Source organism: Protopterus annectens, chromosome 2.part0 (assembly GCF_019279795.1).
Source record: "Protopterus annectens isolate FY-2018-M chromosome 2.part0, PAN1.0, whole genome shotgun sequence".
NCBI classification, from domain to species: domain Eukaryota; kingdom Metazoa; phylum Chordata; order Ceratodontiformes; family Protopteridae; genus Protopterus; species Protopterus annectens.
In genome coordinates, this window is record NC_056728.1 from 1001909089 (window position 1) to 1002053267 (window position 144179).

General features: G+C 40.5%; 1 protein-coding gene across 1 annotated transcript; it reads right to left on the reverse strand.

The window, feature by feature from the left end:
- Positions 1-14946: 14946 nt before the first annotated feature.
- LOC122792805 (cerberus-like) lies at positions 14947-66149 on the reverse strand. Its single transcript, XM_044060373.1, has 2 exons — positions 65598-66149; positions 14947-16313 (listed from the first exon to the last, which is right to left on the reverse strand). The coding sequence occupies exons 1-2, from the start codon at positions 66147-66149 to the stop codon at positions 16020-16022; spliced, it is 846 nt and encodes a 281-aa protein (XP_043916308.1). The 3' UTR covers positions 14947-16019.
- Positions 66150-144179: the final 78030 nt, after the last annotated feature.

Consider the following 144179-nt stretch of genomic DNA (forward strand, 5'->3'; position numbering starts at 1 on the left):
GATGCCATTTTTTTGCGTTGCCATAAAGTAGGTTAATTTCAGCTATTTCTTCTGACGTTACCCTCCTGTATTCCAGTTTCCACTGTCAAAATATATACATTTAAGCAGTTACAATAGTGCATTTACATTTCTGTTCTATTCCAGTTGAGCACAATGTGGTTACATTTCAAACAGCACTTTGCAAAAATCATTTCAGCACACACTTCTGTACCAGCAGTGTGGTATACACATGACATACAGTTCTAATACATTTGTAACACAAGCATCTCATAAATCATGTTGATATTCACAAATGACATGTAATTGTATACAAAATTACAGGTGGCTGTGCTAGCAGTGTCTCTCTTTGTCACAATCTGTTCAAAGCTTCTTCCATTTTTTTTTCACCTTGTCCTTGTTTGTGTTGATATACTCCATCAGTATTTCATTTATTTTAACCAGTTCTGTGTGCAGCTGAGTTATACTCATCTCTAGGTTACTGGTAGTCATGTCTGGAACTTGCACTGCTTCTTGTTGAGCAACTGCAGTACTTCTCCCAGTCTGTGTTTTTTCCTCAACTTTTGTAGCTGATTTTCCCCCTGGTCCTTTATTTCTTTTTTTCTTGATATCTAGACAGTGCAGTTATTTTTATTTATTTATTTTTTATTTATTTTATTTATTTTACATTTGTTGACTGGGCTAGTCTAACTGGATACATGTCCATTTTCAGTAGAGACCGGGGAGATAAGCTCCGAGGAAACAAACAAAATCACATATACAAAAATTTATGTATACAATCAACATTGCAGGTGCAGTACAGAGAATAATCAAAGAGGTCATTCGTTCATAATATAGTGCAAAATATACAGATACAAATAGTACAATAGAAAATGTAGTTGCAATACATCATAAAGAAAAAGATGGCAGATGAATTATTCAATATATTAGTATACAAGTAGTCATAAAGAAAAAGTAGGAGCTGAAATTATACAATATATTAGTAAAAGTAGTCTCCTTAATGAGATTCTGAAGATGTAAGTAATAGTATAGAAGGGCAAGGTAAGTTGTTATTAAGAAAAGGAACTTGATTACTGAGAAGAGGAGGGTAGGTTGAACCAAGTAAGAAGAGCTAGTTGATCAGTCAGGCTTAGCACAGGGGCACAACCAGTGTGTTCTGAGGAAAAGTTTCAATTTGGTTTTAAAGAGTGATATAGAGGGAAGAGAGGAAAGTTCATTAGGAAGAAGGTTCCAGGATTTTCCAACGGTATTAGAGAAAAGAGAGTCCCCAGCCCTGTTGTTTGATTTTCAAATATTTACAAGAAGTTTATGTGATGATCGTAAGGTCTTTAGATTGTTGAAGGGGGTAATGAGGGTAGATAGTATAGGGGTATTGGAGGGTAGATAGTATAGGGGTATTGGTAGGTTGGTAAAGGGTTTTATGAGCAATGGTCAGTTGGTGGAATTTAAACTGATTTTGTAATTCAAGCCATCCTAGCTGCTTTAGATTAAAACAGTGGTGGGTTCTGAAAGGGTTACCTGTAGCAAATCTGGCTATGTTATTGTAGGAGTTTTCCATTTTATTAAGGTTGTTTTTAGAGAGATTAGTATATATGGGTGAGGCATAGAGGAGAGTAGAAATTAGATGGGTGTGAGCAATAGTTATTCTAGCTGCAGGAGAGAGGAAGGGTTTGATCCTGTAGAGAGAGCCTAGTTTTCTGTTTACAGATTTTAGAGCATTGTTAATATGGGTGTTAAAGTTAAGGTTGTTATCTATGGTGATACCTAGTAGTTTGGTAGTTGGAGCTGGGGATATGAGAGTACCATTATTGGATGTTACTGTGAAGTCTATTGGGGGGGACTTACAAGTAGGAGTAAAAAGGAGGAGTTTAATTTTTTTGGGGCTCAGAAGGAGACAGCCCTGTGTGAACCATTGTTCAACTGTGTTAAACACATTTTGGGTAAGGGAGTGAAGTTCAGATATAGATGTGGCTGAGCATATAAGTGTGGAATCATCTGCATATTGTATGCATGTAGCTTGGGGGATTGCTAGGTGAAGGTCGTTGATAAATATAGAAAACAGGAGAGGTCCTAATATGGACCCTTGAGGAACAACAATGTTAACGGGCAGATGGGTAAGATAGAATGTTGTGCCAAAGTACAGCCTGTTGTCTGTTATCTAAGTAGGACTAGAACCATTTTATAGCTAGTGCATCTCGTGACAAGGATTTGAGGATATTTATTAGTATCTGGTGATTTACCATATCGAATGCCTTAGACAGATCTATAAACAGTGCAGAGGAAAGCATATTGAGGTTACTTTTTTGTTAATACAGTCAGTAAAGGAAAGGATGGCAGTAGTAGTGCTGTGGGAAGGTCTGAAACCATGTTGAGAGTTTGAAAGTAAGTTATTTTGGATTAGGTGGTCTAGCAATTGTCTGTGGATACATTTTTCCATGATCTCTGCTAAGGGAGAAATTAGGGCTATGGGATGGTAATTGGAGAGTTGAGTAGAGTTCCCACCCTTGTGAACGGGGATAATATGGGATACTTTCCAGATTTTAGGGATGTGTCCTTCACTGATGGTGGAAATGGGATATGCAATGGATTTGGCTGCCTTTTGTAAATATTCAGCGGGTTGTTGGTCTGCTGAAGGAGTGCACGGTTTCAGTTTTTGGATAAGGGTAAGAATATATGTTGTTGGGACTGGTTGGAAGAGAAATTGAGGGGATGGGTTAGAGTTAGAGTTGGATATAGTTAAGTTCTGAGTAGATAACTTGACTGGCAAGAGTTTGAATGGCCTCAGTGAAAAAGGTATTGAAAGTATTAGCAGTCTGCTTGGGATTCTCCTGGTCTGTGCCTTGTGGGTTTGGTGTGATGGGTTGACCTGGGTGTAATAATTGATTAATACTCGCCCAGAACTTTTGTGGTTTATTATGGTCAGTCTGTTTCTTTTGTCAGACAGTATAGCTTTTTTAGTTTCATTTCTCAGCTGTCTGAAGTTTTGTTGATCTACTGGGTTTTTAGTTAAATGAGATTTATTCCAGTATTTATTTCTGAGAGACAAGTGAAGGAGAAGCTAGAGAAGAAACTATCAGCAATGCTAGTAACTGAGGGAAAGTTAGGCAAGTCAAGAGTGGGAAAGATCAGAGATAAAACAGAAGTCTATGAGGAAAAAAAAACAGGTGGGTGTAGACAGTTGAAGTAAAGGGTAAGTGAGAAAATAAGAGCAGGTCTAGGACTTAGAGATGTAGTGTAATTACAGAAGAAATAGAGCGGGATAAGCAGGAGATAAAGGATGGGATAAGGGTGCCACCTAGTGGGCAGATCAAGTATTGCAGGAAGTATGCAAGGGAGGTAGCTGGCTTAGAACTAGGGAAGGAGTGATGGCTAGTAAAGGGGGTTATTGTAAAGTAGAAGAGGTTTGTTGGGTAGATAGGAGGGGGGTAAAGGCTGCTGGCTGTTCAGGCTCGTAGCGTACTTTAGAACCTCTGAAGCAATAGTAGATGGTAGTCATCTTTACAAGCAGGACTTAGACATCCACATACTTTCTTGCTTCCTTGAGAGAGGGTGCAGGGAAAATAAGGCTGTTGGATGAGACCGCAGGTATTATAATAGGGTCCTTTGTCACCAGGTAGGTAGGTTCTTAGAGACTATATCAGGAACAGCACAATGGGGAGCAGGGTACTTTAGGGAGAAAAAGAGACCAACATGGAGGAGAGACAAAAAGAGTTTGCACGTAGCAGGTAGTTATGACAATTAAACAAATAAAAAAGCTTTACATGAAGACACAATTAATAAAGTGACTTATATCCATGCCCTTATTTTTGAAAGAAGCTATTGGAATCACTTTTAAGCTAGTAGTACTGTGACATTATAAAGTAGTCTAAACTATTATTTTGAGGAACTCTGAATCAGGTTTACTGAAATTGGCAGCAAGCAAAAACAAAAACATAAGCTTCTAATATCCAGATATAAACTATACCAGCAAAAATAAAAAATAACTGGAAAGCTATCTTTTAGAGAAATTACTGTACTACTCTATGCAGGGACAGTGAGTTTACAGTGTGGAAGAAAACACTGAGAAAAAGAAAAATAATACTATCACTTACTAGAGATGCTACACCTGGAGGTCTTTCAGCTGCAATTAGAGTAAATATGGCATCCAGGGGGTTTAAAACCTTTGTTGTGTTGTACCTGAGCAATCACTTTGGGGGTGGGGGAAGGGAGGGAAACCTTCAGTTGGAATTTAAAGTAGCAGGGGAGAATCCAAGGGACTCTGCTAAACCTAGCTAATTATCAAGGACAGCCAAAGAAATACGGTAAACATTAATTTACCCAGAAATCTAGGTCCCCTGGCTTTCTCTGCTAAGTCTCTCCCAGTCTGAAAACAGAAAGAGAACTAAACTGTTACTCAATGAGCAGTCATCTTGGAAGTCATACTTCCTAGTCCTCTTGGACTTCTGTATGCTGAGTGCTGACACATATAATAGTTATGAGACTGTTTCATTCAGCCCATCTGCTGGCATTTGTCAGCTTTCCAGCCCTGTGTGTATGCCTGTCACTCCTTTCAATGCCTTACTAAGTCTAAACCCAAAGACTAAATTCACTTCAATCTGGTCTCCCCTACCTCCCTTGCCATGACTGTTAAAACTCTCAGTAATGGAGTTTCCAGTCACTAAAATCGTCTTCTCTCTCTTACCATTGGCAGTTGTCTGTTGATCCATGCACGCACTCCTATCTGCAGCCTTTCCTCCTTAAGTTCCACCTCACTGCTTAAGCCATTTGCCTCCTCCCTCTGCTGCTGCTGTATGTGATGCCTTTTTGATCCTTTCTACATCCTTTTTATTATTCTGTTCCTTTCACCCTCTGTCCTGCCCATATGGCTGAATGTTTCTCGCAAGCTCTTCCCTCTTGCTCACCTTGTGGCATTGTGTCCTTCATGGCCACCTGTGGCTGTCTCCCCCCTTAAGTACTTGTCACTGCCATCTGTACCTGTCCCTCCATGCTCTTTTTATAACTGCATCTCATAATTTCTTTCTTTTCTTTTGTCTGTCCACATCATTTGCCTGTACTCCACTGACAACATTCGTCATTGTCCACTCCAAACTATATCTCCCATATGATGTCTCATCATTGGAGGTATGTAATTGATTCCCACAGATTGTACTTTCTTTTGCCAAGATCATTCCCATTTAGTCATATATGCTGACTGTCGGACTTTTTGTTTACACAAAAACATACACAGACACACTTTGTGTATATACACACAGTCTCAAAAAAACACAAAACCACATATGAAACATCTCGTACTTGTGTATTTTATAACATAGGCTAGATTTAGATGTGCTAAATTTAGACTGTTTTGTCATTATCTGAGCACTAAAACCAGCCATCTGACATTAAGAAGGCCCCTACACCCTTGTGGTAGGAATAAGGTTCAGTATTGAGCATTTTCATTAGCTAGCTTGTTTGAAAATGGCTTAACTTAGCTTGTATTTAGGCAAAACGTTTCAAGGGCCTGTGCTCAGTTTACAGGAGCTGTTCTAGGATTGGTGCACTCTCTCTGATCTCTGGTGTGAATCCAAACAAAATCCAAGGCATCCTTTGAAATCTACAGGAACAGTAAGTATTTTTTATTCACTGTACTGCACTTTTAAACTGTGTATTACTGAATTGCCACACACTTGTAACTGCTTTTAGCCATTTTAACTGTTTTGCTGTTTCAGTGTTTCAGCTGTTTGAGACTGTTTTTCATGCACTTTGTATTTTCTAGTACTTGTGTATTTTATAGCATAGGCTAGATTCACATTTGCTGAATGTAGACTGTTTGACATTATCTGAGCACTAAAACCAGCCATCTTACATTAAGAGGGCCCCCTGCAAACGTTTGGCAGAAAAAATTTAGTAAAGGATCCATCTGAGTTAGTGATTGTTGGAATGAGGCTCAGTATCGAGCATTTCCATTGGCCAGCTTGTTTGAAAATTACTTGTTTTAAAAAAAGGGTTCTCATAGTTGCTATATAAGCCGCGCATTTGAGCAGGGTTGCTCCTGTTTTATCACAGTTCCACAGAGTTTGGCGACCAGCCACTACTCTACTATCTTCATCTGACCAACCTGAGGCACCTGTTTGCACGTAGCGCACCTTCAGGCAGCACTGAGCAATAGAGGTAACCATTGGCGTTTATAGATGCAAAAGCTAAAATAGATGTATTTTCCCTTAGATGCTGCCCATGCTCCAATGGAGAAGTCCCTTAAATTGTGCTTAGCTGCTTGAAGAGCACCTCAGCTGAGCTTTCTACAGCATTTTAACTGAAATCTCCTAACCCCTAATAGTCTTATACCCCTTGAGAGCCCCAGTAGTAAAGGCCCAGCATTAAGCCCCAATTAAACCACATTCTTCCTCATTAAAGTAAGCAAATTTGCACCTAGTATTATGGCTGGTCAGTTCTCTTCTGTTTCTCCTGCCAGCCTGATTGACATGGGAATTCTGAGGCAGTGGTAGCAATTGCCTCATATACACTGACAACCAACTACTCCTAAGCCATTCAATCTCAATTTGTGAGAGATGCATACACACTAAGAATTTGAAATAATCTTTGGTCTCTCATTCACAGAACAGTGACACTGAACAGGTTGTGAGCCCACATACTACACCTCCTGCACAAACCACGTTCTCAGCACACAATCCATCATATGTGGAGGTACTCACCAAAAAATTGACCTAAACACCAGAGACCTCAAAAACGCAAACATGCTACACCTAATACAATACCTACAGCACTCAATACACATAAAACCACAAGCAGAAGTGTCTCACTAAATAAGCCCCTAAGGCAAAGCACATCTAAACCAAATTTTTTTGTTATAGGTGACTCTATAGTGAGACACAGAGATGTCCCACTCACCAGGATGGACAAGATTATAGTCAGCTGTCTGTCTGGTGCTAGGGTCTTCCAGATCACACACGCAGTCAAGTCTTTCCACAGCATGTACCATTATGACTCCATCATATTTCATGTTGGTGTGAATGACTTGAGACATACCTCACTGGACTATATGAAGAAATACGTGACTGAGCTCTGTGAATATGCATCTCAGGGAGGTATGTCCCTAGCCTTGAGCAGCATACTACCCTCACCTAGAATGATGCCAGATTATCAACAAAAAATTATTGACTTCAACAATTGGCTTAGTTTCTAGTGTCATTCTAAGGGGATCCAGTACCTCTCAGCCTGGTATGACATGGTAGATAGACCATGCTGCTTTGCTAGTGATGGTCTTTGTCTGTCATCTCTGGGATTTTGGTTACTGGCTAAGGCTCTTGTCTCCCCATAGTGCCTTTTTAGGCAATGTCACAACAACAAGATTCCCGACGTAAAAATATTTTCAAAAAGCAACCTCAAGGTTATACTGCTAAACACTGAGAGTCTAATCCTAAAATTGCACTCACTGGAATCAGCCCTCACCTTAGACGATTCTGACATCTTTGCAGTCAGACACTTGGTTTAAGAATGCTGAAAGCACCCTGGCCATACTGGGTTATAATGCCTTCCACACATTCAGACTACAGTCTGAAAGTGTGAGAACTAAAGGAGATGCAGTATCTGTATTCATCAAAAATAAATTCACTCCTAGATTGGTTAAACAAAACTATTCCTTTGAACTAATCCAGGTCGAATTGACTGTAGGTAAGACTCCTCTCCATGTTATTGCCAGTTATAGGACCCCCTCCATGAACCAGAATACCCATACTGCATACTTGGCTCTATTTGAATCACTCAAGATACAACCAAACACCCTGATTTTAGGTGACTTTAACTACCCAGCCATAGATTGGGTAAATTATAAGTGTACTAACACGTTTGCCCAAAGGTTCTTGGACTTTATCAGCTCTAGTGCCCTGGACCAGTCAGTTGATACCCCCACAAGGGGCCCAAATGTTCTGGATTTGGTGCTGACTAATATGGGTTATCATTTTACCACCCCATGTGTGCAGCCCTTCCTAGTGAGGTCTGATCATAAATCAGTCTCATTATAAGTAACAGTAACATCTGACCCCCCCCCCCCATCTGCAGCAGTTAGACTAAAAAAACTTCTCCAAAGCCAGTTATAACCTAATACACGACAGCATTAATAGTTTCATAGCCCCTCACCTCGCTGATGGTATGGATGCCTATACTGGGATTTATGCCAATGCCTTGTATAAGTATCTGTACAAATGTATTGATTCAGCCTTACCTGATAGGATTAAAACAAGATCCTCAAGAAAGAACAAGCCTGCCTGGTGGACATCTACCATTAACAGGCTATACAATAGGAGAAAGAAAATGCTATCTAAGAGTAGGAAGGAACGGTTTCTGAATTGGAAGCATACCCTCCTCGGCTTAAACAAGCAAATAAGGCACGTTGTAAGGCATTCTAAAGGTAACTATGAATCCAGATTAGCCTCCTTCGCTAAGGATAACCATAAGGCCTTATTTAGCTACATCAGAAACCTTAAAGGGAAAACCCAGATCTGTGCAGAACTGGTTGTTAATGGCACCACGTCATTAACCCACAAAAATAGCCAACCTGCTAACTAACAGGTTCAGTGAAAACTTATTCCCATATGTCCCCACAACATAACCCCCAAATATCCTTATAACCTGCTCTCCACATAATATCTCCAAGGAGCAGGTCATAAACACTCACTCCAAAGTGAAAAACACAGCCTCTATGGAACCTAATAATATCCCAGGCTGCATTCTAAATGGATTAAAACAGGAACTAGCTGCATCACTGGGTACTCTTTTTAACCACAGTCTAAGCAGTGGTTTTGTACCTGCTGAAAGGAAAACAGCAACTGTCATCCCATTGCATAAAGGAGGAGCCTCCACAGACCCTGGGAACTATAGAGCCATAAGCCTGACCAGCCTAATCTGCAAGGATATGTTAAGAATAGTCATGGACCTTATCAACAAAGATATAGGAGACCTCCAAATGCTTGACCCAACCCAGTCTGTCTTTGTTAAAGAAAGATCCTACCTCTTGAACTTGGTGGACTTCTTTGAGACAGTCACCAAAGCCCTGGATGAAGGCAAATCCATGAATATGACCTACCTACACCTGGCCAAGGCCTTTGACACTATTCCCCACTCAGGAATCATTGATAAACTCACCCAGCTGGAGATCAACCCGTATATTGTCACATGGTTTGCAAACTGGCTCACCAATAGAACGCACACAGTCAAAATAGATGAATCAACCTCCACCGGGAGACCTGTAACCAGTGGTGTTCCATAGGGATCAGTGCTGGGGCCACTATTGTTTGGAATCTACTTCTCAGATGTACAGGCTAAAACAAATGGGTTATGACTGGGAAAGTCTGCTAATGATTGCAAACTGGGTGCTGTCATAGAGTCTCCAAACAATGTCAACATCATACAAGAGGGATTTGCACAGACAAACGACTGGTGCCAAAGTCATGGGCTAAAACTCAGTGCAAAAAAATGCATGATAATCCCCTTCAGCAAGTGTGACATCCCTGCAGATTACCATATTAATAACAACCTAAGCACGTAATCAGTAGTGAAATATTTGGGCACACAGGTTGACAGCAGCCTTTTTTTGACCACCACATCTCCAAAGTGGTAAGAAAGGGCATTGTCTCCAGAACAAAAGAGGTTATAATCCCCCCAGGGTGGGAGGTTGGCATAATGGTTAAGGTGTTTACCTTACAGACATATGGTGCAGGGTTTGATTCTCACATGGGGTAATTGGCTTGGCTTAAAATGACCCACAAAGGCAGTTAGCCTAGTACTAATACATGCTTCTGTATATGCTTCTATGCTTCTGTACTCCTCACTCATCAGGCCAATAACAGAGTTCTGGTATGTAACTTTCCAGGCACCTGCAGCAACTGGAAAGACCTCACAGGTTTCTTGCAGAGAAAATTCAGGGTCTTCAGCATATGTAATACATTGACAAACTAAAATCATTGTCACTGTACTCTGTGTCTTGCAGACTACTCAGAGGTGACCTCTGCCTTGCATATGTAAAGCAATCTCAGATTCTGCTCTAATGGAAATGCTGCACATTCATAAATCAAATGGTCTAAGATGCACTCACTCTAGGGAACTCAACCTAGTATGTGACATCAGCAAGACTTGCTGGAGAGACAGATATGTTTCACAGAGATTACATGTCCTCTGGAACAAACTTCCAATTCAGGTGAAGCAGAGCCCCTCACTGACCCTGTTTAAATGTAATTTGGATGACTGGATGGGGAACTTCAAATTCACCCTGGGAGTTTCACCTGTGTCCCTCTTGGACAGGGGCAGTAGGTACTGACATAGTTCCGCTTAATACCTTGATATTCTTGGGAATAGGGGTTGTACTTGGCTAGGCTTGTAAGGGCCATAGGGCAATGAACCTAGTAATCTCCTATGGTCCTATGCAAATCCAGCACCTGTAAATATATATTTTATTTCAATAGAATAGCCTCCATGAAAAATACATCCCAACATCTGACCTTTGCTGCATTTGTTTGGTGATAGTCTTGTGTGTGTGTGTGTGTGTGTGTGTGTGTGTGTGTGTGTGTGTGTGTGTGTGTGTGTGTGTGTGTGTGTGTGTGTGTATATATATATCTACACAAGTTCAGTCCTTAAGATCAAATGCGGGGTTGTTCAACAGCTCTTTAGGCAACTGTTTATGATCGATTAAGCAGGTGGTCAACAGGTATCTGAGATCGAACAATTCTCGTAGTTTGGGAATATGTCCTTTTTCTGAGTTTTTGTAATCTCAGAGTTAGTATATATAATTAGGAGTAGATGTGGGGAGCACAGCTCTCCACATGAGAGGTGCAGGTGTGCTTAACCACTGCAAAAAATTATGTTTTAATTTATTTTTATGTTTTTGATTTTGCATTCACCAATGCTGTTTTTCATCTCAAGCGTCATTGCTTGTTAATGTCTGCATTTTCGATGTAAAGACATTGATGTTTAGTGTGTCAGTGTTGGATCTAGTTGGAGTTTCCCATCATTTGAGCTTTTGTGTGTGCGTCTTATGTTAACCAGACAACACTTTTAGACCATCTGACTCCATTTAATGAAAAGCAAATTTTTCACCACATCTTGCTTAGTAAAACAGAAGTATATTGCAATAAAATGCAGTCATTTACTAAGTCATAAAACCACCCATTGTAATCTGATTTAGACCTTTCTTTAATAAATACAGTAAAGCTGCAAGCCTATGCCGGTAAGTGTAGGAACATAATGCTGTGAAAGTAGTGACAGGCAGGGAGACTGCAACATTTCATTAATACATGTAATAATGACTGTAGGTGGCAAATGCAAACAATGAGTTATGAAGATAACATCATCCCAGACTAAGTTTCCATGGATATGGATGACCCACTGCATTCTGTTCATTTTTCATTCCCTAATAACTACTCAGTCTTATTCATGGTTTGTTTGTTTAATTATTTTGCTTTCTGTTTGTTGACTGGGTAGGTATGATGGTAATACAATCCTTTTCGACTTCAAACAGTTTAATTTACACTTCAGGTATATGCAAGTTTGATTTACATTTCAGTCATATGTAAATATCACAGTGATAGCTGAAATAGTAGTTAGCAATATGGTAAAGTCAGTTTTCAAGCACTTAGTAAAACATTAATAAGACAGAGAAAAGTATTTCAGTTTACATTGTAGAATATGACTACATCCATTGAAAGTATTGCTGAGGTTTGCTGGAGGAAATGGAGTCTATCCTAGCAAACAGCAGGCATACGGCGGAGAAGCAATCCTGGATGGGATGACAGCCCATAGTAAAATGGGAGCACTTGCAATCACACACACACACACACACACACACACACACACACACACACACACACACACACACACACACACACACACACACACCCTGCGGACACCTTAGAAGTATATCCAGTTCACTTTTCAGGATTTCTTTGAATTAGTGAAGAAACTGAACACCCTAGTAAAAAGACATCTGGAGACAGGGTGGGTAGATATGTAGGTTTCGGGCAGGAGGTAACCATTGGCTAGCCACTTGCCACTGTACCGTTGTGCTGCCTTACTGTATAAAAAATTTAGATTTAAATTACTGGCATCTTTACAATTGCATCGTATTTATGTCTGTCATTTCTTTGACATTCACTTCCATGACTATAAGATAAGTGATTGTGCACTGATAATAGGTGTACATAATTTCAGTGATTCTTCACAAAAGTCCGCGGTCTGAAAGGTAACAACCAAATCTGCACTGAACTGGTGGTCAGTAACACCACATACACAAATGCCGTAGATACAGCCAACCTACTGGCAGACAAGTTCAGTGAAAACTTCACCCCCTGTCCCCCCCCCATCAGTAAACCAGGACATCCCCAGCACCTGCCCCTCTCCCCTCATTACCAAGGAGCAGGTGTTTAATACCCTCTCGAAGGCAAAAAATACAGTCTCCATGGGACCCGACAACATCCCTGGCTGTATCCTACATGAACTCAGGCATAAGCTGTCAGCTCCATTAGGCAACCTGTTCAACCAAAGCCTGAGCACTGGCTTCATCCCAGCCAAATGGACAGCTACTGTGATCCCTCTACACAAAGGTGGAGCGTCTACTGACCCAGGCAATTATAGGCCCATCAGCCTAACTAGCCTGATCTGCAAGGCCATGGAGCGCATTGTTATGGACCTTATAAACAAGGACGTTGGCAACCTCCAAACGCTTACCCCACACAGTTTGGTTTTGTCAGAGGGAGATCGTGCCTGTTAAACTTTGACTTCTTTGAAACAATCGCCAAAGCCATGGACAAGGGGAAGATAGTGCACACCTCCTACCTTGACCTAGCCAAAGCCTTCAACACTATACGCCACTCTGGTATAATAGATAAACTCCGCCACTCAGGCATAATAGATAAATGCTCCCAGCCAGGCATCAACCCATATGTTACTAGATGAGTAGCTAACTAGCTCACTGATAGAACCCAGTCATTCAAAATAGGTAAAGCCACCGCTAGTAGTAGACCCGTAATGAGTGGTGTACCCCAAGGATCTTTCTTGGGGCCTCTACTGTTTGGAATATACTTTTCTGTGGTGCAAGCCAAAACCAGTGGTCTGTGGCTGACCGAGTTTGCAGATGACTGCAAGCTAGGTGCTGTCTTAAACTCTCCTAGTGACGTGAACATCCTCCAAGAGGGTCTTGGCCAAACAAATAACTGGTGCTAGAAGCATGGCTTTAAACTGAATGCCAAGAAAGGCATCATTATCCCCTTTGGGGAAAATTGAGTCCCCACTAATTATCACATTAATAGCAACGTACTAAGCACCCAATCGGTCGTGAGGGACTTGGGCACCCAGATTGATACCAACCTGACTTTTGACCACCATGTTGCCTCCATTGTACGGAAGGCTTTCTACATGGCCCACTTCATAAGTAAGGGTATTTCATCCAGGAACAATGAGGTCATAACATCCCTGTACACCTCCCTCACCATACCCATTATTGAGTACAATGCCCCCTTCGGCATGTACCTTGCCAAGCACATGCAGCAGCTGGAAAGACCACAGAGTTTCCTGACTGGGGAAATCCAGGGTCTGAAACACCTGTCCTAGTACTGATAGGCTAAAAGCCCTGTCCCTCTACTCAGTCTCATACAGACTGCTCAGAGATAACCTGTGTCTGGCATACAAGACCATCTCAGACTTGCGCTTGATGGAGTTGCTGCATATCCGTAAGTCAAACTCCACTCACGCAACCCACACCCAAGGCCTCAACCTGGTCTGTGACATTAATAGAGCTTGTCGGCGGGATAGATTTCTGTCCCAAAGACTCCCCCATCTATGGAACAGACTCCCTCTCTATGTCAAGCATAGTACCTCTCTAGCCCTCTTTAAGAGGAGCCTGGATGACTGGATGGGAAACAGAAAATACACCACTGTGATCCCACCTGTGTCCCTGCTGGACAGGGGAAACAGGTGCTGACTTTGTGGGAACATGGGCAAAATTCTTGGCTAGGCTTATAAGGGCCTCTGAGCCAATAGCCTAGTATCATCCTATGAACCTATTAGTGTGAACTCTAAATCCATTTCATTCTTCTCTGTGTCATCAGCATTGCATAATATCAGAACAGTCATGGATGCAGAAATTAAATATTTCTAATCTGTAGTGTAGCTACCTAGAAAGTCTGCACATTTATTGATACTGTGAAGCTGAGTGCATAGATGCATTTGGAGGTGGTTATTATGATGCATTTTGTAGCCACTGATTTATATCACACGGCATGACAGAATACATCGCAAGATGCCATTTTCCATAATAAATCACTTAGGCTAAGAAAATGTGCTGGATGCGAGTACCACTGAAAGTAAACAGCATCTTCAAATGTAAGATCAAAGTAGCTTTATTCTGAGATTTAAAAAAATTCAAAATGAATTAGTGTATATTGAACTGGGACTTCAGGTTCTTCTAAATCTTAGCTGGAGAAACCAAAGTATATGCCATATTAGTAAAACACATTGTTGCACGGTAAAATACAAACCATCAAAATTGAAATGACAAATATACTTCAGCACATCATTGTTCACAAAATAAACGTACATCTTGCAAACAGTATTTATTTAAAGTATCCCATTACTGCTGTACAGAGCAGGCATTTGCATGATGATTGTGTCCAACACTTTGCATTAGTCCCAGTCATTGACTAATTTGTCTAGTAACAGCACATCTAAGCAAACTTCATAATCCCTCCTCGCTTTTAATGGAGTGTAGCATTAAGGTGCAAATTTGTAAAACATGTATCACATTGCAAGTCATTACAGTATACACAGACATGGCTGATAAAGATACGGCTGAGCCATTGCACACCAGCATGATGGAAAACCTGTGTTTTTGTAACTAGCTAATCCGCAAGTAGTGGTTTAGAAGATAGAGCCTGCTAGAACCATCTTACAACATAGCCTGACATTTTTAAATATATGGACATATTTTTGAAATTGTTTTAATGTTGTCTTGACAGTCTCTCTTAGGGTGACCATTCCCATGGCTAAATTTTTTTTTCGATTGTCATAAGTGATTCATTTTCATGATTATGTAATAGTCTTAATGATGCATACACAGGCTAAGTCTTAGAACAGTGACCAATACTAAATTGCTTCATTGCCAGTCTATAATAATGTAAAGGAATGCTTAATGGAAAACATACTTTGTTTTACAGTTTCCGTTACCATCAAATCAGGCTTCTTTTAAAAACTGCAGTTTATCCTTTGTATTTGATGTTGCCCTTTGTTTTGTTTTTAGTGTGTTTTGCAAGTAATCTGTTCATTAGAAAATATAACTTGGGGGAATGCACAATTTTAAAACATTTGTAGTTTAGAATGTATGTATGCATGTATAACAAAAAATCAAGGACAAGAAGTAAATTGCATTTTCTTATCAACTGCTGTATTCTTGTGTATAAAATGTGCATGGTGGTGTTCCTTATTTGGAATATCCCTAGTGAAATCAAACCTCTCAATTGAAATGAAGAGAAATTTCCATCTTGAAAGGCTGCACTGTTTTGAAACATTTCTACTTATAGAATGCATGCTTAACAAAAAATCAAGGACATGATGTAAATCATATTTTCCTGACAGCTGTTCCATTTCTGTTTATCTGCAGTTTAGTAAAAATGAAAGATAAAGAGGAGTTCCCTGTCGTATTAACTGTACAGACAGGAAGGCTTCATTAATCTAGATTCTGTCATACAAATGATATGATGCAGATGGCGTTGACAGTGTCCCTCTAGAGTCATTATGTGTCATCTGGAACCTGATTTCATTAAGAAATGATGACATTTATCTTCTGACGTTTGCTTAACTGAAGTAGGCAAGAGGGAAATGTATAAATTCATATTCTGTTTTTGGCTGTGATGTGGTTATCAGTCTGCTAAGACAACAATATTGAATTTGGTAGCAATTGTTTTCTTCAGTTGGGAATGCAAAAAAATCCTGTACTCTGCTATGCAGTTTCAACCACAAGCACTTCTGACAGTTTTTTTTCTTCAGCCGTCATTCTCAGGCGCATGCTTTAATTCTGAACTCTGTAGCCTTGTGGAAGGATGTACACCCTTCTGAATTTCACACTTGCATTCCTCCACCAACATAATAACCTTTACTATGTTTGCATTCCCGGTACAGTTCAATTGTAAGCGGCTCAGGGTAAACTTAGTGGGGAGACAGTGGGAGCAGAAGGTGTACAGACGGTCCTCAGGGCCTGGAACGTGGAAAGAACTACATCTTCCAAAGCAGAGGTTGTTTTGGATTACAACCTTCTCACAGTTTTTATGGACAATACTCTAGAGAACAGTAAAGGAAAAAATGGAAAATTAGTAATCAAAACCGAGAATAGGGACGTCACAGCAAAATGCAGTTTTTGTTTTCTGACTATGATGTATAAATGTACTTTGTTGTTGCCTTGACTTAGCTTGATCTTTATACATGGCATGCGTTTATTCTCAAATATGGGTCACAGAGATAGCAGCAAAATACAATGTTAACATGGATGTCAGAGTATCCTCAATAATAATAATAATAATAATAATAATAATAATGCTGCAAGTATGGGTCACAAATACAGCAACAGGATACAGTGTTAATCAGATGGTAGAAAACCTTAAAAAAAATACTTCGAAAAGTTTAGAAAGTAGAAAAGCAGCCAGCCATTTTGCACAGTTTGGTATCAGTACAATAAATTGAAAAAGGAAATTTGTAAATGTTTTTGTAGAAAGAACATTTTTTTTTTACTGATATTGCAAAAAAAAAATCATTACTCAGAGAAAAGTTTGGGCAGTGTAGATAGGAAGAAAGAGATTTTCAGCAGATAAGAGCCATTTAACCTACCTGTTCTAACCACTTCCACTTTTTCTGCTGTTTTATCTAGACAGTAACAGCTGTACTTTCTTCTCCCTAAAATATCTCTTTTGCATGAATTAATTGACTTTTTTTTTGTATTTTAAAGCCATTTGTTTTTTCTGGAATGTTTATCTTATTTATTATTCTGCCTGTGTAAAGAAATACTTTCTCACATCACCCCCTAAGTTACTACCTTCAAATTGTTTTACATCATTCCTGCATGCCTCTTTATTTGGAAAAATGCTGCCTACTTGGACTTTGTGTAGTTCTTTGAAATAAATAAATGTTACTGCCTTCTTATTCCTTCTATCAGCTTTTTGTAAGGCATATTACAGCCTTACAGTAACTTTGTTACAGTGCTCATAGTAAAGGGCCTTTTCCTGGACTACTCCATCTTACAAATATCTTGCCTAGCTCAGTTCTTCAGAACTGTATAAGCATGCCAAGATGAGTCGTAACTTCTTCCTCTTTTATATTCATAATGCCACTTTCTCTATATTCATAGATTACTCTCCGTCTCTCCCTCTCTCCCCATCTGTCTGCTGCCTTTTTAACCTGCGTTTCTGATCTCAGGCCGTCTGAAATAAATGAGCTTCCCAAGTCCTTTTCTACTTAACTCCAGAATATACCTGTATTATCCTTGCATATTCGTCCCTTGTGTTTTGCCCCATAAATGTTTACATTGCACCTCTTCTGATTAAATTGTAGCTGCTGTACTTCATACGTTTTCTTCTGAATTACCCTGTCTCTACTTCTCCCTTCCATTGCAACATGCATATTTATCCTGTTATGCACCTTTTCCTTCTACTTCCTTAGAAATGCTACCTGTAAAGAAGTTACAAAAAAGACTCATCAAAGTTCTGAAAAATGTCTTAAAGCACTTGTAATCTATTTCTTCAGAATGTATTCTACCTGGTCAGATCCTGAACATCCAGTTTGGCAACTGTTATCCAGGCTACCATCTTGGACCCGCTCCTAGACTGACCAATGTATTCATTCAACATTTGCATGGAACATTGCCAAATACTGCATTAAACCCATGTTGGGTGCACCCCTACAGCTTTCCTGGTATACAGATTTAGGACAGTCAGTCAAAACAATCTGTCATATATGGTAGAAATGAACTTCCAAGTGTAAATTCCTGCAGTGTCTGCACAGAAATAGGCCAGTAAATTATTGCCACAATGTAGCAATAAAATACTGTTTCAGAAAAAAAGAAAAAATACATCAGACAACAGTAATGTTATTTTTTTATTTTATTTATTTAGAATTTGCTGATCGAGAAACCCCAAGTGAACCAAAAATGTAGTGCCTTTTTAGCGGAGGCCAAAGGGGAAGCTCAACAAAAAGTACATAGAATACAATACATTACATTATAATCCGTGGCGGTGGTGCTGCAGTAGCGTTGTCGCCTCACAGTAAGACGCTGTCCGGTTCGATTCTCAGCTAGAGTGTCTTCTGCGTGGAGACATGCATGAATGGGCGTACCTTCATTGAAGGTTGTGCGTCAGAGCTGGTAACTTGGCACGTAAAAATCAACTACCAGTCATTAGCGGACCGGAGTTCCGCTGTGGCGACCCCTAACCGTGAAAAGCCGAAAGACATAACAACAACAACCTGTAATGCATATTCCATATAAAGAAAAGAAAACCATTTATTCCATAATGTGGGGATGAAGAATGGTGGCTTAATCTTGTAGAATAGTGTCACTCAGGTTCCCAACGTGCTGTTCCTGGGTGATACAAACTCACACCCTTCTCTTTCCTGTTTTCTGATCATTTTTGCAGAATGACTAAGTTGAGAATAGCCTTCTGCCTCCAGTTTTGGGATGTTACAGTGTAGGTTCCAAAGAACAAAAATATGTATGCAGCAGAAATGTGTGGGTGCTCATCAACAGTTTCATTACCGGGAGAGAGCCCTACAAGGCCTCCCCATAGTTTAGCATTGTAATTTCAAGGGCTGTACCAGTGATCCTTGGAATGGTGAGACAATAATAGTGAATGTAGAAAGGTGCATACTAAATCTCAGGTTGCAGTATATTGGTGGAATAGTCCCCCTATTTCAAGATATTGTGACCCATACTGAGGGTGCAGAAGAGTTTGCCAGTCTGCAAAAATGCTTTTATTATGTAGCAGCAAGTTTCATAACTTGCTGTTTTAGACTGAGATGTGTACTCTGTTTTTTGAGGTTGCAAGACTTGGAATATCAGGTCTCACACTTATAAGAGGAAGCTCACCCAGCAGTTCCTACTACCTTACATGTAACTTGTGTATACATTTACTACCACTGATATCTAGGACAATAGTTCTGTTGCCCATACCTGGGAGCCCTTGGCTAATTTAGTCATCAGTCATTTTAAATAAAACCCAAACTCTAAATATCATATAAATAGAAACAATGTATACAAGAAATAAGCTTGCTGTGTGTCTGGTGGCCCCATTTTGTATATGATGGGAATAAAGAGTTTGGCAACTCCAACAATGGATCTGTGATTTGCCTTTTCCTCCGTTTCTCTTCAGAACAAGTTTAGTAGCCATTCTCAGAAATGAAGAAGCACTTTCTCCATTTCTTCTACACCTAAGACACAGCTGGTCTGGGCTCATACTTGTTTGGAGGCATAGCTTCTTTGTGAGTTTGGTAAAGTGTAGGTCTAACAGAGTAAAACAGAAAAAGCAAATAAATGCTTTTATATTTAGGGAATGGGAAATTCTACTTTATAACTTTCAAAACTATTTTCAGTGTACTGCTTCCTTCATTCTTTCATTCACTCAATTATTCATTTTGTAAACTTCTTCCCTGGTGAGGGTCACAGTTGTAGCAAGCCAGGCAGGATAGACCATAGTTTCCTAGCCTCACCAACAGTTTCTAACTCGTTCTGTGGGAACCTCAAACATTACCAGGCAAGTCAAGAGATCCTACCAATGTGTCCTGGGTCTGATTCAGGGTCTCTGTCTTTCATGTTATACCCCTCTTGAGAAGCATATAGGGGCATCCTTGTAGGGTAGGCAAACCATATACACTGACTTCTGTTAACATACAGGATCAGTAGCTGAACTCTGAGGTCCTCCCAAGTTGTGAAATCCTCACTCTGTCACAGCAAATAAGACTGACTACTGTATGAAGGAACGTCATTTCTGCTTCTCGTATTCCTCATCACTTCCTTTCAGTCATCACCCCAGAGCTCATGGCTATCACTTTCGATGAAGACATAGACTCACCCATAAATTAAGAAGTTTATTTCATTCAGTTTTCTTTTTAGGGCCATGATCTGGTAGAAGGCATGCATGCAGAATTCTTCCACTATACCCATCTGCTGGTCAGTCTCCTTATCCCCTCTACCTTTATTCTTGAATTGAGTCAAACGATACTTCAAGTCATCCACCAGAGGTTCCCTTCTCAACAGGTGGCTACCCACTGATTTCTTGGAGAACAGCATGACCTCTGATTTGGTGGTTCTTATTTTTATCTCAGCCACTATGCACTCTGCAGCAAATTGCTCCAGTGAATGTTGGCAAACACAGTCATCTAAAGCTAAGAGGACCACATTACCTGCTAACAGCTAGGATTCAGTCATCACATCCTTAGAATGGATTCTCTTCCTACATTGCTTGTACATAGATAATATGATCACCTGATGGGTTTCAGAATTTGATCAATGCTCTTTATACATCACACTGTGATATTTATGACCACCTTTGACGTAGTATCTAATACAATAAAGCAAGAACTAGTCAGGCAGCAGATACCTCTAATAAACTTTACCGTAGGTATCTACATTCTTCCTTAATGTGGGCAGGAATTGAGAATGAATGCATCCATTTTAATGTAGAGAATGACTGCCTAGATAACAGGAAGACTCGGAGGCATGCTTCCTATCGTAGTGATACCATATGGAGTTTTTGGTTGAATAAAGTATTGCTAACCAAGACAAATGCCGTAGTACCATAAATGAAAGTGGTCCATGTGAGTTTAGCTAAACTTGTATATTTTATGAGATGTCAAATCTGAAGCCATAGAGTAGAAATAGTGCTAAGGGCATTGCTGAAAGCATGCTGATTTGTCATAAGTATACCATATTGACTGAACTCGGTTAGCTGAAAGAAATCAGTATGTTGATGCATTGCCAAACTAGGAAGAAAAGAGATTGGTTAAAGTGAGAAGAATAAGTGGATTTACTGATTTTAAGTATAGGAATGACAAGGAGTTGTTTCCAGAAAGACATAGATTTATGGAATGTACAGCTTTAGCAGTCAGTTAGTAGTAGTTCAGAGTACTATATAGCAGTTCTTGGACCTCCCGATAGGTTATGACCCGGAAGTAGAAAGGTGTCCAGAGAAGAGGATGGAGACACCTGTGATAAAGTTTATTAGGAGTACCTTGCTGCCTGACTAGTTTTTGCTCTAATGTGTTAGATACTAGGTCACAGTGGTCATAAGTATTACATAAAGAGTATTGATCAAATGCTGCAACCCATCAGGTGACCACATTATCTGCTCTTCATGAAACAAAGTATATTACATATGCACATTGAAAGACTGGGCATGTATGCATGTCACTTTCTCTTGATAATTTAATACCTGCTGAAACTATTTGGCAAGATGCACAATTGCTAGAAAAAAACTCCTCTTCTAGTCTTACAGTAGACAAAGTTCTAGATTAAATTATAGGAACGCTATAATGGCCTTGACTTATCAGTGACAGTTTTAGGAAATACATTAAGCATATCTCAGTATATATTTTTTTTGTGACATACACTGGGTATTGTATATTCTATGGGTTTATGAGCATTTTCAAATGTCTGCTTGGCAAAATATTTACACTAATAGCTGATTATAAAACATTAAAGTCACAGTCCAAATTCTAAACCACCATTTAGGCTAGAGAAATGGACTCTGAAGATGCAAGCCTATCAGTTTAGGGTACTTTGTGAAAAAAGTTAAAAAAAAAAAAACATTGAAGACTTCACATTACGACATCCTGTTACAATTGCTGAAAACAAACTGAGGGGGAGATAAGACAGAAAGACATGGAAGCAGGAGTATGACTGCTAGTGACTGGACTCAGAAATCTACAGACAAACAATGTCCTACTTTAGCACTTTATGTATATAACCAGGGAAGCTTCAGCACTCTTAGGAAGAGGCTTTAACTCCCTAAATTGAGGGAACAAACATTTATTCTGGTCCCCAGATATGCCAGTGCTTGCTGAATAAACAATCCCAAAAGCCACAATTTTTAAAGAGACAGAAGTTTGCACAGTAAAAATTTTAATTGTTAAACGTGCATGATTACATGTCACTGCCTGTTAAAAAAGTTGGATAATGTAAAGTTGCTGGGCTGACAATGTATAATCAGCCTTAAAACATAAGGTAATTCTTGTAAATATTCCTTAAGTGATCTGTTGGTGCAGACAAGACAGTAGTACTGAACTGATCTCTTGCTTCCCCAGTAGCAGGACACACTACTGCAGATTCTGTTCATAGGACAACTCTTTACTGCCTTTGATATGAATGTAGAATAGTATTGCAAACAGAAGGCTTGCAGTTAACATGAGAAGTTCTCTAGAACAGATGAAGAGATGGAGACTTGCAGTAGTGGTGAATGTCAACCTGAAAGGGTAGTTGTATCATTCTATTTCAGCTACTTTTAGTTATTAAAATCAGTCAATACTGCTGTCTTGCTATGTGGCACAATGACATGGTCGTTTAGCAGTACTGCTTCACAACGCTTTATTCTTCAGTTTATTTTTTGGCTGAGTTACCAGCTTTGTGGAGTTTGCATGCCTTCCTCACATCCATGTGGGATTTGCTGGGTGCTTCAGTTTCCATCTATGTTCAAAAAGCATGCTGTATGTGAATTAGTGATCCTTTAAATTGATCATTAGCATGTATGAGTAAGTGTGTCCTGCTATGGGCTGGGAGTCCATGTGGGATTCATTTATCTTCCTTGTGACCTCTGATAGCCAAGATAGGCTCTGGCTTTGCATGGTACTGAATTAAATAAAGTTGGCATTGCACAATGAATGGGTGGGTGAATGAATAAATGAATGGTATTTTTGGCCATATGCGATGCTGTATTAGTCTGTGTTTTATAACATCCCTCTATCCTCCTGGTCCAGACTGTTCAGCTTTCTACCAGACCAAGGCCACATGGTAAGGGGATCACCCAGATGAAGACTATAAATTAAAACACTAAAGTGGCAAGGAAAAAAAAAAGTGTGTCTTCTCTGCATTGTCATCACTGTTACTTTTTGGGATTTGTTTTAATGTTATTCATCTATTCCCTCCTACTGCTGATCAGAAGACAGTGTAGCACTAGTAATGTCAGGCCTATTATGAGTGTACACATCAGTACACCTGTAACTACAGCTATTTACTCACTGGTGGACTTGTACCTCCAAAGTCTCATATAAAAGTGTTCTACTTTCCTCGATGGACCTGTTGTGGTGGGAATCTGCCAACCCTCGTGTGCCATGATAGGCAAGCTGGCATCAGCTGATCAATGCCATCTTACTTCAACTGGTATGTCCAGCACCTGGACTACTAAACAAAACACAAGCCATCTAAGGCTAAGCCAGGAAGAAAAACACAAAATCGCAATGGATTCTTTAAATCTGGGTATCCAATATAGTTTTGCTTGTCTAAGAAAAAGGAGTCAATTGTATGTCCTCTCATTGTGAATTGGTTTTGTTGCCATAAACTCCATCAGAATAAGTCTTTCCAACTGCAGAAGAAGCTATACCACTTGGTTTTTGACTAAAACTGTTTAGTGTAGAAAGTAAGTGTGCTGGTTTAGTGCACATGCCCTCATTATGATAATATTGCTAAGTTAAGCTTTGCTGTTGTAATCAGATCTGTAAAGAAAAAGCCAGCAACTGGTGCAGAGGCAAGTTGTCCATTTACACTGCCATTGATTCCATTTGACAGTTTGTCAGGTAGCATAGTTATGGTTAGGTGGGGAAGGGAATGAGCCGAAGAAAATCTGGCCATCTTTTCTGGAAGGAAAGGGGAGAAGCATCTCAGTTACACAGTTGCCATCAGGTATTCTGAGAATGACTATGTCATGTAAACAATATAGCAAAGCATGTGTTGACTGTGTCTTGTTTCAACATGCTTCACTATCCCATGATGGGGGGGACTAGAAAGGGGTAGAGTGTTTTGGATGCTGTATGAATTATTGTCTTTACACTGCTTCTGCCTCCTTCTCATTCCATGAGGAGCAAAAGAGGGCTACAAGCATGGGGCGATAGCAAGATGACCAGTACAGTCAGTGACATAGAAGGACCCAAAAGGTCTATAGTGGCTTACACTGTAAAGGTTATCCTTCCTTTGACTGGTATTCCCCTAGGAATGATGACATTCCTTCACTGAAATGTGTCTCTGTCAGTAAATAACAGGATCACATGCTGCTGTTATGAAGGTAATACTGTTGAGGTGAATTTCCTGACATTCATATCTCAAACACATTGTAGCAGACCCAGTCATGATCCTATATATGTCATCCGTAAGTATCTGAAATTACTGATTGCTAAAACTGCATAATACGTAATACTGCCATAAGTGTTTTAATCTGAGGGAGGTGACAAGCCAGAAACTCATTTTTTTGGCTCTGTTGGCTTCCTTCTTCTCAGAGCATTCTACCTTTCAGGTTGTGAAGAGGGTGTTCTCTGCTCCATAAGGTCAGATGGGATGTTGTATTTCTAGGGCTCATTCGATTACAAATACTTTGTGTTAAATCTGTATTTCATATTAGCTATTATTTGTACTCATTTGCCCTTGATGTCAACATTAGTAGTAAATGTCCATTTTGGCGTAGGCATTTCAACTGGTTACCAAACACTAATTATATACATAGAATGCTCAAGTGATTCATTACACTATGTATCTTATTTTATTTATTTTATTTTATTTTATTTTGCATTTGTTGACCGGGCTAGTCTAGCTGGATATATGTCTATTTTCAGTAGAGGCCCGGGGAGAAAAGCTCCAAGGGTAAGATTATAAGTATAAAACAGACATAAACAATGGTAGTACAAGTTTTACAAACAAAGCAAATAAGTAGGCAACAATAATTTCATCATAGCAAACCAAATATAATGTATGTATAAGAAAAAAATGGTTAATCATTTTTTTTTCTTTTCTATGCATGTTATTTCCTCTCTCTGTCTTCTGGAGCTTTTCTTCCTGAGCCTTCACTGAAAAAGGGGTTTTCAAGCCAGTTCAACTTTCCCGGCTAACAAAAGCAATGAATGAATAAATAAATAATCCATATTGACAGAGGTGTGCTCTTAATTTGTAAGACCAGTACATGGATTTTATGTCCAATTTACTTCTTTATTAAATGATTTCTGTAGGTTATAGAATGTACAGAGAAAATTTATTTTAAAAAGTATATAGATCTTTACTTGCTATGAAAGGCTTTTCTTGGGTTTGTCATTAGAGATAAGTAATTCTTTTGGGGTTTTCTTATCAAAAATCTTTATTTCTAGTACTTCTTTACTCTTTAATAGTTTACTCTATTTTAAACTGTTCATTTCTTTTATTTCTATACACTTTAAAGTGACACCATCCCTGCAATTGTTGGTAGGCCTATCCAACCTTGCCTATCCTCTTTTTGTTTACAATTTTTTAGCAGCTCTTCATTAACATAGCTGGTAGTTAACGTTCCTCTCTTTCTCATTAAAAAAAGGCTTTCTTTACATGTCTGCCTCATTAAAAAAGGGCTTTCTTTATAGGTCTATTCTTTTCTACATAACCGTTCCTTAACAATGTCCAAAAAAAGGATTTAAGAAGTACTCAGTGTGGGCATAAGATGCCTTTTTCTGATGCCCTTATTCTTTGTGTTTATTGCTTGGGTACAGATCATCCCAATCAGGATTGTGCTATCTGTCATGGGTTCAACCCTTGAGCTCTTGCTGATAGGAGGAACAAGCTAATTTTAAAGGGTTTGCCACCAGCCTCCTTTTCTGAAGTTATTTCTGGAGTTCAGTCGTGTAAACATAAATCTAAAGACCCTTCAAAAAGGTCAGAACTATCAGATTCTCTAGCATCTACTTCTTCTGAACCAAGAAGAAAGAATGTAAAACTGGTTTCAAAGCTACTTGCTGTCTGACCATCATCTGATCTGACCAGACATATTTCAGATCCTACTTCCTCTGATCTGACCAAACATACTTCGGATCCTACATCCTCAGACCTGAATCCCTTGCCTAGGACTACCTATTCACCAAGTTTGGATCCAGTTCCTTCCAGGGTGCCCTTGCTTTTTTAGAGAGGCACTCAAAATTGCCATCCCTGGTATCATCTCATTCCTCCCAGAGTCTTTATGGAAGCAGATGTGGAGAGGATGATGAGATGGGAATTATCATGGTTCCTACCCCTTCGGGTCAGAAAGTCTGCCCTTCTACCGCTTCACCGATGTTGACTCCTTCTGTAATCTAACCTGTAGTTGTAGAGTCCACAGATCCAAGCATTCCAGGTCCATCTGGTTTAGATCCAAAGAGAACATTGACTTTAGATCCAACTATTACTCTGAGTGCATTAACTCCTTGGAGCTGGATGACTCTTGCAGCCGAAGCTTCCTGGTCAGATCCAAGATGATGGGGGTTGACTCAGAGGGTTCCAGAGCCATCTGTTCAGCTCGGAGCTTTGGCACTGGATAGCTCAGCTCCGACTACTGCTTTGGGTGGATTGCTGTTGGGGCAGAGGGAGGTGACAAGCCAGAAACTCATTTTTTTGGCTCTGTTGGCTTCCTTCTTCTCAGAGCATTCTACCTTTCAGGTTGTGAAGAGGGTGTTCTCTGCTCCATAAGGTCAGATGGGTCCTTCCCCCTTGGATCCACCTTCTACTTCTCATATTACTTTGTACTGTGATCCTCAACATTATACCTCACAGGGACAGCCAGCCTAAAGCTTTCAGTCTACCCAGTAAGGTGCTGTCTTATCTGTTCTGATAACTTCACCAGACCACCCCACCAAAGAAGTCCCTAGGAAGAGAAAGTCCAAAAGGAGGCACTTGGACTCTCCTCAAGAGTCAGTCACTGAAGATACTGATTTCGATGGAGAGGGGTCTACAAAATCACCACCCAATGATGTCTCATTTGGAAACATTCTTGAGATCCTTAAGCAGAAGGATAGCTGGTCTTCCAAAGACCCTCCTGAGGAATCAGTATTTCTGGAAGCATTTGGTACTGGCCCATCTACCTCCTGGATTAGTCCACCAATCAATGAACTCATTGATTTGATTTCCAGGCGGGCGTGGAAGGAACCTGTAAAAACTGAGCCAATCCCCAAGAGACCAGACCAGATTATGGCTCCACCAGTAGACCAGGAATATTGGAGTGAAGGGGTTCCAGTAGATGCCATGGTCATAGTGGTGGCTACAAAAAAGGAACTCATGGAACAGGGTTCCACTGTCCATCCTCCTAATAGTGAGTCTAGGATGATAGACAGATTTGGGAAGAGTCTTTAGGCTTCAGCGACATTTGCCGTCAGAACGCTGAACTATCTGGCACATTTTACAAGGCTACAAAGAGTTGATTAAGGAACTATCCAAATCTCTTTCTGGAGCAACAGCTGCTGAGGCTCAATCTTCAGTGTTCTCTCAGTTGGCTACACTGCAAGCTATATCCAATTTGTCCATGAGGCTTATTTGACACACTGAAGAAGGCAGCTCCAGGGCTGAGGTTCAGATATTTCCTTGAGGAGGCATGCTTGGATGCACCAGTGTGATTTTTGTGGAGCCCCTCAAGTCATCTTCTGTTAATACCCCCTTTGACGGCACTTCCTTGTTTGGCCCCACAGTAAAGGACACACACTTCAGGTGGAAGAAAGTTGGAAAGACTCTGTCTGCAGTGGCCATGTGTTTTTCAACCCTTAGGACTTTTTCCAGGAATCAACAATGAGGTTGAAAAATGTGGTTCAAGAAATCTCAAGGTCCTTTCCAAGACACACGTGAAGATAGTTCCCCCGAGGCAAAGGGGGGAGCAATAATGGCAGATAATGCCCCTGTGGCAGAGGAGGCCTGTGAAACTGGTGGTTTAGGAATTCTTTTTCCAACAGACCCTTTCAGCCCTCCTGAATGGAAGCCAGATTGTCTACCTCTGGAGGCAATCGGGGGTTGCTTATCTCTGCACCAAACAGCGTGGCTAGAGATAACAAGAGACAGTTGGATGCAGAAAATTATTTCCAGAGGTTATACAATTCCCTTTTCCCTACTTTCTTCATTGTCGAGAAAATTTCCTGATGTCCCACCCAATCAGAAGGAGACAGCAGCACTAGAAATTCAAAAGCTGCTAGAAAAAAGGTTCATCCAACAGGTTCCACCAGACCAAATAGAATCTGGAACTTACTCAAGGTTCTTTTTAGTGCCAAAGAAAACAGAGCTCTGGAGACCACTTTTGGATCTCGGTGTACTGAACAAATTGGTTCAGCACACAAAGTTCCGGATGGTCACAGTTCAGTCCATTTTGCCCTTTCTGGGCAAGGATGACTGGATGTGCTCAATAAACCTTCAGGATGCATACCATCACATAAAGATGAACAGATGATCCAGAAGGCGCTTACACTTCTGGCTGGGAGCCAGTCAGTATCAATTCAGAGCACTGCCCTTTGGTCTCACCATAGCCCCCAGGATGTTCACCAAGTGCATGGCAGTGGTAGCAACTCACTTGAGACTGCAAGGATTCCAGGTGTTTCCATATTTAGACAACTGTCTCATTACTGCCCTGACCAGACATTGACTGATAGAAGCACTTAATGAGGTGATGCACACCTGTTCACATCTTGGAATTGCAGTGAATTACAAGTCTCATTTACAACCAACCCAACCATTAGAATTCACAGGAGCAGTGTTCAACACACAATCCGTGGTAGCTTCTCTTCCACTGTCAAGAGTGCAAACAATAAGGATGCAGGTCAGGAAAATAATTTACAGTAACAGAATTTCAGCCCATCTGATTCTACAAGCCCTGGGGTCGATGTCAGCGGCAAGCATTTTAGTCACCTTAGTAAGATTCCCCATGAGAATTCTACAATGGATGCTAGCAACACAGTGGTTGATGCTTTTTCAACCCATTTTAATGAAGATAAGAATAACCCAGGTATGCAAATGGTACCTTTCCTGGTGGATGCAGTTACAGCAGCTGTTACAGGGTCGTCCTTTTATCCTGCCTCAGCCCAAGGCCATAGTGACCATGGATGCTTCCCAGACAGGGGGGGGCACTTCCTAGGGAAGAGAGTCCAAGGCACTTGGTCCCCTGTAGAGGCCAACTTGCATATCAGTGTTCTAGAGATGAGAGTGGTGCTATTCATGTTGTACGCATTCCAGGACTCTTTCCTCTCAGAATAATTACAGTCCCCACAGACAACATGTCGGTGGTTTAGTACACCAAGAAGCAAAGGAGAACCAGAACTTATTGAGAAGCCCTCAGAGTGTGGCAATGGGCAATACATCCAGCCACTTTCTAATAGCAACGCATATTCTGGGGAAATCCAACGTGATAGCAGACACCTCTACTACCACCTCATGAGTGGTCTCAACAACAAGATGATGGAAATGATTTTCAGTCAGTGGGGCTGGCCTTGCTGAGATCTTTTTGCATCTCTCCTGAACAACAAGTGCAGCAGGAGCTTTGCCCTGATCCTCCCACTGTGGGAATCACTGAGGGATGCTGTACTCCATTGAGTGGCCCCTGGTCTTTTGTATGTTTATCCTCTGACTCCCCTGATTCTAAAATTCCTTCAGAAGGCAGCCAGATTGAGGAGCAAAGTCATCCTCGTTGCACTTTACTTGCCTTGGCAGGTTTGGTTGTCCTTCCTTTGGCCTCATCTACTATACCTACCTTGGATTCTGGATCCAGTTCCAGACCTTCTGTCTCACCAGACAGGCATGGTTCACCTGGATATCTCAAATCTCAAACTAACAGCATAGTTTCTCTAATTCCTTTAATAGCCAGGCAAACAGTGCTTTCTTCCTCTGTCCGTTCTATACTTTTATCTTCCCATAAACCTTCTACTAGGAAGCTTTACAGGTGTAAATGGAGAGGGCTCATTTATTGGGCAGAGCAGAATCAGGTAGACCGTTCTCAGCTTCATTTCATTCTTTTCTTGAATTTTTAGTGAGTTTGTTTAATGAGGGTGCTAGTTCATCAATTATTAAAATTCAAATCCCAGCAATGTCTTAACTTTCATGAAGAGTTTCAGAATTCTTCCCTGGTATCCTCTAAACTGTGCAAAGCCTTTTTAAAAGATATTTTTCTGCTAAGACCCACTTATAAAGATCCCACACCACGATGGGATTTAAATGTGGTACTCTCTTTGAACCTGCACCTAAATAAGATCTTACATTTTTGTCCTGGAAAACTGTCTTTTTATTTGCAATTATGTCTGCTAGAAGAATTTCAGAACTTCAGGCATTATCTTCTAAGCCCCCATACTTGATTTTTCATAAGGATAGGATTACTTTATGTACCAATGCTTCCTTCCTACCCAAGATGGTGTCAGAATCCAACATTAACCAAACCGTTAACCTGCCAGTATTCTTCCCAAACTTTAGGAGAATATGTACTGCACTTACTGGATGCACATAGACAATTATGTTTTTATCTGCACAGAACAAAAGAGATTAGAAAGACTATCAGTTATTTCTTTCTTTTGCACATAATAAATTGGGCGAATCAGTAGATTGCATTTCATTTGTTTATAACAAATTGAATATACCCTTACCAAAACCAGTAAAGGCTCATTCAACCAGATCTATGACAACTTCTACTGTATTCCAGTCTGGAGCCGCTATGGACAATATATGTGTGGCGGCAACTTGGTCAAATCCTCATGCCTTTATCACTCATTATAAGCTAGATCTGGTCTCGAGGGAAGGGCATGCTTTGGCTCAACCATACTCAGAAATATTCTTCCTTGGAGTTCACTCAGGAAGTTAGGTAGCTGGGGACTCTGTCCCGTTAGTTGAGGAATGAATAAAAATTGACAGCAACAGATAAAGAAGTTACGTACTTACCATAATATTCCATCTGTGCTGTCCATTTTCATTCTTCCTCAACTTCCCTCCCACCATCCCCCTCCATTTTTCATAACTGACTTCTGGAAGAATGAGACTGTTCAGGGCACCTATGTCCTTCTGTTGAACTCCAGTTATGTCAATTCTTTTATAGTCTTTCTGTCAAGATGCAAAGAAGATCTGAGGGATGTTGAGGGTTGCTTTATGGGTCAGGAAGGATACTGAGAGTTTGTCAGAGGCTACGAGCTAGTGTAACAGCAGAGTCGGATCTGAGGATGGGATACGATCCCATTAGCTGAGGAAGAATGAAAATCGACAACGCAGATGGAATGCTATGCTAAGTACATAACTTCTTTTTTACTGTAAGTGCCCCACTTATCTTTGGTCAGATGTATTTGTTCAGCTCTGCAAAATACACCTTATATGTCAAATATAATATAACTCTTGGAGACTTTACTAATGCTGCTCTAACAAGTGTGGATTTGTATAAAAAATGATTGTGGGGAAACAGCATTGTGGGGAAATGGCACGAACTCGATTGATCTCTGATACCCTGTAGTAAGAAGGGATAGCCAAATATAGGCTAAAGGAATATTTCATTTTATTTTTATGGTTGGAAATATCATTTAGTACAGTGTTTATATGTGATGTAGGGGCTCACATATTCCTGATATGCAGTTTGTCTTTGAAATAGTATGTTTTACTGCACAAAATGATGATCATGGGGAAGCAGCATGTAGCACTAAGGTCTAGATGGTTTGACAATATTTTCTGAGATATCTGATACTGCGGCATAACAACCTAAAGGAAACGGGAGTAAGTCAATTTATTTTATATGCAAAGTAAAAAAAAAGAAAAACGCTAGTAAAACCACTAAGTGAAAATGAAAGTAGAAATTCAAAACAAAACAAATAAAAATAAAATCAAAGTAAAAAAAAAACAACGAAACAAAAACACCAAAATTTTGTAAAGAAGCAAATTACAATTTTAAAAAAAAAAAAACATACCAAATCAAACACTTAAAACTTCAAAATAACATTTAACATCAAACAAATCACATGTTTCCTTAAATCTCTATAAATACATGTTTCATTAATCTCATAAAGTTCAATGTTAAGCTATTCAAACCTTAAAAATATTAGGTATAATGTAAAAAAAGAACTTAGAATAAAAAAAAAGAAACATACAAAAAACATAAATAAAAAAAAACATATAAAAAAAACACACATAAAACAATACATAAAATTATATAAAGCACACATATGCTATATCATATATTTGTCAATCATCTATGCATTTCACTTGGTGCTATCATTTATTTTCTTATTTTGCTTTCAAAAATTCATGTATAACTCAAAGCCAGTATAACCTAAAATAGCCAAAAGCGACTTGCCTTAATGCACATATTTACAAAGTGTGACATTTTACAAAGTGTGACATTTACTGGAAGTTCATATTATCCAAGTAGACTATCCAACAGTCCAACAATTACAGGTCAACAAAAACAGGACATTAAAACAGTATCAAACATTTAAAAACAGTTTTTCAAAATAAATCAAAAAAAAAAGTTTTTTTCTGTTTTCTTTGAAGCCTTTTTTAAAAACAGCACAACACTACTTTACAAATTCACAGCCGTGTGTGCCTGAAATTCTTGAATGCAAAACAAAAAAGCAAGAAACGTAATGGTAACATTCATATAACATAAATAGCTCATAAAACAAACATTGTATAAGGCGTTAAATCACAATTAGGCACAGTACATGACGAACTTTTTCAAGGCTTAGCAATAGCTCATGCTTAGTTTATGCCTCAATTCTCTTCAAAACAGGACATTCAATTTTTTTCAGACACAGTGTGTTAAAACTACAAAAATGTGGGGAAGAATGCTGCTTCAATAAAACAAGCAACAAACAGCGTCTATATAAACAAACAGAATATCTTCTTAATTTACTACTTGACTTGACAGATCCACAATGTGGGGAAATAAGCAGCACACTGAAAGCACCAACCATTATGCACACTTTATATTATTTACATCCTTGATACCCAAGTTTAAGAATATAGACATTGTGTTATTGGTGTGATCTATTAATTAAACTTTTAGAACAAGAAACAAGATGGATCATAAGATTAAGGTCCGATATTTTATATAACTATACATATAATTTGGTGCAATGCTTGAATGTGAATATTACTGTACCTGTACTGGAACACCTTGACTGAACTATGATGCTGATCTTTGTACAACTAAATGCTGTATTTATTCAACTTTACACATTTTGCAAGATGTATAAGTAAGGTGGAGCAGCTGGGGGCTGTATTAATTGTACTATGTATATGTGCAAGTAAAAGGGGTGACCATGTGGAAGCAACATACAGTATTTTTGGTCTTGATGATTTAACCAACACTTTCTCTGCTAGTGATCGGCGATCTAACAGTATAATAATATAGGCAAGAAGAATACTTTACTTTGTTTTATATGATTACATATCTTGTTTGGTGCGGAGTTTGCATGTGGCTGTTAGATTGACTCTTCTCTGACACTGGTTATGTATGTTTGGATACTGTACTCATTCATTAATTCAAAGTCATCCCTGGAGACCATTAAAATGCAACATCTTGTGACAGTATTAATTCTACAAAACAATTACTTGTAAAGTGATTATCATGGGGAAGCAACATGCAGTATAGTGGTCTTGATGCTTTGACGGGCAGTCTTTGTAGTACTGGATAGCAAAAAGTAATAGATTCAGGCAATTGTAATCTTTAAGTTTTTTTTTTTACCTTATTGCAAATATCATTGAGTGCCATGTTTGTCCTGTACTCCTCCAAGCTGTCTCAAATGTGAATGCTATCACCCCTACCTCATGTACTGCTATACTGCTCATCTATTAAATAACCCATAGTTAATGGCTCCATTCAGTGCTTTAGATACAGTCTTAATGCCATTTTGTTTTTCATATGTTGCCTTTCAACACTTGATTAAAAAGCCAGCTCAAAAAAAATGTAATAACATAAGGAGTTAAAAATAAGTCCTATTAGTTGATTTAAACTCAGCCAGACTGCTTATGGATAATAAAGCAATGCCTAATACCACCACTGTAGTAAACCCAATAGTGAGAACTAATAACCAAGTACAAAATTGTTTGTTAGCACCTCTGAGAACAATTGTGAAAGTAGTAACTTATTTCTCTACACGCCTGTTACTACTTTTCAGTAATTGGTCTCAGAATATGAGTGAAAGATATACTCCAGTGTTCCTTCTTGGAAATGCATATTGTTGATTGTTTCATTTTAAAATCACTCTGCTTTGTGAAACTACCTATTACTTTGTAATATTGGTTATCAGAGAATAAATAAACAAATGCTCTAGGTAACTGTGCATGAAATGTTTTTCAAACCACTTACCTTTCTGCTTCCACATTTCCATTCTGTCATTCTGTTATATCCCACTGTAGTATGAACTGTTACCAGTAAGAAATACTCGCTGAATAGTATATTAGAACTCACTGATGTAATTCTGTTTGTGTGGAAAGTGATTATCTTGAGACTTTTTAGTTATGCAATAAGCATTCACACATTCCCCAGTTTGCTGATACATACACAGTACATTGTAGAAATTTACCCTAAGACACTTATGATGTGGTTTCCAAGAAATTGCTTATATTTGGGTGTATAACAATGAAGGGTCATAGGTTGGTACTAGACTATCGGCCCTAAGGCCTATACAAGCCAAACCATAACAAATCCCTGGCTATTTCTTCCCACACTATTTACTTCCGTGGACCCCTGTCTAGCAGGGAGACTGACGTGATCCCCGGAGTGAAGTTCCTTTCTCCCATCCAATCATCAAGGTTCCTTTTGAAGAGGGCCAAAGAGGCGCTCTGCTTGACATGTATGGGCAGTCTATTCCAGAGTCTGGGGAGTCTCTGGGTCAGGAACCTATCCCTCCAGCATGTTTTGTTTACTGTGATGACAAGATTAGGATCCCTGGAATGTGTGGCTCTGTGGGATTGGGATTTCTTTAAGTGTAGCATGTCCAACAGTTCTGGGTTTGACATGGCCTTGTATGTTAAGCAGAGATCACCTCGGACTAGACGAAATGCGACAAAATATAGCTGAAGTTTTTTAAGGTGGTCAGCATAGGGCATCTGCTTTAAGCCTGTGATTCTTTTAGTGAGGTATTTCTGCGGCCTTTCCAGTTGTTGCAGATGTCTTGAGAGGTACATACCAAATGGGGCGTCGTATTCTATAATGGGTCTAATGAGGGATGAGTACAGTGGGACAATGACCTCCTTTTTTCTGGATGAAAAGCCCTTAGTGATGAGGTCTGCCACACAGAAGGATTTCCTGACTGTTGTGGCGATGTGGTTATTGAAGGTGAGACCACTGTCCACCTGTGTCTCTAAGTCTCTTATCACACTTTCTGTGTTTAGTGTACTGCCACCTATGTGATAATTCATGGGTACATGTTTTTTCCCCAAAGGGGATAACTATACATTTCTTGGCATTGAGCTTGAGCCCATGGCTCTGGCACCAAGCATCTGTTTCTGTAAGGCCCTTTTGTAGAGTATCCACATCATTTGGGGATTAAATAATGGCTCCTAGTTTGCAGTCCTCTGCGAACTTTGTTAGCCAGAGTCCCTTAGTGTTGGCCTGTACTTCAGAGAAGTAGATGCCAAACAAGAGAGGTCCCAGGACTGAACCCTGAGGTACTCCACTTGTCACTTGTCTGGAGCTGGATTTGGAGTCAGCTACTTTTATAGTGTGGGTTCTGTCAGTAAGCCAGTTGGCAACCCATTGAGTGATGTATGGATTAATGCCCAGCTTAGTAAGTTTATCTATGATTCCAGAGTGGGGGATGGTGTCAAAGGCCTTGGCGAAGTTCAGATAGGCTGTGTGGACTGACTTACCCTCGTCCACGGCTCTGGAGACTGATTCGAAGAAGTCAATAAGGTTCAGGAGACAAGATCTGCCCTTCACGAACCCAAACTGGGTGGGGTCCAGTGTTTTAAAGTTGCCTATGTCTTTGTTTATAAGTTCCATGATAATACATTCCATGGCCTTGCAGATCAGGCTCGTCAGACTGATGGGGTGGTAGTTCCCAGGATCCAAGGTGGATCCCCCCTTGTGGAGTGGGATAACTGTAGCTGTGCGCCACTCAGTGGGCACAAAGCCTGAGGTGAGGGGGATCTGAATTCTGTAGGAGTCTGTACTGAGAATTTGTTTTTAATGTGGCATTTGACAAATGTTGCTGGAGTTATAATGGCAATAGGTTGAAATGGATCTTGTGTATTGTAAACCACTACTTCTTCACATTTGTATTGCAGGTTTGTCAGCAGTGGAAGCAAAGTTTTCTATGATGTGACTGCTGGGCAGACCTCTAAACCTCTTAGAGCAAGAAGTCTGAACAAAGCCGTAAATAATGGGGGGGGGGGGCAAAGGCTGAAAAAATAGGAACACTTTTTAAATATTGCTCTTACAAACTTGGACAGTTGATAGAGTAACAGGTTTTGCATTAGCATGGATTTTCTGAAGGGTATGAAGTCTGAAACTCAAATGTCTGCCATTATTTTTTTGACTCAAACCCTGAATGATTTGCTGGAAAACCACAATCATATGACAAATGAACCAAAAATATGAGGCTAAAATCTGGACATTCTGCAGAAATCTGTACAGTTGAGAGGTATGCTGGTGGGTCTGTGCAATTTTTGTATCTGTATTTTATAATAATTATTTAGATACAATTGCTCAGACACAGGCATACTCACAAGTACCGATCAAATAAATATATAAAACCAGCAAAGCAGTCAATGTACATTTCACTAAAAGGCTTTTTCAGGACTGCCATTCTAACAAACACAAATTAAATAATGCATTAAAAATGTCACAAGGTACAAATTGGCCAATAAAATCAATAAAAATGAATGACATCATTAAAAAATTAACAGGGCTAGTCATCAAGGCAAGGACTATAGATAATGAATTGTTCAAATGGAGAAATGTCAATGCTGAATGTCAGCAGTACTGTTTTCTTTGTTTATATAAAGCAGTGTTAAGTCCCCACCTTTAATATTTTTAAATCATTCTAAAAACATTAAAGCTATGCTTAGATGAAAACTATTGAATATGATTTTTTCCTAGGCTTAGTGGTGTGCAGATTAATTGCCTAGTACTTCCCTATGATGCAATGAATTTGTTAATAAATGCCTTACCAAACATCATTACAATTTTCTTAATGCAATTCATATGTTCTTTAAAATGATGCATGCCAGTGCCTCATAAAAACATGTGGTTTGGTACACCAAGTACTTAGATGTATGACAACTACAGAATTTAAAACTCTCTGCATGTAGGGTACATAAAAGAATATTTTTTTTTAATATAATGGCCACAAGGCAAAAGTAGCATTCTGATGTAAAGACATCACTACCTATCTGTGCAAACAGTTGTCTACAAAGATACCATGTATAATATACAACGAAAAGTATTGCATCAAGAAACTCCCTTTGTCTTATCCTGTAATGACATAGCCCAGTATTTATTAACCTGATTCACAAATGCAGTATCATGGCTACAGTCTGTTATAAAGGACATTGTTGGTATCACTTCTTATTTATAGTGCTAGCTATATTATTCATTTTATTATTGTGCCATGTTTAATGCCTTACTATAGTGCCACCAGCTTACTTCACTGCCTGAAACAACTCATCGGCTTATATGACTTAATTAACTGGATAACCTTTCTGCATAAACCTGGACATAGTCTTTCTGTGTTCATGAAAAACAATTATTTGAGAAGTTCCTGCTGAATCATGAACAGTGTCCCTTATGACCTTATGGATAAAAGCGTTGTTTTTGAGTGATACTGTGTTCACATACCTCTGCATACTATGTGTGTGTATGCGTACATGTACAGGTGTACATTCTGACTCCAACTTTCCTGTACCTCACAGTGGGGCGGCGGGGGGGGGACATAGTGAGATACCACAACCATGGACCTGGAATGTGCAACTCTTCATATTTACTGTTAATGTTTTGCCATTCTGAGGATCACTGGTCTAGCCCTCAGAATTAAAAAACACGTTACCCATTAATTTACTAGTCCTTTTTAATGAGACAGGGAAAGGCACATTAGTCAGTTTGGGGTAGGATGCCACAAATGCTTCTTGTTTAATTTTTAGAATGACATTTTCTGTGACCTCATAGTTGACCCAAAGCTGTAGGCATACTTTTATAAACTGTATCTACATGACAAATAAAGAAAGGAAAGAAAAAGGCAGAAAGTGAGAGCGAGAGAGAGAGAGAGAGGATCTACCGCTGCAATGTTGTAAGCCACCTGCCCATTTGTCAAGACTAGCATGTTCTTAATCCCAAACAATATGTATTTAGTGTACTAACTGCTTAATGACTTTACAGTTTTGCTGGACCAATATAATTAAGAAAGTTCTGAAAAGAATGCTGAGACCATCTGTTATTTTTTTTCATCAGTCCCACATTTTATCTTCAACCCAGTCACTCCATGGATGCATTGATTCTCCACCCCTTGGGGTGACAGCCCTATGGCTCATTTGCCCCCCTTTAAGAAAGTCCAGTACTGGAAGTGGCATTGTCATCAGTGGTGAGTGAAAGTTTTTGTATCCCCCCTTCTGTTTCTCACCACACTTACCACTTAATGTCTGATGTTTGACGTACAGTAGGCATTGCATATGCCTGTCACTTGCTTCTTGGACAGAAATAAGCTGAAAGATGCCTTCCAGTTTTTAAACCCATCTGTTGGCTGTGTGGTCTCTATCAAGGAACTCAAATGGAGTGCCTGTTCCTGGGCACAGTATTCTGTCTTTCCTTCATGGAGGAAGTTACCAGACTCAACCTTTTCATTCTTCTCCTACCTACACTTGGCTCCTGCAGTGAAGTGACCTTGTATTGACATCAGGTTATCTTGGTTGTAGTCAGGATTCTGTCTCTGCATCCCACAATGCTAAATGACTTATTTATGCAGACCGGTTCTAGTTAGTGTAATTAGTACAGAGGATAGCTCTTGCTACAAGACAGGACTGGCCAAGAACAGATTACTAAGGTACCTCAACAGTGATCAACACCAGGTTAGACAGAGTGGACTGCATTAAGACTCTGAATTGTATACCACAGTGGTAGCAGCTTAACACCCATACAATGAAAAACTATGATAATCTTGTTTCAAATGAAAACACACAGTTTGAGCAAGAGTGCTTGCATAGCATTTGCAAAGATCATGTTTTGAGCAGTAAAGCCCCTTAAACACATGCAAAGAGCTTTTCTGCAGTTACTCACTGACTGTCATCAGCTCCTAAGTTGCTGCACCTTACGGAAAGATAATTTCTCACAGATGGATACTATAGCTGAGCTATGCAAAATTCCACCATGTACATTATCTTACAACTAGTGTTTGAGCTTCTGTCCTACTCTCCAATTTATTCAATGTACAGCCTCATTAAAATAATAACAACTTGAGTCTTATTAGCTGGGATGGTAAGAAATCAGCTTTTTTAGTGATTGTGATGATAATAGACTCAAGTAAAGTCATGTTATCTATACCACTAAAAAGTGAGTACACAGTCCAGGCTAGGCCTGAATCTGTTGTGGTTTTTTGTACATTTCGTAAGTGTTCTTATCTGTGGTAAAGTGACCAGGTTACTCAGTGTGATTAAAAGGCTACTCATTGACTATTTACTCAAATGTGCTTCTAGTGAGTGGGAAGAACGAATAAGGATGTTAACGTTTGGTAGATTATCAAGTCTGAGATATAGTAGCACCTTGCTCTTTTCCAGACCTCTGGGAAAGTCATATTCTTAGAATCAATCTGAAGGTGCAAGTCTGTTGCCTAGTGGACCATGGGTAGCCATCTTTACCCAGTGAACAGCAGATGTCACTGCTCATTGTATTTTTGATCTATCTATGCTCAGAGGTTGCTGAAAGGTGCTGCATATGATCCATCCAACCCAGTCTGCCCTGTTAATGCCTGAGCTCCCTTTTTAAAGTCTTATCGGTAGTGTCACATTCAGATACTTTGCTGTTGAGCTAACAAGAGTAGTGGTCAGCACCTTTAGAGAGTGTGGCATGCTGTTTCAGAGTGCCTTTAACTTTCCTATCATTCCTTAAAATATATACATACATATATGTTTATTTATTTACTCTTTGTTAACCAGGTTAATCTCACTAGGCCAATATTTTGTTTTCAAGGGAAGACCAGCGATGGTATTCATAATGACTAGATGGAATTTGCTTGGGGCAATAGGGAACTTCCCTTACTCTTTTCCATAGGTACAGTGGGATATTTTACATCCATCTGCCCTACCACCAACTCAGGAACATGAGACCTTGTTTTATGTCTCATTTGAAGGATAAAAAATAAAATGGCTTAATTTTTGCTTGTGGCCCAGAATGCCTTGTCACTGTGAACCTTTTAACTTACTGCAGTGGTTTCATCATGGCAATCTTTGCATATACAAAGCTAACCCTGTTTCCAAATTCTCTAAAATAGTTAATCCAGTCATAATGCAATTTTTGTTTCTGTCAGCATGATACACTACTTGCATACAATGTCATGTAACAATTTAAAATTATTTAACTTGTGCAATAGGATGTGCAATAATTTAATCTTATTTATCTTAGCTTTATTTTATTAAATTATGCAGTTTATTTTACTAAGTCACGAATAAGAGTCTAAGTTCTGGAAGCTGCTTACAGTTTTACCTCTATCATTTCAGTTTGTGTAATATATTTTACCTGATTGTTGCAGTCCATTGTGAATGGCAGTGAATTGTGACCATGTATTATCAGCTATCTGGCAAGAAGCTGCTGAACAGTTTATTCTGCTGCATCATGTGACTTTAGTAGGCAGGTGCCTGTTTAGGTGGAGTCATGCCCACTTTCTTGAGTGAAATAAATTACAGAGCTGAACTCTCCTGATATGACATAATGGATGCAAACTTGTGGACAGAAGTAGGTTCTTATGTAATGTCATACCCATTTCCCTGCAGTTTCTGTGATAAGCAAATGCTTACAGTCTACCCAAGGTCAAAGAAGCTACATAAAGCTATTGTGAAATAGTTTTTCCGAGTATGGCATGATTACTATAACAAGCAGCTAGAACTCGCAAACATAATCCCCTCTTTCTAAAAATGTTAATGTGATACTTGTGTCGCTAACCATCATGAGGGCAAAGTAGTAGCTTCACAAAGGAAAAGCAAGAGTAACGTAAAACAAAACAGAAAAAATAAAAGTATTGAAAGTTTTCTTAGTAGAGTCTCTCTGCAAACAGGTGGAGAACCGTGTAAGCATGAGATGTAGCAATATAGTCTAGTGGGGGAGAGAAGTGCATAGTAATGACAGATGCCATAGGATGAAATGGTCTTGGGGCCTTTATCTACATCCAGGAACTCTCAAAACACTGACAAGTAGCCTTTCCAGATTGTATCTTTCTGTGAATCACTTAACATCAATAGGCAGCTATGCTACTGAGAATATGACAAGAAAAGTGAAGACTCCAAGGAAGAAAAGAGAGACAAACGCAAACTGATAAGGCACAGTGCTGAAACCTCCAGGCATAACTCTCACTGATAACTGCAAGAACAGTGTTATTGATGGTGATGGTTCACGTGGGACATGTTAAAAAGAGTAGCACTATTCCTGTCCCAGGAATAGTTTAGCTGAACATTATATCGCCATTTGTTTTATGCAGCAGTCACATAGTGCTTACAGAAAATGCCAGGATTTTTGGATTCCTTACTGGGACTGATTGGTGTATTACAGTTTAAAGGCAAAACTCTAAACTGCTCATCATATCGGTAGAAATGCAAATTAGCACTGTGGTAAAGGACACAGCAAATATCATACCAACATCAAAAACACCATGAAAAGAGAGTAGAAAGTCCACTTTTTGTTGAGTTCCACATTGCTAGCTGGATTCATTATAAACTGTTGGTGCATATGCAAACACACGCACACACCTTTGCATGATAAAATGTGAAATGAACTGACCTTCAGCTATCATTTGTATAAAAACACTTACACCTGATATTCCATTTAACATCTTTTTTGTAGAGGCCCTGTTAAACCATAAAAGAACAAAATTACTTGTTTGAAAATAATGTGTATTTTGCTGTTGCTTTCAGAAAGACTTGCAAACATCATTCACAACCTGTTAGGGCAAGAAATGTGGACAAAGCTTAAAATAATAGGGGTCAAAGGCCAAAAACAGGAACAGATTTTAAATATTGCTCTCATAAACTTAGAAAGTTGCTAGAATAATAGGATTTGTGTTATTGTATTTTCTGAATGATATGATGTCCAAAACTCAAATGTATGCATTTTTAAAATCCTCTTGGTGTAGCTGCTTGTCCCTTTGGATGGAGTGCTTATACCTAAGCTTCTCCTTTTAATTCTACTTTTCCTGGATCCCCACCAAGCCAAGTTCGCTCTATTGGCCTGCAGTGCTCTTTAACAGAACCAGGCAACCTTGGATTGAGTGTTATTTTCAAAATATACAAAAACTTCTCCTTTTAATTCTACTTTCCCTGGATCCCCACCAAGCCAAGTTCAATCTATTGGCCTGCAGTGTTCTTTAACAGAACCAGGCAACCTTGGATTGAGTGTTATTTTCAAAATATACAAAAAGTATGTTTTATCCTCCAGAAAAAATTAATTGCTAGCCCTTGTTTAATTTCTATTTTTAAGTAAAGCACTCCATCACACACATTAGTTTGCCCCTTCACATACTGTATTTTCTAACAGCAGTCTCCCTTTGCAAGCTATTTCAACTATTTGAAAGCCCTGCTCCCTGCTGTTTTTCTAGTATTACTAAACCCTTTCTCCTATAACTTGTGGTCTTTCTAAATCCCACATACTCCTGGTTACAAGTGTTTATTTTATTTCAAAAGAAAGGTATAGGTTCATAGGTTAGTACTAAGCTAACTGCCCTTGCGAGCCATTTTAAGCCTAGTCAATTATCCCTTGTGAGACTCAAACCCTGCACCTTGTGTTTGTAAGGCCAACACCTTAACGATTAGGCCACCCTCCCAATCCCATGGTATGCAAAACAAGTAAGTCCAAAGTACCTACTGTTTTTCTTATTGTTTCAGAACATTAGCTGCCCCTCCCATTCTGTACTTCTAACTGCAATCTGTCTTTAGATGCTGTACTATTTGTATGCTCTGCTGTTTCTCTACTTCTACTAAACCTTTTCTCTTTTATAAATTCTTGTCTTCCTAATTTCCACATAACTCCTTGGTAAAATTGGCTTATTTTATTTCAATAAGACAGGAATGCAAAACAAGCAAGTCAGAGTAACTACTGCCTTTTCTTATTGTTTCTGTATACTTGCATATCTGTGAAATCAGAGCCAGCCCTTTTCATCATACTATTGCTATCCACCACTTTTCTGGTCTATTCTGATCCTCCCCACACGAACAATTGCAGCCTAATCAGGGCCAGCCCTTTTCATTATAACCTATAAACCTACTGATAGTCTTCCTTCATCTGTTGCCTGCTACGCTCCCCTCCCTTCCCCCAATTCCCTCCCAACCCCAGTGGTCCTACCTTTATTATAAACAGTAACCCCTCCCACCCTTCAACCTATAACATCACCACACCTATACTTCCTCGTACAACTTCTAACTATTATCCCTCCTACTCAGCTAATATGTACAAGCACACCATACCTATAGTCACTGCATGCACACTCCTTGCATATATCACATCTTACCAAACCTCCACCATTCCTGCACTCAACCACTACCAACTGTACCACCACACACACCACCACTCATATCCCACCTCTACTCTACTACTCTCTTATCAGGTCAACAACCTTCCCAATACACCCTCTATATAGACTACAGACCACAGTACTTAAACTAAAAACAACCCCTCAACCTAACATAACCCTACCACCATACCTACTGCCCACAGAACGCAATCAAAAAACCTCCCTTACAAGCAAGCATATACAGAAATTGATAAAACTAATAATCTCATCCATATCCAAACCTAGCACTCAGTGGTGACATCCATCCTAATCCTGGTCCCTCTTATCTCCAACCCCTCCCCTCATAATCAGACTACAAACCACATCTCCCAAATCACAGCCAATAGAAAGCCAACCGTCCTCCTTCTGATAAGCCTAACTATTAGAAGTATATGCAGCAAGGTGCTTGAATTCCATGCCACCACAGACTTCTACTCCCCTGATGTAGTGATCGTTACAGAAACATGGTTAACCACACACTACTAATGAGCAAATCCTCCCTGATGGTTACAATATACTGAGAGTAGACCAACTAAACAAAAAAGGAGGTGGTATAGCTATAATATTTAAGCAGCATCTAGACATCCAGATCTTAAAGTTAGCAGCCCCCCAAATAGGTAAGGAAGAAATAATATATGCCAACCTTAAAATAAACCAAAATAAAACCCTAAACATAATAGGTTGCTACTTCCCACCTGGCCACAACATCCCTCCATTTGAAAACCTCCTCATCTGGACTACCCACCACCTACCCCAAGAAACTTTAATTCTAGGAGACTTCAACACTGACTGGCAATCCTGCTGTAGCAACCACCCAACCCATCGTGTAAATCTTCACCCAACTAGTCCAGTCACCTACTAGGATAAATAACTCCAACAAACACACTACCCTTGATTGGATAGTAGTCAGTAAGAGCCCCCAGTCATATATAGCAGGCTGCTTATCTGACAGCATCAGTGATCACTCCCCAACCTTCTTACTAAAAAAAACCTTTATAAAGCAAAACCCATCATCTACCATCAAATACGCAAAAAAATTAACTTCAACCCTCTCTCATTCAGCTCATCCCTAAAAGACTGTAACTGGCAACCTCTAAAATACCTCAAACTAGATGACGCAGTTGACTACTTTAATAAAGCATTCCTAAGCATCCTTAATTACCACGCCCCCATAAGACATTCCTGAACTACAGCCCAACAATCCCCATGGCTACAAAAAAAAACACAAAGTCTGAAATGAAAAACAGGGATAAAGCATGAGACAACTGGTGCAAAACCAAAACCCCCTCTACTAGGCAAAAATTCCTAGAACTACGCAATAGAACCAAAAAGCTTATAAAACAGGATAAAATCCAATACTACCAGTCTGCCCTTACCTCCTCCCAACATTACTCCAAAAAATACTGGTCCTCAATAAACTCCATCCTCCACCCAGTAAATAAGTACACCCACTCCTAACGTAACTTACTCCTCCGAAAATATTGCTACCTCTTTCAACAATCACTTCACACAAACCATACTATCACTAGCTAGACAACACAACCCCCCATAAACTCACACCATCGACTAGAACTAACAGTCTCCCAACTAGCTTATCTTTCTCTCCTGTTCCTACCTCCAAAATAAAACAACTACTAACTAAACTTAAAAGCACCAGATTAGCAGCAGACAACCTCCCAGGTGAATACATTCAACTTGCAGCTGACGCTCTAGCCTACCCCGTATCACTCTTGATTAACAGATCTCTGTCAGAAAGTTATGTTCCTACACTATGGAAAGTTTCACACATAATTCCCCTACACAGATCTAACCAATTACCACCCCATAGCTATTCTCTCGCCACTCTCCAAAATACTAGAGAGATGCATTCATTCTCAATTCTCAGATCACCTCCTTGCTAACGACCTCCTCTCCAACACACAACATGGTTTCCGACCTAACCATAGCACCACCACCGCCTTACTCTCTTTCTCTAACACTATCCTACAAAATAAAAATGCAGGTTATCTCTCCTCAGCTACCTTCCTAGACCTCTCTAAAGCTTCCGATATGGTCCCACACAAACAACTCATCTCTCTTCTCAAAAACCTATCCTTCTGTCAACCAGTCATCAACTGGTTTCAGAGTTACCTATCTGACCGCCAACAAGCAGTTATTTGGCAGGACAACTTATCCCCCCAACTACCAGTCTCCATAGGAGTTCCCCAAGGGTCCGTCCTGGAATCCCTACTCTTCTCTATTTTCACCAATAATCTAGCCTCAGCCACAACACATGGCACACTCATACAATACGCAGATGACTCAACCATCATCTAAACAGCCCACTCCCTACCAGAACTGCAAAAAGTCACACAGGAAGCATTTTCTTCTATTGAAACTTGGTTATCCAATGCCCAACTAATACTCAACCCAAACAAAACAAAATTACTAATCTTCCAACCCACCAAACTTACCCTAGACAGCTCTCACTTTAACATCACAGCAAAAGACAACACCACCATCCATCCTACAGGACACACCAAATTACTAGGAGTAGAAATAGACAATAAAATGAACTTTGACATTCAAATTTCCATAACCATTAAAAAAGTGCACAAAAAAACTAGGAGCATTATATAGAAATCAGCAACTACTTACCAAAGCAGCTAAAATTTCGGTAGCAAATTCTCATCTTATCTCTACCCTACTCTATGCCTCTCCAATATTTACTAACCTTAGACAATGTGATCTAAATAAGCTCGAAACCTGCTACAACAAAATCGCCACAGGAGCTTCCTACCATACTCACCACTGTCTCTCACTAGCAGAACTGGGCTGGCCAGAGCTTCCCCACCTCCTTCAATGGCACCAACTCACACTTGCCCACAAACTAATAAACCAACCACTAAAAGTCCCATCCCTCCAGAATCTACTCCAACCCTACATAACCACAAGACCACTAAGATCCAACCAAAAAACCTCCTACAGGTCACAAAAGCCATTAACTCTGCTGGAGAAGCATTATTCTCCTGCACTATAGCCAAACTCTGGAACTCCCTCCCATCCTCAATTACCTCTGTAACTTCTTGCACCCACTTTAAATCCTTACTAAAATCACACTTCAAAACTTGCCAGATATGCCCTAGCAACCTCCCTCTAATACCATTCACTCCTCCCACCCACTACCTCTCTCAGCCCCCTATCAACAACCTACTCTTAGCAAGCTTGGCTACTCATGTTCCAGCTACCTACCACATAATACTAACTTCTTGTAGAAACAACTGCTAATGGCTGTTATGTAACTCAAAAACAGTTTGTATCAATTGTTCACTGATGAATCTCAACTATATTTTAACCACGTTTAGTATATGTCACCATATTTTAAAATTGTACTATGCTCAACAGCTGTTTTACATCTGTTTTCTTCTTGTCTTGCATCCTTAACTGGACTAATGTCTATATTTAAATGCTATGTTTTTTTAACTATATAATGCAAATAATAATGTGGAGCTTTTCTCCCCGGGCCTCCGCTGAAAACAGACCTGTGTCCAATCGGACTCTCCCGGTCAACAAATGTAAATAAATAATTGTTTAGTGACTTCAGTCCTCAGTGATTTGCTGGAAAACCATAAATTTTATGAAGGACAACATCTGAGCAGCTGAGAGGTATATTTGCAAACATACAAAGCTTACAAAGTGACATTTTTTCATATCCCTACCTTTTATCAGTGACCTAATGATTCAGATATTTTTTAGTTCAAGGGAATACATTCTTTTCAATAGTTTCCACTCATTGGGGGTACAACATCTGAAAAAGATTACAATTGTATTTGGACTAAAATGCATTCCCAATGGCAGATAAACACTTTGTTTACTCATTCGTATTTCTTCTCTTCCAACCCCTTTATAAAAGTGACATTTTTACCTGTACTGTGCTTCCATGCACGCCCTCTCTTTTATACCCATAGCTCCTCTGGTGCACTCTGAGTCCTGGCACCCTACTCCATGTAGTCCTGAATCTTCTCAGCTAAGTCTACAGTCAGAGGTGTGAGAAGGATTTTTTGGGATTGTCAGGCAGCCTTTACAGGTTGCACAGTGGTCTCACAGCAAGGAGTTTTCTGGTTCAATTTGAGGCTGTGGTGCTTTCTGTGCAAAGTCTTCATATTCTGATTGTGTTCACATGGCTTTTCTCTGGGTGCTCTGCATTACAAAGACTTGAGGTAAGCACACTGATGACATCCAGCTTGCCAGTAGGTATGTGTGATATGGAAGAAAGGCTTGTCAATGTAATCCCAGCCCCCCCTTACCTAGTAGACTGTGAATGGCAGAAGCTGTTCACAGGGCTGCTATGCTAGTTGGCCACAACTCATATGCATGGATGAACGGATTAGTGTTTACAACAACTTCTACAATGTCATCCCCTCTGGTATAGCTCCACCATCACTGCAGACAGAGGACTTGCATACCTCTTCACGTAATAAAATAAAGCCATCTTAATGTGTAAAACCAATTAGTTGTAGAACATGCTGTAGCCGACATGCAGTAGGCCTGTTTTTTCATTAAATAAGCTTTCTCTAGATGAGTCTTCTGGCTCCACAAATGTTTGAGTCCAGAAGTGAGGAAAGCAGAGTGACGTTAATAATCCTGGGAACCAGGATTCTTCATCCTATCCAGCTATCCAGTTTGGAAGCACGGTGCGCAGTGGTGATAGCTGGTCTACACAGATAGTCCCTATGTGAATATCCAGATCACACTAACCTTGTAAGCTTCTCTGACCATATCAATGTGGCTTGAGAATCATATTTAATCCTACACTTTTACTTCTGTAAAAACTGAAAAAAACAGCAGTTGCTTGTAGCATTCTCCATACCTCTCAACTGTACAGATTTTCACCTCATATTTTTGGTCCTTCTTTTTAAAATTGTGGTTGTCTGGCAAATTCTTGGCAAGTTATTACGTATTGAAGTCCGAGAATAATGACAGACATTTGAGTTTCAGGCTTCATACCCTTCAGAAAGTTCATGCTAACACAAAACCTGTTATTTTATCAACTTTCTAAGTTTGTAGGAACAATATTTAAAAATTATCCCTATGTTTGTGGCTTTGTCACCTCATTATTTATGGCTTTGTCCAGATTTCTTACTCTGAGGTTGAGAAGTATGATTGTCTCATCACCTGGACAGCCTTACAAACCATTACAAAAAAGAAGAAATATTTACATTTTTGAAAAGTATCTATGAAGATCATGTGGAAAATAACAAAAGATGCTAAATGGATAGAAGAGGTAAAAGAAAGAATAAGAAGTTTAAAGGTACAGAATACGAAATGGGGTGAAGTAACAGCCAGAGAGATTGAAACAAAATTAAGAAAAGCCTCTTAGAAAACCCCAGGCCCAGATGCAGTACCTAACTTTTTGTTTAAAGAATTAACATTGTTGCACGAAGATTTAGCGATGCTTAAGAACTATTTATATGCACATCCCGAACAGACACCAACCTGGCTAACAACAGGAAAAACAATGTTCTTAAGAGTGAATCTGCAAGCTGCCCTAAAAGTTATAGACCAATAACTTGCTTTCTAATGACTTATAAACTATAGACGGGAACTGATGCTGACAAAGTTTATAGACATTTAGAAGAAAACTCATTTTTGGCAGTAGAACAAAAGGGCAATAAAAGAAAGTCATGTGGAACAAAGGATCATCTGTTGTTAAATAAAGTCATAATGGAGGACTGTAAGAAGGGGAAGAATCTAAGTATGACATGGATTTACTACAAAAAAGCATTTGATAGTATCCCGCATTCACGGATAAAAGAATGCTTAAAAATGTATAAGATGCATCCTACACTGATAGATTACATTACAGTGACCATGAAACAGTGGCAGACCACTTTGCAATTAAGCCATGGTAAAGGAGAAATTATTATCCCAATGTTAAAAATTCAAAGGGGGATATTCCGGGTGACTCGCTGTCACTATTGCTATTCTGCCTTGCATTAACCCACTAAGCTGTTTACTTAACAACTTAGGCCATGGCTACAATTTGGCTTGTAGAAAACAACAGTGTGTTAAGACTTCTCATTTTCTCCTTGTCAATGATTTAAAACTGTATAGCTCATCAGATGAGGAACTGGAAGCACAACTGCAAGTTGTCAAAACTTTTTCAGACGATATAAGAATGACATTTGATCTTGATAAATGTGCAGAAGCAACCTTTAAAGCAGGAAAGCTGCAGCACCAAGAAAACATCAGTTTGGGACAAGAATGTGATATAAAAGAACTTGAGCAAGAGGGAGTATGTAAATATTTGGGAATTGATAAAGGATCAACAATAAAACATGAACAAATCCAAATAAAACTTTGTAAGGAATACTTTAGAAGACTTGAATTAATCCTGAAAGAGTTGACATCTAGGAACAAAATCCAAGCTATAAACCAATTTGCTCTTCCTGTCCTAACCTACAGTTTTGGAGTGATTGAATGGCCCCAAAATGTGCTGGATAGATTAGATAGGAAAACAAGAAAGATGCTTCATGCTCACCAAATGATTTATAAAAATCATTGTATACCAAGATTATATATTCCCCATTCCGAAGGAGGGATGGGCCTCCTTGAAACTGATTACATGTCTAGCTAGATCTGCAATAGTGGCATTCTACACATATCTTCCTACCTCACAAGACCCAAATGTAGTGAATGTTTTGAAACATGAGAGTAAATATAAGATGACTTCTCTGCTTAATTTAGCAGAAGAGTATTGGTGTCGAGCAGAAATTTAAATCAAACCAGAAATAGATAAAAATCAGGCAGCAACTGAATGTGCCAAAAAAAAAATAAAGAATATAAGGTGAAGGACCAGATGAGAAGGAAGAAATGTGGAAAATGCATAAATATAGTTGCAAGTATAGAAAACTTCTGGAAGAACCTCATGTTGATCAGGAACGAATACAAGAATGGTTAAGGAGAGGTGAATTCAAACCAAGAGAAGAAAGGCTAATATAGGTGGCACAAGATAGTGGGCTACGTAAACGCTGGTTCACAAAGTCCATTGAACATGGAGAAACAGACAAATGTAGGTTTTGTAAAACTGATTTGGAAACAGTCACACACCTTATTGCTGGTTGTGACATACTAATGCCAGCAGGACTGTATACTGAAAGGCATAGTAATGTGACAAGACTGTTGCACTGGGGACTGTGCAAGCATTATGGTATTGAAGTGGCTGAAAAACACTGGAAACATGTTTTGAAAGGTGATTATGATAACCGTCACATCTCTAAGCTACTACACAAACATTTCTTCCAAGGATAATTGGTGTCAGTATAGTTAAAACTGGACCAAACCTCTCAACTGTTCAGATTTTTGCAGAATGTCAAGATTTATTATTTTTTTGCCTCATGTTTTTGATCTGTTCCTCATAAATTTGTGGTTTTCTGGCAAATCATTGAGGATTAAAGTCACTAAGTAATGACACACATTTGACCTTCATACTTTATGCATGCTAATGCAAAACCTGCTATCAACTTTCTGTCCCTGTTTTTGGGCCTTTGTCTCATTATTTTTTGGCTTTTCCAGATTTCTTGTTGTAAGAGTTTGAAATGTATGTGCTATTTTGCGTCTTCACTTTTTAATGCACACTTACAATAATGTAACTACCTTTTTATTTTAATTTGAACAATGTGGTCAAATTGTTTTCGTATTACCGTGTAAATTAAAATGAAGAAAAAAAATCCTATCAGAAAACAGTGGTGTACTGAAACCCCCATAATGATACATAGGGTAAGGAAAGTGGGGGGAGGTAGGCAGCGTTCATTTAGGTGCTTAGACAAAACAGTGCAAAACAGTATGGCACTTCTTTGTCCTAAGGAGGATAAAATAATAATATTACAAGCCTTATGATTTTAGTGTTGGTATTGGAGAAAGGGGGAGCTTTAATATTGAGGAACAGAAAAATCAATGGTGATTTGAGCATAGCACACTGCTCTTGTTTGGCCTTACCCTTTTTGTCGAACATGGGTCTGTAAAAATGAGAAAATTAAGTCTTTTTTTTTTCTTTAATTTAAAATAATCTTGTGAAACAGGAATGAAAATGGAAGCATTCTGCATATAGGGGTGCCTGGAGTATGTACTAATGCCATGGTGTGTAGTATCTGGTACCTATAGAAAGAAGAGGAGCAGTTTCATTCATAAAGTCACCTGTAGATGTATGAAAGACTCGTACTGTTGCTTTTTTTTTTTTTTTCCCCATATCCAGAAATGAAGTTAAAGGAACAGTTATCGATGATATCAGTGGGCATTGGTTGGTCAGGTGAAAGCCAGTGTACATTGATGTGTCTTAGGCAAGCCTCATACTTTCTTCATGTATTTCTAAATAATGGAAATTTGATCTATTTCACTGTTTATGCAAAGAGTTGTATTCTTCCATTTATTTTTTTCATCTATACATCCGCCCATCCATCCATTCATTTCCAACAGCAGCTTTATCCATTCCAGGGTTGTACAGAATTGGAGCCTATCCTGACAAGCAGAAGGTATGAAGCAGGAGCTAGTTCTGAGGGGGGATAGGGTAGGATGTCATCTCTCTCTCTTTCACACACACCTGGAGCCAATCTGAGCCTTGCCCACTTTTTTACTTGTATGTCTTTAGGATAGTGGGGGAACCACATGCACACAAAGGTAATAGACTCTGTATAGAAAACATATTTGAGGTGAATTTAATTTTGTAAATGCTCAATAAAATGAAATTTTACTCTGTTCTTGGCACAGGAGATCATTCTGGCTTACTCATTTGCTGACAGCTATAAAACATGCAAATAGAAACAGAACTCAGACTGAGCACTAAAAGATTACGTATTGTTCCCAGCGTTTTGCTATAATGTTTAGGTTACGCTGCCAGCCTTAAGATGATGTTACTTGATCTGATAATGGAGAGCAGTTTATATGCTGAAACATGAGCAGAGGGTTTCAGTTACTGAAGTCACTAGGGAAGGCAGCAGACCATGACTTCTGTAGAAAGCAGCACTTGGAATCATGCTATAATGTTATTTAGTGTCTAAGGCACACTATATGACTATATGCACATATTGTTTTTATAACTGAAAACAAAACTGACTGTATTTAACCATGACATTGCTTACAAGAAAGAAAAGAACTGGGTGCTTATTTTTTTCTGTTTTCCCTCATCAGATTGCATTCATTATTAATTGGATCTTTGTCAGATTATCGAAGCCCTGAAACTTTGAAATTCATATGGCTGAGACCAAATGATCAAAGTTTCGGAACTTCGAACATTAGACAAAAAAAAAAAAAATGAAAAAACAATATTCTATTTTTAACCCCCCCACACCCCCTGCTAATTAAATATACCAACTCCGAGATTGCACTACATTGCAGAAAAAGGTACATTTCCAGTTCCATGCTGTACCACAATCTCCATTTAAAACGTTCAAAGTTTCAAAACTTTGATCATATGGTCCTGACCATATGACTTTTGAAGTTTTGAAACTTTGATAATCTGATAGGGATCCAATTAATCACACATAATGATAGAATGGTTGTGATTTCACAAAGGCAGAACTAATGTTAGTAGGATGTGCTGTGAATAAGGGTGAGGGCATTCCTTATGTATGGGTATCGTGCTGTACAGGAGCCATTTGAGTTGGCTGCACACTGTGTGGGAGGCATTACATTCTTCTGGGTACCTTACTGGATGAGGCTTATGACATTTTCCTGGATGGAGAGACAAAGTTTCTCTTCAGTGATACAGCAGCCACAAGTTGCAATACTTTTTTTATGTTTTAGGTTGTTTACTGCCCTAAGGCCCTTTCTATTTCTTTATACTACTGCACTCTTTGACAAAGCAAGTCCTTATTAATTTACACATTTCCTCGTGTTCCTCATCTTGCTACCATTCCATAACTATCACCACTGTGCATTATGGAATTGTCCTCAGTGTGCTCCTAGGGGCTGCCAATATATACTCCTCCAAACAATGCAGGCATGTTGGTGGTCTTTAAGGCATTATATAGGCACTCCCTCTCCAGGGTGCATAATACACAGTAATGGTGGCTAAGGCAGACACATTTACAGTTTAACAAGTAGCAACACCTGTTTAAAGATACACATGAAACCTACAGGATAAATGCCTTAATTGCTTCTTGCATTTTCAGGTATACAACAGTACAATAGTGTGTGTGCGTGCGCGTGGAATATGACAGTGAGCGACACAGAGGGAGAGGGAAAGAAACAAGCAATTTCAACTTCTTTTTAGCGTTTGTGTTCTGTTCTGAAAATGTATTAAACGGTTTTGGTCTTCCAGTGTTTCCTGTTGACCACCAACACACCTTCAATATTGCCCAATGAGTCTAAAAGTCTACCTGTCACTTTATTACCAGACATGAGGCTCTATTACTGCTTTGCAGTCAAGCAGGTTGGCTGGTTTCTGACTTCCTAAAGACTTACTCATTAAATTAGCACAAATATGTATAAGTTCTTCACACTGATCAGTGTAAGGTATTGTATTAACTCATTTCTTTCATGCAATAGTTCAGGTTCTTGGATTATCTGATGTTTTGCTGTCTTTTTACTCCTGTGATTCACCACCAGTTCACCCCAGGTTGCATCCTCATTCACTGGATATTTGGGACCTACTTTAGACATCTCTGCACTAACCCCTCCATCCCCACACATCTGTGTCCAGTCAAAATATTCCATAGCGTCCCCTTCTCCATGGGACAGAAATAAAGTGGAACATGCTGACCCATTGCTCCTTCCATAGCAACGTAGCCAATGCACCTGCCACCTTTGGACTGCACTCCCCTGAGTGTGCCCAGCCTCCACCAGATATAATTGGAGGTGTGCACGGCTGAGCATCTTCCTGCACCAGTGCCTCAGATGCTCGAACCGTGCATCAAACCCAAGTCACCTGGACCATGGTCATGTTTTATCCTTCTACCGCCACCAGTACTGTTAGTCAACATGGTGCTGGTGGAAATTGGGCTACTGTTGGCCGAAGGAGGAGAAGAGGCAGAAGGCATGGCCGAAGGCAGGAAGAGAGGAGAAAGGCTAGGACTGTGGTAGTGAGAGTTGGAACTTTGAATGTTGGCAGTATGAGTGGTATAAGGAGAGAGCTAGCTGATATGATGGACAGAAGGAAGGTTGGTATATTGTGTGTGCAAGAGACCAGATGGAAGGAGAGTAAGGCTAGGTGTATCAGAGGTGGGTTCAAATTGTTTTATCATGGTGTGGATGGGAGGAAAAATGGTGTAGGAGTTATCCTGAAGGAATAGTATGCTAAGAGTGTTTTGGAGGTGAAAAGAGTGTCAGATAGAGTGATGTTTATGAAGCTAGAAATCGATGGTGTAATGATGAATGTTGTTAGTGCATATGCTCCACAAGTTGGGTGTGCGATGGATCATAAAGAAACATTTTGGAGTGAGTTGGATGAAGTGGTGATGACTGTACCCAAGGGTGAGAGAGTGGTGATTGGAGCAGATGTCAATGGGCATGTTGGTGAAGGGAACAGAGGGGGTGAGGAAGTGATGGGTAGGTATGGTGTTAAACAAAGGAATGCAGAAAGTCAGATGGTAGTGGATTTTGTGAAAAGGATGGACATGGCTGTGGTGAATGCATATTTTAACAAGAGGGAGGAGCATAGGGTGACATACAAGAGTGGAGGGAGCTGCACACAGGTGGATTATATCTTATGTAGGAGGGCCAGTTTGAAGGAGATTGGAGACTGTAAAGTGGTGACTGGGGAAAGTGTAGTTAGGCAGCATAGGATGCTGGTTTGTAGGATGACATTGGTGATCAAGAAGAGGAGGAGGAGTGTGAGGTCAGCACCAAGGATCAAACGGTGGAAATTGAAAAAGGGTAATTGTGAGGTGGAGTTCAGGAATGAGTTAAGACAGGCACTGGGTGGCAGTGAAGAGGTACCAAATAGCTGGGTAACTACAGCAGAGCTAGAAAGGTGCTTGGTATGACATCTGGACAGAGGAAGGACGACAAGAAGACATGGTGGTGGAATGAGAAAGTACAGGAGAGTATAGAGAGAAAGAGGTTGGCAAAGAAGTGGGATTGTCAGAGAGATGAAGAAAGTAGACAGGAGTATAAGGAGATGAGGTGCATGGCAAACATAAAGGTGGCGAAGGTTAAGGATAAGGCATATGAAGAGTTGGTTGAAAGGTTGGACACTAAGGAGGGAGAAAAGGACCTCTACCGATTGGCTAGACAGAGGGACCGAGCTAGGAAAGATGTGCAGCAGGTAAAGGTGATAAAGGATAATAAGGGAAACATACTCACAAGCGAGGAGAGTGTGTTGAGGAGATGGAAAGAGTACTTTGAGGGGTTGATGAATGAAGAGAAAGAGAGGGAGAGAAGGTTGGATGATGTAGGGATAGTGAATCATGAAGTACAATGGATTAGCAAGGAGGAAGTAAGGACAGCTATGAAGAGAATGAAGAATGGAAAGGCTGTTGGTCCAGATGACATACCTGTGGAAGCTTGGAGGTGTTTAGGTGAAATGGCAGTGGAGTTTCTAACCAGATTGTTTAATGAAATCTTGGAAAGTGAGAGGATGCCTGAGGAATGGAGAAAAAGTGTTTTGGTACCGATTTTTAAGAATAAGGGTGATGTGCAGAGCTGTCGTAACTACAGAGGGATTAAATTGATCAGTCACAGCATGAAGTTATGGGAAAGAGTAGTGGAAGCTAGGTTAAGAAGGGACGTGATGATTAGTGAACAGCAGTATGGTTTCATGCCGGGAAAGAGCACTACAGATGCGATGTTTGCTCTGAGAGTGTTGATGGAGAAGTACAGAGAATGTCAGAAGGAGTTGCATTGCGTTTTTGTAGACTTAGAGAAAGCATATGACAGGGTGCCTAGAGAGGAGTTGTGGTATTGTATGAGGAAGTCAGGAGTGTCAGAGAAGTATGTAAGAGTGGTACAGGATATGTACAAGGGTAGTGTGACAGCGGTGAGGTCTGTGGTGGGAGTGATGGATGCGTTTAAGGAGGAGGTGGGGTTACATCAAGGATCAGCTCTGAGCCCCTTCTTATTTGCAATGGTGATGGACAGGTTGACAGACAAGATCAGACAGGAGTCCCGTGGACTATGATGTTTGCAGATGACATTGTGAGAGTAGGGAACAGGTGGAGGAGACCCTGGAGAGATGGAGATGTGCTCTAGAGAGAAGAGGAATGAAGGACAGCAGGACTAAGGCAGAATATATGTGTGTGTGTGAATGAGAGGGAGGATAGAGGAATGGTGAGGATGCAAAGAGTAGAGGTGGTGAAGGTGGATGAGTTTAAATACTTGGGATCAATAGTTCAGAGTAACAGTGAGTGTGGAAGAGACATCAGTACTCTCAGAGCAAACATCGCATTACCTTCCTGCTAAATAAATAAATAAAATAACTTCTATATCTGTATGAGATTTACCTATGCAATAAAAATGTACTTCTGTATGGATGTATGAAACTTATCTATGCCCTTTGCATTGGCTCGAGTTCAAGAAAACTGTGGTTAATGAAGAAAGGCCTGCTCAGATTGATTATACCAAGTAATTATATTTAGTGCACTTAATATATGTAATGTAATGTAATGTAATGTATAAGAGGTGAATGAATAAATAAACAGGAAAATGCAGGAATGACTACAGCCATTTCCCTGCAGCTGATCGATGTATGCTGCCTTCAGATATATCTTCAAGGAATCACAAGCCTTGGCTGCAATGTATATACCATATAACTGGTGCAACTGTATTCCGGCAGTTTGCCCTTTTTAAGGGATTACAGAGACATTGTGCAGCCATTCACTAGAAGCTGTCTGCAAAAATGCATTACTGATAAGAAGATGTGTATGTATATATAATCATACGGTGCTCTGAAGATGATGATGAGGAAAGTGTAATACAGGAAAGCTGTGACTGCATTCAAAATGGCAGTGTATCTATGGATTCTGCCTTGAGTTCCATGGCTAACCTGTTAAAAAACCCTCACCTTTACTACAAAATATCACATCTTCAAGGGTTTTTGAAATATGCAAGGAAAAGTATTTCTAGGCCTATTCCAAATCTACACCTTAGTTTCATACCAATTGCACCTACAAGCTCAGAGCCGAGAAGAGTAGTCAAACACTGCTTTCAGATTTGCATTGATAACTGTATCATTCTCTAAATAATTTTCTTGCAGCTTGTCTTCTTTTAGGGAGTATCCATGTTTTCCCTTGATTCTTTCAATGCCTATCTAATGTTGTTTAGGATGGCATAGTGTGCATTGCCAAAATCCAGGTATGGCCGTCTACTGTCTGGATAACCTGACACTTATACAAGCACTACCAATTAGTTAATGGAATAAAAGATTACAAAAAATGTACTACAACCTATGCCAGAAAGAAAAAATAAATGTTTTGCCTACTCAGAAAACACCACGTGAAACTCCTTCCTCACAGAAAGAAAACTAGTACTGGACACTTAAGTCCTTCCACTGTCCAGCTGACTCTGGGTCATTATAGCTGTGTTTTGAATCCAAAGCTGCTCCATCAGGTCAAGCGTGTGTGTGTGTCTGCACGCGCGCTTATGCATGTGTGTGTGTGTGTGTATGCATGCATGCATGTCTGCGTATGTGTGTGTGCACGCGCGCACATGCATTCTTTCAGCGTTTGCTTAGTATTGTACAGTGTATGCCACAGTACAGTGACACTTTGAGGTTGTGCACAGTTGTAACCAATCCTGTACTGCTTTCCAAGACTTCATTTTGTAACTGCAGGCAGTGCTGCCTGCAGCATTATTTGCAGTTACTTCTAAGTAATACAAGGACTTGCACTATAAAAGGAGACTAATAGGATACACCCCTTGCAGTTATCAAAATTAAATAAGCAAAAAACTACTTTCCCTATTTTTCTGCCTTTGTCTGGTAATGTCTTAAATGAGTAAATCAATTAAGGACCATCAAACATGTGGGCTATTGTAACAGATAATGCTAAAGCTGTTTAACAGAGAATGCATTACCTTCTGATGTAATTTCATTGTGTGTATGGAATTAACCCTGGAGCTCAGATTACTCTATCAGCTGCGGAGGTGCACCTATTATTCAGCAGCCTGCAGTTCTTTCACAGCAGGCCACTCCCACCACTGGTCTTAAAAATAGATCATATGTCTAGTTCACCAGTACTTGTACTGTGAGAAATATAACTAATTCTTCTCTTTGTTCCTCAGGAAGAGATTTTGTTCACTAATAAAGTTGTGTTCACCATGCCAATATCTGATTGGTTCAGTTGTCACTCAGATATGCATTTGTAGTGATTTTGTTCCTCCTACTCACTGCAACTTTCTCACTGGGGGATAAAAAAGCAGCCTCAGAGGAATGTGCTGGAATAAGTCCTTTTTTCATTCTTTCTAGACACTATTGTAAAAAGATGCACTAACTAGGGAAAAAAAGAACTGGAGTACAGTCTTAAGTGCAGTAGTAAACAAGGAAATTCATGAAGTTAAATGCTTTACTGCAAAGATTTACATAAACATCTGACCTATGTATTATTCTTCTTACCCTGTCTGTACAGAAGCTGCAGATCCTATTAATCTACTAATTTAAAAATGTTCACTCTTTTTAAGAATTCTGTGAGACATCCCATACATTCTTGGTGATCTGTTTTGGGAATAATAGCTATGGTGTGCATCATAACAATGTATTGAAAACACCAACACAAAATCAGTGAACAGCATAGCACTAGTGCGGTGTCAGTGATATGTCACTGTGACCCGGGGTCAGCCCATGGTCCTCAGAATATATACAAATTAGCTCATTACCACTGCTTTTGCATTTCATACAAGCCAGTGCTAATTACCAATAAAAACATATGACACTGCACTTAAAAGCACTGTCAAACAGCTACTAAAGCTCCCAATAACGTCAAACAAGCACACTGCCACTTGTACACACACACACAGCTGACCAGCTTGTTCTGCACATTTTGTGAACAGTCATATGTATACACAACTGTACGTGTGTACATGGGGTGTTACTATCAGAGTAACATATAAAGCACAGCAATGCTGGACGATGTTGTCACTGTTGACCGAGCAAAACTGCTGATTTGCACTACTAAGTAAATATGGACTGAGTGTCAAGCAGAGCAATATAGAGCTTGCAAAGTATCAAAGCACTGGTGTGATTCACAGAGTACATCTCCATAATGAGGTGAGGATGGTGTCTGGCAGACTTGAGGATGGTGCCTGACAGACATGAATGTATGATGAATATCATATGCCATTATTTCATGACTGCTCATGTACAACAGAAATCACTGCAACACAGATGAGCACATGTGGATTCTCTGCAAGTGCTCAAAACCTGAATTATCATTTTGACTTTACTTGTGCACATGTGTTTGTGACATTGTTTGTTTCTTTGTGTTTGTTTGCTTGACACTTGAGGTAACAATGTAGCTGGATATGTAAGTAATAGTGGATGTACTCTGAGATCACACACTGTCAGTGTAAGGGGGATAGGAGTTGTGTTTTGATGGAATGCTCTTACTTCAAGATCATGTAGCATTAGTGTAAGAGTAATAAAGGGATGTATGGGCAAAAACCTCACATGTAAGGATTGTACGACTTGACCCATGCAAATTTATATATTTTTTTGATTTTGTACAGATCCTAATTGCATAAAATTAGTTTTCCTTCGAGTATGTGTATTTAGGTGTTATGTTTATTTGAGCAACTACTTCCATGTAATGTTAGGTAGTTGTCATGCAATTGTTCTTGTGAAGATTGGCCGGTAATAGTGGACCCAGTGCTACTTGTTCCAGGGAAATGTACACAGACCTCTGTGACTTACATACACTCAGTTACACGCAGCACATGGCTTTAAATAATGGTGTGTGTGTGTGTCTTCTTAAGTGGATACACTATCCTCACCCCCCCAATATATATAGAGTGCATGCATACAGATCCCCTGTTCTACCTTCTGTCAGAGGTTGATGCATATCAGGGAGCACAGACTCCTATGTCATGTTGCAACATGCTAGCAGTGTTAGGTTGCTACACACACAGAGACACACAAACACACACACACTCTGTCTCTCACATTCAGTTTAATGCACACACCTGTTTTCTTTTGAGAGTGCATGCAGTGTGTGTGTGTGTGTGTGTGTGTGTGTGTGTGTGTGTATATATATGTATATATATATTTATATGTGTTTGTGTGTATGTGCATACATGCATGCACAAACATGCATATGTGTGTGTGTCCATTTATTTGCATTTTATATATATATATATATATATATATATATATATAATGTGTGTGTGATCTGCAGTTCTCAGTTTTGCATCCCTGACATAGTGCCCTGTACTGCCTGGGTGCAGCGGTTGCCATGCTGTGAGAACTTTTTACCTTCCATTCCTTTTGGTTAGCACTCTCTGCACTTAGTCTACTATGCTGTTTGTCCTGCTTTCAATACTGAAATGCAGTGGCTGACTTTGTATGTCTGCTGCACATACCTTATACATTAAATGTGTAATGAGCCTTATCAGTACCCTGCACATTATTCATGACATTACATAGCTGGACATCATGAAGAGAAAGAGTCTGATCACAAATGAGCATCACACAATGCTGTAACCAAGACCTATCTTCCCTGTATCTCATCATGTCTGTGACTTCAAATGTCTGCATCGATTACCCTATGCAAAATGATGTCCTAATTATTCACTACCCTTTCTATGAAAAGCACTTCCTTGTATCTTCCCTGTCTATGTTACATCTGCAAATAATATTCACTTCATATATTTCTTGCTTTAGAAGGTGGCACATCTTTGATGCTTGAGATTCCTTTCAGTTACTTAGATATTTTTATTGTGCACTACTTTTGTTTCCTTTCTTCATGACTATACATATTAAGCTTTTGTTGTTTCTGGATATTTAGCTTTGTGTGCAAGTCCTAAAAGTCATGCAAAAACTAACTTTTCAGACCTGCACACCATATTGTTAATAGGGTTGTAGTAGCTGTTTGTATTGACAGCCAACTTCTTGAATTGTAGTTATACTCCATCCTGCAGACCTTAAAAATCCACCTGGCTTCATTGTTTTCAAATATTGTTTTCGTGTCTGCCTTGAGGTCTTCTGATATTTGTGCTCTAGGCATGTTTGCACTTAATGTGTTGCAATGACTTTCTGCCTGATTGTATACTACTTTCACAAAATTTTGATTCTCAGATGCATTACATTGCATTTTTGCACTGACTAAAAAATTGACATTTCTTGACATTCCTTCCATACTATCTTATGACACATTCTGAAGTAAACATATTAAATATTTCTGTGGCATCAGCAAAATTCTTTTTCTTTTCTTTATAGAAATTGTGCAAAAGTACCAAAACAGACTTTGCAGGTTTTGACTCCTGTCTTACCTTTGTGAAAAACATCCATGTATTATAGCTGATGTTTCATCCATGATGTTTCTGTAGGACCCTCTCTGAATTCATTACTTAGTACATTATTTTGTTTGATACTGTACCAAATATTTTAAGGGGACTGTGTATATTGCCCCCTTCTGGTCAACTACTTTGGGCATCTATTCAAAATACTCAACTGTATTTAAAAAAAACTGCTTTTTACTTTCAGCTTAAAAATATACACATTATTTAAGATATATTTGTGCAGGTTTAGAAAAATACTTTGCTACCTTGAAAAGTTGTTTTCAAGGGGCAATGGATGTAAGTTAAAACTGGTTTAGCATACATAAAATACCACAGTCTGATCAGGTAATCAATTATGAAAATCAACACAAATTGAAAATATGCTACTTGTAAGAAAAGAAAGTAATTATATTATTACAAAACATTTCTAATCTAATTATTTTCCGGTTTATGCTTGTAGGTCAGTGACCCAAACAAGTAAGCATTGTATGGCCTTAACACACTTGAATAAGTGAAGTGACTATTTTAACTACACATTTGTCTGTGATGTAGTGTAGGATTATAACTCTTACTATTATTTTTACTTTCTCTTCCCAGCTTTATACACCCTGCCTATACATACATGTATTAATATGATACATACATATACAATAATGATTTTCAGCCACTTGGTCAGATCACAGCTGCTCAAGTTAAAAGCTCAGGATGGTATCTGCTCATGTTTCGATAGTCAGTTCCAATGGAACAAGAGTGTGATACGTATTTGTATGATTTACTAGTGGTCTGCGTTTTTATGCACTCTGCAGAAGGAATGAGGCAGGTATTACATTGACATCCTTTAATTGCTCCTATCTATCTTCGAGATATATCAAACTTGGTATGGGCATATTAAAATAAGAAGGAAGTGGGTGGTTGCAGGGGGACTTACCTCCTAAAATAAAAAATAAATAAGTAAAAAATACAAAACACTGTTTATGTTTTGACATTAGCTCAAAAACTGGCAAGCTCAAGTTCATGCAAAATGTGTACTTGATGAACTGTCATTTCTAAGGTTGGTATGGCCAAGCTTGTGGGATGACGTACAATAAATTGAGAAAACAGTGTATGGTATATGGATTTGTAATTTATATCTGTGTAATATATACAGGTCTTTATCACCCTCTTTCCACACACACACACACACACACACACATATATATATATATATATATATATATATATATATATATATATATAATTAAAGACAGTTCTGTGAATGACACGCTCTGGGAACCACAAACCATCAAAAATTTTAGGTTGAAACATAAAATATTAAAAATACAAAGAAAAAAGAAAACTTTTGTTGCTGTTTTGCAAGAAAGCTAATCCCCATGAAACCACCATGCCCCTGTTAATTATATAAAAAATGCCATGATTGGAAAGGGAAAATTCCCACTCTCCTCTTTGCTGCAATCTCCCCTAACATATTGGCAATATTCTGTGTTCAAAGGTGTTTATGATTGCTTATGTTGGCATTCAGACAGTTTGATATCCTGAATGTTCCATGAACTGCTTGTTCCCATATATATGTGCGTGCGTGTGTGTGTGTGTATATATATGTGTATATATATAGATATATATATATATATATATATATATATATATATACTTTACACACACTCCCATGAGTGCACACACGCATATCTATACATGTGTGTGCACACACACACACACTGTCACATGGCACACACAACCTAACATTAATTTACTGGAATGGCTTTTCACTTACTGCACATCTTTGGGATATGAGAAGAACTGGAGTATGATTCTTCTCTCCTATTGGACAAGTGCACCTGTCTCCCAGACGTGAATCTGTACCTCTTCCAGTTACCCCACTGTCTTTCAGATCGTTCTTAAACTCAGATGTGCAGTTGCAGAGACAGTTTCACAATGCCAAACCTGCTGAGTAGGTAAATCACTGCTTTGGAAGATGGGACCATGTTTGCTTTTTCAGTGGTAAACACTTCAAAGAGCAGTCAGGTGAGACTAAGCTGTGAAAAAATGGGTCACTTTTCATGATCGAGAGTTTTGGCGACATTGGATTCAGTTAGATGGTACTTTCTTCTTGGGGTGTGAGGGAGTTTGACCACCCCCTATGGAAGAAAACCTGTTTTCCACCAGCCCTGCCTAGTTAATTAGTTTCAGATGAATGGGCTTTAGTTAATTTCTTTTCCCTGTATTTATCTAGTCCCTGTAGATGCAGATGAATGTTAACTTTACAGTAGGTGTCTGTTTCTCTATGGTAAATTTATACCCTGACTGATCATTGGCTGTTTCTACATGCAGCCTTAGTGAAAAGGACTGTGCTTTAATTACTTTGTATAACAACTAAAGAAACAAATACATTTAAAATAAGGGCCAGGTAAAGGCAATGGACTTTGAATGTGCTTTTCAGGTACATTATAGACATACGGATTATTGTGCCTTTTGTCAGGGCTAAAAACATTGTTCCTTACTGGGAAGATACTTCCAGTATGGAAGGGCCGTGAATGTTTTGGAGCACTTGCTGGGTGCAAACATGGGTAACAAAGACTATCAGGTCATCTACTTGTACATGAACTAGAAAACAAATAATGTACCCCTGATTTAAAGTTCCCCAGATTCATTTCTGATGTGGTGATACTTCTGCATGCATGTGCACACATACACAAGTTCACTAGTTAATTATGTGCCAAACCCAGTATTAAAGAAACTATATCGGGCACAATTAGTCAAGCATGGACTGACATTTTGGGGACAATTTCTAGAGGTAATACTTTATACTACATATTTGTTTGCCACAAAGCAAACCACAGGACTAGCCAGGGACTTTCTGATGTACCAACATTTTTTGAGCACAGTGATTTTTCTTAATATTACTTACTCCTTTACGTTTTGGTTGTAGTTAATGATCAGATAAGCAGAGCTGCACAGTAAATTTGCTAAATGCTATAACTTTTTTATACCTTGTTTTGAACTTCACTACAATAACTGATGCTATGCTTAATCAGACTGCATTTGTAAAGGCAAATGGTATCTAAGCATCTTTTACCTGCCTAAAAAATTCTTTGACCGCTTTTCTGTGTATACCTAACCACATTTCTGAGAATTTTTCATTGCTGCACCATGTTTTATTTAAATGTACAGTTTGAGTAAATATTCCACTCCATACTTTTCTTTACTCCTTTTATTAGTTTTACATTTTTCATAGCCAAACCAAGACACAGTCTCTCCTTTCATGTGAGATCTTGAATTTACTTCTTCCCATTTCACAGGTCGTTGAAAAAAATTGCAGACTATTTAATGATGTTATACTGTACAGAAAGGAGAGAAAGAGCAAGCCAGAGAGTGAGGTTGCTGGGATTAAACTGTTAATTTTTAACTTCCATAGTTGTCTTTTGACAGCATAATCCAGCTCCTACTACATCCTACTGTCAACTCTAATGCCATCTGAAAAAGTGATAGAATTATGAAGAATTGCCATGTTTGTATTAGTTTAATTATCTTACCTGAGAAAAAGGTAAAGTCTGGCATGTCTCTTGCTGCACCTCATTTGTTTTGATGGGCAGTACCAACTCTTGGGATGTTGAGCCCCTTCGGAACATGAAGTGATGCCAAAACATTTTAGCATTTTTCCTCTGTGAAGGAGCCATGTTGCTACTGCTAGAAGGGGGTGTTGACTTTGTCTCTCCAAAGGCGTTTACCAAGGCTATAGGGCTGAAGTTTCTCCTCTTATCTTCAGTATTCTCTTGGCCTTCTAGCTCCAGTTCTGTGAGAGAACTTTCTGATCTTGGTACTTTCTGTGACACTTTACGCCTTCTCTCTGTTTTTGGAGTCTGGCTCTCGGACAGATCAGCTTCTTCTAAAACTGCTCTATGATCTTCTGATGCCTTGTAGTGGCTGACAAACTCCAAACCTGTCAGCTCACTGATGTCTATACCTGGCACAGCTTCTTGAAGAGTAAAATGTGGTTCTGTCCTAGTTTTCCTATGCTTCTCTTTACCTTGTACTGTCTCTGCTAGAGTACTTGTCACCAACAACAGAAACAGCAAATGCCACATTTTAAACTGTATTTGATCAGAATCTAACTATACAAAAGTTAGCACAGAGGTACTGGGAGTTCCTTAATCCTGATCTATCTATATAGAGTGCCTCCTTTATAGAGAGGGTTAAAGAACAAAGGTATCCAGATTGTCAGTGGGAGGTCTGACACTGTGTTAGGTTAAACAGAATCACTACTGATTTTAATTATGATAAAGCTGTGGAGTTAATTCAGCTTTGCTGTTGGTATCACTTCTCTGTGTATTGGAAGTTCTTTCTTTGAAGCCGTGTCTCTGAGAATGGCTGTGTGAACAGCAGTGTTTAGATAAGCTGTTTATCATGTAGTCTGGGTGAATAGAAGGATTTAGGATGTGTATTGCCCAATAAACAATTTGCTGGGAAAAGAACACACAATAACACCACAGAGTACTTAGGGCTTTTAAAAATATCTTCATCATACTGAAAGTAACCATGCTTTTGTAAACATCTGTCTATCCATCTGTTTGCCTGACAGACTGTCTGCCTTTTATTTCACAACTAATTTCATTTATAAGTTCTGAAGCTGCATTTTATTGACTGGGCTGCCTTAATAGGCATAGATGCTGTCCTGCCCATATTTTATGAAAACATTGGGTAAAAAAAAAATAGGTTGAGAAGCAAAGCAGACACACCAAATGTGTGGGAACAATTTCAGCCTGTGTAACTACCTCACTATTTGAAGCACTGGTGTGACTGCCTGACATTAGCAGCCAAGTACTGAAGCAAGTGGGTGCTCGAACAGCAGGGGAGGCAGATGTCTGACATTTGGTCTTGAAGCCGTTGGAGCAACAAAGTAACATGGGGATATAGTTAAAAGATATTTAATGAGTGCTTATTAATGGATTATGATGAAGCAGCAGTCTAGCTGAAACTCAGGCTAGTAATGTCATAATGAGAGTCCTCATCAGCCTCCTACAGACTAATGGAAAACAAACAGAACAGCATAAACACTTACATGTGACTGATTATCAGTGACAGAGGGAGCAAAGATAAAATTTAAATGCAATAAAGTTTGACTCAAGAAAAAACAGAGGCAGGAGCTTAAATAAGGCAGAAAGGGTAGGACAGAAGAAATTACAGTGCATGAGCACACACAGGTGAAGAAAATGTGGCACAAACAAGTTAATAGATTAAAACTGAAGTGTCCAGGACTATGGAGGAGGACTTTGTCAGTAGTGAGGAGCAAAGCTCTGCAGTATTGATAACCTGGTGGAGGGTGCTGGGAAAATTGTGTATAGAGATAGGTAGATACCAATTAGGGCTAACAGCAATGTGTCTTGCATGTTGCACACATTGGGAGCAAACACAATGCTATGGAAGTGAACTTTTTAACTAAGCATCTCATTAGTACTGGGGTAATTGGTTATGGGGGAGTCTAGTGAAGTGTACCAGAGCTAAAGAGATTGTGCAGCATTTGGGTTGGGGTTCCGGGTAATGATTGGTCACCAAAACACAGAGTAAGTAACTCTGAGGGTGTGAGGATTCAGTTGCTGGCCTGCTGGTTGGTTCCGAAGAGAAACTAATCAGTTCACCCCATCAGGTTGCTATAGAGTCTAACTGGGATTGCCAATACTCCACAGCATGGAAACTGATCACTGAATACCATAGGAGGCTGAGTGGAAGATGGTGACCACCAGCACAATGGGAGAGGGTTACAGGTGGTTACCATTACTGTTGGAAAGTGAGAAAGGGTATGGGGTACTTTCTGTCCCTGAGATATTGTGCAAGATAGGTTGTCTACATTGACTGCTAGCAGGCAAGAAGGAGCAGGTTGTCTTACTGCTGACAAAAGTAGTGAGGCAAGAGGCCGTCTAATGTCTGATGGGATGCATTGGGTAACAAGAATGGGAGAGTGCAGTAGTAGATGTTAGGTGGTGGTGCAGGATGGTTTGAGTTTACTGACTGCTGTTTGGGCCTGTGGCCAGCTGATGGGCACCATTCTGTGTGAGATGGGGAAGGGTCGATACCTCCTATTGCTCTTGTTTGTGGATGCCTGCCATAGTGGGGTGGGGGCTCGAATGTTATCAGAGAAAAAGAGTCAGATTGCTCATTTGTACAACATACAAGAGATATTGTTGTTGGCCCTAAGTAGTACCTACCTACCAACCCCTGCTTACATGGGATTTGCATTTTCCTTTTTTGAGAGAGTACTCTGCTGTAGTATATGACAGCAGGAGTTTGGTCTATGAGGAATGCACACCTGCTCCTGCCACATTATACTTAATACTTTGCAACTCTTTCTGTGGTGGTATTTTATTGTCACCAATAAAAAATCCAAATAATTGTTACCACAAACAGAAAATAAGGAACTCCAAGGCCAGGCAGGACAGCAGAACCAAAATGTTTAATGCAGACCAGCACAGCAATGAAAAAATAGGCACAAGGTAACACAATGTCACCAGAATGACAAGGTTAAGCGCTTTCACCTGGAACACCCCCAGAATGTTCTGATGAAGCCCGGGGGTGTTCCAGGTGAAAGGACTTAACCTTGTCATTCTGGTGACATTGTGTTACCTTGTGCCTATTTTTTCATTGTTGTGCTGGTCTGCATTAAACGTTTTGGTTCTGCTGTCCTGCCTGGCCTTGGAGTTCATTATTTTGTTTTGATTTATTTGTTTTCTGGGGTAGTGCACTGGTTTCCATGGACCTTTTTCACACACAGCCCAGGAGTGGTTAAGTGACTTGCTCTAAGTCACACAGTTAGGCAATGGAGGTTGAGGGAATCAAACCTTGCATCTCTGGACCACAGGAAACAGCAAATTAACAACATCTTAATCTCTAAGCCAGCTGCCAGACAACTGGCATTTCTCATACATGTAGCATGTCAATTACTTATATACCTACAACTCCTTTTTAATCTGGAGTTCAAGTGATAATGCAATATTTTATTACTATCATCTGCTTTACAAGGAGAGGATTTTCTCGTACTTCCTGTGTGTTTTGTGCCTTGACAATATGACATTTTGTAAGCAAATCATCTATACAGCTCTAATGTAATAAATATTGACTAAATGTATTAAAACTAATTCAGCTGAATGAAAAGGCTTATTTATTTGTGTTTGCATTACATCATTAATGTTGGATGAAACTATTCTAGCGGGTTATTTACAACCATTCTTTTCATTTTTCATTTGCTGGTGTCCATATATGTCCCTGGTAGAGCCCAAGACTGCTTTTGACAGATCTCCTCTGGCAATCTGTTTTGCATTCCAAACCCCCTGTTATGTAAGAAAAAGAATTAAAGACAAAGCACATGCTGTTCAGAAGAGCAGTGTAATTGAAGGAAAGCAAGAGCTGGTACAAAAGACCTCAAGGCCTCTTCTCATATATGCTCTGTTCACCAAAGGCATGAAAGAGACAAGTTAAACACAGAAACTAGAGGTACAGGCATGACGAGAAGAGAGTGTCAACAAATAACATAAAAATGTAAGTAAATTAATTAAGCTAAAAGATAAAAAAATGAAAGAGACACCTAGGAGGGATGTCAGGAATTATTTTAATGAGAAAATAGCATGGAAAGTGTGATGCCCGTGCCCTGGCCCAACAATAAAGGAGCCTCAATCCTCACCACTAACACCAGAGAGGGCGTCTCATATATGAGGAAAGGATAACCGATAGACAGTAAAGTGCAATTTCCCTTAAGAGCACACAGAGATCACAGTCCGTCTAGGGCTGGTCACTCCCTTGCACTCCGAGTCCCCAATAAGACTCACCAATGGCACAGCTACAGGGTCCAGATCTCAGCCTAGCTGTGCAAACTAAAATCTCCAGCACTCTCTGTCCAACCAGTGTTTTGTGTCCCTGACCAAGTAGCTGACACACACACACTCTTAGATAAGTTTATACAACCACACAGACACTCCTGGGGAAGGCTGGCACAGGTTCTCCAGCTGTGCCCCTTTTACAACAAATGCTTTGCTGTAATCTGGATTGGCTAACACAGGGGATCCTCCTAAAGCTTCTTTAAGCTTCTGGAATGCCTGCTCACATGCTGGGTTCCACACTACCTTCTCTGGCCTGTTCTTCCTTGTCAGGTCTGTGAGGGGAGCAGCTATGGTACTATAACTGGGTATGAACTTTCTGTAGTACCCTGCTGTCCTTAAAAATGCCCTCACCTGCTTTTTAATAACAGGTGCAGGCCATGCCTGAATGGCTTCCACTTTGGCAGGTTCTGGCCTTATCTTACCACTCCCTACTCTATGTCCTAGGTAGGAGACCTCCACCATACCCACCTGACATTTGCTCAGCTTAATGGTCAACCCTGCGCTTTGTAGTCTGCCCAGCACCTCCCTGACATGCTGAAGGTGCTCTGGCTAGGAATGGCTGTAGATGGCAGTATCATCCAGGTAAGCAAGATCAAACCCTCCTGCTCCTGCTAGGATATGATCTACCAGCCTCTGGAAAGTCACTGGGGCATTCTTCATCCCAAAGGCCATCTTTGTAAACTCATACAAGCCAAAATGAGTCACAAAGGCTGACTTCTCTCTAGCACTGGGAGTCAAGGGCACCTGCCAGTAACCCTTGGTAAGATCAATGGTTGTAAGATACTTAGCCCCACCCAGCTGCTCTAGGGCCTCATCTGTCCTAGGCATGGGGTAAGCATCTGACTCTGTGTGACTATTAAATTTCCTGTAGTCCACACACAACCTGGTGCTGCCATCCTTCTTTGGCATCAGCACCACTGGGGAGGTCCAGGGACTGTTGGACTCTTGAATCACCCCTAGTTCCAACATCTCCTGTATCTGCTCCCTCAAGGTCTGTCGGACTCTCTCAGGCACCTTGTAAGGGGCCTGCCTAATAGGCCTTTGGAGTCCTGTATCCACTTGGTGCTGCACTAGGTGGGTGTATCCTGGTTTCCCAGTGAACATGTCCCCAAATTCCTGCAACACTGCTTGGATTTTTCTGTCCTGGGTAAGAGATAGCTGCTGGGACATTGCTACCCCTTCCATTGAGGTGTCAGCCTGAGCCCCACTGTGGAGATCAGTCCCCAGATCCCCCTCAGACTCCTGCAATCCACTGCCAATGCTCAGCACAAGAGCCTCCATACCATGGTAAGGTTTCATCATGTTAACATGGTACAATTTGTGCCCCTGCTGTCTGCCTAGCAATTACACCGTGTAGTTAGCATCACTTACCTTTCTTACCACCTTGTAGGGACCATCCCAAGCTGCTTGCAGTTTGTTGTGTCTGACAGGAATGAGAACCATTACCTGCTGCCCCACAGCATACTCTCTAGCTCAAGCATTCCTGTCAAACCACACTATTTTCTGTTGGACTTCTGCCAGGTTCTCCTGGGCCACGCCCATGAGTTCCCTGAGCCTTGTCCTAAAGTTTAGGATGTATGCCACAACAGACTCCTTGTGAGACTTGCACTCACCTTCATCTCAAATTAAATCTAGAAGTCCCCTCACCCTATGCCCATACAGCAACTCAAAGGGTGAAAAACCTGTGGATTCCTGGGGAACCTCTCTGTAAGCAAACAGATGGGGCAAATATTTGTCCTACTCCCTCTTAAACTGATCTGCAAATGCCCGTAGCATGGACTTGATTGTAGAGTTTAACCTCTCAACAAGACCATTAGTTGGGAATGGTAGGGGGTGGTCTTCATGTGCTTCACCCCACAGGACTTCCACAGACAAGCCAGCAGGTCTGACATGAAATTGGCACCTCTGTCAGTCAGTATTTCTTTTGGGAAACCTACCCTGCTGAAAATCTCTAACAAAGCATTTGCAACCTTCCCTGCCTTAATGGAGGACAAAGCCACTGCTTCAGGGTATCGTGTAGCGTAATCCACTACCACTAGGATATACTTTTTCCTTGTGAAACTTGGGGTACTCAGAGGACCACAATATCCATAGCTACCCTTTGAAATAGCTCCTCAATCACAGGCAAAGGCATCAAAGGAGCTCTCACCTTGTCTCCTGCCTTGCCTACCTTTTGGCACTGCTCGCAGGTCCTGCAGTACCCTGTTACATCTCTGGAAATTCCAGGCCAATAGAAGTTTTGCATAATACACCTCTTTGTACGTTTTATGTCCATATGACTTGCAAAGGGAATATCATGGGCTATGGCTAGAAGCACCAGATGGTAGGCTGTAGGCACTACCAATTGCTGTACTCTGTCACCTTCTAGCCCTCCCGCAGGGGTCCACTCTCTGTATAATAACCCTTTGTCCCAGTATACAGATTCCCCCTTTCCTTGAGAATCAGGTGCCTCCCTAGCTACCTGCCTCAGGCCTTGAAATGTAGGGTCTGAGAGCTGAGCCTGTCTCAACTCTCTCCTTGTAACCCTTCCCAGATCCCCTTCCACAAGAAGTCTGGCATCCTCTGACAGTGGTGCCTGTCAGCCTGGGTACTACTACTCACCTCTACCTTTGCAGTCACTCTGTCCAAGGGACCATCAGTACCCCCAAGCAGCTGTGACTCACCTTCAGTTTCACTACTACAGAGTAGCTCCCTCCCTGAAGTAACCACCTCACCAGTCCTGGCTGCAAGTATGCAGTCTGTCTGGGTCTCCTCCAGGTTACCAGACCCACATGCTTGTCTCCTAGACTGACTGCATGTAACTGCATAAGTATATGGTACTGCCTTATCCAAATCCTTCCCTCTCAGGATATCTGCAGGATGGTAGTTTAATACCCCTGTAATCTCAAGGCAATCTACTATTGACATTTTGTCTTTCCCACTTACTGGCTTCCTCACCTTTGGTTCCCCACCTTGTCTCTCTGGATATGTGTATGCCACATGGCCCCACTGGTTGCATTCAAAATATTTAACCCTAGCTCATGGACGTGTACCTGGACTAGTGGCTTCCCCAGCTAGTGGCAGATTCTGTTGGGGCAGTCTGTGCTGCCCACCATGGGTTCCTTTAGTCCCATGAGCAGTACTGGGGGTCCCCTTCCTGCGCAGGGCTGCCCTGCTTGCCAGATATAGGTCTCCCTTCTTCCTCAACTCATCTAAAGTAGCACATTGTGTATCAGCTAACCAGATCCTCAGGCGAAGTGCTAAGGGCTTGTTCCCTCACCGAAAGGTCTGCCAGCCCTTCAAAAGTGGTGACCTGACATCCACTCACCCACCTATGGAAATAAGTGCTCAATTCAGCAACATATTCATGCACACTTTCATATTCCTTGCATGTATGCTCATGAAACTTTTTCCTATATGTTTCAGGTGTAGGCTTAAACAGTTCTAAAAGACATTTCTTAACAGCAGTATAATCAAAACATGCAACGTCAGATATTTTAGCTAATGCAGTTACAGTTTTCTCTCCACACTGTCAAGCCAAATAAAATTTATTAAAAATGACAAAGCTTTCAGATATAAAAAACATCCTTCCTCAGTGTCTTACACAAAAGAAAAGTTAAAACCAACATTTATACTAGTAGCACATGACACAGCCATTAATTGATTAAGGTGAACACCCAGCTCTTAAAGATACAGAAACAATGATAAAAGGGATAAGAAGTATATACACATCTTCCTCTCATTTTTTTCTAATTTTCCTTTGCTTATTTTTAGAATAGGTTTTAGTGTAACTAGTTTATTTAGGTCCGGGTCTTTATCTGCTTCAAGCCTCCACTATCCATTCATATTCTTTGATGTCCACATTATTAACATGGTCTTCACGTCTAATACCTGGGTATAAAATAGATATGACCCTGAAGTCAAATTCATGAGCAGCACCCATTGCAGAAATGTGGCAAGCTAGTGAGTTAGTAGGTATATTCCTATGAATCTCCAATCTATGCTCAATAATTCTATCCCTCCGGCACCTGACTGATTTGCCCACATAAAATCCTGAACATTTCTTACATGTGGCAAGATAGATAATACCAGTGGTATTACACGTCGCTGTACAGTGAAAAATGAATCTTCTGCCACTCATAGGATGTATAAATTCTGGGCACTGATTCATACTCGTACAACATGAACAATTATAATATGGAAAAGTGCCTTTTTTCTTAAATTCAGTTCCTTGTGTATTATTCAAAGAAAAATCTTTGTAACATAAAAGTTGTTTCAAATGATTATAATTATGATAGGTAAACATAGGTTTGTCTGAGAGATATTTCTCATGACCGGGTATAGATTTCAGGACAAACCAATTTTTTCTTATAACATTCTCAATTGTTCTGCTCATTCTATTGTATGTCATGAGATATGTAAGGGGTTGTCCATTACCAGGACTCATGGTGTCAGTATTGGAATCCTCTTTAACAAAAAAGTAAGGTCTGGCTACACAGTCCCTTAGTGTCAGTGCATCCCTCCTAGCTGTCTCTATTTCTGTCATATTGTATCCCTTCTCCAAAAAACTTAGTCATTTCCTGCATCTGAGCATTACATACATCCAGCTCTGTACTAAGTCGACTGGCTCTTAAGTACTGACTTTTTAAGATACTCTTGAAGGTTCTCCTCACGTGCATACTTTTTTATGGAGATATTTGTTTACTTGGACATCCTTCTTATAGACACTAGTTTGTAAACCATGATCTGTAAGCATCAACTGTATATCCAAGAAACATAGGGATTTGTCAGAGAACTTCATCTCGATTTTAAGAAATTCAGCAGTCTCATTCAGGTATGTATAAAAGTTTTGTAAATCCAACATAGTACCTGCCAAACTAGGAAAATGTCATCCACAAAACTTTTATAGAATGAAACATTCCTAGCATAGGGTTTACTTACACCATATATAAAGTTTTCTTCCCATCTGCTCAGAGTCAAGTTAGCATAGGTATTTGCTATGGCAGTGCCCATAGCAGTACTCAAAACTTGATGGTAAATTTGCTTATTGAAAACATTTTCTAGAACCAGATCTAATAGTTCACAAATTGTCTCATAACTTCTACCATTAACCAAACCATGCTCAACTAGTATTTGTCTGACACAATCAACTCCATAGGTGTTGGGGATGACAGTAAATAAAGATTTTATATCTAATGTCACTAGGAGAAAGTCCTGATTATTATCATTATCATACCAATTGTAAAGCTGAGATAAAAAATCACCACTATCTTTAATATAACTAGGGACAGATTTTAGATAGTCCTTTAGTATATTTTGGAGGTATACAGATATAGGCTCTGTAATCTAACCACCACTTGAGGCAATGGGCCTCATGGGTGGTTGCTGAACAGACCTATGGATCTTAGGAAGCCCATAAAGTATGGGAATGGTAGGACAGGGCACACTCAAATAATGAAAAGTTTCAAGGTCTATGTCATTCATTACTCGGAGGTCATATATAGACATATTTATTTTACTAATCATACTGTCTATTTCTTTATTACCAATAACTTTAAATGTAGACTCATCCCTAAGAAGTTCCATCATGGATTGTATATACTGTTCCATGTCCATTATCACTATTACTCCTCCCTTATTAGCCTCTTTTATAATAATTTGTGTGTTTGTAGTGATTTTAATGCTTTGCATTCTGATCGAGTTAAGTTATGATGTTTGGGACTATTATTCCTTGTATATAAATCAGGTATTTGTTTCTCACATAATTCATTGAATACAGAGATGATAGGGTCACTTATTGGAACAAAAGTGCTAGTTCTCCTTAGATGATTATTCATAGTATCATTACTATTTCCATATATATTCTTTAAATTCAAAGTTCTAGAGAACAGACCCAAGTCAGTAACAGCATTAACTACATCATCAGTGGCTGTGGGAATAAACTTAATTCCATGTGAAAACAAAGATAGTTCAGCTTCAGTTAATTGGTACTTAGAAAGATTGACTACAGAGGGACGGGGTGCTGTATTATCCATATTAGTCGATCCATTAACAGAATTCGTATTTTGACAATTATGGTGTAGTGAATCCAAAGACTCAATACTTTCTGGAATAATAGAAGTTTCTATCTGAAATTCAGAGGGTAGTGTCACATGGCTAATGTTAGTTTCAGCACATTCATCAGTAATATTGTGTATAATAACATAATTTCCTCTCATTTGACTACAAGTTAATGTATCAGTATCAACATAATTTTGTCCTATAGCAATACTATCAGCACCAGTTACATTGTCTCCAAGTGGTTTCACCATATTAATCGCCCCATTACCATAACCTTGATACAGTATGTCTGAACAATCAGCACATAGACTAATAATAGGAGTTTTTGTTTGGACTTCAGTGGATGGTACCACATAGCTATTATTAGTTCCAACATGTTCATCACTGGAATTGGATGTCATAATAGCATTGTTTCCTAACATGCTGCAACAATCAACAACATTTCATTTAGTAGTGTCACTCACAATATTAGATACTGCACTGGTTATGATTGATAGTGAACAATTGGCATCATTATTAAAACCAAGAGGTGTAGCTACATTATTTTGAACATAAGTATCATTAGAGTCATAAACGTCATTCGGCATTTCATTGCAACAGTTATTTAAATGTCCAGCAAACCTTATATCAACAGATTCCAAGGAGCTCAAGACATTAAATTCATTGTATATCTGAATGCAGTCATTAGTACTAGACGTCAAAGGAGTACGTTCATTCAACGTTTTAGCGTTCAAATTATGACATTTCAACAATAAAAACTTCTTTCTGAGAGTGAACAGTACTGTTAAATACTACCTTATCAGAGCATTCTGTCACTCGCGAGCTCTGCTCCTTGTAATTGGACCAGTTCTTGATCTCCCCCTCGACCTCGAGTGTTGTTGCAGCATATTGCATTCCCGCACGACTACTTTCTCTGGTAGCTGGATGTTGAATCCCTATACAGCTTCTAAAAAACTTTTTTTCGGCAAGTTCTCACCTCCTTTCAAGAGCCATTGTTCTGCTGTTACAAGTGAAGTGTGAGCGACCTTAGGGCGTGTTGACATCATTGATACACTCGAGGAGGCAGAGTCAACATCTGACTGGTTGTTAGAGGCAAGACATTCATTCTCAGAGCATTGCATATTGCTTTTAGGCAAACAATTGGTAGAAATCACATTACTATTATGTGAGACAGTTTGGTTATTGACAATGATTGTACCATTATTATAAGATGCCCTTGGCCAATTAAAGATATGACTACTATTGAAATCATTTATGTCGCACTGTAATTTTTTTCTTTTTAGTAGCTTCCAGCTGTTTATCAAATGTATCCAACCTCCCCAACATGGCATCATATAGGGAGATATTACTATTAAAGACAGACATTTCAGTAAGTTGTTTCTCCAATTCATTAATTTCAACACACAGTTCAGTCTCTTTAGGCATGAAAAATTCATTCATTAGATGCATGAAGTCAAGGCCAAGTCCAATATTCAATTCCTGCCATTTTTTTTTAAAAGTTCAGGGTATGTGTTGCCATATGAGGGCATGTTGAGCACATGCAGCCCTCTTGGTACAATTCCTAATTCGAGGCTGTGTCATATTGAATGCAAGGCAATATGACGCCCACAGGAAAAATAGAGCAAACTCAAACAATAAAAATGTGGAACAAGCGATAAGGTGGAGAGAGCAACACCAAAAAAAGAAAATAGTCTCTCCACACAGTCAACCCAAATAAAATTTATTAAAAAATTATAAAGCGTTCGGATATAAAAAAAATCCTTCCTCAGTGTCTTACACAAAAGAAAAGTTAAAACTAACATTTATACTAGTAGCACATAACACAGCCATTAATTGGTTAAGGTGAACACCCAGTTCTTAAAGATATAGAAACAATGATAAAAAGGATAAGAAGTATATACATATCTTCCTCTCATTTTTTCTAATTTTCCTTTGCTTATTTTTTAGAATAGGTTTTAGTGCAAGTGGGTGCTGCTCATGAATTTGACTTCAGGGTTATATCTATTGTATACCCAGGTATTAGACGTGGAGACCATGTTAATAATGTGGACATGAAAGAATATGAATGGATAGTGAGGCTTGAAGCAGATAAAGACCTGGGCTTAAACAAGTTACACTAAAATTACATACCCTCTCAAACATATGAATGAAACTATCAAAATTATCCCCCTCTTTAAACCATGGAAGAAATGTACTGACCTTTTGTGCTTCTGGGGTCAGGTTACTCCCTTCCTCATTACCTCCATGACTCTGGCGAAGAGTCAACATCTCCTTCTCATGCTGCCTCTGTCTTTCCTTTTCCTCAGCTTCCAGGCTGCACAGTTTCTTTTTCTCCTCAGCCTGTAGACTCCTCAGTATCTCAGCTGCTTCTACTTCCAAATGTCTGGCCTCCAAGTCAAGTCTCTTTAGCTCCAGCTGGATTTTTAAGTCCACTGCAGAAAAGTTGAGCTGTCCATTCTCTGAGGGAATTGTATCTCCGCTGCCAGTCTGATTGTCTTCCTGGTTGCTGTTTTCTGATGGAGCTGTAACCAAGGCTGCAATCAGGTCTGCCTTAGTCAGGTTTCCATGCACCAGTCCCCTAGCTTGGCACATCTCTGCCCGCTGGCTCCTTGTCAGCTTTCCATACTCCTCTGCTGACATTCTGCCTGCTCACCCTAACAAACTAAGCTAACAAAAGAAATAAAACAATTGTGATCTGAACTCTGAGTATTCACTGCATGGCTGATTTAGAGTACAAAACACCTTCAAAGCTCACTGTACACAAGCTACAGGATTCACTCTACCCACACCACCACAAGCCAATTAGTATTTGCCAACTAATTAATATGTGATGTGGATATTCCACCGCTGCCAAACAATATGTGAGGATATCCCAACCACTGCCACCAATTAATATGTGAGATGGATATCCCAACCACTGCCACCAATTAATATGTGACACCCATGCCCTGGCCCAGCAATCAAGGAGCCTCAATCCTCACCACTAACACCAGAGTCTCATATATGAGGAAAGGATAGCAAATACACACAGTAAAGTGCAATTTCCCTTAAGAGCACACAGAGATCACAGTCAGTCTGGGGCTGGTCATTCCCTTGCTCTCCAAGTCCCCAGTAAGACACCCCACTGGCACAACTATAGGGTCCAGATCTCAGCCTAGCTGGGCAGTCTAAAATCTCCAGCACCCTCTCTGTCCAACCAGTGCTTTGTGTCCCTACCCAAGTAGCTGACACACACACACTTTGAGATAAGTTTATACAACCACACAGACTCCTGGGGAAGGCTGGCACAGGTTATCCAGCTGTGCCCCTTTTACCCAGACTATATGGTAGTAATTACTGCCACCACCCAGCTAATACCTATCAGCTACTCCAAGGCCCTTAAAAGGGTGTCCAATTATTACTGTGCAATACTATTATCCAATTGGTAAGTGTGACTAATCAGTCAATGCTTATTAGAGTGGCTTTGTACAATAAACTCTATAAATATGCAATGTACTCTAGAGCTTAACTTATCTCTACACAAACCAGCCACAGTTAAAAGGTTTTAAAATATGTAATAATAAATAATTAAAACCACAAGACAATACTTTCTACTACACAGTGCTAGTCAAAAGAGTTCATAGATCACACCGACATACTTCTGACATCACAGAAAAAACACTTAATCTAAACTTTCTAATTCCTATCTATTGCTATAAGAAAACACACTTCTAAAATAACTGACTTACATAGAGCAATAGGCAGTGCTGTGAGTTGGATAGTCAGACAAAGATGCTTAATTATCTCTGGTTCTCACTTTTTAAATTGAAACTCCAATTCTGCTAAACATTACATCATCTTTTACACCTTCCTTGTGTTCCCAGGCTGACAGAAACTGCATTTCATTCTTTTACACTTAGATAAATAAATTAATAAAGGACATTCCACATGTAGATTCTGGTCATTAACTTTAGCCTTAAAACAATAGGCAGGAAGCCTTCATCTAGCTGGACTGGAGCCGACTTGTAAAACATCAAAGGCAGTGATGAAATAATTTTAATTTCAAAGTACCAACAAGAAATGCTTGACTTAGCTTTCTTTACAGCAGATGGCAATGTTGCCACATTGTTTTAAGTTCAACATTCATATTTACAAATGATAGAATTATCTGTACAATTCTATCTGGCTAGACTGGCAGCCTTCACCCATCTCTAACAGTTTTCACAGAAAGTAAAGTCAAAGATGTGTTTCATACAAGCATAGGTCAGAAATACAGTATAAATGGAAATATTGTGTGTATACTGAGGTATTAGTATGTTGAGACTAAGTTATTTCTCTGTGACCAAATATGTAGGCAATCATGTATCCCAAGCACTCCATTTTTGGTAGCAGAAATTGTACACCTGTAGCTAGAGCCATGGTACAGACGCATTGGGTTCTATTGCCCAAATGACCCAAATTAGACTAGTAACCTGGGCACTCTCATTATCAGCTGCAATGATGGGAATTACTGTCAGAGGCTGGTGTACCAGTCCTTGTGGGAGGGAGTTTGCAGAGTCTTAACACCAGAGCACTATATCCAGAAGAACATGAAAGTGCAGTTTTAATAGTTGGGACTTAGGGTGTATAACACTTACGAAGAGTGCACAACGTAGCTTACAACTGCAGTTTACAGAAGCACTGGGTCAGCAGTGCAGCCAGTGCACTGCACAGTGGTTTATGGCCCAGGAGGTGGGTTAGAAGCTGCATACAAAAAAAGATCTCCTAACGCCAGCTGAATGATGCCCACAATCCTTGGCTTGTACTTTAATCTCTTTGTGTTCTTACATTCCAAGGAAGTGGGAGGAATAAAGTGATCTGTGGGAGGGGCTTTGTGGTCATGGAAGCGTGGGTGGGGTCAAATTTTTTTTTATATTCCTGTTATGGCCTGTCCTCACTTTCACGTATATTATCAGAATAATGGACTCTCACCAAAGTATTTGTGTTCTTACTTGCACCACAGTTTCCTCATTGAAAGGTTTCATTACTGCTTGGAGGTGTCTGCGTATTCTGCACTTTTCCATTCTGCTCGTTTAGCTTCAAGTATCTACATGATTAACTCTGCCAATTGCTGCTCACCCTGCCATGTCCTTGAAGGCAGAAAATGAGGTGGAAGAGATAGTATGAATAATTATTAAAGCCAGATTTTTTGCGAGAATTAAAAAAAAAGTATATATATATATATATATATATATATATATATATATATATATAGTTTGAAAAAGCCCTTACAGTTTGAAAGCGCTTACCAATAAAATGGCTTGGATTTTACTTGTTTTTGGCACGGATTCAGTCATTGTTTAAACTAGCTTTATTTCTGCTGCTTGAATAAGCCTTAGTGACTGCTGGATTTATGCTGATTTTTGTTGCGGTGCCAGCCGTGGTTTGCTCCTGTACTTCTTTTTTTCGGATTATTTATTTATTTTATTAGTAACAAGAGCATTTGGACCGTGATAACACTCACTCTTATACTATATTTTATTTGTTATCACAGTGACATGGCTGAACAGGTTGACATAGAACTTCCTTTTAACTTGGAAACTACATCACAAACATCTAAGAGCCTGAATAGGTTTCTGCGATGTGTATGTGAGAAGAATAATCCGTTGATGACGTTCTAGGTGTCTGAGGTCGGGACCGAGGCTGGAACATCACCAGAAGTGTTAAACGACCTTACAGAGCGTTTTGAACAACTTGAAGCTGATTTTTTAAAACTAAAACGTTTACAGACCCAAAGACAACACTTTGAAGTCTGTATTCAATGTAGGATTATTCCAAGAGGTCTACGTGTACTTAAGATGCCGACAACAGGTTCTAATTATCCAGAGTTGTACAAGTGGCAACAACTCAATCTGGAGGTCAGTATTAAGTACATGACTTTACTTAATGAGTTCTTCTTTCCTGAAGAACTGTTATTGAGGGAAAAGATCAAGAACTCACAAAACTTTATTTCTACTAATTTTCCTGCAGTTAGATTAACAGAGCGACTGTTAGACAATGTTTTCTTGTATGAGAAGAAGCTACTTGAGCAGAAACGCTCTAAAATACGGAGGGACACAGTGGATTTTAAAAACAGCCAAGTCTTCTCTTGGCCGAGGACAGAATTTAATAGAAATGACAGTGCTAATTTTAATAGAAACAACAATGTTAATACTGCCAGTTACACCAATGTTAATGGCTCTTCTATTTTGTCTACAGAGAATAATGGAGTTGTAAGTGTTGTGAATTCTAGTTTAAATCGAAGGCTTAGTCCCAATGTTCATTTACCTGAAACCGTTGATGTTACTCATGATGTGGATGTTAACCAGGGCACACAGATAGTGGGTAGTGTGAATATAGGTAATGATTTACAAGAACACACTGACTGTACTAATGATATACTTGGAAATACACAACCAACTACTTCAGTACAGACTATACCCACCCTTCAACCCAATGCCACCTCACAACCACTCCCAGTTTCTTTGGTTAGAAGGAAAGAGCCCTGTTTGGTAGGTGTACATGGGTTTACCCTTTTCCCCATAGACGAGCAACACAGAGGAGGGAGGAACAGATCCATGAGTTGGGGCAGGCAGAAAAGGAAAGTCTCAGGAGGAGAATTTACGGGACAAACACTGAAGATGATGTGGGACAAAGTCCCGAGACATTAGTTTGGAATCTTTCAGATAGGGTGTTATCCGAGGATGAAATAGAGATTCTTAACAGGGGTCTATCCTTTATCCCTTCAGTTAGGAGTAAATCACAGACACTATTGTAGATGTGAGGTTGTTTAGTCGGAATGTCCAGCTTAAACTGGACAATGGTATTTCCTCTAAGGACACTCTGCATAATAAGATTTTTAAAAATTCTAGTACTTATGTACCAGTATTACATCCCCTTCTAGATGCCTTTACTAAAATGGTGGAGGATGATTTGCACACCCTAGATCAGAATAACAGGAAGAAGAAGTGGTATGGGAATTTAACCCCTAGATTGAGAACAGTTTTGAATAATGTAAGGGATGATAAGAACCTCATTATCAGACCAGCTGATAAGGGTGGACCCATAGTGGTGTTTAATAGTGTTGATTATTTGCAAAAAATGACTCTCATGTTAAGTGACAGTAATTTTTATGAAATAATTAGTTTGAATGAAGTCTGGAGTAAGGTGCGTAACATATCATATATGTTGCAAGATTTATTACTTAATGAGGTTATAGATGAAGACCTGTTTAATTTCTTACATGTGATAGATCCCTTGATTCCAGTCATCCAAGGCATCCCCAAGGTACATAAAAATCCCGAGACCCATCTATGAGACCAATAGTGGCAGGGAGAGGTTGGGCATTGGAGCCCCTATCCATCTACCTTGAGAAACACCTAAGACCCTTGGTGAATGAATCTGCACATATTCTTAAAGACACAAAACATTTTTTACTGGACTTATACTCCAAGATTGTAGATCTACCATTAGATATGTATTGTAAAATGGTTACCCTGGATGTACAGTCCCTTTTTACTATGATACCTAACTCTGAAGGTGTTGAGAGTGTTATGAGATGTTTACAGAGTTGCGAAGCCTATAGTCCAGCTATGAAAGATTTATTTGGTGCCTTGTTGGAAATTGTCCTGAAAAATAACATCTTTCTTTTTATGAGGTAGCCTGTATTCAGAAGGATGGCATGGCTATGGGCACTTCATGTGCCAATAGCTACACCAACCTTGTCATGCTGGACTGGGAACGTAATAAGCTGTTTGTCCTCGATAGTTTCAAGAAACATGTTATTTTCTATGCACATTTTGTTGATGATCTTTTCCTCCTGTGGACTGGTAAAGATAAAGCCCTGGATGACTTCCATAAAGAGATTAACAGTCTAACTGGTTTTTTGAACTTTTCTGTTGAAAGTTCAATTAGTTGTATTACTTTTTTGGATGTTTTTGTTGACAGACTGCCAAATGGGATGCTCAATACTGGAGTCTTTAGAAAAACGTGCTGTAGGAACTCCCTATCACATCAGGAAAGTATGCACCCCAATTACTTTTATAAGAACTTGATAAGGGGACAGGCGATAAGAGCATCCAGGATGAATCTAAACTATGATAGCTTCTTACAAGAGTTGTCAAACTTAAACAATAGGCTTTTACAAAGAGCATATCGGCCAGATGAGATCACCTCACACTTTGAAGGTGCTTTGCAGCTGAGTAATGGTATTGCTAAACCATATTTCTCACAACCATATTCAGTGGAGAATGTCCCTGATATGTGTCCTGAAGTTAGGAATCCACCAGTTAGATTTTCTGTTAGTTATACGCAAGATATAAACAGTATAAGAGAGGTTCTGAACAAGAATTGGAATCTACTTTTACTTGATTCACAACTCAAAGACATTGTTGGTGAGGAGCCTTATTTTAAGTATAGGAACAAGTCTAACCTACATAGATTACTTTGTTACCCCCGCCTATCTACACAGCCTAATGAGTGTTTGAACAATATTGTGGGTACTGTTCCGTGTAATTGTTGTAATTTTTGCAAATTTGTAGACACCAGTTCCCAGTTTATTCACCCAGTTACCTCCTATTGTTTCAGGTTTCAACTCAGTGCTAATTGCAATACATCACATGTCATTTATTTAGCTAAGTGCACTGCCTGTCAAGCATTCTATGTAGGTAAGACAGACAGACGCCTACGAGATAGGGTAAGGAAACATCTTTATCACATCCGCACACTGTCTCCATGCAGTGCACTTTCTAAACACATTATAGACAGTGATAATACACATTCATTTGTATTCTTAGTTATACAGATCAATGAACCCAGTCTATGGGGAGGGGATATATGCAATTACACTGAAACACTGGAATTAAAATGGATTATCAGACTTAGAGCAGACTGGAGACCAGGTTTGAATGACAAAATTCCGTTGAAACCTGTTCTTAAGAATAGGAGACTTACTGTGAGATAAACATACATATTTTAGAATGTTAACGAAATGTTTTACATTTGCCTTTATACACAGATATGTATTTTTTATATATATATATATATATATATATATATATATATAGTTTATATATATATAGTTTATATATATATTTTTTATATGTATGTATTGTTTTTGCATACTGAAAAGTTTTAATCAGGAATAGGAAGTGATGTCAGCCCTACTTCCTTATAAAATGTGACTTGATTTTATTCAGTGTTTGTTTCTTATGGTTTGAAAAAGCCCTTACAGGGTGAAAGTGCTTACTAATAAAACGGCTTGGATTTTACTTGTTTTTGGCACGGATTCAGTCATTGTTTGAACTAGCTTTATTTCTGCTGCTTGAATAAGCCTTAGTGACTGCTGGAATTATGCTGATTTTTGTTGCCAGCCTTGGTTTGCTCCTGTACTTCTTTTTTTGGATTATTTATTTATTTTATTAATAACAGGAGCATTTGGACTGTGATAACACTTACTCTTATATATACTATATCTATTAGTGGATATAAAAAAGTGTACACACCCCTGTTATAATGCCAGGTTTTTGTGATATAAAAAATGAGACCACAATAAATCATTTCAAAACTTTTCCCACCTTTAATGTGACCTATAACCTGTACAATTTAATTGAAAAACAAATCTGTTGGGGGAAAATAGAAAAAATAAAAAATGTACAATAAGCTGGTTGCATAAGTGTACACACCTTTAAACTAATACTTTGTTGAAGCACCTTTTGATTTAACAGTTCTTGTTTTATCAGACTTCTAATATTTTGTGTCTTACTGACTTTCTGTAATCTATTTCATTCATCGATCTTAGTACGTGTATCTATCTTTATTAAATCCGGCCAGTCTTTTCTTAGATCTTTTTTCTTCTAAACTGAGGGCACATTCTTTATTCACTAATGGCTGAGGGCATTCTACAGAAAGTTCCAGAACATTATCCAGTGACATATTCTCTTCAGCTTCATCCTGTGTCAATTGTTGTTCTTTCATATGGGAACTTACTGGCCTATCGCTCCACAGCTCTGATTGCATCAGAGTTGGTACTGTTTCCTGCTCCTTCTGTTGTGCAACCCCAACTGAACTTTTGTTCTGGTTTCTTACTGAAGGCTCTAAAGTATCTTCATGTGGCAACTGATCAGATGCTTCCTGTTCTACCTGTTTTTTCTTAATTTGGGTACTCACTGTTCTGTCATACTGTGATGTTACCAGAGTTAGAATTTCTACACTAAATCCTTCACTTCCCAGGCAATCCTTAACTTCAGTTTCTATTTCTTTAACTTCTCCATTACTAATCCTCTTTTCTATCCCCCCCTTTGTTTTCTTATTTTTGTATTGTAAAATTTTCCAAATCCGGATACCTTTGGCTGTATTTCTCTTTAAATATCTTTGGTGCTGCTTTTTTGTATTGATTAGTTTTGCTTTCTCCTTTGTATACACATTGCACCATATTAAATTTATTTTTCTTTCCCATGTCCGTATTTCTTCTTTAGATGTCTCCTGCTCCTCCTGTTTCTTGTTACTCTGGGGACTCATTGTTCTATCATGCTGTAACATAGACTGTGTTAGACTTTCTACACTAAATCCTTCACTTCACAGGTATTCCACAACTTCAGCTTCTATTTTGTTATAACTTCTACTTTACTAATCTTTTGTTTTATCTTTGGAACTGCTTTTTTTGGATTGAGTAGTTTGGCTTTCACCTTTGCATAAGTATTGCATCATATCAGATCTCTCTCCCGTGTTCATGCTTCTTTTCTTATACCTTTCAAAATCTCTAGGTTTTGTTCCTTTTATTTTTGTACTTCCTCAGTCATTTCTTTTTCCAAATGGCCCAAGGTTTCTTGGTCTGTATGATGCTTTTCACGAATCTGTAGTATTAATGAACACAAATTTGCATTTGAAGGTTTTGACAGTTTTTTTTTGTGCAAGTATTTTTCCTCTAATTTTTCATTAATCTTTTTGTATATCTTCTATCCTGAAATTCTGGGCTTCTTGCATAACAGTAACAATGCACAATTTCTTTCTTATCTTCAATAGTCTACTCTATATCATCTTTATGACTCTTTTTTTTGGCCTGTCAGTTTTTGTGGACTACTACTTCCTTTCACAACAGGGAAGGGACATACTCCCCCTGAGCCTGGTCTATCCCCATTGTAGGAATGTTTCCATGGCTTGAGTCTACACTGTAACTTTTTTCTAGTCCAAGCACCAGTGCACCTACAAGTATTAGGTACTTTTTATCCTGGGATTTGTGCACACACCTGTCTTTTTTTATTTTTAACCTATTTCTGTCCATGATGTATGCTGCATAAAATAAGGTCTATATATATATCAGTGTTGTTTTGATGAGGTTTTGTGAAAACAGGGCCCACTTCGTGAAGATACTCGACAAGACTTGAGGATGAATTCAGTTTCAGCAATACTACTCTACTTTGCTTGCTGATTTTATCATGTCTCCATTCGGACCCCTTGTGGACTGTTAGATATTGCCAGAGAAACTTGGGAAGAAGAGAAAGCTCCAGTTAAAATGATTATAGAGTACTAAACCAACTTGCAAGACAGGCTACAAGTAGTGATGCTCATAGTAAGATAACACATGGAAAGGTCCCTGGCCAAACATATGGGATATACTATAGAAATGTGAGGACCAGGGATTTCAAAGCTGGACAACAGGTACTACATTTGGCCTCCGCCACAGAAAACAAATTAAAAAAATTAAACAATGTTAATTACTGGGATAGACTGGCTGATAACAGAAGGCCAGAAAAGGTATTCTGTATCAACATTCTTAAACTGTGAAAAGAATTGAGTATGTCTACAGTAAGCTTGATGGCAGATACTGAAGAAACAGGTTGAGAAAGACAACTGGCTTCTGCTTCTGAAGTGCAGACAGATGGTGCATTATCTAAGCTCCAGATAATGTTTCTGTTAGAAAACAAGGCATTTTTTTTCAGAACTGCTTGACAGAACAAACCTGTTTCCACATCATTGTGATACAATTCTACGAGAAGAGTGACTTAAAACCCTGCAGGAAACCAGAGTCACAGGAAATGGCTGTATAAGTGGAAGCACAAAAAGCTTATGGTGGTATGATACTGGAGTCCAGAGCAAGTGGAACAGCCCCATAAAGTTAGCCTTAAAGCCTGATGGAACAATCGGATCCTGTAACCATTTCAGGAAGCTGAACAGCATTTCAAAATTTGACAGCTACCCAATGGCTTGGGTAGGGTGAACTCATTAAAAAAATGGGGAAGTCAAGACTCTTGACCACATTGCATCTGACAAAAGGGTACCGGCAAAACCCTATAACAGCTGTAGCCACAGAACAGGCAGCATCTTAAATCCCAGAGGACTTATTCCATTCTACTATCCTTCTTTTTAGACTACACATACACCTGCAACCTTTCAAAGATTAATGGTCAGAGTTCTAAAGCACCATATCAGAATTGTTACCACTTATCTTGATGATATCATAATACACTCTGAGTATTGGGACCCCAATATCGCTAATGTAGAGTCTGTATTAGATTCAGAGTTAAGCTAGGTTGACAATCAATGCTTCCAAGTGGAAGCAAGCATGAGCAGAGGTAAAATATGTCCCCAAAGGAAAAGCTAGAACCTGTGAGAAAGTGGTCTGTTCCAGGGACTAAGAAACGAGTACATTCCTGCAGTTAGCTGGTTACTGTTAAAGTTTTATTTCCCGTTTTGTATCTTTAATGTGCCCTCTTACAGATCTGCCAAAGGGAAAAAAAATGCCCCTTAAATTAGAATGGCAGTAGAGGCAAATAATGCTTTTAGACATTAGAGGGAGACAGAACTTGTTTTAGCATCCCAGATTTCAGTAAATACTTCATAGTTTATAATAATGCATCAGAGGCTGGCTTAGTGGAAGTGCTTTTACAGGACTTTGAGTAACCCCCCCCCCCCCATACGCATTTGAACTTGCAAGCTAAGCAAAGCAAAGATCAGGTACTGCACTGTCACAAGAGAATACTTAATCGTGAGGTTATGTACTGTCATTACTAAAGTATTAGCTCTTTGCTACGCACTTCTCATTGGTTACAGACCATACATTCCTAGTGTGGGAATACTAAACAGTGTGGAGGGAGACTGTCTTTGCAGCCATAGTTAACTGTAGTAGAGCAGGCTCGACCTCCTGAAACATAGATGGCATTTTGGTGGCTTGAAACTGATGCTTTTAAGCTTAGGGTGGTGATGTGTGATACAGTGTGCTTGTTATTATTCTATGATGTGTCAAAATGTTTTAACATTGAAGTGACATATTATAAATAATGCTGATATAAATAAAGTATTGTAAACAGTGTAAATATCATTGTATCTTAAAGACAGACAGGTACATTTCTGTATTAGCTAGAAAGACTTTCTATAGGAATTGTAATTAATGAGCAATTATTTTATTAACATGGTGTATTAAATTAGGCTGTGGGTCTGTTAGTCAGAGAAGTTGGTCTCTCAATACAGAAAGTGATTGCTCCTGCAACAGAAATTATGGGGAGTATGCTGTGTAGGAGACATTCCAGAATAACCTAAAGAAACCTGGATATGTTCCACTAGGAGTCCAGAAATAAGGAATCTGATTGAAAGCACCTATATCTTACAATTGCTCTGAGAGACTTTTTTTTTTCTTTGTGGGTTTAACAGAAAAGCTCTTTTATATTGTTTCTGCTGCTTCTCCTGTATTTTCAAGAAGACTGTGAATTAGTATTTCCTTTTTTCAGTAAAACATTATATTATGGAATGCTGTTCTTTGCTAAGTTATGTCTGTGCCATCTGCTTTGTAATCTTTTTCTAACTAGCAGTTCACATTGTATTAATTTGAAGGTATAATATGACTTTCTGAAATCTCATTGGCCAACTGTTCTGGGATATTAAAACATCTGGCAGTGTGGATTTCTTTCTCATGGTACCAAACCAGTTTTTAGCTGTTTTACCTTTCCTGAAAAATGTCTGCTGACTTGTATAGTGGTACAGTCCAAACATCCTTTAATAATTGTGTTCCTCTAGTATCCTGCATTTGTTGTCTGCATCTTTCCAGACAAATATGTTTTTTTCCTACAAGTACTCAATCCTTACTGTTAAGTTTCTTAACTATAGATTGACCTGCATATGAGATCCAGTATTACAGTCCTGACAGAATATGCAATGCACCATCAATGCTGTACACCATTTTTTTCAAATACATAGGGGGTGTTCTGCAGTTATTGCTGAACCAAGATGCCCAAACAGTTGACATGTTTAGACTCTCCTATGTCAGTGCCCTTTTAGGTTTTAGTCATGTACTGTATGAATTCACTATAACTAATTTTTCAAAATACACTTTAAAACAGAAGAGATGGTTAACACTTGTACTCACTTTTTTAGAGTACTGTTCCCCTCTGCTTGTTTTAGGTCTACATGTACTGGAATCAAAGCAGAAATGTATTTACCTGTTATCTGGCGGATGCTATTTTGTCACAGTCAATGAAATAGTTTACATTTGTCTTATTGATCAAGCTCTTTTGTTTCCTCTCACTTTACAAAGCAATGACGAGAAATGAATTGGTGGCCTGTGTGTATCTGTGTACATGCTTGTATATGTGAGGGGATATGTGTTTGCACTTGCATATGCCATACAGGTGGACTGGCATCCCATCCAAACCAGACCTAGTCCTCTGCCTTATATACACTGAATGCCAGGATAGAATCTGGTTTCTCTGTGACCTTCATTAACAAGCAATAGAAGATGAATGAATTAATAAATGATGTTATTTAGCCAGAAATATGCTATCATTCTCTCTACATTCCATTCATCTCAGAGAAAATTCAACAAATCAGATGACTGGCGGATCATTTCCTGTTAGAGGAACTATATTTGTAATCTACTGTTTGCAGGCAGTAATAGTTTCATAGGGTCATAGGTAAGTATTAGGCTACCTGCCCTTTTGGGCCTTTTTAAGCCTAGCCAATTTCCCTTTTTCTACTCAAAATAACCTATCCCATTTTGTTATAGACTGGCCTTACCCGTTCCATGGTCGATAATTATACATTACCTCAAAAGAGAATAACTTGGAACACACCATGGATAATTTGAGGGGTCCTATGCATTTGTCTTTGTAGTGCATGGAGCACTGTGCTTATGTTCTAAAATCAGGAAAAATACAGGCTTGTTAAGCACCTTTCTGACATCAGAAAGATATTTAATAAGCTTTTAAGGACCCCTCACCACTGTTAATAAGAAAGCAAAAAGAGCTCTATAACATGTTAAATATTTGGCTACAGTAATTGTTTACCTTGCTTTATTAAATTTCTTTGGCTTCCCAGTCTTTCTCACCACTGTTCAGTGTGGTGATTAGTCTCTGAAGCAGCACAACGTGTCTTATAGCTTTTAAAGCTGTTTAACAGTTATCACTCCTCTACTTTTTCGTACTGTTTTTAGGTGATACACTACAAAGAATTATGATTGGGTCTTTCCAGTCATAACCCTCTTTGTTATGTGTTCTTAACATGGATAGAGATTGCCTTACCTATCAAGGATTGATATCAGAATATAGGTAAAGAGAAAGAAATAGGTGCTCCTAAACAAAAGACCAGCATTGGTAAAATTTTTAGTAGAATCTAGAACAGAAACTGCTGTTAAAAGGGATAATTAATAGGGAATGTAGAATATTGCATTATAACTATAAGAATCAATCTGAGGAGGTTAGAAAAGATTAGGAAGAGACTGGATAAGCAATTCACAAAGAGACAAATGGGATATATATATATGTCTCTGAAATATGTAACAAAGTCTAGAAGATTAGGATCTTTGCTTGGAAGTGTTTCCATACGTATTTTTATACCCCAAGTAGACTTCAAAGATTTTTTTTCTCAGGTAGATTGCAAGTGTTGGAGGTGTGATGGGGAAGAAACATATTTTTTGGAAGTGTAATAATTTGGCAGACTTGAAAAATTCCCTACAGACTACTCTTATCAGAAATACTGGGTGAGCAAATTGGAGTAACTAAGTAAATGATTATTTGAGCTATAATACAGAATTGGAATTGCCTAGACATAGGAAGGCTTTGCTGATTCTAATTATGGTGGCTGCCAAAAAAAAATTACTAGAAAATGGAAATCAAACTGTAAACCAATGTACTAGAAGTAGTGAATACAGTGACAAATATAAAACAACTGGAAATGGGATCTTTAGAAAAGGGGAGACGCAAATTACGTAGAAAAATATGGGAATTGTGGGAACAATTTATGCAGAATAATGTTTTGGAGGAGGAATATAGTTTAAAAGAAGGCATGATTTGAATGAGCTAAGCAATGTTTGACTGACAATGGATACATTATAAGTGATGTATAATGTTTGAAACTAAAAATATTTGTTTGCATTTATATAAATGTGTGTGATTGCCTACGTCATAAGTGATAATTTAGTAATGATATTTCTTGTTAAAAAAAAGGATTCATCTCTCAAGCATCACTCTTGAAGTAAATTTCTTGACATTGCTGTATCAAATACATAAAAATGGTCATGATCAGAGACCCAGTCAGAATTTCTGTGTATTATCTATATGATATATAGGGAATAAGAAGTAGGATGTTTCCAAGGAATTATAGTTTGAGATATGTAAAGGAATAATTACGACCTTGAAAATGAACTTTAAGAGTTACTAATTATTTCTATACCTCTTGGGAAATGCAGTGTTTTGGTAATTATTATATCAGATATTATTTGCAGTGCATATGATGGCCTAATTTTATACATTTTTATTTATGGGGGAAAATTAAGAAAGGTGACAGAGTTTTATGTGTTACAGCAACAGGTTCCTTTTTTTCATTTTAATTACACTATTTGTAAAAGCATTTATGTATCTGATTTTAAATTAAAAATCAGAAGCAGAAGTGCACACTTTTAAAATATGGTGTAAGTTTATATTGGCATCTCTACTTTTTCTCTCATTCATATGAGGTATGACATATATTTAGTTGATCTGCAGTGTTAAGCGGCTCTGACTATTTTGGTAATGAAACATAAGAAGCCGTAAGACCCAGGCAGAACAGATACTGCTGTTATTGTGCAGATTTTGCCATGTAACATGTGACATCCCTGTATTATTCGGGCAATGTACATTTTTGTCTTTAATTGTATTCTAATATATAAAAGTGGGATGTGATCGAGCATGTTTTGTGACATTATATATTATAATGGAGTGATTCTTCTGGAAAAGCTACATTACTGTATTCTAAATATTATCAATTTCTGAGCCAATAAATTTTCTAAAACTACTAATGCAACTGTGATATTGGTATGGAAGCATGGTCTACTGACTAAGAGGTGCTGTTGATGAATTATTTATTTACTTTATTTTTATTTTACATTTGTTGACCAGGCTAGTCCAACTGGATATATGTCAATTTTTAGTAGAGGCCCGGGGAGAAAAGCTCCAAAAAAAAAAACACTATTATTTATCCTATGTGACATTTACAAATACAGCTAAATTTACAGATAATTATCACATTCAATACATTTTGTTACATTTCAGTAAGCAGTAACATGGTATGTAACAGAATCATGGTACATATCAGCTGTGGTTAGTCATTCAGATATTTAGGTAATAACATTTTAAGTATAAGTGAATACTCTCTTTGTAGTCAACAGAAAAAGTAGCCAGCTTATACGCTCTCTTAGTAGTTAGCAGAAGAGTAACTAGTTTATATAGGTATGGTGATTAGTACCCAGAGAAAATTGAGGAAGTTAGTCAGGGTTAGAACAATGGCATAGCCACTGTGATTTAAGGTATGGTTTCAATTTGCTTTTAAATAATGTTGTACAGGTAATGGTGGTTAGGTCTTTTGGGAGGAAGTTCCAGGTTTTGCCCAAAGTATTGGCAAACAAGGAGTCACCAGCCAAGTTGTTAGCTTTACCTATTTGTACAAGTAGTTTATTTGATGAGCATAGGGTCTTGAGGTTGTTGTAGGAGTGATTAGATTAGTAAGTATTGGTGTGTTAGTAGGTTGGTACAGGATCTTGTGGGCAACTGTTAATTGGTTAATAGTATTAGATTTGGTAGTTCTAGCCAGCCTAGCTGCTTAAGATTATTGCAATGTTGGGTTTTGAAGGGAGACCCAGTTGTAAATCTGACAATATTGTTGTAGGAGATTGCTAGCTTTTTCAGGTTGTTTTTACATAGTTTTGTATATATAGGCGAGGCATAGAGAAGGGTGGAGATTAAGTGGGTAAGAGCAATGGTGGTCCTAGCTAGTGGGGTCAAAAAGGGTTTAATCCTGTATAGGGATCCTATTTTTTTGTTGACTGTTGTTATAGTACTGTTAATATGGGAATCAGAGGTGAGGTTATTGTCAATTAGTACCCCAAGAAGCTTAGTAGTAGAATCAGGAGATATAATAGTGACATTACTTGATGTCACCATAAAATTAAATGGGGGGGGGGCCCTACTAATAACAGTTTTGTTTTTTTGGGGATTCAGGATGAGGCATCGCTGTAGAAGCCATTTCTTGACTGTGTTAAACACATTTTATGTTAGGGACTGTAGGTCAGATGGTGAGGTGGCAGAGCATATTAACGTGGAATCATCCACATATTGGATACAAGTAGCTTGAGGTATAACAGTAGCTAGGTCATTTATAAATATAAAAAATAGGAGAGGGCCTAATATGGAGCCCTGAGGGGCACCAAGGGCAGTTGGAAGGTGGGAGGATAAGTTGTTCTCCCATAGGACAGCCTGCTGTCTGTTGACTAGGTATGATTGGAACCATTGAATAGCCAGTGTGTCTAGAGATAGGTTTTTGAGTATATTTATGAGAAAGTGGTGGTTAACCATATCAAAGGCTTTCGATAGATCAATGAAGAGGCTGAGGATAGAGTGTCATTGTTGCGATTCTTATTAATACAGTTAGAGAAAGATAAGAGAGCAGAGGTGGTACTATGAAATGGCCTAAAACCATGTTGGCAATTGGCTAGAAGGTTGTTTTCTATTAGGTGGTTAAAACAGCTGTTTGTGAAAGCATTTCTCCATGATCTTGCTGCAGACCTGTGTTTGAACCCCATAGGCAACTTTGCATACTAAGTTACGTAATGAGTAGGTGTATGTACTTTTTACAGACCAGAAACCCTTAGAAGCAGACATTTCTTCTAGTCGACCTTTCCTGTAAAGTATATAATCAAAGCCACCTTCCTTCTTTAAGGAATTACTCCTTTTCAGTTCATTTTTTAAAGATTATTAATGACCCAACAAGTGTATTTTGAATCACCCCTAACAAGTTATTGTTATGCTGAATATATCTTTAGTATCTGCTCATACTGGATGGATGGATGGATGGATGGATGGATGGTTCTTTTCTCTCTTGTAATACAACAGCTATTACAAACCAGTAAATGGAAGGTTTTTCTAAACAAGTGTATGCCTTTGGTTTTAGATAAACATCAAAATATTTAGGGCAGAAAAAGTTACACTCACAGTTGGAGAAAAATTTATTAAGCATTCTTTGCTAGCACAGAGTCAGAAAACACACCATGGGATCCATTTAATTAATTAGCCAAATTAGTATCTTAAATCAAGGGACAACAGAGATTTTCAGCACAGAGCAGACTGGATTATGTCATCAAGTCGGTGTTTTGTAAACTGTGGTTCTTCTGACATTGCAGTGATAGGCTGTTGTGGAAAATTGAATGACTGATAGCTAATGCAAATGATCTTTAATTAATACATGCATAGTGCCAGCTTGTTCATAAACTGAGTCAAAGGAATTAACAGTTTGTGCCTTTAAAAAATATTTTTGTAATGTGAAGATCTGGGCACACACCAGTTTTTTGTTGCTTCTGTAATCTAGAAGGGCCTTTCACATTTTTTATTATATTTTACTTTTATTTCAATTGTTTGACAGCATAACCACAAAAGGGTTAATTATATTTGCAGGTAATAAGCTTCCATCTTGTAGTCTTGGGTTTAATTTCCTTTACCTGACTGGTGCTCATAGGTTGCCAGTTGAAATAAACACTTGTCCTTAGTATGTATAACTGGTTTAAAAAAATAAATACTAACGTAGACTTTCTGAAGAAATTTATACAAAACCAGACTGTTTTTGCTCATTTGGACTTTATCCATTCTTAGTGTTAAATGAACAAATGGAGACCTGATTATATGTTGTGTTGCTACATGAAATGATGTGATGTGGTCTTCATATGGATCTCTGTTGCAGTAACTTAAGCTATATGGTTATATTCTGCTAAGGAAATAATAAACGGACAACTTATAAAGCTTCAGGGCACCTTCCATGCACCTGTACTATTAGTCAGCTTGAGCTGAATGAACTAAAAGTCAAGTTTGGATGCCAAGCCTTTCAGAGCTTCCTGCCACCAAAGAGAATACTCCCCTGCGGACTTTTAAGGATCGATAGTTGCCTAACGCTGTTCCATTGTTGGGCAGCTAAGTTCACTTTGAGGAAAAAAAATAAACTTGTTCCATTGTTGGGCAGCTAAATTCACTTTGAGGGGAAAAAAAGAAATTGCTACTTTGCTTTTTATGGCAAACAACTTACATTGTAAAATGTTTTTTTTTTTTTTGTAAGGTAGGAGAAAGCTTTTTAATGACTCTGTCATGTCTATTACTTATGTGGTAATGAGTTGTTAGAAGTAAATTTAAACTAGTATCTATGGTAAAAATAATGATATTTTACTTTTAGGAGCAGTGGTAAATGTTTAAAGTGTTTTATACTGTATTTTAATAGGAACAAAAATTGCTTTTTTGCAACTTGCCTGTTTTACTGGCTATTGCTGTCAGGCTTCCCCAGCAATTAGGCACCTTTTTTGGCTTAACCATGGAACAACCTAATGATTCCTCAGGTCTTCTTTCTTCTTCCAGGCACAGAAAATTGTTAAACAGCCTTTGCCACCGCAGCAGGCTGCTAAAGTGCCTCTGCTACATGTGAGTGACTCTGCTGTGGCCAAACCTACTTTTTCAGACCACTCATCTTTTTCCTTGGGTCCTGCTGGTGTAGTCCCTACAACCACTGTGGATCTGGAGTTAGACACATCCTTTGCAGTTGTTGGAGTGCACTTGGTGGGCAAGGGTGAGCCACTCTTGTCAATCCTGGGAGAAGGTGCAGGGAATGTCCCTCTGTTGAGCCAGAAACCTCTGTCCACTGCTAGTGAGGTTTATGCTGGCAAAAGTGGTTCTTTTTCCAAAAAACTTCCTGTAAAAAAAGAAACAAGATCAAAAACATAAACGTATGTCTTCTCCTGTCTCAGTTACTCTTGACAAGTGTAATTTATTGGGCTTAGCTCAGGGTTTAGTACAAGCTCTTGACTGCTTCTTGTAAAAGAAAATGGATTCTTCATTTTCTGAAGAGACTCAAGAGTTTTTAACTTCAAAATGATTCTGAAGGCACAGATGTTGCGTTGTCTCAACAGATTCGCATAAGCTACCACAGCAGTGATCTGTGTTTTGGTAAGTTTACTTACACAACTGTACTAGTGCATTCTCTTAAAATGATGCAGTACATTGGAGAGGTGTACATTATTCAGTATAAGAACATGCTACTAGAGCAGGAGACTGAGTGACACTGCACATATATCATCCCAGTAATTCCCAAACCAGCTGTGTGAAACTGAATTTTATCCATATCGTCTGGCAAGGTAGTCAGATGCCACCTGGAAAGGTGCCATTCAAAGGTAGAATTGGATATGCCAGGGGTTGAGAGTCCTTTTCTACATTCACTACAGGACCTTCTGCATAGCATGACTTGACAAGTTTATCTACAACAGAAACACTGAATGTTTCTCATACAGCTACCAAAGAGGCAACAAAAGATTACTTTGCCGGTCACCTGTTTACACATATAACCAATCGGATTCTAACATTGTATTGACACTGAAGTATAGTAAAATCATCATATATCACTTAACACAATTTGACCTGGCTTATTCTGCTACCATTGCTATTCTATTTTTTTCAGTCTGTTAACTAGGAAATACCATTCTGGCAAATCCTGCCCTATTTCAAGGGTGAAGCAAACTAAAACTAGCAGTGATACAAGTAATGAGAACAGAATAACAAAAGTAAATATATGTAAATGTAACAAAGCAGAAACGTTTGTTATTCTGTTCTCTATTTCTTGTATCACTGCTTTGGTGTGTCCTGAGGAACCCACAAACCTTGCACTTTAACTCCCATGGACACTGCTCCCCACCCAAAACCTGAATAGCCCATATGGACAGATTGGAGTGGGATCTGAAGAGAAAGAAAGGGAGTCCTGGATACAGAGAAAGTTGATCCCTCCAGCACTGCAGTTCATGTTTCACAAATCTCAGTACTAGTACCAAGAAATCCAAGGGATTAAGGTGCTGGGTCCAACAATTCTTTAAATACCATTGAATTTTTCTTGTGTGTTGTCTGGCTAGTGGTATCATGAGGATCACTGTGACATGAGGCCTAGAATGCTTAGGAACTTTCTTGCTGAGGCCTTGTCTAGTAGAGAGAAGTCCAAGAAAATGCCCTGATAAGCTTAAACCAGCACACAAACTCTAGCCACAGTACAATGAGTCCTTTATTCAATGTTTAGCACTTTCTTCCTCTAGAAGGAACTTCCTCAGAACAATTAACACAAACACCCAGCCCTTATATACCCACTGTTTATTGCATAAATTAAGTAATTAATTAAAAATATACCATATTAATTAGTTTAAAAGACTAAATAATAAAATGCACAAGTTGAACAGTCTAATAAACTCAAAATTATAAATGTTAATGCATATTATACATGTCAAAACATTACACTATAACATTAAAAACTTAAATATTTAACCCATTAACCATTTTAATTTTAAAATGCATGCTATATTGGTAGCTTCATTGACACCTGGATACCTAGTTGCATCTAGTCTGAATTGTCATTTCAGTTAACTAAAATCTAGATGCAAATCAACAATTTTCCCCTGGGGTCCTTAACTAACGGTTCCACAACTAAAAACTTAAAATTGTGGTCCCTCTGTTCCTTAATATGCCTATATAGGGCATTGGTGATTCTCCCTTTTCTAATATCATTTGCATGCACACTAATTCGATTTTTAGAAGCCTACTGGTCTTACCTATATAAAAAAAACAGACATTTTTGACACTTAGCCATGTACACAATATTTGAGCTGCAATAATTATAATGCCCTTTTGGATGATTTTCAAGTGGTTACATATTGCGTGATTGTTATCGTGAATAAACTTGCAACACTCTTTGTGCAGGAGAGTGCATGTACCTCCCTTTGACGCAAGTACAAAATCAATGCCATTCAGTTTTGCAGTACTACTGCATGCATGGCACTCAGTTCTATAGTTATTACATTCATTGATTTAAATGTAGCATTGCTCAACACTTCTAACAATTTGGAGAGTTTTCTCAGCTATCAAATTGATTTTGGAACCCCATAAGCAGGTAATATACCAACCCCAGAAATAACATTATCCCCAACTTCTGTATGAGAAAGTCCTTTAAAAGCTGTTTGTTTAAAATCACGATGGTAAATCCATGAAGCATCAGTCTTTTTGACTGGATTTTTTTTACAGTCTGAGTTTCTCAGGCATTGCAAATTTTCCAGCTGGGTAAACTAGTGGTATGTCAAATAGCAAGGACTACATAGCCAATAAAACTACCATTTGTATGGCTTTTTTTTTTTTTTTTTACAAATAAAGTAATATCCTTTTATTAAAATGGTGGCATTTCACCTATTTACACAAAAAGAAAAAGAGTTCTCTATAAATTTTTGTAAACTACTAATCTGATGTTGTAAATCTTTATTCATTCCTTACTGATAGGACTTTGGTTCCGTCCTCGGAACTGACACAGCCATTTCCAAGCTTGCACCAGCCAAAAACTCTCAGCTAAGACCTACCCATAATGCCCCTCTCATAGTCTGTTCAGATCTCATTTGCCGTGTTCCTCGCAGGACGTGCAAAGCCTTCTCTCTCAAAGCTAAGTGTAGAGTTTTGTGTAAATTCCTATCAATACCTTACCTTTTAGTCAGTTTTTTGCTAATTTTCTTATCTCATCTATAGACTCCTCTACTTGTTCTATTCCTTACCCCTGTACCTTTGGTAGTTACTTTTATACCATTGTTGGTACTGTCCCTCTCGCCTACCTTTGGTAGGCCCTCTTTCTTACCACTTGTGGTATTTCTAAGTACCATTGTTGGTACTCTTCTCTTTCTATCTAGATATACAAAAAAAAAAAAAACCTTTTCTGTTTAACTCTGCTGTTGTTGTTTTTTGACTGTTTATCTTGTTGCTTAGATTAGTGTGGTGTGTGTCATTATGTCTGAAAAAGCAAAATTAGGGTTTAAGCAGTGCGATAAGTGCAGGAGTAAGATGCCCAACTCAGATGGTCATGCTCGGTGCATTTATTGTTTGAGCGTTGACCACATAAATGCCTCGTGTGATATCTGCTCCAGCTTCAGTAATCGCACTTTAGCTGAGCGCAAAAACAAATTGATATTGAAAGGTTTGACGAAAACTCCTTTTTTGGAGGCTCTGTTTCTGGGACGGAGGTCTCACTACCTCCTAAGACTAAAAAAACACAAAATGAAATGGAGTGACTCGGTTCCTACATCTCCGTCCATTTCGGAACTGAGTCGACACCGAGCTTCTCCGGTGCCTTTGGCACAGACAACCTCAGCATCAGGCTCTATGTCTTCTCCCTCAGTGCCGCCTCTAATTTTGAATTCTGTTACGGTACCAGCTTCGGCACCATCGTCCTCGGTGCCGTCCTTGGTCTTGACACCGGCTTTGACAACCATACCCACTTCGGCAGCATCCCCAGCCACAGTGCTGATAGCTTATACGGCTCCACAGACAATGACCCCCTTGGTTCCAAAGGTTGAACACCTTCCCAGAACCAGATATTCTCCAACTTACGACCCTTTTTCGGGGCACCAATTTAGCGCCTTTCTTGAAAGACCTGACTCTCCTTCAGCAGCCTCCTGCAGATCCACCAGGAGCCTTTCAGAACAAGATGTAGTGCTGGTTGTGGACCAGCTTCTGGCAGCTAGAGGATTGCCCACCCCTGCTAGGTCTTCCATCCCCTTTAAAATGGAACCTTCCATGGCATACTCACCAGTATATCCTCCTCCAGCCTCTTCCCAGGCACCAGAGACTTCGGTACCAATGACCACACCGGTGCATAGTCTCGGCTCTGACTGCAGAGGTTCTCCTGTTGGTACTGATTACTCTTGGCGCAACGGCTCCATTGGAACTGGTGCACTCTCGGAGCAGTGAGTGGGCTGTCGGCACCGTGGTTCCTAGTTCAGTGCCTATTTTTTTTGCTGGTACCATCTATGGACATGGCTTCACCAACAGCTACCAGTCCTCTTGGAGCTCCTCACCTGGAGGTAGGCTTCTCAGGGTGGGGTGTGACCCCAGTTCCGAGGTTGTCCTTTTCAGTTCCGGGCTCCCATCCCTCCTCAGGTGGGCCTGCTTTCCAGGTGATGGAGAGGACCCTTGCCTCAACAGACTTGCAGTCAGCACCAATGGCATTGACACCAGAATCCCGCTCTAGCATGCAGCTGTCCCAACCACCTACTCTAGGATCCTGAGCACAGGAACCACAAGACCTTCCCTTGAAATGAACCCTGTCTCCAGAGTCCTCCTCCCCACTGGGGAGCCACCCCGGAAGAAATGGTGCAAGAGGAAGCACCTTGATTCCCCTGAGGAATCTATCACTGAGGACACCGATCGTGATGAGGGAGAAGGGTCCTCACAGTCTCCCCCCGGAAGACATCTCATTTGGAGACATTCTTGAGATCCTCAAGCAGAGTGGAGACTGGATGTCCTCTGACCCTTCTTCGGAGAAATCAGTGTTCTTGCAGGCCTTCTGTGCTCAGCCATCTACTTTCTGGGTGACCTCACCTACAGATGAGCTTGTAAAACTGATCGTGCAGTGTGCCTTGAAGGCCCCGGACAACATAGAACCTGTCTCCCGGAGGCCAGACAAAATTTTATCCACCCCCAAAGACCAGCCCAATTGGTCCAAGCAGTTGGTAGTTTATTCCATGGTCGTGGCGGTGGCCACCAAGAGGGAACTGGCAGAAAATTATTCCACTGTTCATCCCCCAAACAGGGAGATTCAGGCTATGGACAGACTGGGGAAGTGGACCTACGCTTCAGCGACCTTTGCCATTCAATCACTGAGCTATCTGGCACACTTCATTCACCTCCAAAGAGACCTAATTTCTGAAATGTCTACCTCTTTGGTGGGGGTACTGCCTGATGAGGTGCATGACACTGTCACCTCGAAGCTGGCTACCATGTGATCTATCTTGAACTCCTCGATGAGCTTGGTATCTCACACCACCAAGGGGGCAGCTCGAGCAGCCGCATCAGACATTGTCATGAGATGGCATGCTTGTATGCTTTTATGTGATTTTGCAGACCCCTTTAAATCTTCCTTCGTCAACACACCTGTTGAAGAATCTTCCCTCTTTGGTCCCAAAGTAAGAGACACACTATCATGAAGTGAGAAAGACGGAAAGACCTAGTCTGCTGTGGGCATATGTTTTTCCACCCCCCCAGAGATCCTATTCCAGGAACCAGAGGGGAGGAAAATTGTGGTTCAAAAAGTCCCAAGGATTTTTTCATGACACTCGTGGTGAGCAATCCTCCTAGGGCAGAGGGGGCAACTCATCTTGAAGATTGCCCTTTCAGGGCAAAAGGGGTCCGCGTAACCAGGGAGCTAGAAATTCCTTCTCTGGCCGATCCTACCAGCGCTCCTGAGCAGCATTCCAATTGCTTTCCTCTGGAAGCAGTCGGGGGTCAATTTTCTCTGCACCTACAAGCCTGGCAACTTATCACTACCGATGCATGGGTGCAGAGAATAATATCCAGAGGCTACCATATCCCATTTGATCTTACTCCCAGACCCATCAAATGAATCCCCGATGTTTCACCCAGTCAGGAGGGAGGTAGCAGCCTTAGAAATCAAAAAGCTGCTAAGAAAAAGAGTCATCCAGCCAGTCCCACCAGACCAGAGAGGATCCGGTTTTTACTCAAGGTTCTTTTTAGTGCCAAAAAATACAGAGGACTGGAGACCAAGCCTGGATCTCAGCTTACTGAACAAATTCATAAAACCTCAAAAATTCCGGATGGTCATGTTACTGTCCATCCTCCCCTTTCTAGGGAAGGACAACTGGATGCCCTCTATAGATCTCCAGGGTGTGCATTACCACATAAAGATGGACCAGCACTCCCGGAGATTTCTCTGCTTCCAGCTGGTAGGCAATCACTACCAGTTCAGGTTACTGCCATTCGGTCTCTCGACAGCCCCCCCCCCAAGTGTTCACAAAATGTATGGCAGTCGTAGTAGCTCATCTTCAACTACAAGGATTCCAGGTGTTTCCATATCTAGACAATTGGCTCCTTACCGCCATGATCAGGAATCTTCTCATCCACAGCCTCTGTTACACTCAAGGCCTTGCTCTTCGCTTAGGGATTACAATCAACAAGGAAAAAATCTCAAATGCCCCCAACAAAATCACTGGAGTTTATTGGAGTGATCTTCGACACAACATCCTGTCAAGCTTCCCTTCCTTCTCACAAGCTCTCAAAAATAAGAAGCCAAGTTCAAGTCCTCAACAGACTTTTGTACCAGTATGCCTTGTGCTACAGCTTCTGGGTTCTATGGCAGCAACCATTACCTTAGTTCAACTGGCGAGGTTGCACATGAGACTAGTACAGTGGCTCCTTTCATCGCAATGGTTGATCTTAACCCATCCTCTCGACCACTTGATACACCTTACAAATCTTTGCAAGAAAGAAATGCTTTGGTGGATGAAGCCAGATCTTTGGTGTCGACCATTCTGCCTTCCCCAGCCCAGGGCCACAGTGACCACGGATGCTTCTCTGCTATGGTGGGGGAGGCATTTCCAGGGAAAGACCGTCCAAGGCACCTGGTCCCCCATGAAGGCCAATTTGCACATAAATGTCCTGGAATTGAGGGCAGTTCTCTTAGCGTTGCAAGCGTTCCATACATCGCTCCCTTCTGGGAACATTGTAATTCAATCGGACAACATGTCAGTCGTCTGGTATATAAACAAAGAAGGGGAACCAGGGTTTAGCCCCTGTGTCGGGAAGCCATGAGAATTTGGCACTGGGTGATAGCTTCCAACCGCTTTCTTAGAGCAATGCACATTCCCGGGAGTTTCAACCTTATTGCAGACAATCTTAGGAGGAAAATCCTGATGCCTCATGAGTGGTCCCTCAGTCCTATAATAGTGGATCAGATCTTCTGCCGTTGGGACAGGCCCTGCTGCAACCTGTTTGCTTCTCCTCTAAACAACAAAATGCAGAAGCTACTTTGCCCTGATCCCTCCTCAGGGGGAGTCACTGAGGGATGCTGTGACACATGATTGGCCCCTGGGAATGCTGTATGCCTTTCCCCCATTTCCCCTCATCCCAAAATTCCTCCAGAAAGCTCAAAGGTTGAGAAGCAAAGTGATCCTCATTGCCCCTTATTGGCCCCGTCAAGTCTGGTTCCCTTTCCCATGTCGTCATCTGATTCACAGCCCGTTGATCCTGGATCAGTCCCAAGGTCTGCTATCTCACCCTCAGGGACTGATTCACCCCAATCTCCACAGCTTCAAGCTCACAGCTTGGTTTCTCCACTTCTGATGATTGCCAGGCTGCCTGATATTTCATCTCCTGTCCGTGAGATTCTTCTGGCTTCACACAAACCTTCCACTAGGAAAGATCATGACATAGACCCTTTCTCTATGCCTATTCAAAAGATCCTACTCTTCTACATGCAGGAGCTTCAGCATCGACAATTGCTGTACATTTAGCAGCTATCACAAATTTTCACAATGGATTTGATAATTCTTCTGTTATATCACACCGTCTGTGCAAAACTTTCTTGAAAGGAGTATTACATGTTAAACCTCCTGTCAAGCCCCCCCATAGTACCTTGGGACTTGACTTTGGTGCTTCAGTCATTAACAAGCCCTCCTTTCAAACCTAATTCATGTGATATAAACTTTTTGTCTTGGAAGACTCTACTTTTAGTAGCCCTTACCTCAGCGAGAAGAGTATCTGAGTTGCAGGCCTTGAGTGTCAAGAGACCCTACATGATTTTCCACAGGGAAAGAGTGTCCCTGCGTACTGGCTCATCCTTCTTGCCCAAGGTCATTTCTGGGTTTTCAATTAACCAATCTACTGACCTGCTGGTTTTCTTCCATCAACATTCAAATAGAGGGGAATATCTTTTGCATGCCCTTGATGTTCATAGGCAATTTCATTTTTACTTGGACAGAACTAAATCTTTCAGAAAAACAGATCAATTGTTTGTGGCCTTTGTGGGACCCAGACTGGGTAAACCTGTCTCCAAAGTGACTCTATCTTCCTGGCTTAGAAACGTCATTACCTTTATCTACTATCAGAATAAACTGTCTTTACCTTCCAGAGTAAAGGCTCATTCCACTAGATCGATGCTACTTCTGTGGCTTTTCACTCCAGAGCGTCTATGGATGATATCTGCACAGCAGACACTTTGGCAAGACCTCATACCTTTACCACTCATTACAAATTGGATTTGGCCTCCAGGGGACGAGCATCTTTTGGTTCTATTGTGCTCAGGAATATCCTTCCTTAGGGTCACCCAGGACTCCAGTAGCTGGGGACTCGGTCCTATCAGTAAGGAATGAATAAAGATTTACAACATCAGATAAAGAAATTATGTCGTACCATAACATTCCATCTGTGTTGTAGATCTTTATTCATTTATTACTTCCTGCTCTCCTTCCCCCTGCCTGGATTCCTGGTGGATTTTAGGATCTCTTAGTTAAGGTATTTGCTCAGACAGAGCCTCCTACTGTCACTTTTATTATCTCTATAATATAAGGGCGGGCAAACTCGGTCTGAAGAGACTATGAGAGGGCCATTATGGGTAGGTCTTAGCTGAGAGTTTTTGGCTGCCACGAGCTTGGAAATGGCCATGTTGGTTCCAAGGATGGAACCAAATTCCTATCAGTAATTAATGAATAAAGATCTACAACACAGATGGAACGTTATGGTAAGACATAACTTCTTTTTTTCTGTTGTTTTCCAAACAGTGCTATTATAATTGGGAGTTATAGTGAAGTTACACCAGTTTTTTTTAATTCTACTTTGCCATTTTGTTGGAAACATAGGACTCTCTCCTGTAGGAAAGGCAAGGACAGTGAAACATTCTTATTTAACACATTGGTTGCTGCAGAAATTGGAATCAGTTATTGGATTTAATGGAACTACTTTTGGTAACAATCCACTATGTGCAGTCAGGATTACTGCACACATCCAACAATTACTTACATTAAAAGGCAGTGAATAGGTTTGTATGGCAGCATCAGACGTATTAAAGGGGTGATGCCAGTTTATCAGTTTTTGTTTAGATGTGGGTGTTATCAATTGCCGCATTTCCTTATTAAAAAGTTGAATAATACAGCTTTAGCAGGAATTAAGAAGTGCAGCAGTAGAACAAAAATAACAGTTGGATTCACTGAGGCAACAATCAAGCACGAATGGCAAACTGGGCAGGGTCGGAGTGGATTTTCACAAATGTCCAAGGACAGATTTGGTTTGCAATGAATAACATGCTGCTAAACCCTAAACAGATTTCACAAAGGTTGCTGTTGTTGTTGTTTGGCTCCCATGAATGGCACTTGGTCGCCTGACTCAGGGAAAATGTCCTTTTTTGATATATCCACTGTGTCAGTCATCCACTCTGTTGCCCAATTTTTTTTTTTTTTTTTTTTTTTTTTTTGTATGAGAGGAAAATGGTTCAGCATCAGACAAGGCTGCAAATGGAGGGTTGAAAGAAATGGGCTGTTTTTCCTCAGTTGGAACTGCTTTTTGAATGTGCGAGATGTGGATCCAGGTTGATGACAAGTCTGATGGCTGTTGCTGTCACGAGGAGCACCAGGAATGGGCCTTTTCATCGAGGCTGGAGGGCATGTCATTTGGAGAAGGATCGAATGTAGACCCAGTTGCCTGGGTGGACATGGTGTGTTGTGTCAGGATCAGACTAGAGCTGGGTGGAAATGGAGATGCTGCAGAACAGAAATAAGTTGTTTACAATAATTAAGCATTGTCTCATCAATTACCTGCTAACCAAGAGTTGTGGGTAGGGGTGTGGCTGGCATCCTCATAGGACATCCCATGAGAATTTTATAGGTGCACTAATTACACTGTGGATAGTAAACAACACTAAGGGCACAACTTTTGGCCATTTTAGACCCGTTTTTGCAGTAAGTTTTGATAATTTAGTCTTTGGTGTCTGATTTACTCATTTTACCATTCTGGAAGCCTGACGTCTGTGTGGGCAATGTTACTAAATTTGCACTTGAAGAACTTTACAAATTTGCTGTATAATCTGACTCATAAAATGAGTACCTCTATCTGACTGAATACATTATGGTACCCAAAAACGGGGTATAAGTTTGTACAAAAGTTTCTTTTTCACCTAAGTGGCATAATTTTTGGCACATTGGTATTCTTTTACCCATCCAGAAAAAACATCTGCAACTGGTAATACATACATAAAAAGTCCCATTGGACTCAACACAAGGGTCCCCACAGCTTTTTAATATGCTATGTAGAGACAGTAGCAGACGTAAAAACATTAAAAGAAATACATATATTAGATGTATTGACAAGATACTGAACAACTTGTGAAGTGTAAGGGGCATACCAGTCAAACATTATTTTAATAATCCACTTTTTTTTCCAGGTGGGAAGGCAAATGGTAAGCCTGTGCCAACTGAGGTAAAAAAGCTTGTGATGCTGCTAACCTTTTATCCAGATGGCAACAGAGTGAGTCTGGGGAACGATAGCTGCCGTCACGGATCCACCTTACCCTTTCAGAGTCATCAGCTTGATTTTGAAAAGACATCACCTTTTGCAAAGATACATGTACACTTTTAACTTGAAAAGGCTGCAAAAAAGAAGCCTGAACAGGATTTAGCAATGCAGACTGTCTTGCCTCTCTATCAGCAAAAATGTTTCCTACAGACTCAAGGGAATTATCGTTTCTGTGAGCATCACATTTAACCACAGCTATTTTTCTAGTTAATAATAATGCATATAATAGTTTATTTACAAATAAAGAATTTTTTATTATTGGTCCCTGAAGAGGTTAAATAACCTCGTTCTGTCCACAGGGTGCTGAAGTAATGGACTACACCTCATGGGTATCGAGAGTCGCTGTAGATTGTGACAGTTTTGTCTTTTGCTAGTTTACAAGCTTCAGTAATGGCTACTAATTCAGCTACTTGAGCTGAAACGTTTTCCTGTAATTGTCCAGTGAATGACATTTGATCAATGGTGCATGCAGCAAAAGCTGCTAATTGTCCATCTTCTCTTCTGATACAGGATCCATCGACAAACAAAATCAAGTCAGGGCGCTCTAGAGGCATATCTCAGAGATCAGGTCTAGGAGGAAGCACATTGTTAACAACAAAAACACAATCATGTACTTTCAACAACAGTTGGGATGAGAGAAGTTGGATTTAAAGGAGGGCATCTAATAATTTGCAAAGAATGATTATTTACTAGAGCTAGCTTATATTTAAAAAGTCTGGAAGCAGAAAGATATTATGTTTTAGTGTTTAGTAACAAGGCATGAACAGAATGTGGAACTGCAACAAAAGTATCATGGCCCAGAGTAAGTGACGTGGCCATGTCAGCTAACCGGGCAGTTGTGGCTACAGCTCTGAGGCAAGGGGGAAGGGCAGCTGCTACTGGGTCAAGATTTGTACTGACCGCCTTGAAGCCATTTATTTGTTTCCTGTGCTAATAATCCTAATGCTACCTTTTTGCATTCGTAACAGAAAAGAAGGAACACTTCAGAATAGTCTTGCTGTCTTAAAGCTGGAGGATTTGAAAGAAATGATTTTAAATGAATAAAAGCTTGTTCATGGCATGGTTGCCATGGAAAGAGTTCAGGGTATTCTTTTTCAATAATTCTAGTAAAGGTTTAATTACTTCAGCATAATTAGATATCCACTGTCTACAGTACCCTGCTAGACCAATAAATGCTCTAAGTTGTTTTAGAGTACTAGGTCTCGGTGCTGTCTGTATGGCTGCAATGCGAGAGGGTAGAATGTGTCATGCATTTTCAGAGATTAGATGTCCCAAATACTGAACCTGTGGTTGTCAAACCCAGAGCTTGGATCAGTTTACTTTAAACCCTAATTCAGCTAGTTTGTTAGCAGGAAAGCAGTATCAGTCTGACAAGTCAGCTAAAAAGTAAGATGCTATGGGAAGGTCATCCATGTATTGTACTAAGGCAGACACAAAAGGTAACTGTTTTATCTAGCTGTTTTTTTTCACTTCTCTGGAAAATAAGGTGGGTGATTCTACATATCCTTGAGATAGATGCATCCATATGTACTGTTGTCCTCTGTATGTTACTGCAAACAAATACTGGCTATCAGGGTGTGCTGGGATAGAGAAGAAGGCTGTGGAAATATCAGTAACCAAAAAGGTGGTAGCAGAAGGGGGAATACAGCTAAAAATAGTTGCTGGGTTAGGTACTACAGGAAAAGCAGGCACAACTACTACATTCACTGCTCTCAGATCTTGCACAAATCTATAGGTATCCTTGCCAGGTTTCTTTACTGGTAGAATGAGTATATTACAGGGGCTTCTAATAGGAACAATTATGCCTTGTTGCAACAACACTGAAATAATTGGTTCAATTCCTGCTTCTGCAGAAAGAGGATACTGTGCTACCATGGGCAGAGGTTCATGTGGTTTTAAGGTAATTTGTACTGGTGGAGCATCTTTAATAACTCCTACCTCATTTTCATAGGTTGTCCATAGCTGTGAGGGTAATGCATTTAATAATTCTATATCTGATGGCTGTACAAGTTCTGTCTCAGTGAGGACAAAAAAGAGTGTCCTCATCCATAACACCCACAACAGTACACATCTGCATCACCAGAGACTGATCAGGAACACTTAAATGTATTCCATCTGCTATACAGACAATTGTACATTGCAACTTACAAAGAAGATCCCTAACTAAAAGATTAAGGAGTGCAGAGGTTCCAACAAGAAAAACATATTGATCTGTCAGTGGTCCCAGCTGAATGGGGACTGAAAGTGTCTCGGTGTAGTCCAAAGAGACTGCTGACACCCCGACTCCACTCACTAAGGTGTGAAACAAGGGAAGATTTTTGGTAGCTGATGCATTTAATCTAATTTAATCATTTAATTTGATCTAGTAGCTCCAGTATCTATTAAAAAAGGGATGTTAGTGCCTTGAACTTTGGTGTTAACAAATGGACCTTTCTGATGTACAGGTACTAAAGGAAATAGCTGTAATTCTTGTTCATGGCTAACTTATTTCTCTGGATGCCATACTGGTGGTTGCCATGGAGTATTCCATGTTGGGGGTTGTTTGACATTTTGTGGACCTCGTGGAGGCATTTGGCTATCAAATGGATTAGTAGACTACAATGGTGCATCTACTGGCTGCAGGAAGGGACAATTGTCCCTCCAGTGACCGGTTTGTCCACAGTTAAAGCACAAATATGAATTAGGTCCCTGCCCCCTGGAATTCTGGGTAGTGTTAAAATTTTGAGGAAATGGTCCTTGATTTTGAAGAAATCTAGATGTATTACTTCCCCTATTCCCCCTCTGTTTTTCGGGTCTATATCACTTAATTGAATGGCTATTCAGCGAATAGCCAGTCGTTGAACACCTATTTAGCAAAGCCGCTCTTTACCAAATGTCAGATTTTAAGTAGGGTAAACAAGAGGTTGGCCAACTGAGCGACCACAAAAAAATAAAAAATTAAAACCTACCAAGGTGGGTGGCTGTGCTCCTCACACCTCCTTAACTAAATATATCAACTCGAAGATCACACTACAGTGGAGAAAAGGGCAAATTCAAGATGGTGGCCAACTGCTGGTTTGCCCTAGTTAAAATTTGCCATTCGATGAAGAGCGGCTTTGCTAAATAGGTGTTCGATGAATGGCTATTTGCTGAATAGCCATTTGACAAAATAATATAGACCTGTTTTCCCCCTACGTCTGGTCATAGCATTAAACTGTTGAAGCTGTATGTTTAATAACTTTTCCTATCACTCTTGTTTTGCACAGGCAAGGGTATCTGCTAAATATTGAACTTCGTTAACACATTTGTGAAGCCCCAAGCTTGGCCAGTTTGAGGAAAACTTTTGTAATTGATCTTGAAAAGGGGTTAACAAGTTATCCACAAAAGCAGCCAGGAGACCACTTGCTGCTGCTCCTTCAGTGAGTTCAGTATAGCCTGAAAAGGCTTCAGAGGCATCTGTCATATGCAGTAAATAAGCTTAAATAGATTAATCCTTTCTCTGTGTGACTCCTTTTATCCATGACCAGTTAGGTACTGGTTGACACCCAGCAGTAATAGCCTGTAAAAAATGAGTCCTGGCTGCCTGAAAAGCATCTGTATTTGTATGCTGAGGAAGAGGGTCTGGTATATTGTCATGCTCCCAAATGCATTTAAATAAGTAGATAGAATGGATGTCCCTGATACTGCCCTAAGATCTTCTAAGGTAGGATTTTGCAGCTGAACATGTTCTTTTAAAATGTTGGCATATTTTGCCAGATTAGTTCGTATTGATGGAAGAGAGTCCAGAATAGTCTGGAAGTCAAATGCAGACCAAGGGCAGACCACATTTATAGTAGAAAGTGCATCTTCAATCCTGCCAAGAGCTGGGTTTGGGACTTGCTGTAGGGGATGCAGTTGGGCATTCGGAGTAGCAACATTATCGCTCTCTTTCTCTGAAGAGGAATCAGTGTCATCTTTGTCTGGATTAAATTTATTAGGGCCAAAATAACCATCCCCATCTATAATTATAGAAAATTGTATAACTATGTTATATGAGCATAACTTATGCTGTTGTGGAGGATGAAACAATACCTCTTTTTCACAATGCCCTAGAAGGCTCATAACCATTAAAGGTTTTGCTTTCCAAGTGTCTTTGATCATGTTCTGTCTGAGACGGAAGAAAAAGAAGAAATTTCAGGCTGACCAGTTGAAGGGGACAAATAAGAAGGTTGCCTTCTTTGAGAAAGTGGTGTAGTAGAAGTCTCTGGGGTGGAAAAAGGGACAACAGAATCCTGATGAGCAGGGTGGGGTGCATTATGTGGTGGTGGTGGTGCAGTGGGCAAAACCAAGCTTCTTATTTACATTTTAGCCTAGTAGGGTATAAGTTTCGTTTTTACCATGTGATTTACAAAAAATAATGTCTCAGGCTCAGGAAACAAAACTTAACATTCTGTACTTAAGTTCCAAAGCGCTTTTGCAATCATATACACTATCCTTCTGCCACACATGCAGTTTCATTTTAACCCTTTACACGTTTCCTCCCTTGAAATTTGCATTTAGTGAAAATGCACCTGGCAACCCATTAAACCACAAGAGATGTGCTGAGATTCATACTCAAACAGCATATATTGAAGTACTAATTAGCATATATATATGAAGGGTGCAAGTGTTCAAAAGACAGCTGTATAATGCATTTGCTAACAACATTGAACAACTCACTACATACAAGTGTCCCTTTCCAGGAGCAGCCCAGTAATACTGTATGGTCACGTAACTTAGCAGAGTCACATAAAGGACAAATGAAAACTGAGCAAATCAAACCATGTACTACAGAAAGCAGCTCATTAACAACTCGTAGATTTACTCATCTGCACTAAGCCCAAACACACTGAATTTCACATGTGTCTAGAAAAAACAAGCTAAAATGTATTCTTTGTTAAAATATTAATATTAAACTCATAGGCTTCATGCTGTCAGATTTATTCACTAAAAATAATAAACACACTGTCATTATTCCACAAAATAAGGAAACCATCACATCCAAAGTATATGGCCTATATGATGATACTCCTGTTTACTGCAATCAGTTTCCATCCTTTATACATTAACTACTCTGGTTCAGTGGTAGTTACTATGCTAGTAGTCTAGAGGACCATTGAAAAGTCTAGCCCAAATTTTTTTTGTCCCAAAACACTGTCTCTTTAAGTGACTCACTCAAGAAGAGTGCAGGGCATAAATATGAGAAAAAATCAGAGATGTTTTGCAAAATTAAGGACAGATAGCTCTAATCATTTTAAAAGTTAATAGAAAAATAGGTTTTGCATCAACATATATTTTATGAACACATAACTATGAAACTCTTTGACTGACACTAACAGATAATTCTCAGTGAATTACCACCAACCAAAAATAAAGAAAAGGAGGCCAGGCAGTCGGTGTGGGGGAAATTAAGCCTCCCATAGCTGAAGTGCAAGGTTTGAGTCTGTATGACTCTGAGCAAGTAACTTAACTAGACAATGCCTTCTAACACACACACACACACACAGTTAGTGCACTGACCTCAGCTATGTGGTTTTCTAAAAAAAACTTGGTGTAGCTGTTGCAAAAAGAATCCCTGACTTCAAAATCTGACATGCTAATTCCAGAAGTTCTACTGCATGCCTGCACTCCAGTCATATCTCTGTTGCATGTGTGCTTGTTGACCATATTTCCATTTTGAAAGGGCATTTAATTAAAAAAATAATGAACTTAGAAAAATAAGCAGATGTTGGATGGCATGATCACATTTCATTAATGTCTCTGTTGCACATATGCTTGCTGACCAGACGTCCATTTTAAACAGACTTTTAATAAATGATAAAAAAAAAAATTACAAAAGCAGACTTAAAAAAAGCTAATGTCACTTGGCCAGGCCTCTCCTCATAGAACTGGGCCCTAGGCAGCTGCCTAGGTTGTCTAGTGCTGGATATATCTCTCATGCATTGATTTGCCTCCATCATTCCACTATTTAAGAATCTGAGTAACAGATGGCCCAAACATCCATTCAAAACGTACTGGTGCATTCCAAATTTTAGCCTTTAAATCATCAGAAAAGTTCCGATTATGCAACCAAGCATTCTATCTTAATACAACAGAAGAAGCAGCATTTCTTGAGACTATATTTCCAAAAAGTAGTTGAAAAAAATGCAACATATATTCGAGACACTTTTACTTTTAGAGAAATTATCAAAAGGATTGCTGTAGAAGATTTTGATTATCTAGTGACAATGGACGTAAAGTCATTGTTCACTATGATACCAAATGACACTGGTTTGGAATTTGTGAGGATGGAATTATTGAGTTCTAAGCTTTTTTATGATGATAGAGTTTTACTAATTTTAGAATTATTGGATGTTATTTTGTCTTACAATTTTATTTTAATTTAATGGATCCTTTTATCAGCAAACCAATGGGGTAGTAACTATAGGAGCTGCTATGGCCTCCCAGTTATGCAAATCTTTTTATGGTAACATGGGAGAAGGAATTATTTATGAAAAGTGAGTTTTATAAAAATGTCATTTATTATGGGTGTTTTATAGACAATCCCTTTTTTATTTAGAGAGGAAGTTATGATTTGTTAAGTTTCATTGAATATGTTAACAATGCCTGCAATTATTTGGGTTTCACCTGCTGTTTTGATCTTGGTAAAGTGTATGTTTTGGATGTAGAAGTATACAAGAAAGGGAATGAGTTAAAAACTTAAATATGTAAGAAGGAAGTACAGAACAATACTTAATTAGAATTTGGAAGTATGCACCCTATGGCTACAAAAAATAATATTGTTAATCGGCAACTGATGAGAGTCAGTGCTTTAACAGATTGTAATGATTTATTTTTAGAAGAAGGGACTTCCCTGCTTTCCAAGCTCTTCTTCCTCTGGCCTGGCCCCTGGGACTCAACCTTCTGCCAAGAAGGCTGGACACTGAGAGAAACACCACCATAAGGAGTGGGATAGGATTAGAAAGCAGTCCCCTGCCTGCACTTCGGCCGAGCCTCCGGTTAAGTCCCGGCCGGGTCACAGCCTGGGTTCCTCTCTGCTCTGGTCACCTTGCTTCTCAACTGAGGTCTCTTGGGCCTGTTCCCCCTTCTTGGCCTCCCTCTGGCACCACTCCAGCCCTGTTTCAGTGGCATCCTCCATCTGGACAACCTGTAATCTTTCTGAAGCCGAGGTGGACAGGATGATGCGGAGGTTAATCCTGACCCAGACCCAGATGGGAGCCTTGCCTGCTCCCTCCCCCTCCAGGGCTGGGAGAATACAGTCCATCTGTCTTTCCATTGCTCCTTCTCCAATCTATCCCCTGGGTTTGGAGTGTTTGGTTACGAGGTTTTCCGGCATTGAGGGGTTGGCGTCAGTAGTTCCAGGTACCTTGATACCAACCATTGCCTTGAGTGGCTCGGCTCCGACCTGCTCGGAGCCATAGTCTTGGTGCTGGATCTGAGGGGATGGTGTTGACTTTGAGATTTTTTGAGTCTGCCCTTCACTTGGAATCTCGGCACCTGGAGGCTCAGACCCAGCTACTCCATCAATGCAGAGGATGATGGATCCAGTGCTTCTCTCAGCTTCTGGGATTTCTTCACCCTCAGATTTTGATGTGGTGGAGAGGGCATTCTCAGCTCCCTTGAGAACCTTGACATTGTCTTCCTTGGAGTTCATCCTGGCTCCCTCTCTTTCAGGTATGGAGTCCACCATCCTGCCCCCTCAGGGACAGCCTGTTGCTACTCCACCCCAGGGAGTTCCCCGGCAGCTGCCTAAAGTTTCTGAGTCCTCCCCAGAGAATCCCCCTGATGAGCTTCCTCGGAAACATACGTACAGAAGGAGGCACTTGGATTTCCCTCCAGAGTCCCTCACAGAAGACACCAACTTGGAGGAAGGGGAACATTCCCCCTGGTCACCCCCCAAGGATGTCTCCTTTGGAAACATCATGGAACTCCTACAACAGCATGGGGGGTGTTCTGTCCCAAAACCCAACCTGGATGAATCTGTGTTCCTGGAGGTGTTTGGAACAGGACACTCTACCTCCTGGGTGTCCCTTCCCACTGATCCTCTCATGGACTTGATTTCATCTAGGGCATGGAAGGAACCAGACATGGTGGATCCTATTGCCAAGCACCCTGACAAGATTCATAGTGCTCCATTGGACAGACAACATGGGTCTAAGGGATCCCAGTAGATGCCATGGTGGTTGTTGTAGCCTCCAAGAAAGAGCTCATTCAGGAGAGATGTACAGTCCATCTGCTGGACCAAGAGTCACGGGCCATGGACCACTTCGGGAAGCAGGCTTATGCTTCAGCCATTTTTGCCTTGCATGCACTGAATTACATGGCACATGTCATCAGACTGCAGCGGGACTTGGTTAAAGAGGTTGCTGAGTCTGCCCCGGGGTCCATGTCAGCAGAGGAGAAGAAGGTATTATCCTCCTGTATAGCCACCCTAACTTCTATATCCAACACCTCCATGAAGCTTCTGTCCCACGTTACTGAAGGTGCCTCTAGGGCATTCGGCACAGGCGTTGCCATCAGGCATCATGCTTGGCTCCTGCTTTGTGCATTCTCAGAGCCCTTCAAGGTATTGTTTGCGAACGCCTCCTTTGACGGTTCTATTGTCTTTGGTAAGACCGTTAGTGACACCCTAGTCCAGAGTGAGAAAGAGGGGAAGACCTTGTCTCCCATCGGGATTTGCTTCTCAACCTGACAATGATCTTTTTCCCGGAATCAGCATGGGACAAAGATGTGATTCCAAACGTCTCAGGGCTTTTCTCATGGTGCTCAGGACTTACCTTCCCCCAGAGGCAGAGGGGAATATGATAGATGCTGTCCTCGTGGCAGAGAGAGTCCAAGGAACCATGGGTCTCGGGATTCCTTACTGGAAAGACCCTTGCAGCAGCCCTGAAGGGTTGCCTGACTGCTCATCTTTGTAGGCAGTCGGGGGCCATCTCTTTCTGCACCTAACAGCCTGGGGAGTCTATCACAGATGATTGTTAGGTGTTACACATTATATCCAGAGGATACTCAATCCCCTTCCTTCAACCCTGTCCTATCAAACACCTCCCAGACATCCCACCCATGCAGCAGGATGAGGCAGCAGTGGAAATTTCCAAGCTGCTCGAAAAATGAGTCATCCAGCCCATCCTCCCAGACCAATTTGGATCAGGCATCTATTCCAAGTTCTTTTTGGTGCCAAAGAAAATTGGGTACTTAAGACCCGTCCTGGATCTTTCAACCCTAAACTTGTCAGTTGCCAAGACAAAATTCCAATGGTCACGCTCCAATCCATTTCCCCCTTTCTGCAGATATATGACTGGATATACTCAGTGGACCTCCAGGATGTGTACTATCACATCAAGATGGACAGGTGCTATCTGAGTTTCCTCCAGTTCCGGCTGGGAGCCAGTCATTATCAGTTCTGAGCACTCCCCTTTGGTCTCACCACAGCCCCCAGAGTGTTTACCAAAGTGATGGCAGTAGTGGCTGCTCACCTGTGACTGCAGGGGTTCCAGATCTTCCTCTACCTGGATGACTGGCTTCTTTCTGCTCCCTCCAGGCATCTACTCTGTCAAGCCAGGGATCTTCTTCTCAAGACCGTCCACCAGGTAGATATAACCATAAATTTCAACAAGCCCCATTTGCATCCAGAACAGGTTCTTGCCTTTAATGGGGCTTGTTTGGATACCACTCAAAGCAGGGTGTTTCTAACTCCAGAGAGACTTCAATCCCTCCATCATCCTGTTTTTTACATTGTCCAGGCCCAGTATCTTTCTGTGGAGTCAGTAGGCATAACCATAAATCTCAACAAGTCCCAATTGCATCCAGAGCTGCTTCTTGCCTTCATTGGGGCTTGTTTGGATACCACTCAAAGCAGGATGTTTCTAACTCCGGACAGACTTCAATCCCTCTGTCATCATTTTTTTACATTGTCCAAGCCCAGTATCCTTCTGCGGAGTCAGTTTTTTGACTGTTGGGGTCCATGGTGGCCACGATCACTCTGATCCATAAGGCTCATCTTTATATGAGAGTCCTCCAATGGACTGTGGTGGTTCAGTGGTCATTGCTAGACCTACCCTTATCTCATCCAGTGTGGTTATCTCTGGCTTGCAAGGATTCACTTCTCTGGTGGCTTCAGTCGCCGGATCTTCTTCTGGGTTGTCCATTCATCTGTCCTGCTCCAGTAATCACTGTGACCACAGACGCGCCTCTGTTCGGGTGGGGGTACATTGTGTGGAAAGGACAGTCCAAGACATGTGGTCTTCCCTAGAGACCCATCTGCATATCAGTGTCCTGGAGATGAGGGTGGTGCTGTTGGCATTGCAAGCTCTTCATCCTTATCTTCACCAAGGGACTATTGCAATCCAGACAGACAGTATGTCTGTAGTCTAGTACATCAACAAACGGGGGAAACCAGGTCTTACCCCCTTTATCGCATAGCCATGAGATTTTGGGAGTGGGCAATCTCCTCCGGATGTTTTCTGGTGGCAATGCATGTTCCGGGGAGGTCCAGCATTCTGGTGGACAGACTCAGCAGATCTATTCTGATGCCTTACAAGTGGTCTCTGAATCCTTCAGTAGTGAAACAGATCTTTCTAAAATGGGGTTGGCCTTGCTGCAATCTCTTCGCCTCTCCTTCCAATGTGAAGTGCAGTGAGTATTTTGCTCTGACCCCCCTCTGGGAGAATCCCCTAGAGATGCCCTAGTTTATGCTTGGTGCGCTGGTCTACTGTATGCTTATCCTCCACTCCCTCTAATACCAAAATTCATTCAGAAAGCTCGACGGCTGGGGAGCCTAGTGATCCTCATTGCCCCCTTCTGGCCTCACCAAGTTTGGTTCCCCTCTCTGTGGTCTCATGCAGTGTGTCCTCCTTGAACACTAGATCCAGTTCCGGATCTAATCACGTATCCCTCAGGGATCCCACATCCAGATTTAGTCAGTCTGAAGCTCACAGCTTGGCTGCTCCAGTTCCAGTTTAAGTTAGGACTTCTGGGCTGTCTTCTCCCATTAAGAAGATTTTGGTAGTGGCACACAAGTCTTCCACCAGGAAAGTTTATTACAGTAAGTGGAAACATTTCTCTATATGGACGTCATTACAAAGACAGGCTTTCCTTAAGAACGAACCCTTCATTCCTTCTGAAAACGGCTTCAGCATCTAACATTAATCAGATCATCAATCTCCTGGTTTTCTTTCCAAACTTCCAGAATAAGGGAGAGTATAAATTGCATTTGCTTGATGTTCACAGGCAACCACAATTCTGTTTGCATAGAACAAAATCCTTTCGTAAGTCTGATCAGATTTTTGTTTCCTTTTCTAAGCCTTTCTTAGGGAAACCTGTTTTGAAAGTAACTGTTGCTTGTTGGATCTCTCAGTGCATTGCATTGGCCTATTGAGCCAAGGGATTGTCTCCTCCAGGTCATGTCAGGGTGAATTCTACTAGGTCTGTAGCTACTTCTGTGGCCTTTTGGTCTAGGGTTTCCTTAGATGACATTTGCTTTGCAGCTGCTTGGGTGTCATTTCATATGTTTATCTCTCATTACAAGTTGGATCTCCTTTCCAGAGGCAGGTCATCTTTTGGCTCAGCCATGCTCCAGAACATCTTTCCATGAGGACCTCCCAGGACTGCTGGGTAGCTGGAGACTCTGTCCCACAGGTTGAAGATAAAATGAAAACAGCAACTTCACATAAAAAAGTTATGTACTCACTATAATGTTTCGAGTTGTTGCTTTTCATTTGTCTTCAGCCATCCCTCCCTCCCTCCTTTCACCTGCCTTTTGTGGGCTGTGAAGTGGACCAGATGGCAAACACATAGAAGCTACCCTGGTGGGCCTATGTTTTTCCTTATTGTGTTAAGGGATGATGTTAAGTTGTCAAATTCACCTTCATTCTTGCTGGATGGGTTCGGAGCCGATCCTCGGCTCTGACTCGGCACTTGCTAAGCTCGAGAGCTAATTTTACCAGCTCGAGGCAACCCTATATCCCATGATGCAAGGCGTGACTACCTCAGATCTCATTTGCCGCTTCACGAAGAGGTCTCCTTTTACCAGCTCAAGTTTTGGATTTATACTATAGTTAGTCAGAGAAAATTTTCCCTTTTTTTCCAGTTTTCAATTCTAGTTAGTTAGTGTTAATATATATATATATATATATATATCTTTTGCCATATATTTCCTTTTCTGCCTTTATACAGGGATAGTTTTTCCTCCCTTCAGGCCTTAAGCCACCCTTCCATTTATTTTCTGTCAGGGAGAGTGTCTGTGTTTTTCAGTTTCCCCTTTTTTCTCTTTAGATAACTGTGAGACTGGTGTGTGTCTGTGTGTGTTTTGGCATACTATGTCAAAGGAAGTGAAGGTCTCAGGCTTCAAGAAGTGTGACTCGTGCTGTCAGAAAATGTCTCTGACAGACGGTCACACTTCTTGTGTGTACTGCCTGGGGCCTTTACACCTGCAGGACTCCTGTGCTGTTTGTCACTCCTTTAGCCAGAGAGTCCTGCAGAAACGTGGAAACAAGCTAGTTCTACGTGGCTTGTTGAAGCCAGAGGGTTCCCCGACTAAGACTGGGTCGGCTAAGCCCTCTAAGCCACCTAAAGCCCAGGCTGTGATGCTTAAGCCTTTGGCAGTGGCTCCGACTGGAGCCGATCTTTCCACATTGGAGGTAGTGGTATCGGCTCTGTCTGGCTCTGATACACTGGTACCTATCACTATGTCGGCTCTGGCTGGAGCCGATAAGCTGTCGGCTCCATCTGGAACCGAAGAGTCTTCGGCTCCGATGGCTCCGTCCAAGAAGAGATCTCGGTCTCCTTCCCTGGAGTCGATTCGCTCGGCTCCGGGATCTCCTCTACTTTTGGAGCGGAGTCATCAGAGCCAATCTTCAAAATCGTCCAGGCTGTCAGACCATGACTTGGAGAGGGTGGTAAGTAGACTGTTGAAGTCACAGGCGCTGGCCCAAATGCTCCATAGCCCGTCTCAGCAGACGACTGCTATTTCTCATCCCCCTGAAATTCCTCCTCCGACTCTCCTTCAGAGTTCGGAGCCGGAGCTTCTCGGAACGGTGACCGTGGGTGCGCCGGAGCCGATACTCCCCCTGTTGGCTCCATCGTCTTCGACTCCAATTTCCTCCATGAGGCCTTCCTTGGAGGGATCCAGTCATCGGGTCTCCCTTGTCGGCTCCGAGGGGGCGAGTGGCATCGGACCCTTGTCCGACCCCGCTCTCCCTCTTGGAGCTTTGGCATTGGTGAGCTTGGCACCGACATCGGCCTCGGAGCCTTCTCTTTCGGTGGGACCGGGGATTCCTGTCTCTTCGGAGCGGGAGTCTTCTGGCCTCCCTGGGAGGGGAGCCTTCGAGGTAATGAGGAGTGTTCTAGCCCAGGAGCTGAGTCAACGGTCTGTTCCATTAGCTCCTCCCTCTTCGGTGCCTGTTGATGTCTCTTGCCATTCTCTTGCTCCCAGACCCAGAGATCCATCGCCCCAGGTTTCCCCATTGGGAAGAACTTCCTCTTCCGAGGTTTCTCCTGATCCTGTTGGAGAACTCCTGCATAAGAAGACGTGCAAGAGGAAGCACACAGACTCCCCTGAGTCTACGACATCAGATACCAACTTATATGAGTCGGAGGGTTCCCCACGGTCCCCCTCTGAGGATGTCTCCTTTTCAGACATCCTGGAACTCCTTAAGCAGAGGGGCAACTGACCTTCCGTTAATCCCTCCGAGGATGAGTCGGTATACCTGGAGGCTTTTGGATCTCGACCCTCCACCTCCTGGGTGTCTCCGCCTTTCAACCCACTCATGCAAGTGGTGGCTCGGAAGGCGTGGGTGGCCCCGGATTCTGTGGAACCAGTCCCCAGGAGGCCTTCTAAATTCATCACGGCCCCTTCAGACAAACAGTTTCTTACCAAGGGTGTCCCCGTTGATGCCATGGTGGTGGCGGCAGCCACCAAGAAGGAACTTGCTGATCCTTCTGTACTTGTCCATCCTCCTAACAAGGTCTCTAGGACCATGGATAGGTACGGTAAGCGGATGTTTTCTTCAGCGACCTTTGCTATGCGTTCGCTGAACTATCTATGTCACTTTACCAGGCTTCAGAGAGACATTCTCAAGGAACTAGGTGAGGTGGTTCAGGATCCGTCAGCTGCTGGGGCTCAAGAAAAGATTGCCTCACAGCTAGGAATCCTAAATTCTATAACTAACTCCTCTATGCGGCTCATTTCTTATGCAGCCGATGGAGCGAGTAGAGCCGCAGGCACAGGAGTGGCACTTAGGCGTCAGGCCTGGATGCGGCTTTGTAATTTTGCAGATCCCTTTAAGGCGTCCTTCACTAATACTCCCTTCGATGGTTCGGCTTTGTTCGGGCCTCAGGTGAAGGACACATTGACCAGGTGTGAGCAAGACGGCAAGACTCTTTCTGCCATAGGAGTCCATTTCTCCACCCCTTCAAGACCCTATCCAAAAGGTCAGAAGGGCGGGAAAATGTGGTTTCGTAAATCTCAGGGAGTCACGCCGGATACACGCGGTCAGTTTACCCCCAGAGGCAGAGGGGGTAATAACAATAGATGTCGCCCTAGGGGCAGAGGGGGTCCGCAGAATCAGGGTAGCAGGGAGCCTCTGTCTGATAAACCCTTCCAGCATCCCTGAGGTGTTGCCCGACTGTCCACCCTTGGAGGCAGTCGGGGGAAGATTGTCGCTGTACCCAATAGCCTGGCATTCCCTCTCTCAAGACAAATGGGTACAGTCGATCATATCCGAGGGCTACAATATCCCTTTCGAGAGATATCCCGTTCCTCATCAATCCCTTCCAGACGTTTCACCCGGTCTAAGGGAATTGGCAAAGCTGGAGGTATCAAAGCTCCTAGCAAAAAGAGCCATCCAACTAGTGCCAGCAGACCAAGTAGGATCCGGCATCTACTCAAGATTCTTTTTGGTCCCCAAAAGGACGGGAGATTGGAGACCAATTTTAGACCTCAGCAAACTAAACAAGTTTGTCAAGCAGGCAAGATTCTGGATGGTCACGCTTCAGTCCATTCTACCCTTTTTGGGCAAGGACAACTGGATGTGCTCAATAGACCTTCAGGATGCGTACTATCACATAAAAATTCACAGGCGCTCCAGAAGGTTTCTCCGCTTTTGGCTGAGGACCAGTCATTTTAAATTCAGAGCCCTGCCCTTTGGCCTCACTACAGCCCCCAGAGTGTTTACCAAATGTATGGCAGTGGTCACGTCTCATCTGAGACATCAAGGATTCCAGGTGTTTCCGTACCTAGATGACTGGCTCCTCTCTGCCACCACCAGGCATCAACTTCTCAAGGCCAGAGACTACACTCTTCACACCTGCAACCAATTGGGGATTTCTGTAAACTTCGTTAAATCTTCTCTGTCGCCTTGCCAATCTATTACCTTTATAGGTGCAGAATTAGACACTGTCAGTATGTCAGCGAGACTCACAAACCAAAGAATTCTGGACATCCAAAAGTACGTTCGGATCATATTACTCAGCAAGAGGATCAGGGCCAGATTTGTCCTGAAGGTTCTAGGTCTTATGGCTGCGGCCATCGTACTACTGCCATTAGCCCGCTTCCACATGCGTCTTCTGCAGTGGATGTTGTTCACCCAGTGGTCATTCCAGCAGCTCCCCATGCGACACGAGATATTCGTGACACAATCGTGCAAGAGTCATCTAACCTGGTGGATGTCTTCTCCGCAACTCCATCAGGGCCGACTGTTTGTTCCCCCAGTCCCGGTTGCCACAGTCACTACGGATGCCTCTCTGATCGGGTGGGGGGGGCATTATCAGGGCAGGATGGTCCATGGGACTTGGCAACCCATAGAATACCATCTGCACATAAATGTCCTAGAGATGAGAGCAGTGCTTTTAATGTTGCAAGCCCTCAGCGACTTTCTTCCTTTAGGGACTATTGCAGTTCAGACGGACAACATGTCCGTAGTCTGGTATATCAACAAGCAGGGCAGGACCAGGTCCTATCCACTGTGTCAAGGAGCTGTCAGACTTTGGCAATGGGCAATCTCCTCTCATCGGTTTCTGATAGCAACGCATATCCCCGGGAAATCCAACCTCTTAGCGGACAGGCTGAGCAGAACTATTCTCATGCCACATGAGTGGTCTCTCAAACAATCGGTAGTGGACGCGATTTTTCAGAAGTGGGGTGTCCCTTGCTGCGACCTTTTTGCTACACCCCAAAACAGCAAATGCCCAGACTTCTTCACTCTCTTTCCTCTACCAGGCCATCCCCCGAGAGACGCTCTAACCCAGGATTGGCCCCGGGGACTTCTTTATGCTTTTCCTCCATTCCCACTGATACTTCAAGTAATTCAGAAAGCTACCGTATTGAGAGCCGAGTTGATTCTCATTGCCCCTTACTGGCCTCGACAAATTTCGTTTCCGTCCCTGCATCGTCATCTCTTGGTGCAGCCTTGGCATCTGGACCCAGTTCCAGATCTTCTGACCCACCATTCGGGTCAGCTGCACCGGTCCATTCCTTCCCTCAACCTCACTGCTTGGTTGCTCCACTTCCTTCCTTAGCCAGGCTTCCTATGATCTCTGACCCTGTTAGAGAGATCATAGTATCTTCTCTAAAGTCCTCTAGCAGAAGGATTTATGCTAGTAAATGGCAACGTTTTTCCTTCTGGGCAAAGTCTAGAGACATAGATCCCTTTACTGCTCCAGTGCATTCAGTCTTGGAGTTCTTAGCTGAGATTTTTCAATCGGGTTCTTCTCCCTCTACAGTGAAGGTTCAATTGGCAGCAATCTCAAATTTTCATGTTGGCTTAGTGGATCAAAACATTATGTCTCACAAGCTTTGCAAAGCCTTTCTGAGAGGGATATTTCTCCTAAAACCTCCTATCAAAGATCCCCCTCTGCAATGGGATTTGAATTTAATGCTGGCATCCTTGATACTACCCCCCTTTGAACCGGCTGCTACATGCTCATTAAAACTTCTTTCCTGGAAGACAATTTTTCTGGTTGCTGTTACTTCAGCCAGAAGGGTGTCTGAACTTCAGGCTTTCTGTGTCCGTTCCCCATACTTGGTTTTCCACAAAGATAGGGTATCTTTAAGAACTAATCCATCTTTTTTGCCCAAGGTTACTTCCCAGATGAATATCAACCAATCTATTGATTTGCCATTTTTTTTTCCCTAATTATTCTAACAAAGCTGAACAAAAACTTCATTGTTTGGATGTCCATCGTCAACTCAGGTATTACTTGGACAGAACTAAACAATTCAGGAAATCTGATCAACTTTTTCTTTCTTATGCAGAAAACAGGAAAGGTCTTCCGGTCTCCAAAGTGACCTTATCCAGATGGCTGTCTTCTATCATTTCTTATGTTTATCTTCTTAGGGGCAAGCAACTGCCCTCGAAACCAAAAGCACATTCTACCAGGAGCCTAGCCACTTCCACAGCTTTTCAGGATAGGCTACCTATTGACACCATTTGTGCGGCAGCCACTTGGGCCACTCCTCACACCTTTGTTTCTCATTACAAATTGGACTTGGCCTCCAGGGACAGGGCTAGGTTTGGTTCCACAGTTCTCAAGAGTCTGTTCCATTGAGCCACCCAGGATAGAGGTGCTAGGGACGCGGTCCCATCCAGCAAGAATGAAGGCGAGTTTGACAACTTAACATTTAGAAGTTATGTACCTACCATAACGTTCCATGTTAGTTGTCTTCTCTCGCCTTCTTTCTTGCGTCCCTCCCTCCTTCCCCCTAGCCTGGACAGACCTTGCAGTTGTACTCCTTTCTGGGTATGGTTCACTCTTTCCATAGGCTTCCAGTAGGAAGTGTCACTACTCTTAGTGCTTATTGGCCTTGTTTCTTTCCACATTTAGTTTCTCTTCTTCCTTTATGGGAAGAAGTTTTTCTGGCAGGGTTTTTTCATAGCTACTAAACGAGATCTGAGGTAGTCACGCCTTGCATCATGGGATATAGGGTTGCCTCGAGCTGGTAAAATTAGCTCTCGAGCTTAACAAGTGCCGAGTCGGAGCCGAGGATCGGCTACGAACCCATCCAGCAAGAAAGAAGGCGAGAGAAGACAACTAACATGGAACGTTATGGTAGGTATATAACTTCTAATTAATGCCACAGGTTTAGGTGTATGGTTAAGTGGGGGTGCTACTGTCTGCAGCAAACTCGATCTGAGTGGAGGAGGGAGACAGGGGCATTATGGTAGGGGAGGAGGTTGGAACATGGATCCAATACTGGAAAAGGCGGCCGAGTTGGATCTGTATTCCCACAGGTCCTACAGGTTGAAGACAAATGAAAAGCAACAACTCAGATGGAATGTTATGGTGAGTACATAACTTTTTTTTTTAAATGAAGTAAGTCATTTTTGTAATGAGAGATATGAGCAATAACAAGCAGGTTTGTGAAAAACAGAACAATTATGAAATGGGAATGGTTACGCAATATTCATTAGATGGCAAGCAAATTAAGGGTTATAAAAAGCAATTAGAAAATTCTAAGTAGTTTTACAGAAATTAAAAAAGTGATGGGAGAAGCTCCTGTGTTTATAAACAGAAGGGGAAGACATTTTAAAACTATTTTTCAAAATAAGTTGAGTTTTAATAGTGTAGTAAAAACAGAGAAGGGAATGGTTAGATGTTTAAATTGCAATTGTAAGATGTTGGCAGTAGATGTCAATGAAATATATAAAAATAATGCTAAAATTTTAGTTAGAGGCTTTTATATATGTAAGTCAAGATATGTAGTTTATCTATTTGCTCCACTTGTTCAGCATATTATATAGGTAGAACCACTAGGGAGCTGTTTAAAAGAATACATGAGCTAAATTATGCCATTAAAAAGATGGATAAGAATAATGCATGGGGAAAACATAATAGTACCTTGGGGTGCAATGGTTTGCCTAAGTTTTTAATATTGGATGGTGTATCTGATGTTAATGGGAGATTAGAAGCAGAAAAAGAGCTGGATTGGAGGAAGTTTTGCTGGATAGCTAGGTTAGATGCTATCAACCCACTGGACCTCAATGATATGGAGAATTTTAAGGTGCATTTAAGGAGAAAGAAACTGAAACATTGAATCAGGCATTGTTGCTCTTTAACTTTCAATTGTGTTTTAATTGCTTTGTTTTTTTTAATTGTTTCCTAATTGTTCTGCAGTTTAATCAATTATGGTGTGTATATAACGTTGTATTGTATTTTTTCATTCATTCTGAAAAGTCTAACTGTAGACGAAAGTGCTTACTGGATTTTTTTTTCACTATTTGGAGTATGAAAAAGCTCAAGTTTATTTATTTTGTGGTTATTTCAGTGACATAAAATCTGACTAAAGCATCAGAAATTTTAGTCATTTCAGTGTCTCATGCATTTTTAACCCTCTCACCAAAGAATTCCACATATAACCAATGGATGACTTGTTAATCTAGTTTATTGAAAATAACAGTAAAATCTGAAGTAGTTAACTTCATTTGGTCATCAACCTGTGGGCTTCGGATCTGGACCAGATCTGAGATGGCAGTTTCACCAGCATCAGATCCGAGCTCCAAGCTCCACCCCTTTTCCATAATACCACTGCATCTCCTTCCTTCCCTCAGATCTCATTTGCCACGGCTTCACCTGCATTGTGATTGCTGAGCTCCAGATGGTAAGGCTGTTGTTTTGGGTTTTTTTGAGTGAAAGTGTGTGTGTTTCCTAATTCTTTAGGTCCCTTTAATCCTCCCCTTCATGCTCTCCATGAGGTTTAGTGTTAGTTTTAAAAAAAAAAAATTTTTATAGTAGCTGTGTTAGTATAGGGTAAGAGTAGGCCTTCTCCTCCCCTTTCCCGCCTCATGTTTTGAGTGTCTGTCTGAGTGTTGGGGTTGGGTAGCCAGCCATTATTATGGCAGATCAACATAAGTTGTTCTTCAGAAAATGCACAGAGTGTGGCCATAAGTTATCCCCTGCAGATGGACACACTCTGTGCATTGTTTGTTTAGGTGCCGCTCATTTGACCACTAAATGCACCTTATATGCAGAGTTTAACCCCAGGGCCTTAAAAGACCGAAAGGCTAAATTAATCTTGAAGGGGCTTCTCCCCTTCATGGAGGCGGCTGCGTCCTCATCTTCTGTAGCGGCAGTCACAGCTGTGACTGCTCCCTCCACTTCTGTTGTGTCCTCTCCTCCCTCCCAGGCTGGGACACATTCTCCCGACCACCGACCCAGGGAAAGGGAGAAAAAAAAAGAGAAAGGAGGCACCATGAAAAAGAGAAAGGGAGGAAGAGATCTCCGGAGTGCATGGATCTGGTGGGTCCTCCTTCCAAGCTTCCTACACCTTCCAGGCCATCTTCCCCTCGGCTCCAATCTCTAAGGTTTTCTCCAGAGCTGGAGGAGGTTCAGCCTTCATCTGGGCCCTCCAGTCACTGTCCTTCTAGGCCAGCTTTGATGGCCTCTTCTAAGTCAACTAGAAGCCTTTCTGAAGCCGACATGGACAGATTGATGTGAATGTTTGTTCGCACTCAGATTTAGATGAGGGTCTTGCTGGCTCCCTCTCCCTCTGCCCCAATTGCTCCTTCTCCGATCCGTCCTCTGGTTTTGGAGTTCCTGGACTGGAGAGGCCCTGGAGGGGGTCAGCGCTGATGGTACTACCTACCTCGATGCCGGCAGTTATCTTGAGCGAGTCGGATCTGACCCAGTCGGACTGGGTCAGATCTGAGCTCTCGGAGCCGTAGCTTGGGCGTCAGATCCAAGGGGTTGGGTTTTTCCCCTTCAGCTCTGACTTTGCCAGGCTGGGATCTACCCCCTCAGAGCCTTGCTGCCTTCGGGCTCAGCTCCAATCCCCATGTCGGATCTGGGGATTGCGTCCTCTCTGTCAGTTGCTTGGGATGGTCGGTCCCCCTTGGCATTTGATGTGGTGGAAAGGGTTTTCGCTGATGGATCAAGGACCCTGACTATCTCCTCGGAGTCCACCCGACCCCCTCTATTCTGGGTGTGTCTTCTGCCAGTCTGCCCAAGCAGGTACAGCCTGTGATCAACATGCCCCAGACTGTTCCCCCCGAGGAACCCCGGGCGGTTCATGAGTTCTCTCCGGAGAGTCCTACTGAAGTGGTTCCTCACAAATGTAAGTGCAAGAGGAGGCACTTGGACTCCCCTCAAGTCCCTCACAGAAGATACCGACTTGGAGGAAGGGAAGGCTCCCTAAGATCACCCCCCGAGGATGTTTCATTGGGAGACATCATGTAAATCCTGCCCCAGCAGGGAGGTTGGTCCACCCCCAAGGCTTCCTCAGATGAGTTGGTGTTTCTGGAGGCATTTAAAATAGGTCCATCTACTTCTTGGGTGTCCCCCCTCCCGCGACCCTCTGGTGGACCTCATTACCACTAAGGCATGGAAAGAACCGGACACTGTGGAGCCAGTCCCAAAATATCCAGATAAAATATTGAGCCCCCCCCCGGTAGATAGACCGAGCTGGAATAAAGGGTCCCCAGTGGATGCCATGGTGGTAGCAGCTGCCACAAAGAAGGAACTGGCTCAAGAGAGTTCCATGGTCCATCCCCTGGACTGAGAGTCCAGAACAATGGAATGGTTGGGAAAGCGGACTTATGATTCAGCCACCTTTTGTATAAGTGCACTGAACTATATGGCCCATGTTACCAGACTGCAGCGTGACCTGATCAAAGAGTTCACTGTGTCTCCCTTGGAGTCCATATCACCAGAAGATAAACACACATTCTCTATGCGAATGGCCACTCTGAAAGCAGTTACCAACATGTCCATGCAACTCCTTTCTCATGCCACCGAAGGAGAGGCAAAGGTGGCCAGGTCCTGTGCTGCTATGAGGTGACACACCTGACTCGGGCTATGTAATTTTGCAGAACTCTTCAAGGCGTCTTTTGCAAATGCTCCCTATGGAAGATGGTCTGTGACACACTAATCCAGAGTGAGAATGACAGGAAGACACTGTCTGTCGTCTGAATCCACTTCTCTAACCTCCAAAGATCCTTCTCCAGGAATCAGTGGGGGCAAAAGAAGATGTGGTTCCAGAAGTCTCAGTATTCCTGGGAGACTCAGGACTCCTTTTCCTCTAGAGGCAGAGAGGGACAAGATAGACGCCGGCCCAAAGGCGGGGGGTCCGAAGAAGTTCAGGTATCGAAAACCATTCTCGGACAGACCCATGCAGCAGCCCTGAGGGGTTGCCTGACTGCTCTGCTCTGGAGGCAGTCAGGGGGCATTTCTCTATGTACCTGATGGTGTGGGAGACCGTGTCTGCAGACAATTGGGTGCTTCAAATAATATCCAGAGGTTACACAATTCCATTTGTGACACATCCCTCTCCCCCAAAGCACCTCCTGGACATTCCACCCATGCAAAGGGAGGCAGCAGCCATTGAGGTAGAAAAGCTGCTAAGCAAATGGGTCATCCAGCCTATCTCACCAGATCACTCTGGATCAGGCATCTATTCTAGGTTCTTTTTGGTACCAAAAAAGACGGGGGACTCCAGGCCAATTCTCGACCTTTCCACTCTAAATCTGTCAGTTGCCAAAGAAAAGTTCCAGATGGTCACTTTACAATCCATCCTGCCTTATCTGCAGGAAAATGACTGGATGTGCTCTATAGACCTCCAGGATGCATACTACCATATAAAGATGCACAGATGTTCCAGGAGGTTTCTCTGCTTTCAGCTAGGGTCCAATTACTAGCAATTCTGGGCCCTACCCTTCATTCTCACCATAGCACCCAGGGTGTTCACCAAAGTCATGGCATACAGGCATACAGGTCTATCCATACCTGGATGATTGTCTTCTTGCTGCTCCCACCAGGCATCTACTCTGTCAAACCAGGGATTATTTCTGGAAGTTGTCAGACTTGCTGGGCATCACTATAAATATAGCCAAGTCCTCTCTAGAACCGGTTCAGGTCCTGGAATTCATAGGGGTGAGAATAGATGCATTGCAATCCAAAGTCTTTCTGAATCCAAAGCGGGATCGGAGCCTTCATCTTCATGTCCTTGCGATTCTTCAGTATCCTTTTCCCCCAGCCGCAGTGGTGTTAAGGGCCCTAGGATCCATGGCAGCCACTATCACTCTTCTTCCTTGTGCTCATCTTCACATGCGGGTTCTGCAGTGGACATTGGAGGTCCAGTGGTCCTTATTTGATCTGCCATTGACTCATCTGATTCACATCAGTGAGGTGTACAAGAAGTCCCTACTCTGGTAGCTCTACTCTCAGGAGATAGTAGAGGGACGGTCCTTTGTTGTAGCCCCACTCCAAGCCATGGTGACCACAGATGCCTCACGACTAGGGTGGTGGAGCATTGCTCGGGCAGGACAGTCCAAGGCACGTGGTGCCTAAAGGAGACCGATTTGCGTATCAATATTCTGGAGATGAGGCAGTCTTATTAGTGTTGCAGGACCCTGCAGAACTATCCTAATGCCTTACGAGTGGTCTCTGAATCCTTGTGTAGCAGATCAGAGATCTTCTTCGAATGGGGTTGGCCTTGCTGCGATCTCTTCACATCTCCTTTCAAAGTGAAGTGCAATGAGTTCTGCGCTCTGATCCCCCCATAGGGGGAATCCCCCAGAGATGCTGTGGTCCATGCTTGGCATCCTGGTCTTTGTTATGCATATCCCCTGTTACCCCTCATGACAAAGTTTTTACAGAAGGCTCGTCGGTTGGGGAGCAGAGTCATTCTCATTGCCCCATTCTGGCCTCACCAGATCTGGTTTCCCTGTCTGTGGTCTCATCTGGTAGCTCCTCCTTGAATATTGGATCTGATTTTGGATCTTATTTCACACCCTTCGGGGATTCCTCTTCCAGACCTGGGCAGTCTGAAGCTCACATCTTGGTTGCTCCAGTTCCTTTGATTGCCAGGACTCCCAGACATTCTTTCCCCGTTAAGTCTATTCTGGTGGCAGCCCATAAGTTATCTACCAGAAAAGTTTACAGTAGTAAATGGAAGCGTTTTTTGATCTGGGCTTCTCAGAGGGATCTAGATCCTTTTACAGCTTCAGTGCCAGCGGTTCTTGAATTTTTAGCACATCTTTTCCAGCAGGGTACCAGCTCTTCTATGGTGAAAGTTCAACTGGCTACCATTTCTAATTTCCATGTAGGTGAAAACATGGGGTCTTTGGCTTCTTCCAGACTTTGCAAAACCTTCATTAAAGGGACTTTTCTTTTACGACCTCTGCTGAAGGGCCCCACTCCTCCTTGGGATCTTACCTTAGTTTTACAGGTAGTTTTACAGGTTCTAGTTTCTCCACCCTTCGAGCTAGCTGCCTCTGTGGACTTGTAATTTTTGTCTTGGAAAACAGCTTTCCTAGTGGCTATCACCTCGGCGAGGAGAGTGTCAGAACATCAAGCATTATCTGTTAAACCCCCTTATATGGTTTTTCATAAAGACAGGGTCTCACTTCAGAATAATCCTTCTTTTTTGCCTAAGGTGGCTTTAGAGTCAGATGTCAGTCAGTCAATCAGTCTGCCTGTCTTTTTTCCAAATTTTCCAAACAAGGGTAAATATAAACTACATTTGTTAGATGTACATAGGCAGTTATGTTTCTACTTACACAGGACTAAGCCCTTTCGCAAGTCTGACCAATTGTTTGTGTCCTTTGCCAGACCTTTTCTAAGCAAACCAGTTTCCAAGGTGACAATTGCTAAGTGGATTTCCCTTTGCATTCTGCAAGTTTACAAAGATAAAGGTATGCCTGTTCCAGGGAATATTCATGCCCATTCTTCCAGGTCCATGGCTACAGCAACTGCTTTTTGGTCCAGAGTATCCTTGGATGATATTTGTTCAGCAGCTACTTGGTCCTCATCTCATACTTTCATTTCTCATTATAAATTGGACATGGTTTCCAGAGGGAGAGCATATCCATGAGGGCCTCCCAAGGTTATGGTAGCTGGGGACTCTGTCCCAAAAGTTGATGACCATATGAGGTTAACTACTTCAGATAAAGAAGTTATGTACTTAACATAATGTTCCATCTGAGTAGTTAGACTTCATTTGTCATCAACCATTCCTCCTTTCCTTCCCCCTGGCCTTGTTATTGGGTTCTTTCACCTGACTAACCAAGAGATAGTACCCTTTCGTCCCTCTTGCTTTTACTTGTGGGTCAAGTATTGTCGATCCGGCTCATGTGTTGGGTGGCAAACTCGATCTGAGGGAAGGAAGGAGATGCAGTGGTATTATGGGTAAGGGGAGGAGCTTGGAGCTCGGATCTGATGCTGGTGAAACTGCCATCTTGGACCCGGTCCAGATCCGAAGCCCACAGGCTGATGACAAATGAAGTCTAACTACTCAGATGGAATGTTATGGTAAGTACATAACTTCTTTTTATTTGTTTTTGCACACATTTTTTAGAAGCATCTGGAGCAGATTCCTTTCTTCCTGAAACATCATAAGAGCTCCTCTCTAAGAATGGATATATGGTTATGGATAAATAAACACTAGATGAAGAACTTAATACCCTGTCACATTTAGCTCACCTGAAAACACCTTGATAACTTAAAGCAATATTTTATTAGCAGTACTGATACTCAGGTTTCAGTAATCATGCGTTTTGGGAATCGTTGAAGATTAGCACAAGACAGATGCTTATGACCTTGACTTCTTTTAATAATGACAGTAACTAAGATCCCAAATACAAGGGTAAATGCATTATCCTGTCACTAAAAAGTTAACGAGATTACTAGATGACTTTGCTTTTGTGCATACAGTATTAGCAATTTCTCCTACCAAACATTACTATAACAGTAGTGATGCAAATGTAATGATTTACTGACTTTATTAGAAGCAAAGAATGTGTATGCAGTTTTCAAAATTTGGGAACATCACATCATTCAGTCAAAAAGCTATAGAAACAGCAATAAGAGTCATTTATTTATTTATTTATTTATTTATTGATTTGCTATACAAGACTGGGGGTAGTGTCAGATACCAAGATGCAAATACATAAGCAAAGACTTTGCCAAAGGATGAGGACTGTTTGTTCCAGCGGGTCTGCTAATTATTCTAATTAATGAAAACTCAGAAAATAAGGGATGTTTTTTCTAGATCTATATCAAATTGTCGACTAGAGAAATAGTCAGCACACACAGTGTCAGACAGGAAACATTGAAACTCAGGAATATCTTGTTGTATCTCTTGGCTTTTCCTGGTTAGGGATTGCCACAGCGGAACTCCGGTCCGCTAATGATTGGCAGTAGATTTTTACGTGCTGAGTTGCCGGCCCTGACGCACAACCTTCAACGAAGGTATGCCCATTCACGCATGTCTCCACACAGAAGACGCTCTAGCTGAGAATCGAACAGGACAACGTCTTACTGTGAGGCGACACTGCTACCGCAGCACCACTCAGGAATATCTATGAACATAAAAAAGTAAGTATAAAACATTTTTTTGCAGCGAGGCAAGCCCCCTGCACCCCCACACCTCCTACACACATGCACACACACACACACACACACACACATATATATATTCTAATGTTGATATTGCAGTACAGTAAGGGAAAGGGCAAAACCCCTTGCAAAAAGTTTTATATCTGCCATTTTGTCTGTTGATATTCTGGAGTTTTGATGTTTTCCATTCAACATTGTGCTTGTTGACTACTTCTTGCAGTCGACAAATTAAGGTAGACCCTTTTTTCCACCCTGTCTGCTTAATATTCTAATTGCCAAAAACCTTGTGGCCCTGGGTTAAACATCATCTTACTTCCTCTTACCCATCTCATTACTTTATGCCTGTTTCAATTTTAATTTAATTATCCTATTAACTTCAGCTTTCTTGAACTTCCTCAGAAGGTTGTTCAGTGCAATCATGATAGCCTTTGTATAAAAGTGCTTCCTCATATTGCAATTGAGGTAACCTAAATCTGGATTCAACATATCCCCTTCTACTTTCACATCTGTCAAACATTTGTCATTTAGTCCATCAAAGAACACATCCCTTATTTACTTATTCAGGTGCTTTTCTAAATGTTCAGTGTGACATTTGTTTGTGTCTTTCGGCTTTTCCCGGTTAGGGGTCGCCACAGCGGAACTCTGGTCTGCTAATGATTGGCAGTAGATTTTTACATACCGAGTTGCCAGCTCTGATGCACAACCTTCAACTAAGGTACGCCCCATTCACGCATGTCTCCACACAGAAGATGCTCTAGCTGAGAATCAAACCGAACAGCGTCTTACTGTGAGGCGACAACGCTACCGCAGCACCACCAATTAGTAAAAACAAACAATACATATGCATATGCATTAAAAATGCACAAGTTAAAATTTAATAATGAAATGTAAAAATAAACTAAATCTATAATACTCTATAACGCACAACACTGTACCGAAAATACTCAAAACTCCCTCAAAGCAATGGCCTAAATGTAATAAGATTTGAAGGCTACTAAGATGAGGTAATGTTACTGCTGCATTATTTTGTAATCTGTACTCAAATGAGGTATTCTATTAGTAGTTCTAGACGAAGACTATTTCACCAGTCCAGCCCAGACGATATCAGTATGACAATCATGGATCCACTCCCAGTCCTTAGAACTACTTAGTTCAGGTCCCACTTGCCTGACCAACACAGCTTATAAATGACATGCTGAGTACACACATACTCAAAACACTTGTACTTGAGCCACTACAGTTTACCAAAAAGAACCCTATCAACAAAAATAAATAAGTAAGAAAGTAAATGCTTTTTGCATGGAGGCAAGTGCCACTGCACTCTTATTTTGTTATTCTTTCTCTGAGGGCTTTTCAACTCATAGTCTTGCTGTTTTTCTGAGAGGCTGCAGTCTTGTAAAGTATAAGAAGACAGAATAGCACTCCAGTACTAACACATCACTCCTGCATGGTATTTGCAGCAATTTGTTAACAGCTACTTCCTTGAGTTGTAAAGCTTGGGCATCTAGGATACTAGCATTCTTGTATTGAGCAGTTGCATGAAACCTGTTGTTGTTGTGTCTTTTGGCTTTTCCCGGTTAGGGGTCACCACAGCTGAACTCTGGTCCGCTAATGATTGGCAGTAGATTTTTACGTGCCGAGTTGCCAGCCCTGACGCACAGCCTTCAACGAAGGTATGCCCATTCACGCATGTCTCCACACAGAAGACGCTTTAACTGAGAATCAAACAGGGCAACATCTTACTGTGAGGCAACAATGCTACCACAGCACCACCACCACCACAAAACTATATTAAGGACATTACCTGGAGCAAGTTGTTTCTTTATTTTTGGTAATAGTCTCCTGATGGGAGAATGTACTAGACAGTATTAGATGCCATTGTTTTATGTGTCAGGTTGTTAGACAAAACAATGCCAAGATTAATTACCTTAGACAGGAATCTCAACTGTACATTAGAAAGTGTAATAACTATGCATATAGAACCAGATGATGAATCACTACTGGATGCATATGCACCATCATGTGGTCAGTCTGTGAAGAGCTGCATCTTAGGAAGCTGTCTCTGCCTAGCCATAAATGTCAGCCAGAATAGAAAACTGGAAGATGCACCATGGATATTAATGATAAATACCAGACATGTGAGACAAGGACAATGGAAGTATCAGGCAAAAAAAAAAAAAAAAAAGAATAACAAGTGGATGATGAGAAAAAAAATTTAGTCATTAATGAGGAACCTAGAATTGCCAGTAGTCAACTGAAAAGCACCAGCTATATCCTTTTACTGGAAGTAGTTCCCCAGAAAAATAATGATTAAAAGTGAGATGGAACAGCTAGTGAATGCCAAAAGCAGAAAAATATATATTATAAGTGATCTTTACAAAGTCAGAGAGCATGACAGACATAGATTTAAGGGAGCTGCATGGTAATAATGACCATGCAGCAACATAGTCTGAGTGCTGACAAAGGAGCAAGAACAGAGTTAACGGATTCATTGTTAGTGATAGTTTCAGGTACTTCTCTAGGATCAGTGAAGTGCTGTTGCTAGGTATCTGAAACTGTTTGATCATTTGGCATTAATAATTGCAAAGCGTTGTTACATACATTGTCCTGAAAGCTGTCAGCATAAAGCTTACATGATGGGCAATACAGTTACAAAGTTACACTAACAGTTTGTTCACATAGTTAATTATGGAAGTAGTTATAATGTTCTTATTTTTGCAAATATCCCAATGACTATGCAACATGGACAGAACTGACTAGCATTATATAAAAGCACACAAAAAGATGAGCAAAACTACTGTTGACAAATCAGTGCCACAGTGTAAATGGAAGCAGTTAGTGGCTTCAACGTCTGTGGCTCTGGCAAAGAGGGAGTGCGGGTGGGGTGTGCCCATCCTTGCGTGGCATTTGTCTAGGTACTCACTTTAGGGAGAGTTTGTCGATAGAGGGGAGTAACCCTCAGATCTAATAGACAAACACAGGGGTGGATGGGTAATGTAGATAGGTCACTACAATCCTCATGGTTGCAAGGATGATGTTTGGTCCTGGGATGTCCTAATGATTCTCATGTTTCCCAACCCTCATGAAGCAAGTCTGGGGGAGATTAGGAGGGATTGGGTGGATAGACACAACATAGGATAAAGCCAGTGTGTCAAGTGGGTGGTTGGCTGCATGGGAGAGGAGAAATATTGCAGAACGTATATGCCTGCTTTGAATGTTTAGTACAGGTATATTATAAACTGTTTATAACATTAAACATTTCCAAAAATTAACATTCAGTGTGATTCTAGCTATAAAATCCTGGATTCTTATGTTTTTAAGTTGATGACCTTCTGGGGTTCATGAATCTTTACTGCTAAAACTCCACATTTATTTATTTGCATTTCTTTTTAGTGGTGGCTCAGGGAGAAATGCTTGCAAAAATTTCCAATCAGTATACAATATGCAGATGAACAAATATACGTATTATAAGATAGAAATATACAGTTGAATACGCATATACGTATAAGATACAGAGACATAATAGAACATTGCATAATGCAAGTTCAAAAGTTTAAAGCTGAAGTACATAAGGCAAGGAACATAGTGGAATATTGCATAATATTAAGTAATATTTTACTTCTCAGTATGTAACATGATATATACTTAATGCAAGTGACAGTTGAGCATTTCACATTCTGTGTATGTGTGTTTACGTGTGTGTGTGTGTGTGTATGTGTGGGAGGGCTGTAATGGGATGCAACATATGCATCTGACAGCAATGGGCTGAAATGTATTGCAGTTACAATTTTGAGGTATGTAGAGTCAGTAAAGTGGATGCAATTGGTGGACATGTCTGTGTGGGGAGTGGGTTGTAATGGAGTTCACTGTATACATCTGATAGCAATGAAATGAAATATATTAATGTGGACATCATTTGCATATGTATTTGTTCATTTGATTTACAGTTAGACATATAAGATGTACACAGTTAATAAAATGGTCAACAGTGGTGACCATGTCACTGTGTGTATGTTTGTGTGTGTGTGTGTGGGGAGGGGGGGTTCACAAGCACATGGAGAGTAATTGATTGAATTATGCATTTCTGACAGCACTGAAATCAAAAATATCAGAGTGGCTCCTAGTTGTGGATTTTTTTTATTCATTTAATAACAGCAACACATCTGAGGTCTACAGAGTCAATAAAGTAGTTGGTGAGCATGTCTGTATGTCTTGGGGTGCAGTAGGTTGCAGTGTGTATGGCTGATAATAAAATTAAATGTTAAGCTGGCATTTATTTTTTCCTTATTCTTCATTTGATCACAATCTGATAACAGTACTTGCACACAGTCAATAATGTATCTCTAAATGGACAGTCTGCATGTGCATGCATTTGTCTGTGTTTTTGTGTGTGCACATGTGTTTGTGTGTGAATGTGTGTATGCACTTTATATGTCTGAGAGAAATGAAGAAATCTATCACTGTTGCTGTTATTTATGTGCTCATTGGTTATAATTTGTAGGCACATCTGTGTGTGTGTGTGTGTGTGTGTGTGTGTGTGCACATGTATGTGTCTGCATATATGGGTTGTAGTTATGCATCTGACAACAGTAAGCTGAAATGCATTATACTAAGACATCTGAGGTGCACAGTGTCAATAAACTGGCTAGCAACCCCCCCCCCCAGGAGTACCCATTTCCTTACTAAGTCCTCTCTTATTCAGTTACACCCCTAACTTCTAAATTTCTCTAGCATGTCGAAGGCCAGATGCTGGCGTCCTCTCCTGTCTAGTTGGTGAATTTGGGAATATTGAGGCAATGTTACAATTGCCTCATGTACACTGACAACCCTCTCCTCCTCCCACATAACACAAATACTTGCGAGGGATGCTGCTATTTAGCCAAACTGGAGGCTGAGCTCTCTCAACTCAGGACTGGCAAGACCAGACAGGAGGAGAAGGCAACTACACACACCACAAAACCAGTCTCACATAAAGCTATCACAACAATGAATCAAACACATAAACACACAAAGTCATACTCGGAGGCTCTGAGCAAAAATTTACCTAAACAGCAGAGGCCTCCAAAGCAGACATCCAAGCAACTGCCACCTCATGACACACCACAGGCAACACATAAACCACAAAATCAGTGTACAAAGCAGTCACAGCCCTTAAGGCCAAATACAACACCAAACATACTTGTCATAGGTGACTCCATAGTCAGACACACTGACGTCCCACTCACCAGGCTGAACAAGGAGAGGGTCACAGTAAGCTGCCTATCGGGCGCTAGAATCCGCCACATAACACAAGCACTCGGGTCACTCCACAGCAAGTACAAATATGACACAGTCATTGTCCATGCTGGTGTGAACGACCTGAGATGTACCTCCCTGGACTACATGAAAAGAGACATAGAGGAGCTCTCTGATTATGTAGCCCAGTCAGGTATGACCCTGACCCTGAGCAGTATCCTTCCTTCACCAAGAATGATGCCACAACATAGAGACAAGATGATCAGCTTTAACAATTGGCTTAATTTCTGGTGTCATTCAAAGGGGATCCAGTGTCTGTCTGCCTGGGATGACATGCTTGACAAGCCACGCTGCTTCGCAAGAGACGGCTTGCACCTGTCACCCCTGGGATTCCGGATATTGGCTAAGGCTCTTGCCACCCCCATAGTCCCTTTTTAGGCAAGGCTCAAATTCTAAACCTACCACCCTAGAAAACAAAAATGGGAAGAAACTAAGGGTAATGCTGCTCAATGCCAGAAGTCTAAATCTCAAAATACACGCTCTCGAGGCCCTTCTCAGTATGGAGAACATCGATGTCTGTGCTGTGACTGAAACCTGGTTCAAGGCTCCTGAGAGCACCCTGGCACTATCAGGTTTTACCTCATATCATGCGTTCGGCCCCAAAACCCGGACCACACCACAAAAGGAGGGGGTGTATCCATATTCATCAAGGATACCCACACCTCCAGGTTGGTGGCAATGCACGAAGCATCAGAAACCATCCAGGTGCAATTAACCATAGGCAAAACTGCTCTACAATTTGTAGCATGCTACAGGCCACCCTCTCAAACTCAGGAACCCCACACAGCCTTCCTGAAGACACTGGAGGGTATAAATGTATCTCCAAACACCATTATATTGGGTGACTTCATCTACCCGAATATAGACTGGGAACATTACTCAAGCCCCAACTTTCTAGTCCAAAGGTTCCTGGAGTTCATAAATTCAAATGCCATGGAACAACTAGTCACCATTCCCACAAGAGGGGAAAATATACTAGATCTCATCATCACAAACATGGGGACAAAATGCTCCAAACCGGAAGTATATCCCTCATTGGTGAGATTAGATCACAAACTTATCTCACTGGAAATCCACATCCCGCCCCCACCCCAAACAAAAAAGACCACAGTGAAGAACTTCTCTAAAGCAAACTTCACACTACTCAAGATTGGTGTGGTATCCTTCAAGGCCCCCGAGCCAGTGGAAACCACAACCCAAGCTGCGGAAGCCCTTACAAATGCCTTGTACGAACACCTCCAGGACTGCATGGATCAGGCAATCCCTAATAAAACCAAGACTCTTTCCACCAAGGGCAAACGTCCAGTCTGGTGGACCCCAGCCATAAACAAACTTTACAATAAGAGGAGAAAGCTGTTACATGATAGAGCAAAATCCATAAAAGAGAAGACACCCTTGATCATTATTAGTAAAAAAATACGAGCACTCATAAAATCATCCAAGGCCAAATTTGAGAGAAAAATTGCAATAGATTCAAAAGACAATCATAAGGCCTTCTTCAGCTATGTTAGAAACCTGGGTGGAAACTCACAGATATGCGCAGAATTAGTCCAAAATGATACAAAAATCACTGAACCCACAGACATTGCCAACATGCTGGCAGACAGGTTCAGTGCAAACTTCACCCCCCTCTCCCCCCCAAAAGGAGAGATAACTATCCCAGCGGAGTGTAGCCTCCCAGACATCTCTAATGCGCAGGTGAAAGCTGCTCTCTCTAAAGCTAAAAACCCAGCATCAATGGGACTGGATGGTGTCCCCAGCTGTGTGCTACACGAATTCAACGAGGAACTAAACCCGCATATAAGGCAGCTGTTTAATCTTAGCCTTACCACAGGATACGTGCCCAAGGAGTGGCGTACAGCAACTGTGGTCCCACTCCACAAAGGCGGTAGCTCTACGGACCCTGGAAATTACCGCCCCATAAGCTTAACAAGCCTGGTCTGCAAAGCTATGGACAGGATCATAATGGAACTCATAAACAAAGACATAGGGGACTTGCAGTCACTGGACCCGACCCAGTTTGGCTTTGTCAAGGGCAGATCATGCCTTTTGAACTTGGTCGACTTCTTCGAAACAGTCACCAAGGCCATTGATGAGGGAAAGGCAGTCCATACAGCCTACCTTGACCTTGCAAAAGCTTTCGACACAATACCCCACTTGGGTATTATAGAGAAACTTACCAGCTTAAATGTAAACCCATATGTCACAAGATGGGTTGCAAACTGGCTAAAGGACAGAACCCACAGGGTTAGAGTTGCTGGCGCCATGTCAGACTCCAAACCGGTCACAAGTGGTGTCCCACAGGGCTCAGTCCTTGGCCCCCTGTTGTTCGGCATCTACTTCTCAGAAGTACAGGCAAACATAAGAGGATTATGCCTGACAAAGTTTGCAGATGACTGCAAACTGGGCGCCATAGTGGCAGTGGCGGCTGGTGACTTCAAATCACAGGGGGGCTGCAGGAGACGCTGAATGGGTGGGGTTAAAGGGAAGGGGTGTGGTCAGCCATAAAGGGGAGGAGCTATGCACAAAACCACAAAAAACTAACTTTAATTAAATACGCTGCCCTGGGTGGCAAACCATCATTATGAAAGTCCAATCAAGACAAAAATAAGTGTAGAAGAATAAAAATATTTCAATGCATTTGCTGCATGACAGCTTACTTAATATCTAGATGGAAACAAAAGGTTGTGAGGCATGAAAAAATAAATTACTTTTTAAATACATTACTGGAATGCCAGTCAAAATCAAGTATAAGAAAAACCAGAAGCACTCAACTCAAACCACTTCTCCTTGCACTGCAGTTCTAATAATATATTCAGCTTTATTAAAGTACCAAGCAACATGCTGAAAGTAGAAATCTATGTGATGCCCCCACTTGTAAAAATGTTTCTTATCCAAAAAAGACCTGCTGCCTGACAACTTGTTTCATGGGGAAAACATGATAAAAGTAAAAAATGAAAAGCAAACAAGAAACAAGCTCAAGATACATTGCTTAAAGGATTACTGTACAGGTTATGGACCACACATGATTGGCATTCTGTTTAGTTTATGGGTAAAGTCTGTAGAGATGACTGGAAGTCTCCAAGAAGTGTAATGAGCTTTTTAAAATAATGGAATCCTGTCCTTTAATAAAATACCCAAGGCTTATACATTATCTAGTCAAGTATTCTCTGCATGGCAACAACAGAAAGGCTTTCAATGTTGGCAATTCTTTAACAGTATGCTTATTAAAGCTTACTTGCATCTTACAATGTCAGACAAGCTTACCTTATGGTCATTAAAGCATTGCTACTTAAACACAGAGCAACATGCACTTTGAGTAATAAGCATAAATCAACAGTACAAAAATATGACAGAAACCAGACCATTCTGCAAAATCAAGGACAGATGAAAAGCCACTGTAGTACTTATGCAGTGTGTCCTCCCCATCCAAGGTAGATACAACTACTCCTTGCCTTGCTTGGACACATCCAGAGTCACTACATGGGGGAGTGGGGTGCAACAAGCATGTCACAATTTGAAATCTCTCTGGCTGACTGTGATGGCCCTGACACATTTGTCATACCTCTCAACCTCAAGAGCAAGAAATCTGGACAAAGCCATACACAGAAGTGGGACAAAGGCACAATAAGGACAATTTTTAAATATTGCTCTACTAAACTTAGAAAGATAATAGAATAGGTCTTGCATTAGTATGAATTTTCTGAAGGGTATAAAATCTGAAACTCAAATGTCTGTCATTTTCTAACTTCAGTCTTTAGTGATTTGTCACTAATTTGCCAAAAAACACAATTTTATGAAAAATGGACCAAAAATGTGATGCAAAAATATAAAATAGACACACAATACAGCTGCTACCTGTCAAAGAAGGGACACTTTAATATTAGTACTGCTACCAATCATATCATTCTTCAAAACTGAATGCCATGACACTCTTGTAGCTTTTTTTAACAAGATAAGGGCAAAAATTCACTCCTTCTGTCCACATGCTTAGTTTTGCTAAACCACAATTTACTGCTGTGTGTGTGTATATATATATATATATATATATATATATATATATATATATTGAGAGAGAGAGAGAGAAACCTGATTTTTGTATTGTTAAAATAACTTTCATGTATAGCAAACGAAATTGCAGAAAAATATGAAATTATACACTTTTTTGTTTATTAACATGTGCTGCTAAAACTGTAAAATAAGTACTAAAACATAAAGTGAATATTTATTCCAACTGCTCATCTAAGAGAATTCAGAACGTTAAAAACATTACATATTTCAGTAACATTATGAATGTATTATCATATTGCAATAGTAAATGAAACCCTAGAAACATTGTTTTCGCAATATAGCATGAAAAATATGTTTACAGCAAGTCTTTTTGACTAATGCTGCCTCACTTCCATACAGATGTGGGGAGTTAAATCTGTCAGGTTTAACAAATCAGGCTAATTGCATTTAGTGGTGTTTTTCACAAGTTTGGAAAACATGTATCTTTGACTACATATGACTCAACAACTCACTCCAGTAACATCCTCGGGATAACTTAATGCATGGCAGCTACGTGTGTACTTGGTTAAGTCGACAAAAACAATGTACAAATCTTAAACATGGTTGGACATATCCATAAAATTAACTCACCTGTTGTTGTCGTTGATTCCAATCCACTCAAGCACCAATAAATCCAGTCCACCAGACCACCACAGACTGACTACTAGTCTAATTTAATAAA

Coding starts and splice junctions, on each gene's coding strand:
- LOC122792805 (XM_044060373.1), bottom strand. CDS start 66,149: ATGTGGCATTTGCTGTTTCTGTTGTTGGTGACAAGTACTCTAGCAGAG. Junction 16,314..65,597: donor AGACTTTACCTTTTTCTCAG/GTAAGATAATTA, acceptor ACTGTTCTCTAG/AGTATTGTCCATAAAAACTG.